This window comes from Podarcis erhardii (genome assembly GCF_964252035.2).
Source record: "Podarcis erhardii genome assembly, chromosome: 9".
In the NCBI taxonomy this organism is placed as follows: Eukaryota; Metazoa; Chordata; class Lepidosauria; order Squamata; family Lacertidae; genus Podarcis; species Podarcis erhardii.
In genome coordinates this window covers 20731830-20864158 of record NC_138512.1, presented here as the reverse complement: position 1 = coordinate 20864158, position 132329 = coordinate 20731830, and the positions used below count along the sequence as shown (strand labels likewise).

General features: G+C 42.1%; 1 protein-coding gene and 2 long non-coding RNA genes across 5 annotated transcripts; 1 reads left to right on the top strand and 2 right to left on the bottom strand.

Moving 5' to 3' along the window:
• Window positions 1-11733: 11733 nt before the first annotated feature.
• On the bottom strand, window positions 11734-83163 carry GABRA2 (gamma-aminobutyric acid type A receptor subunit alpha2). 3 transcript variants are annotated; one of them, XM_081875871.1, is made up of 10 exons: window positions 83101-83163; window positions 82128-82215; window positions 78487-78602; window positions 53951-54018; window positions 36922-37142; window positions 35746-35828; window positions 25695-25838; window positions 23717-23869; window positions 17618-17820; window positions 11734-15028 (listed from the first exon to the last, which is right to left on the bottom strand). In XM_081875871.1, the coding sequence occupies exons 2-10, from the start codon at window positions 82193-82195 to the stop codon at window positions 14732-14734; spliced, it is 1353 nt and encodes a 450-aa protein (XP_081731997.1). In that variant the 5' UTR covers window positions 82196-82215; window positions 83101-83163; the 3' UTR covers window positions 11734-14731. The 3 variants fall into 3 exon arrangements, with proteins under 3 accessions (XP_081731997.1, XP_081731996.1, XP_081731998.1); XM_081875870.1 differs by lacking the exon at window positions 83101-83163 and having other exon boundaries at window positions 82128-82555; XM_081875872.1 differs by lacking the exons at window positions 23717-23869; window positions 83101-83163 and having other exon boundaries at window positions 82128-82564.
• LOC309349723 lies at window positions 37773-47163 on the bottom strand. The gene is made up of 3 exons (XR_014160135.1): window positions 46964-47163; window positions 41085-41155; window positions 37773-38105 (listed from the first exon to the last, which is right to left on the bottom strand). It is a non-coding gene; the product is annotated as an uncharacterized lncRNA (long non-coding RNA).
• LOC309349350 lies at window positions 47233-49449 on the top strand. The gene is made up of 3 exons (XR_014159865.1): window positions 47233-47287; window positions 48564-48749; window positions 48907-49449. It is a non-coding gene; the product is annotated as an uncharacterized lncRNA (long non-coding RNA).
• Window positions 83164-132329: the final 49166 nt, after the last annotated feature.

Below are 132329 nucleotides of genomic sequence, written 5' to 3'. Positions count from 1 at the left end.
CCAAAACTTTGGTGGAAATGGCATTGGGTGGGAGAAACAATATGGGGTGCCTTGTGGGGGGAGGGTATTGAGAAGGAGTACCAGCTCCTGGCCCAAGTTTGGATGGGATTGGCCTGGCACCACTCATCTCAGATTACCAGCTGCATTCCAGTCATGTGGCAGAGGGAACACACTGGCCCTTCTGTGTTGGTGAATTGCCACTGCATTCTCCAGAAGGCAAGCTGGGATGGTGTATTGGGCTTTAGATCAGAAGTCTTAAAAGGTAAAGGTAAAGGACCCCTGACAGTTAAGTCCAGTCGCAGACGACTCTGGGGTTGCAGCGCTCATCTCGCTTTACAGGCCAAAGGAGCCAGCGTTTGTCTGCAGACAGTTTTTCCGGGTCATGTGGCCAGCATGACTAAGCCACTTCTGGTGCAACGGAACCCCAAAACCAGAGCAGCGCACGGAAACACTGTTTACCTTCCTGCTGGAGCAGTACCTATTTATCTACTTGCACTGGCATGCTTTCGAACTGCTAGGTTGGCAGGAGCTAGGACCGAGCAACGGGAGTTCACCCCATTGTGGGGATTTGAACCGCCGACCTTCTGATCAACAAGCCCTAGGCTCAGTGGTTTAGACCACAGTGCCACCTGTGGTGTATTGGGCTTTAGATCAGAAGTCTTAGGGGCTGACAAAACCTGACCCAATGCCATGGCAACCCTGCTTTCCAAAGTGCAAAAGTGCTGGCCTGTTTTCACCGACCCCCATGTCCTGGGTATTATTTATCCCCCTCCCACTCAACCCAGGAGGCGGCATCCATAATACCCCTGCCACACAAAATGGTACAACAGAACACAGAGATTTTTTTTTCCTTTTATGTGAACACCTTTCATTATAGTGCTTCCATTCTTTCCGTTTTACAGAACACAGAGAGATGTGGAGAGGTATGCCGTCAGAGCCAAAACAAAACAAATACAGTCTATTTAAATTATTTTAATAAGTACGAAAAAGATAATATTTAGCAATATTCTGTGTGGGGGTTAATAAATATTCTTTTAACAGCAAGCAGAGTGACACATTCAAACATTGGTCAAGTTATTTCTTTTACATTTTCATGAAAGCAATAACTTTCCCCCCAGCTAAACAAGGTCACAAATTACAGAATATTATAATCCCACTTTGTTTTTGTTTTTTGTTTTCTCCTTATCTATAGAACACTTAAAAGTGAACTGCCATCCAGAGATTTTTTAAAATGACACTGATGTTCAAAATTACATAGACTACATTTATCATGCAGATTTTTTTTTAAATGTGCAAGTGTTTAATTTTTGTGTGTTTGTGTTTGTGTGTGTTTCTTTAGAAAAGCAAACAATTCACCACTGATGCTCCTTTTTCACTCAACAAAAAAATCAAAAAAGTCTCATCAGGGTCACGTTTTAGGAGTGTCCCTGGACCCAACACTGCCCTTGGTCATAGTGGCTATGAATGTGAGTACTTTTCCCTATATTAGGGTGGTGCCTTAGTGGCAACATTTTCTGGAAAAGTCAGGCCTTGTCACTATCACACACAGGACAGTTATCCACTGGATCACAGCAATGCACTCTACATGGCTCTGCCTTTTAAGTGTGCTCAGCTCACGGGAGCTACTAGATCACTAACTAGGGTGCATTATATTGAGCCTGTAACTCCTAGATTGCACCATCTTCTCTGATTTCCAATTTATTCTCTAGCCAAATTCAAAGTGCTGGCTTTGACCCCAAACAGCTTGGGTCCTATGTAACTCAGATGGCATTTGAAAACAAGCTGGCTATAAATGAGGCTTGCTCAACTTTCGATCTCACCAAGGCAAACAGTCCACCAGCTAGGCATGATTTACAGAGTCCTACCAGTGGTTCAGTGAATCTGTTTTTTGCTGTCACCAAGGGACACAGAAAAAGTGGGCTTGTCACACACATCTGGCAGGCCAAAAATCATGGCTAGTGGATTGCACATGGCTTGGTGGGTCAAAAGTTGCAAACTTTTAAAGGTATGTTTGATCATTTCTTTGGCCTAGAGAAGCCACTTTATCCATATCACAAACCTTGGTTTTGATGAAGCCAAATGAATTACTATTCAGTACTGAATAGAAGTCCCATCAAATCTTCCCTTGTTTTCCTTAGCAGTTGGCTATCCCCCCCCCCAGAGCGTGTATCTATACATGTATCTTTTGATGAATAAATAAATTCCATGTTGCATTCTGTGCTGAAAGCTAAATACTGTAAACCCATGACTGCTAGATACAACTAACATGATAATCTGAGATAGAATTGCCAAAAACAAACAATTTCTTCTCTAATTCTGTGTTAATTTAAATGGTTATGAGAAAGAAGTCTAACACACTAGATCAGGCATAGGCAAACTCAGCCCTCCAGATGTTTTGAGATTACAATTCGCATCATCCCTGACCACTGGTCCTATTAGCTAGGGATCATGGGAGTTGTAGTCCCAAAACATCTGGAGGGCCGAGCTTGCCTATGCCTGCGCTAGGGCTCCTCTAGGCCAAATATGTTTAAAATCTAATAATTACAAAAACCTTAATTTAGTGCAATCCTGAGCACCTTGAACACAAGTTGCATGAGTTGCAGGCCAACAGAATGGTGTGACATTATGCAACAATTAACATTTAAGGTGTATGATAAAAAAAACCAAGTTACAGAGGTTATTATAAGTGCACCAGGAACTGCCCTGTGATCTTCGGATGAAGAGCACTACACAAATTTAATAAATAATAACAAGCCATCTTGCATATTTTCAAAAACACATTTCGTAACACTTTTCGGAAGTACTAAATCAAGCTACGGTGCACATCAATCTCTAGATATCCCTAAATGTTTATTTTTTTAAAAAAGTCAGTTAGTTGAATTAAACTGAGGAAGGAGGAGTGACACAGATATAAGATGTTTCAAAGTAAATTAGTTTCTTTAACGTCAGAAATTCAAACTGCCAAACGAAAAGGCCTCATCCACATTTCCTTTTGTATTTCTAGGCACAGGTCTGAGATTTCTAGGTTTGTGTTGGAGTGGGTTGCTGTTGGTGTTTCTTTTCCCCAGGAAAACCTGTGTTTTACTGCTGAATCAAAGCAAATGGGAATTGGGTTTCCTGCGGATTTGCATTTGCTCCGATTCAGCGGTAAAACAGGGAATTCCCAGGGAAAGTGCTGGGGCGGGGGGTGGGGAGGGGGGGAGACAATGCTCAGAGCTGGAAAGCCCAGACCTGCGCATAGAGAGCACAGGGCAAAGTTAAGTGTGCATGAGCTCAAAATCTATGCTGACTGAATTCAAACTGGCATGCCCTTTGACTCCCCAACTCCCATCTTAAAGGCTACCATACTATGTTTTGCAGCACAGAAGTAGTGCAATAAATCATAAATGATTAACCACATGAAGAAAGTTAATACACTTTCCTGTATCTGAGAAAGAGAATGACAGAAGTGTGCAAAAGAACCAGAAATGAAACCTATATTGACAGCTTGAGTGGGAATGCAACTGGAGCATATTCCAGACGGGCAAGTGCAAACACCCAACTGAGTCTGGAAATATCAGTTTGCAGAGGCTTCAGATTGGGGTAGCTGTTATGGCAAAAGCCTATAAACATCCAAACGCCAAAACTTCAGCACAAATAAGCTCTATGAGCACTTAGTAGCCCACATTATTGAAAAAACAAAATGCATCCCAGACTAAAGAAAGGTGTAATTCTGGGTTGGTTGTTCATCTAGAATACATGAATGAGGTGAGGTCACAGGAAACACAGTGCTTTTCAAGTGCTCTTTAAAAGTTACAAGGAGCACTGATTTTCTGGCAAGAGTTCTAATTCCATAAGAAAGACGAACATATCTGGCCATTGCCATAACCTTGTAGGCCTTTAAACATTACAGCAGCACTGTATGAGGGATCCGCGGAAAAGCACTTCCCACAGTCTGAATGGACTGTTTAAATGACACCTCAGATGCAGAATGATGTGCATGTGTAAATCAGCCCTAAGTTTCACTGAAACCAGAAAGACTTTCACACCAAGTCTGTACGTATTTATTCATAAGTATTCCATTTAGTTAAATGGACCCTTCTTTCTATAAAAAAATACGATTTTAGCATGGATTCACCTACACGTGGGTAGCTAACCCCATCAGCAACCATTTATAGCACAGTTCGGTTTGTCTACCCACACAGATGTGGCAAATCATTTGAAGAAGTAGTTTTCCTTGTGGATTTTACTCTAGCCAACAGCAACTTTAATTTTCATGTTTCCTAAATCCTGGTTAGCTCCAATAACTCAAAACTGCCTAGACTCGGGTTCTTAAAAATCCGGTTGTAAAATAATTTTCTGCTGATCAGATATCTGGGTTTAGAGTCAACAACGTATGGAAAAATAAGATAAATGAACCAAAAGGATATTTTAAGAAACTGGAACATTATTAATTTCAAATTAATAGTGTTCCAATGGAAGACACATTGGCCAGATCCACAAGCCACTTACAGTGGCAAAATCCCATTTTTTAAAACAGGTTTACTCTAAAGTAAATGTGGTCTGGTTTGCAGCTATTATAAGGCTTCTGAGAGAAAATGCTCTACATGTTTCAATAAGTAGGTGCCCTTTTCTGAGGACTCCAATTAACAGTTTCTCTCAAGTACATTCTTCTTTTCTCAAGTAAACATACAACAATCGACGGCCAGCAACTACTCATTTTACTTTTCTGCAAAAGAAAACAAGACCTTATTTATTCATTCCTCCCATTAAAGCATTTCACAATTTCCCACTCAAATTCAGATTAAAAACTGACCCTGCTTCACTCTCTTATAAAAGCTATATCCATTAAATATCTCAGTCCAGAATCATGTCAACTACCTATTTCCATCACAAAGAGCACAGTTTTAGACTGCCTTAGTATAGCAGTGTTGTGTTCTGCAGGGAGTGCTCTGTGTAGCCAGAGGGCCATTTCATACATAACACAGTAATAAACCTGGGTCTCTCACCCAAGGACAGCTGCAGCCAGTCTCTGCTCTAACAAGCATACCTATATAGAACACACATTTTCAGATATTTATTTTCCACAATAACACCTTACATTTTGAGGTGTACATTTAGGTGTACTCATTTAACAATGTGAAGACAGTGTGTGTCTGTGTCTGTGTGTATGTGTGTGTAGTGCAATTAGGCAATGTTAGATTCTGGACTTGATGGGGGTCACTTCAAAATGTTGTTCACCAGTCCTGCTGCTCTTTGAGGCCCTTCTAATCATTCTGCTGAGTTGGTCACTGGATGTCGGCCCCAAAGTCCTGAATTGATGACATCACTGCAGAACTATGATTCAGAATAGTGGATTCTGCAATCATCACAGCAGCAGCTGTTCCAGACAAGATTTTAATTGCCATACAGATGTTGAAGACACAGAAACTACTTTGCATCAAGAACTGCTAACTCTAGCCTTTGACCAGCTATTAAAATTTAAATTAAGTTTCATTTGCTATTGATCAATATAGTTGAACCTAATGAAATCCATGTAAAGTTCTCACCAAATGTACCACCACATCCAGCAATTTCTCCCTGCAATCTTTTCAACACAGATGCAAAATTCAACAAGTAGAACTGCCACTACAGTATTCTCTTGTTGCAGGGGGTTGCATTTTTTTAACTAGCAGAGGAGCACCACAAACCCACCAAGCCAATTTTATTTAAGTGTTGAACAGGACATTTGCCCCCCAAATAATAACTAAAATTCTCTCTGCACAAGACAAAATTTCATGCTACCTGAGAGAAGTTAGGAGCCTGCTGAATTCTAAAATTGCAGCAGGTGCATTAGGATTTTTTATTTAATTTTAGTATAGCTTGTCTTATGAGTTTGACTTCTTTTCCCAGATTTGGACTTAATATTTGTTCTGGTAAAAATGAAATAGAAGTTTCAGGGGAGAAAGCTTAACTGCAAGCAAGCTAAAGTTGTAGCAGCTGCGGCATTTTCACTTTCTCTTTCTGTTATCAGAAAAAGATTGCACCCAATAAAAATTATAATATGTACCATACATTGCATTAAGGAATTAAATTATGTGCCTAGCTAAAGCATAATGAGACAGGACACAAAATAGGTTCACTTTCTATCCACTCTAAATAAACCCAAGGAGCACATTGTACTTCTTTCTATGTGCTCAGAAAAACACATAAATCAGTCTCTTCCTTGATGGTCAATGTACTGAACACTATCCTAGCTCTCTGTAACTCCTAGATCACCTACATTTTCAGATTCTGCCATTAAAGCTTCCCTATATTATCTCTCACGGTTTCCCTTCTCCCCTCCCCCCACTTACACTCTGATCCAACTCACAATTGTGTACCAATACAGCAAAGATGGCCTGCACATACAAACAAGGCTTTATATCTAGACTAGCGTTTTGGATGCAATCCTAAAAGTGTGCAGTTTGCACAAGAAGAATTGACACTGAGCACCTGTTCAAGGAATCCTCTGAAAACAGAAAATAAAACAGGAGATCAGTGTTAGAGCACCTCTAAGGTTCCAGGCTCAATCCCAGACGACTCCAGGTAAGGTGAAACCCTGGAGAGCTTCTGCCAAGTTTGTGTAGATAATAATGGTTTTGATTACTCAACATAAGGCAGTTCCTTACCTTTATAAGTGGCTAATAATATTTTCAACTGCCTGCTAACACTTACCATAGTCTTTGTGACTTAGTGCTATGCAGTGTAATGCGCCCACTGAAGTCTTAATTCCTTCATTGGAGCCTCTGATCCAATTGCCAATACAGAATAATTTTGTATCCAGTTGTAAATGTCAGCATCCAGCTGTGCTGATATGATTCCTCAGCAGTGCAGGAAGCTCAGCCTAGCAAACCAGACACAGGTTTGGAAACACGGGGCCTAGCAGGCGTTGCAACAACTATCAATGCTACTGTGGCAAAGACAAACCACCATAAGCTCATTGTGTTTGCCTCATAATCAGAGCAATACAAGCACCCATACTGCATTAGTTCTTTGGATTACTAGGCACAAATGCAAGGAGATTAACTAATGATGGACAACAACACAGAGGGACTGGTCATTGCTACTACAACATATTGCCCATCTAAAGTCCCTAACTTTTGGATCTAGGAGTAGGCAGAGGCAAACTCAGTCCTCCAGATGTTTTTGAGACTACAATTCCCATCATCCCTGACCACTGGTCTTGTTAGCTAGGGTTGATGGGAGTTGTAGTCCCAAAACATCTGGAGGGCCGAGTTTGCCCATGCCTGATCTAGGAGACTTACTTTTTTCTGTACTGTATAGGGTTGAAACTTTAGGCTAAATACTGAGGGAAGATAAAAGGCTGCCAAGGAAAATAAACACTACGTCTATTTAACAGTGTGTTTATTGAAAACTTGAATTTCACACTCAATTAAACAGAGGCCACTTAAAATTGTTACCGCTAATCATTTTAAAATAATAACCAGAAAATAATGACAATGGGTAGAAAATAATTAAAATCATTTTCATTTGAAAAACTAGGAGGCAGACTAGATCCTATGCATTGCTACACATGCAAACAAGCTAACCTAGCAGCAGTCAGAAAAAGCCATTATGATCCCTGTGCCAGAACAACATTTTTTGGGGGGGAGGGGGCCCTGACCCAGCATGGTCATGGTCAGTTGAAACTGATCCGTGTGGCACTGCCAGATATAGAAGAGAGTTTTATCACAGAAAGCTACTAAGGCTGGAAGCAGATGATAGGAGATTCACCACCTCACACCTGAAGGTGAGCTAATATTACTTTCATTGCATACTAAATGTACATATTCGCCTGCTACCATCTCTGATCACAAGTTTCTTTCGGTGTTTTGAAAATATGGAAAAACTTGTTGGATCGAGACGATAGTGATCAAAATGAAACGAAGTATACAACAGGCAACAATGGTTCTATCATGCAATCTCCAACTCTCTCTCTCTCAAAAAAAAAAAAAAAAAAAAAAACCACACACAACCCCCCCCCCCCAAAAAAGCATTATAATCTTTCTCCTGCTTTTGAGAATGGCTGCAAAGGGAGGGGAGAGAACTAATTAGCTAGGAGCTAGTGATATAACCACCAAAATTACTACTTAACATACATTTAGAAAGTGCTGGACACAGTGCCATCCATATGAGTACAACTGTCCTCATCTATATCCTATTAGAATGCAGTCACAGTTCACAAGCATCAGCACCGGATGGACTGACATCATTTGCTCTGTGCAGGACATAGCTGTAGCTCTGTAGTTGTAGCCAGCACTGGGCCACCACTACAGCTACCCACAACTTGAGAATCAGGGTATTATTGTTGAATTTGGAGGCATTAATTTTTCCGTGAGGTATGCTTTTGCTAAAAACAACGTAACAATTACCGCCTTATCTATTTTAGTAGGAATGGGATGGGTAGGCAAACTAAGGCCCGGGGGCCCAATCACCTTCTAAATCCAGCCCGTGGATGTTCTGGGACTCAGCGTGTTTTTACATGAGTAGAATGTGTCCTTTTATTTAAAATGCATCTCTGGGTTATTTGTGGGACTTAGGAATTCGTTCATCCCCGCCCCCAGTCCGGCCCCCCACAAGGTCTGAGGGACAGTGGACCGGCCCCTTGCTGAAAAAGTTTGCTGACCCCTGGGTATAAGCTAAGCTATGGTTTGTGCCTTTGCAGTGATTCTACTAATATTCTACGGTGTTTATTATTATTATTAGTGTGGATGTAAACTACTTCCACTGATGGGGACATACTACTGCACTGGCTGCCCATGTGTTACCAGGCCAGGTTCCAGGCTCGAATTTACAAGGCCCTTAACAACTTGGGTCCAGGATATCTTAAGGACCAGATGATCCTTTATATCCCTGCCCAATCACAGGGATCTTGGGGGAGAGTCTCTGTTGGTGGTCCCTCATGGCTCAGAATCACAGCTTGTAACTACTAGAAGCTGTGCATTCATTGTTGTGGGCCCAACTCCCTCCCAACTTAGATTAAAGGGCCCTCTCCTTGCTGAACTTTAGGTGCATGACAAAGACTTCCTTATTCTAGGAAGCTTTTAAATGTGATATTTGAATTTATGTTCTGTTTAATGGTGGATGTTCATGGTTTTATTCTCTGTCTGGTTTGTTTTTAAATACTGTGTCCTGTTTAGAAATGGTAATGAATAGGTGGTGTGTGAATGCCTTAAGTAAATAATAAATGTTTGCAATAAACATTCACATTTAGCTCAATTTTTTTAATGCATGTTGTCAGAGTCACCCGTGGTCCCAGCTCACAAGAGACCAAAGTCCAGTCCGGCTTATGTACAAAAGCTTTTATTGAAGAACATTCTTAGCTTCGCATCCGAGCTCCGTGACTCTACGTCTGTTACGCTTAGACCGCTGAAGTCCCCTCTGAGTCAGTCCCGCCTCTACACCAGTTTAAGAGGCTTGTACTGGTCCACCTCTTCCTCTCTTTCCTTTTCCGCAGGGTCTTTCTGCCCCCCTGTGTTCTCTCCCTTCGGGACTCCCCAGAGGCTGAATCCTCTGGCGCCTCCTCCCCCCTCCTTCGGGCTTTGGGACCAGGCTCCTCCCCAGGACTCTCTTCACTTCCGCGCGCCTCCCATTTTGAACTTGGCGCGCGTACGTTGCTCCTGACCTTCCCTTCGACAGTTACACTGCTCTCGATACTACTTTCCTCCCCTTCCGGCAGGACGTCTTGCCCTGATCTCCTTCCCCTCTCTGCTTCCTGTTCTGCTCCTTCTGACACACTGGTCACTCCACCCCCTTCACTCCGTTCCGGCGGAGCAGCCGGTCCCGATCTCCAACTCCCACTGGGGGTTCCCCCTTCGTTTCCCTGCTCCTGACTGCTTCCCCCTCTAGTTCCCCTTGGCTTGACCAGAGGGGCTCCCTTTTGGGAGTCCTCCGATTCACTGGACGGACTCATGGACAATCTTGGGTCATTGTCGTCCTCTTCCTCGTCACCCTGGAATCCTTCCCCCTCGCTCTCTGTCTCCTCCCTCATCTGCGCCTCTCTCCCTGAACCCCTGACACATGTTTTCTTGGAAATAAGTTCCATGATGTTCAAATGGGCTTACAGTTCCAGCTAAGCGTGCATAGGATTGTATACTAAGTGTTCAGACATATGACAGACTGTATTAAATAGTTCTGTTTAAGTCAACATTCCTAGCTTTGGCTTCCAACAGTTCTGACAACTGCAGCAGGGCGAAGATCGGTCCCTTGGTGCAGACTGAATTTACAAAACGAACAGTTATCCATAAATAGGAATTGAATTTTTGCACATATATTAGCACTGATCCAAAGGAAGAACAGGAGGGACCTCCTTGATTCTGTAGGTTCTTTATGGGTCTACTGTCCCTTAAGAACATGTGCCTTACTGAGTAACCAATGCTAAACTAATCCCTCTGCCAATTTCTAGAAGACAAAGTTCTGATTTTATACTGTTTAAGAGAAAAACATCTCAGCTGTCCACCTAGATTACATGATGTAAAATATAGTCAATGGCCTTCTTATTTCAAGGCCCAGTCCTATGCGGTACTGAGAGCTGTCAGCTCCCATGGTAATTAATGAGATTGAAAGCACGTAGCATTTGGCAATAAAAGAGCTTGCACACCGCACACCAGCAACAAAGCTCCAATTATTACATTCCTGGGTGCTCTCACAACCCACTGACCACAAACTCTGGATCTCCTGTGCTCTTTGTAGTGGGAAGAAAGCAACAAACGAACTGGACTGTTATCATATTACTTGGGTAAATCGTGTCTCTAACCACCTGGTCCACCCTTGGAGTGAATCTGAGTTGGGTAGCCAAAAAGAGAGGTGTCACAGCCAACAAAATATGGTAGTTATTTTCTTCCCCCGACAAGCAGCAGTGGGCTTGTATATGCCCGATATTAATACAGATGGAGAATTCTCCCAAGAATGTAATGTTTAAACAGGACAAGAACTGATGAGATGGGCCTTGCTTTAAAGTCATGCTGTCAGAGCCCTTTGCCAAAATCAAAGATAAAATTGAATAAAATTGTCTATATTACTAGTATTTACAAGTGCTTTACATATGTACATATTTATATATTTATTTGTACCTGGAAAATGTAGCATCAAAGGGTATATTTATATTTTACAAATAAAACATTTTTTAAAAGATATGTATAACTGTACCATGAATAACTTTTTTTTTATTGCTTGCCTTCAAAACTTGCACAACTTTATCACACATTTCTGTACTACACAGATCTACGTTATATATAAATAGGTATGAAAATAAGGATTTTTTTTTCTATTTTAATGTTTCAAATAAAGTGCTCATTTTCCCCAACTACTGTTACTGAAGAGGATGAATTGATTAGAGGGGATCAAATGTATACATTATGGGGAAGGTAATGTTCTATCCTTTCAAGCTATTCTCATTGTGTTAAGTATCTTACCTGATTTTGGCTGCAACCCTACACATGGTCACCTTTGGAGTAAGTCCTGCTGAACTCAGTGGGGTTACTTCTGAGTTTACATGTAAAGGATTGAACTGTTAATCTCAGAAGATCTATTTTACCTCAATGATCTAACCAATAAAATGCATTTGTGACCTTGCCATCAATATTTCTCATGCAGAGTAAAGACCATAAACACATTAAAGGAAAATGAAACAATACAGAAAATAAAACAGCAAATGGAAATATCGTTTGATTTTGTGCATGTGTGTTTCCACTTCTTAAGGTAATTTAAAATTGTTTTAGAAATATTTAAACAGTGTTGTTAAACTTTGCAATATCTAGTTATGCACTATACTCAAGTACTGTACAAAACTGCAATAAATGACACTATACGACTACATATGCTTCTACTATAAAGACACCATCAGAAAGGTGGATCTTTTTTTTTAAGGTCAACTAATAACTGCTAATATGTACGTGAATCAAAATACCTTTGACTGGCCAAATGTATTATTAAAATCTAAATACAGTACACAATTATTTATGGTAGTATGATTTACAGGGCCTTTTTGGGGGTATAAGGAATATTTGCAAAGGTTTCATGAGAAATAGTTAATGGATCAATATTAAATATTATACAAAATTTGCAAACAGAGGCTCCAGTTTTGTTTCCATTTGCATTTAAGTACTGATGATGCACTGGATTTTCTTTTCTTAAAAAAAAAGACCTCCTCTTAGCAAAATTATTTCTAATATATAAAGTCATTGTAAATTTATGCCAGCAAAGTGTAAGCTTGCAATTTACAAAAGCAGCAATAATATTTAATCATGAGGACCCCCTCATGAAAACGAAATCCCAAAGAACGGTTTCCAGTGGCTGCTATGGATACACGAAGTTAACCTTTTAAGGCAGATTTCATGGAAACTGTACTTCAGAAAAGTTGTACACAGAAGTTTTATATTACCAATATGCTTAAACCCTGAAGAGTAACTGAAAGCTTTTTTTTTCCTGGACATTTGGCTTTTTTCTCTCTCTCTTTAATTTATAAAAGTTTCAATTCACAAGACAGGATTAATACTTAAAATTGTCTCGTGAATGGCTACTATGTGCAATATGTTACTAGGTAACCTTGTAAACCTACAGCTAAGAATCTGGAATGTTGCTCTTTGCGAGATTTCAAAGAGCAAATTGAACCATTTGCAAAAACATGTTCCCATCTGTATTGGGTCCCTGGAATTTTTTGTGGGAGCACATCTGGATGAATGACTTGCCTTTGTGAATGCATGGTCACTGCCGATATACAACACAGCTATAACATTTCTCACTATCGCCTCAAACAAACAGATCAAATCCAAAGACCCACAAGCAGAATTAAAACAGCCAGGGCTTATCCACACAACTTTTGCTCCACCCTTTCCAGGGACAGATCCAAGCTTTAAAGTTTCATGTCTGAGAGCTCTTTTCCACCACCCCGGAGCATAAATCCGCTCTTTAAAGCTGAGTGCAACAAACAGCAGTGGAAGAAAGGTAAATGCAGATAAGCTCTCACTTGTGTTGACCTGCAAATGTTTGCACAGTTATTTTCCTAGTGCTATCAACAGGTAGGTTTTATAGCAGCTTTCACGTTTCCGCTACTACAAGAGCTTGCACAAATGGAAGAACGTATTTGGGTTCAGTTTTGCTTTTCTCATACGACACTCTGGAGCATGGTGCCAAACAGCCCCTCCATGAACAGAAGACAGCTTCTGCATGTAGGTGGGCAAGCTTTGAATCAATGGATTCCATTTGTACATTCAGCTGCAAGTAGTCAACTGCACAGCAACCAAGTGTAGTAACATGTGAACCAGCCCTAGGACTGCTCATCCGAAAGATCCAGAGTTTACCATTTATTTAGGAGAATGGCTCTCCTTCTGCATATCAACGAATTACAAAACAACAACTCTAATACCTGATCTCACCTTACTGTGCACTATTTACACCCCTGACCCTGAATGTTTATTTGGGAGTAAGTTCTGCTTCTCTGTGCAACTGCAGCAAAAAAGAAATATCCTACTTTGATTGTTCTGTACCACTTGCCAGACAAGCATCCCTTTCTTGCTATATCTACCTGAATATATCAGAGCCAAAACAGCCCATGCAATGCTATGTAAGGAAGTGCCTATAAAGCTCACCACAGAAAACATCTGCGATTAGCCAAGAAAATAATGTATGAAGTCATTGTTATTAGTTAACACAGCCCCTAATCATGTTTTTCCCCATATGATTCTTTTTTTTCATATTGAAAAAGAGCCATATGACCCACCCACCCCTCCTGGGCCCAAATCAGGGAACTGTTAACAGCTAGAAGAACTATTAAGGACTGAATGAATATTGGCCAATGTTTTTCACTAGGAGCAAGCAGGTTTGTGTTGATTACTTTGGTGTATCATCACTTTTTTATTTTTTAAAAAGTATGTTGTCAACTTTTACCACAGTGTGGCACGGAGAGGTTGGCTCAGCATCAATTCCCTTGCCCCCGATATCCCTCCCCACCCCCCGACATTGCACAACTGCTTTTATAAAACACTTTAGCACTGGACAGAAAGAAAGAAAAAACACTTTTGCTACAATGATTGATAGGAATCCAGCTTTGGGGCTAGGCTGGAAACTTTTCTTTTCTTGTGAGTCCCGCCCAAGCACCTAATCCTTTTGCCTCTGGAGCAGAGTGCTGACCATACCACAGATCTAACTGTTAATCAGCAACTTCAGCGCTTGACTCAAAAGTAAAGACGTGCTTAACCCTGACATTCCAATAGCCTTTACATATATCTTGCATTCATAATGGTTGCGAATAAGAGAATACTTGAGCTCACCACACACCTGTAATATTTACATGGGCACTGCTACCGTAAGAAATTAAGGTTACTTCTTATAAAAAAACCCTTCTCTTTTAAATGATAGTTTCTTTGCATTAAAGTAGAATCAGTCATTTTATAGAAAAATATCTTAAACTTTAAATTAAAAAAATAGTGTTACTAAATAGTTATGTAGGACCATATGCGGTTGTATGGATATAATTCAGCATTATTTGAATACCAGTTTAGGAGAACTCACACGGATAGGAGAGCGGGCTATAATTGCCATGGGTACCATCTGTTTACAGATCCCATGAATAAACTCTGTGCACCTCCTTTGGAGATAAATGGACATGATACCTATATACATTCTGTACATCTCGGTTCACGGGTTAGCAGTTATTAGTCGTACTGTACATAGGAAAACAATCTGATTATAATGATGTTATACGCCCTCAGCATAAAGTTAAGGTTTGCTCCTAAAACCCATGTAAGACAGGTTCCCTGTTTAGATATGTTGCCCAGTACACTAGGTTGAAAGTACCAAATAAGACTGGAAAAACTATTCTCGACATCCTGTCGATTTTACTAACACTGTTGAAGGTTTTCTTTGCTTCCTGTGGCTTGGCTTCCGGCTTGGCTTTGTTGGGTTCTGTTGTGGTAGCGCTCTTGGAGATTGTCGGGAGAACAGAGTCCTTCGTGATATTTGGTGCATAATTGGCAACTGCCACTGCATAGGCGTTGTTTTTCTTAATAACCGATGCCTTTTCTTTTTTCTGTGGGGGAACAAAAAAGGCATTTGATTACCCAATCATGGTACTTGCATTATGTCACAATGCTGGCTAGTAGTTTTACGTACCCTTGCTTGAGTCCTCCCCCTGGCTGTATGAAATACTGTAAGCTCCTTTTCAGGGGCATGTATACACTGCAGCATTGCACAGGCACACTAATAATAATAATAATAATAATAATAATAATAATAATAATAATAATTTATTTACAGTGGTGCCCCGCAAGACGAATGCCTCGCAAGACGGAAAACTCGCTAGACGAAAGAGTTTTCCGTTTTGGAGGTGCTTCGCAAAACGAATTTCCTATAGGCTTGCTTCGCAAGACAAAAACGTCTTGCGAGTTCCTGTGGGTTTTCCCCCCTTTCCCCCCCTTTTTCTAAGCCGCTAAGCCGCTTATCTGCTTATCCGATAAGCCGCTAAAAGCCGCTAAAAGCCGCTAATAGCGCTAATAGCGCTAATCCACTAAGCCGTCAATGGGCTTGCTTCGCAAGACGAAAAAACCGCTAGACGAAGAGACTCGCGGAATGGATTCTTTTCGTCTTGCGAGGCACCACTGTATATCCCGCCCATCTGGCTGGGTTTCGCCAGCCACTCTGGGCGGCTTCCAACAGAATATTAAAATACAATAATCTATTAAACATTAAAAGCTTCCCTAAACAGGGCCGCCTTCAGATGTCTTCTAAAAGTCTGGTAGTTGTTTTCCTCTGAAAATCTTGCCCAATGCATACATGAAAGAAGGTTTTGTGGAAACTGGAATTATTTTGACGAGGCTCTCTCTTTCCTCTGTGCAAATGTATAGCTGAGTGGGGATACATCCAAATTTCACCTGCCTTCTTAGACTACCTTAGCATACCTTCAGGTCTTGTTGATACATAGCAACTCTAATCTCAGGTGTTTGCTCTAATAATGTGGAGCATGTGTAATTCCCACATCGGCTGCAATGTGTGCCTAGATTCAGCAAGCCTCTTGGTAATCTTCCCAATCCTTCTCTTCTCCCCAACACACAAATAATACACATCTACAGAATCAATTGAGAAAATCGGCGAGTTGCCACTGACAAATACAGGACAGAATAGAAAATGATGCCTTGTATAAGTGATGCAAAATCCCAATAGGCTTAGGAGGGAGACAGATGTTGCAAGGAATCTGACTGCACAGTCAATAACATATGTTCTCATAATGTTCCAGTGTTCCTTTGGAAACTTCAGAATCTCCCCCCCCAAAAAAAGATTTTAGTGAGCTAGTGCTTATGCTCAAACATAAGGCTATGTAGGGCTGGAGCGGGGAAACCATCCCCAATAAAAAATATCTATTGCCTCCAATAGTTGCTGCTTTAAATGCTAATATATCTTCCAAAATATCCAATGAAGATTTCCAATTTCCATCTTTTGTCATCCATGGGTATTATGGAACATACCCAGAAGACCTCTGTGATGTTCCTAATCTTAGAACTTCTCTGATGTTCAGTACAATCAGATTCCTTAAGCCTGCAAATTTAATCTACATGTAAATTCTACTTTCACATGAGACATGTATGTAGCAAACTAGCAGGTTGAGCAACAAGTTGGCAAAACAACAACAACAAACACACACCCTTTACCTTGTTGGTGTGATGATTAGAACATCTTGGGCAAAGTCCTGCCTCAGCTCTGAGAGTTGAAGAAAAGGATGACCATAGGCCCCTATCTCTGCCCCACAGAATATCCACATTACATTGCCCTAGCTTCTTGGGAGGAAGTGTGGTAAACAACTATAATAAATACGTAATTTATTTGCGTCGCACAGGGAAAAATAGCCCCTGTGAAGAAGATCCCTATTTTCTGTGGTGAAGTGAAAGGTTCCAAATGGGGAACTGGAACAGGGCTCTTAAGTAGGGTTTAATGCAGCTTTGCAGATTAAAATGGAGTAAAATAAGAGTAAAATTGCTGACTTTCTACCACTAACTGGTTTGAAACTAGCTCCAATGTGAACTAATTATTTTGATATTTTTATGCAGGTTTTCAGGGCAAAAAACCTCTCTCGGTGCAGTTTTCAGAAATAACATTTATTTTTATTTATTTTTATAAAAAAGAACCAAACACACCAGAGAAGTGTTTAAGCTAAAACAGCAAGTACCAGGTTTCTCACATAACAGCATAAATGTGGGGCTGAAATATGAAGTGTGGGGTTTCATTAATCCTGATTAAGGTTCGTCATAGGAAAGTAGCTTTGGCCTCATTCATTTTTGCGCAGCAAACTGACGAAGATAATGAAATGCTGCCTAAGATTATTTTGGATATTTAACAGGCATAAATGGGCTATTGTTTAATTTGTAGGCAGCCTTGGGACAATATTTGTTTCTCCAAGATGAAGCAGATGGAGGAGACTCCATATGTACAATTTAATTTCTGCTGAAGTGTGTGCTCAAACTGTCAGCTTCTTTTCCTTTCCTCTCCTGTGTCAATCTGCTCTGCCTTTATATTGGTTTTAAGACTTCAATTATTTTTCAGTAATAGAAAGCTATCAGCTGTAGATGCTACTAAATTGATTTCTTAGAATTGGAAGGAACTTTAAGCACATTTCTTTATCACTCACCTTATCGTTGACTACGCTTTTCCCATCCCACGCCCATCCTCTTTTTGTGAAGTAATTTACAGTGGCAAATTCTATCAAGGCAGAGAATACAAATGCATAACAAACAGCAATAAACCAGTCCATAGCTGTGGCATAGGCTACTTTGGGCAGTGAATTTCGAGCACTGATGCTTAAAGTTGTCATCGTTAGCACAGTTGTGACTCCTGGAGAAAATGGAAGAAAATAAAGTGTTGGTCAGGGTAATTCAGAATTTTATTTTTATTTTTTTAAAAAAAAAGAATATTTATCATCAGGAGCAAAAACTAGTGATTACAAATGATTAGTGTAAAGCTGCTGATTGCAGCTGATAACAACACTATGGGGGCTTGATCCAGAATTCAGTGGAGAGAGATAAAGCTCTACAGAAGTCACAGTTAAGATGCACATTGTGACTAAGAAAGTATGCAAGATTATATGCACAAAACTTGATACTACAGTGGTACCTCGGGTTAAGTACTTAATTCGTTCCGGAGGTCCGTTCTTAACCTGAAACTGCTCTTAACCTGAAGCACCACTTTAGCTAATGGGGCCTCCTGCTGCCGCCGCGCTGCCGGAGCACGATTTCTGTTCTCATTCTGAAGCAAAGTTCTTAACCCGAGGTACTATTTCTGGGTTAGCAGAGTCTGTAACCTGAAGCGTATGTAACCTGAAGCATGTGTAAACCAAGGTACCACTGTATCTTTGTGCAGATACATTGGGTGGTAGCCAACTAAACAGTTCCACTTATACAAGGACTTTCCTCTTTCTACACACTGAGTAAATCTGCCCCAGAGGATTGGGGAATCCTCCAGAAGAGATTTACAGGTTCCGCAGTGCAGTGTGGGTATAAGAGAGGATAAGGAAATTCCACTGCACTGCTAAGCACCCTTGTTTAGTTGGATACCACCCATTGCTTTTTAGGGTAGCAATAATGTGAGAAAATAGCACCAACAGATAATATGCAATTCATGCTGTCTTCCCTTTGTATAACACGAAAAGTGGAAACTTCTGCTTCTCTCCTGCAGGAAAATGAATGAGCTTCACATATATCTGGCAAAATGAAAAGCCAGATGAGTAGGTTTCTGCTTGACATGTTTCACAAGAACTACAAACAAGGTTTAGAGTGCATTCCCAATTATACCTTTGAAACTGCAGCTTTACCAATCCCATGTTTGACATCATATGACAGGCATCCCCAAACTCGGCCCTCCAGATTTTTTGGAACTACAATTCCCATCATCCCTGACCAATGGTCCTGTTAGCTAGGGATGATGGGAGTTGTAGTCCCAAAACAGCTGGAGGGTCGAGTTTGGGGATGCCTGCCATATGACATCAGGTATGGGCAGGTGGGTGTGGCTAGCCCCAAAGGCCTTGCAGACCAAATGGAGTGGCCTGCCATGCCTTACTAGGGCCAGAGCTTCCCCACTAGTGTAATGAAAGCTCAAGAGAAGAGCACACATATTTATTTGTTAGGTTGCAAGTATCTGCTATTTGTAAATTGAGGTGGCATTTCCCCCCCCCCCCATCATATATGTATATATATAAACAATTCTAATTCATATTTGTTCTTGGGATCTTTCTGTTGTAAGCCAACCCCATACCTTTTGTCTAAAATTTGTAATTGCTTTATATGTATTTGGGGAGGAAGACTCAAGCTTCAACAAATGAGTCTGCATCAGTTATGCGTAGTTTGTCCATAAAGTGAAACTCGTGAGGTAGTTTTCTGGCAGGGTTTAGGAGAGTCATTAAATAAATTACTTGATGCCAAGAGTCTAGTCTCCTCCAAGTGACAAAGATAGTAATCTGAAAACAGCAGAAGTCCAATATTTAATACTCTTTCCATTTTTAGCTGTGATTTTTTCATTCAAATATAACATACTTTGATTAAGTTTAATTAGAATAAGAAACTCTCCACATTATCTGTCCTCCCCCAGGACAGAGAACTATGCAAAGATGATTTGCCTGTGGCTTACTTTCTGACCTGCCTTTGTACGAAAATTAGCAATGCTGAGGAAGCAGGCATAATTAGTACAAAAACAAAAAAAACCCTCTATTGTATCACAGAGATGGCAATCTTTTAGAAAAAGTTCTTACCACAAAATATATGTATACCACTACATGTGTACACACACACACAGAGAGAGAGAGATTAATTCAGTGAATTTTATAACATGTCTCCATATCTATCTGAGTATTATTTCTAAGCAACTTGGGGATCCTGTTAACATTTCTAACAACTCTAGTTTTCAACTGAAGGGCAAAGAAAAAAGAAGCAGCAGTAGTAGTAGTCACTATTTGGTCCTCATATTTTTTAATAGATTTCTCAATGCTAACAAAATTGTGCAATCAGATTATAAATTCCTGTTCATGCACTTGACCTCTAAAATTGAAATATTTGTGATCTAAGTCAAAGCCTAGGGACGCGGGTGGCACTGTGGGTTAAACCACAGAGCCTAGGACTTGCCGATCAGAAGGTTGGCGGGTGAGCTCCCGTTGCTCAATCCCTGCTCCTGCCAACCTAGCAGTTCGAAAGCATGCCAGTGCAAGTAGATAAATAGGTACCGCTCCGGCAGGAAGGTAAACAGCGTTTCCGTGCGCTGCTCTGGTTCGCCAGAAGCGGCTTAGTCATGCTGGCCACATGACCTGGAAGCTGTACGCCGGCTCCCTTGGCCAATAAAGCGAGATGAGGGCCGCAACCCAAGTCGGCCATGACTGGACCTAATAGTCAGGGGTCCCTTTACCTTTAAGTCAAAGCCTGCTCTTTGAAAGAACATTTTGGTCAGGATTGACCAATGGCATGCAAACTATTCTATGCACAAAAGGTAAATTTGGACTTGTGCTTCCCAAATACCAATTTGGAAAGGAAACTATTGTTGAACCCAAAACAGATTATGATAAGCTGCCTCTGGCATGTCATGGGGTAAATTGTACCTGCACTTTATACAAGTCAATATTCAGCACATGTAGCCCAGGACTTTAGATCCTATACCTGAAAAACTACTTTGTGTACTAACAAAGGTGGTGAAGGTTTTGACTTAGATATCCTTTGTATGCTTTTTTAATATCCAGTGTATTTAATGTGTCTGTATTTTGCAAGTTTTCTTTTTTAAAAAATAGTTGGCATTTAATTAGCAGCACAGAGTCATTGACTTGCATTGCTGAAAAAAAAAAACAAATGGCACAGATACCTTAAGAAATAAAAACAGATTGGAATCTTGAACCAAACAATTTTGTGCCAGCTTTATGCCAAGTCCCTGAAGGCACAATCAAATGCTTTTCAAATGCATCTTCTATGAAGAACATAGTCAAGATTTATCCAATTAGCAGCACTGCAACTTTTTACACAGGCTAATTTGAAGCAAGGCAAAGACAACAAATCATTTGGTCGTAATTCACCATGGACACTTTAGGTCAACCACATTAAACAGATGTCATAAATGAAAGGAACTGCAGAGCGTGATTATTAAAACTGCCTCATTATCCCAAGTCCTTAAATGCAACCTACTACTTATAAGTACATTATGTGAGCAAAGTGAAATAGAGAGCAGTTCTCAGACAAGAAATACTCAACATCTCAGTTTTTAAAAATAGTTTCTTTTTAGGCTGCTTCAGGGTGTGTTCCGATATAGAAAGCAAGCTCACTCATGTGCATAATGCAGAAGAAGAAGAAACTTTTCATGGAAAAGCACAGTTGTAATAGTCCACATTTGGCTCATACCCCACTGTGGTGCTTGCCTCCTAGGTGGGTCATAAGGAAAGGGTTAAATGAGTGTGATGTGATTGGCCAGTGGAAACTGATAGGAGGAGTTAGAGTGAGAGTTGGAGTTGTGTGAAAGTCAGTGGAGAGTTGGGAGTTGGAGAAGGAAGAGGGAGGAATAGTCTGTGGGTTGGTTGAGTTGTGTTGTGAGAGAGTGAGAGGAATTGTTAGGCGGAGTCAGATAGTTAGTTGGGATAATCAGTTTGAAGTTGTTAGGAACGTTGGGTCAGTAAAGAAACTAAGATTAAGAAACTGCCAAGAAAAATTAACTGAAACCATAAGATTTTTCATGCTTATAAAAATAAACTAGATTATTTGTTAATGTTAACAACTGTCTGGACTCCATGTGTACCCATGAGAAACGGGTTGGTGGCAGCGAAGAAAGCAATTACAGTGGTGGCACAGGGTCAATAGACCGTCAAATGTCCGGGGACCCTGTGTGATCACCACACCCACTATTCTGCAAACACATCTGCTCTTGGGTTTGAGAATGGTCCCCATGCAACTGCTCTTTTGATAATTGTGCTCGGATGTATTCCTAACCCAGTGCTAGCACAGGGAAGCTACCAGGGTTTTCCCCTGCCTGCCCCAGGGAAACACACAAATGAGGCACAACTTATGTTTCTCCACTCTGTGCTGACAGAGTGGCATTCAAGGAAGATATTGAGGTTACGTTTCAAGTCAGAACAGCTGAGGAATGTTTAGGCAAGCAAAAAGAATGCAGATTGGACATACAGTGGTACCTCGGGTTAAGTACTTAATTCGTTCCAGAGGTCCGTTCTTAACCTGAAACTGTTCTTAACCTGAAGCACCTCTTTAGCTAATGGGGCCTCCTGCTGCTGCCGCACTGCCGGAGCACGATTTCTGTTCTTATCCTGAAGCAAAGTTCTTAACCTAAAGCACTATTTCTGGGTTAGCGGAGTCTGTAACCTGAAGCGTATGTAACCTGAAGTGTATGTAACCCGAGGTACCATTGTACAGCCTCCACTTGTCTCTGCATGGGGTTTTCACTGCGCTGAAACTGTACTCCTCTCCATCCATCCCATGGGAAGGTTGGATTGCTGGTACTGAAAATCCCTATAAGCCTTGAAATCTCTCTCTCTCTCTCTCTCTCTCTCTCTCTCTCTCTGTGTGTGTGTGTGTGTGTGTGATGTTTGCCAAAATGGGAGTGGTGTAGGCTGGGATACATAGAAAATATTATGTTGAAAGGGAAAAAAAATGTAATGAAGGGATATGACTGGAATGAAAGGCGCAAAAAACGAGTTCTTAAAACTGGGCTGAGTGGGAAAAAGTGATACGGGTTCAGTTTAGAAGAGGTTGCCATTGGCAGCAGCTTCCTCAACTTTTCCTCTTCATTAGTAGTGATGAAACTCCTTTCGGTGGCAGCTGGCTGGCAGCTGTCATTGTACCCTACTAGTGCCCCTGGAGGAAAAGCAAGTCATGATGTAGTATCGTTCTAATGGGACTTTGACTGGATGCAGGGGCACACGGGATGTTAGGTCATCACTTTGTACACATAATAATTGCAACCCAAACATCCACCAGACTTTTCTCCTCTTTTACAACAGGAACATGCCCCCTGCTGGTACCCAGACTCTGACATGGAGTCATCCCAATCTCAAAGCTGTATGACAAGTTCCATGTTGCATTGAAGCACTGAGCTTCCTTTGGGCACGGGAGCACTCCTGATATGGACTGTGGTCTCTACTTGCATGGTATAAAAATGGCAGACCAGAATTCAAGAGAGAAAGCTGGACTTGAAAACATTTACCATCAGAACTTTCCTAAAACCAGGCACATTTTTTCCTCCTGTATTTTAATGCCAGTAGAATATTAGAATCATAGAGTTGGAAGAGACCACAAGGGCCATCGAGTCCAACCCCCTGCCAAGCAGGAAACACCATCAGAGCACTCCTGACATATGGTTGTCAAGCCTCTGCTTAAAGACCTCCAAAGAAGGAGACTCCACCACACTCCTTGGCAGCAAATTCCACTGTCGAACAGCTCTTACTGTCAGGAAGTTCTTCCTAATGTTTAGGTGGAATCTTGACTCTACATATGGACTCTACATGCTTCGCTTTCATATGTTAATCCCCTTCCAACTCCCTGGAGCTCTGTGGCCTGTACCTGAAAGTAGTATTAGTGACAAATAGCCACAGTTTGTCACACTGCATAATGAACTTCAATCACAAGAAGAGAATGCATTCTTAAGAGAAAAGAATGAAAAGATAGATGAACTAAATGTGCTGTAGCTGGCACCTGAAATGCTGAGCTGCCTTCAATGCTAACTAACACAACATCCAGGTGTCTATCACAATACGCACCAAAGACCGTCCTTGCCGGGACAGATTCTCTGTTCAGCCAGAATGACACCTGGGACAGGATGACTGTCATGATGCAGGGGAGATAGGTCTGAATCACAAAATAACCGATCTTCCTCTTCAAATGAAAATGAGCTGTCATTACTTTGTATTCACCTAGAAATGAATGGATCAAATTAGGAGGAGTGCTAGAAATAATTATGAATTGCCTCCACAATAAACCATTTTTCATGACAAGCCGAAGACATCTGCTTTAACAAGGCAAGCATACTGCAGCTTTCCACACACGCCCCTCTCAAAAAAGCTATATGTTGGTAAATCCAAACAAAGATTGAGCCCCACAAAAGCACACCTAAGAACTAATTTCAGCAAATTTATACTTTTGCTTTCTATGCCTGGTGTTTTATAGTATGATACAGTTACTAGTGATGTTATTGTTATAGTTAGTTACTTTGTTTCGATACTATTTTATATATTTGGACAAAGCTTCATTTTGAATATTGGTCATTGACCATAGTAGTAGTAGTAGTAGTAGTAGTAGTTATTTATACCCTGCCCATCTGGCTGGATTGATTGAGAGTTTAATTTTGAGCAGCACACCCTCAGAGCCTTAAAAGCTGCACCTAAAGCTCACTTTGGTCTAAAACGTGATTTGCGTGATGGGGAAGAGTACAGAACTAAATGCACAGTTCTTTGGATCTCAACATTTTCCTTTACTTTGCAGTCTCTACAGAAGTGAATGCAATACTCTACAATTGTTGAACCATCCAGAACTATGACTCCAGATGCTTCCTAGACGGGGGTTTATTGTACAGCTCATGCATGGAAGTTTCTTGCAGTGTCCACCTGACACTGTCATCATCAAAATGGCAGCCCATTTTTAAAAAAATTATATTTAATCCAGATTTCTGCTTACAATGGAAACTCTGTTCAATAAAAATAACCCATGTTGTTGCTCCTTAGCACACTGTTTTGGCCGTATGGTTTGTCATGTGTGTTAACTTTTTGGAACACATTCCAGCCATTCTGATTCTGGTAGTCCAAGTGGTGCAAGCAAACATTTTTGTACCACTTCCCACATGCAGAAGGTACATCTGAATTTCAGCAATCCAGTTCAAAGGACCTATTAATTTAAAAAAAAAAAAAAAAAAAAACCCAATACAGTGGTACCTCAGGTTTAGTACTTAATTTGTTCCGGAGGTCCGTACTTAACCTGAAACTGTTCTTAACCTTAAGCACCACTTTAGCTAATGGGGCCTCCTGTTGCTGCACTGCTGGAGCACGATTTCTGTTCTCATCCTGAAGCAAAGTTCTTAACCTGAAGCACTATTTCTGGGTTAGCGGAGTCTGTAACCTGAAGCGTATGTAACCCGAGGTAACACTGTAGAAATAGATACCTCCCCCCCCCAAAAAAAAACCCCACACACCCTTGAAACATGGTAAGTAACCATGAAACATGATAAGTAAAGATTGGCAATGTTTGCTCTTGTGAATGTCTGGCAATTTATTTATTTTATGTGCACAGGCACACAAATATCTGTGTACACGCCACAAATAGGAAAAGGTAGTGGAGGGTAGGGAGTAATGATTAGGGCAAGGAACCACAAAGCACAGCACAGAAAAATTCAAACAATGATGATAGGTCACTCAGAAAGAAAGGCATCTAAAACTAAAAAATGGAGTATGTGGATGTTCACATTCCAATTAACACAGAGAGAATTATATCTAAACGAGCCATTTTGCAACCTAGAGCTCCCATATGGAAGCCCTCTATGATATAGCATATTATAGTAACATCACTTAGAGACTTTGGTAATTCAGTGGTATATAAATACTTTAAATTAAGTTCTCACATCTATAATTTCCTGTGTCCTCAAGTCAACCTGGCAAGGCCACAGAGTATAGTCTGCATGTATGGCCAAAAGTACACCAGTGGCCGAAGGAAAAAGGACTCAAACGGTTTCTTCTTTGTCTTACTAACCTGTACTTGATTTAGCTGTTTCTTCTCCAATTGTTTGCCCTATGAGATCATACTGATTCAACCTCGAACCGTCTGGGGCCACTTCTACTGAATTAGATGCATTGAAGGTCCACTTGTAGGTCACTTCTGAAGATGTATATGCATCTACAGGGGTGAAATAAGAAGACACGTTATCAGCTCAAAAGAGAGCAATTATTTGGGAATAGCTGCTCAGAGAATTCAGCATAGCCTCTGATATTCACTGACTCTCTTGATCTCTTAAGCAGTATGAACTTGGAAGTGCTTTGTCTGTATAAGACACGGGGGGGGGGAGAACCTTTGTAGGCCTTGGCCCAGTTTCATGAGGGTAGGGGAAATAGGATGGGAAAGGCAAAACCTGGAGTGGATTGAAAGATGGGGGGAGAAGGGGAGAAGCTGTCAACAAGCAAATCCATTGAGAGCCCTGGCCCTCTGCCATCAAGTTAGCTAGGAGACAGGGAGGGAGACAGAGAGGGAGGGGGGAAAGGGGTGTCCGTAAAAGGGAGAAGGGGCTGGCCCCACCCACTTTGAGCTCTGGACCCACCTATTACTGGCACGTGGCTCTGACAGATTGCCACTAAGGGGATGTGACCCTCAACAAAACAAAACTCCCCAATCCCTGATGTAAGAGTACACATAAAGGATGCAAAGCGGTTCTCCATGTGCAGAGGACAGGAGGCGGAGGTGGTTACAGATCAGTGTTGGCACCAGTGCAGCAACCCACAACCTCCCACTCCATCCATTGGGCCTGCAGAGTTCCCCAGGGGCCTGCGCTGCTTGTCTCAGCAGAGATGAGAAGCCAGACTGGGGAAAGAGAGAGGGTGTAGGCTGGCTCCCTCCCCTTAACTGTCACCCAAGTGATGGCAGGCCCTATGTACATACGTCCAGCTGATACCTGCTCAGAAGCAGGTGAGAGAACAACATGGGAAGAAAGGGGCATATGGAGCACATAGCTGCATCCAAAATTCCTTGCTTTGTGATTGTGAAACTACTGGATATCTGCTGTCAAAATAGATTAAGGATGTGACATATTTATCTCAAAATTGATTAAAAAAGACTGTTCAGCGTAAACATCTCCCATGAACATCTTAGGGCAGGTGTCAGGAACCACTGGCCCTCCAGATGTTGTTGAATTACAACTCAAGTCAGTCCCAGTAAGCATGGCAGATGGCCAGGTATGATGGGGGTTGTAAGATCAACAACATCGGGGGGGGCAAAGTTCCCCCACATCTATTCATGTTTTCGCTCCCTAGAAGTCTGATATCTGATGGGCCTTCAGGAGATGCCATGGAGCAAAGATATTTAAAGAATCCTTTGACATTGTGAGATGCCAGCTATAGACTCTCACTAACCACAGCAGAATGGCATATGTCTGATCACTAATAATAAAGGGCTTCATGGACACATCATCCAGAGAAGAAATTCCTGCTTCAATATGAATATGAATATCAATGTAAAAATCAGCACACCTTAATGTTGCCCAGAGATACCAACATAGACAACTGCAAACTATAAACCTTTAGCATCAGAGTACTTGGATAACTATACTATCATAATTCTTGTGTATGCAAAAATCATCACAATTTCTTTGTGCCTTGATTTCTTTGTGTCCTTATGTTCTACTCATGAGAAGTCCAAATCAAGGAATTCAACCATAACCTTCTCCTTAACCCCTAACATGATCACATCATCTAGAAAATAGCTACTGAAGACTCAAACCACTTCACAGAATACCACATAAGCAGTATAGAAAAACGCTGCAAGCAGGTTGCAGAAGTTCTTATAGCCATAGCTTGTGCAATTCTCTTCTCCACGGGTATAGCAAACCTCTTCTTTGCACCTGCAATATTAGAGTCAGATATTTCCAGGCCAAACTGCTCCCAAAGAACTAGAAATTTGTCCTAAAACGTATATTTCCTCTGGGTAAATTTCAGAAAGCCATAATGTGGTTTTGACAATGATCATACTCTAGGACATCCAACCTTCTACACCATGAGATCTGTGTAATATGCTTAAACTAAATTGCCCTGATTAGCTAAATGGTTGCCAAATTCTGCACTAGTTGAAGTTTCCAAACCATCTTCAGAGGTAGCCCTACATATAATGCACAGGGGATAAATTTGAACCCTGAGGAACCCCACATTGAAAGCTACACAGAGCCAAAGAACACTGCCCAAGGATTACCCCCTGGAAAGGACCATCCACTGCAAAGCATCACTGCAAAGCAATGGAACCCACCCCCAACTTGGACAGTTGCTCCACAGCCAATTATATGAAATGTTGCTGAGAGGTAAAGGAAAATTAACAGCGACAGATTTCCCTTCTTTCCTGACAGATGTCATGATACAGGGCAACCAAAACTGGCCCTAAAGCCTGAATCAAGACCCAGTCTTGAATTAGAAGTTGGAGGCTCAGAGAAGCCAACCTCAAATGAGAGCTGAGCTTTCAAAGCCCCTAAATTCATCTCCAGCTGTGATCAAAATGTGAATTCCCAGCGTGCCCATTCTATACCCTTTACTTACTTGTCAAGCAGCGATGGCTGCACATGGGAGAGGAGAAGAGGGAGGTTTTCCACCCCATCATGGAGGGAGAGAAAGAAGGAAAACACGAAGCAAAAAACACCCCCACTGCTTCTCCTGTCTCTGTTGTTGGGTTGCCCTCTGCTGTGGGTCTCTTACTGACCCCACTTATTGTTTATAGACATTTAAACAATAAGCTTAAACAATAAGCATTTATCTTAAGCCAATCGAATTAAAGTTGCTCTGCACTTTCTATTCAGTTTCATCCACGAATTGTTGTTTCTACAGCGACTCTTCTCTTGTAAATCGAAACATTTTTGTTTCCATTGAACAACATTGGCCAAACTATGTTTTCAGTTGCTTGGAAATAGAGACAATGGATGTTTCATGACCCACAAATGTGGCAAAAGACAGACAAACAAACAAATCACCGGAGGTGTTCAGTGAAACAGCCCTTTATTTATTTATTGTTCATTTAAATTTACATAAACAATAACATAAAAAACAATATATATATATATATATCGCACAAGAGTAATTTTGAAATACCTGACCCTTCCATTTTCAGAAATAAAAATGCTTGGTCATCTTATCTCCAAAATATGGCATCACATAAATATTCATGAGCTCTTTATTGTCTTAACTATACTTTTAAACACAAAGGATCACAGTTAAGATCAATTTAAAGCAGCATTATAATTTATTAAATATTAAAGTAAATAATAGCATGCTGCAATCAATGTTTGGGGCTTTCAGGGAAAATAAAATGACATTATGCAGGACATGCTGATAAAATCAGCTTTGTTGTCCCTACCTTCCAAATGAGTGGCACAAATGTGATAATGAAAATGGTACCCGTTAAGTATTAAGATGTTAGTCATGGTGTGTTTTTTAATTTGATTAGATAAACAAACCATATCTCTGTGTCTTGTTTGTATCTGCTCATGTAAGAAGCTGAAGCTTTCACCTGCCCTTTGCCATTTCATGACCAGGTCCTCCACAGACATCATTATCTACTTGCCTCCTGTTTCTCAGGTTGACTGCTTAATATGAGTATTTAGTTGGCCACTCTATCTAGCACCAGGAGAAGGTGGGGCTAGTTTGGTTTCTGCATCTTGGGGTGTTTTCTTCTCCAACAAACTCCGCTTCCACAGATCGAGGTGCCGCGAATACTTTTCTATCTGGGACATTCCATTCTGTTTCTTCCACGTTTGGGTTTACTTCGTCTACACCTGTGCATAAAATAAAGGACAGGTCAGTAGGCTAACCCTCTCTATTTTCAGTGGATAAACAGTGTTCAAGGTATCTTTGGTTTCGGTTGCAAATATGGTAAGCACAGCAGGTTCTCTATTGTTAATGATGACTCAGGCATGCACCTCAGGGCTGCTTGTTTGAGGGAATGCAGGGGTATTTCCGTGAGTATTTCCGTGAGTATAACGGAACCCCTATATTCTGTGAGAGATGTATATGCTGCAACGTATATGTAGGAGTTGTCAGCATCTTTTGAGAAACACTACATTCATGGCGCACCTAGGCGTCATGAAGTTGCTGCAGTTTGAACCAGGTTCTTAAATTTCACATCTAGCATTGGCAATAAAGCAAGGAGGAGGAGGACATTTAATAGAGGTGCAAAAAAACCAAAAACCACTCACCTTGTAACTCTGTGAAACTTGAAAGCAGAAGAGGCTGACCAGGACTAAACTGTGGTGTGTGCTTGGACTGCTCTCATCAGAAACCATGTAGAATTAACTCTGGAAAGTTAAGAATAAATCTTCAAATGAGAACTGGAGGTTTAGAGAGAGATGACCCACACATCTGGTTCACCGACATTAGGCAGCAGCAACGTTGGATCCATCTTGTCATTCCAAATCATGGGTTGCATCTCTCAGGCATCATGGCACAAGGTGCTTTCCACTGTTGCATTCCAGGATCAGCAGGACCTCAAGTGATCCTGCCTAGAGTGATGGAGGCTTTTCCCACACTTTCACCAGCGAGAGTTACTGGTGAGCAGGAGTCTGAACAACATGTTAGACCAACATATAGCTGACACTGTTGAACCATGCCCTTTTACTTCCGTCGGGAAATCAGCGTACCTAGTCCCTAATATCAGGTGCCTGTCATGATCCCCGAGTCATTCAGTGACTAAGGCACTGAGTTGGAGGCTACAGTGTCATGGGCCAAGGAGCTGGTCTAGGTTCCTGACTATGAGTCTCATGCTAAAGATCAGGGATCATGAAATCCAAGGCTGGGAGGCAGAAGAGATCCCGTAGTACCAGGCCCTGTAGAATCAGAGACAGGGTTCTCAAGGGTGTTTTGAGTGCATCAGGCACAGGAAATACATTAGGTTGGAGACTGTGGAGCTCAGGGAACATACCTCCCTTCAGATGAACGCTGGCCTTTTAAGAGACTCTAGTTCTTCAAAAGGGAATGGGGCAAAGGGGAGGTAGATGCAGACAGAGGGTCAAAAAGTTCACCAATAGTTATTGTTAGAGCAAGCTGCTCACTAGGAGCTCCCCTTGCACTGACCTACTGTGTCCTATAGGCTCCTCCAGAATAGTTTCTGGTGCACAACAACCTTCTGCAATGTGTGCTGCTGTGGCTTTATTGCAGGATGTGTTAGTTGTTGTAAACGAATGGTTGCCTCTGTTGGATCTGTGCTGGGAGACATCTCAATGTCATCTGGGTCAAGGGTAATGGGCTGAAGACTCATATTGCTAGTCCTTGGACGTTTCTTCAATCATTGTCTCCTGCTGCACACAGATCATTTTTCTCCCATCCAACAGGAATGGCGCTAGCTTCTTATAGAGCTTCTTACTCATTTTCCCCGCAGTCTCTGCGTGCATGGTTAGCTCCTTTTTTGTTGTGTTGAAGACTTTCACTTTTTTCCATCATGGGACTGAGGTTATGGAACATCCCCTCTTGCAAACTTTTTAGGACAGTCAATTGAAAACTACCTCATCCCTGAACTGAGAATGAAAGGTCTCCAAGGGCTGGGTTGCTCAGCTACAGAAGCCCATACGCTATACTTTGGATATATACCGTATTTTTCGCTCTATAACACGCACCCGACCATAACACGCACATAGTTTTTAGAGGAGGAAAATCCGTAGGCATGCCACCCGTAGGCATTCCCTCCAATACACGCACAGACATTTCCCCTTACTTTCTAGGAGGAAAAAAGTGAGTGTTATGGTGCAAAAAATACAGTATGTGCCTCTCCCAGCTCCACCCCCAGACTGAGGTGTGAAGCATTTGACAAACAAGTATTTGTTCATCTGCCTTATTCTAATCAAATTCAGAAATTTTATTGTTGTATTTTAATGACGGCTGATGTATTTAATGATTGTAAACCACTTTGTGAGACAATTGTTCTGAAAAAATGGTATCTGATACTTTAAGATGAATAAATAAACAGCATCTCATCTTATTGCTCAAGCTCAGCTTCAATAATTAGGTGTGAAATGCAATAACAATTACATTCCTATTCTATAAAGCATGTTCCAGGTATCTGTCAGTAGACCACAATGTAGCATGATTGAATTTTACCCCCAATATAACCTGTTCCATAATTTGATCATCTAAAACCCACCTATGCTGGGAAATGCTGTTTTCAAAAGCGAAAACCTTTGCTTTTCCATAATTGAACTTTAAACAATTGTGCTTACAGTAGATTAAAAACCAAGATAACAGGCATTTTAGCCCAAGTATAGAGCAGGAGGAAAAAACTGCATGAAGTAAGATACAAATTTTCCTATTACCTAGTTTTGGTAGGAGTCCATCTGGGTCATTCAAGACAGTTCTGGGATCATTTAGGAACAAATTAAGCAAAGTAGCAGCAAGTATACATCCTTGCTTAACTCCCTTGGTTGTGGGTTTATCTTTGGTAAACTGTCCCTTATTACCACATCTGATTTGTGAAAGACTATTGCAATACAAAAAGGCAAAAGAGGAAGAAGTGAGAAGTCTTTTATCAACAAGAATTTCATCCACTTTCTGCCATAACTTGACCCTGGAAATATAACCAAAAGCTACCTTTAAATCCATGAAGGCAGCAGTTTCCCTCACAAGGTTCTTGTATATTTTTCAGGAAGGTGACAAAGGATCAGACAGTGATCAAGGGTTGAACAATCTTCTCTAAATGCTGCTTGAGAATCAGTAAGTACCGTATTTTTTGCTCTATAAGACTCACTTTTTCCCTCCTAAAAAGTAAGGGGAAATGTGTGTGCGTCTTATGGAGCGAATGCAGGCTGCGCAGCTATCACAGAAGCCAGAACAGCAAGAGGGATTGCTGCTTTCACTGCGCAGTGATCCGTCTGGCTGTTCTGGCTTCTGAGATTCAGAATATTTTTTTTTCCCTTGTTTTCCTCCTCCAAAAACTAGGTGCGTCTTGTGGTCTGGTGCGTCTTATAGAGCGAAAAATACGGTATATTCTCAGATTCTAAGAAAGAAATCATTCCATTGCTTAAGAACCTGCCATACAACTCCCCCTTGACTGATGGCAGGCTAATAGGTCTACAGTTTCCCAGATCACAAGCTTGACCCTTTTTTTTAAAAAAGGTACCACTATTGCTTCTTCCAGCTAGAAAGGGTCATGCCAGAACAATTCACTGTAGTAAAAAGGACATCCAACAATGGTGCCCACCAAGGTTGCCTTATTTTTATAAGTTACAGAGGGATATTAATCAATCCTTGGATCCTTCCCACTCTTGATCTTGGGAATCACAGGTAAGACTTCTTTTACAAAAACTGGGTTCCATTTTGGTGTGACTCATAGCACAGCATCAAGCAGAGAGCCTAGATAAGATGTAATAATATCATCTGTCTCTGTAAAGTTGGCTCTGAAGTGGTCCTCAGACATGCGCTGAAATACAACGGTTTAGAGCTTGTGATCAAGAATGCAAAACTCCTGAGACCACTTGCCAGAAGGTTTTACGATCTTTATTAAGGGAAGCATTTAGAATCAGCATCCATGGATCACAAAAACCTGGTGCTCTTTGTGTGGTAATAAGGCCTTTAATTCCCCCCCCCCAATTGAAAATAACAAAAGGAAAGATTGCTTAGCCCTGACTTCCTGTAAGAAAAGGAGCCTTTTAGAGCCTTTCCCCATCAAATTGCACTCCTCATCAAACCATTGGACACTCTCAGCATTACACATTAGCATTTTCTTCTTTTAAAAAGGGAGCTTTTTCACTCAAAGAGATGCTTTGGAAAAAGATTTCTGCTTTACAAACTCTCAGCAAAAATTCAAATTAAAGATTCAAACACATCAGTGTTATCTACTTTTATTTGCTCCGTATATCTTAACCAGAGCACATATTGTTTTTCCTTTAGGTCGTGTCCAGAAATTAAAATCTGAGGCATCCAGAGTCCTTCCTTAACTGACTAGACCAGGGTTTCCCAAACTTGGGTCTCCAGCTGTTTTTGGACTACAATTGCCATCATCCCTGGCCACTGGTCCTGCTAGCTAGGGATGATGGGAGTTGTAGTCTAAAAACAGCTGGAGACCCAAGTTTGGGAAACCCTGGACAAAACAATGATCCTATTCAGTCATGAATGCCTCCCTTCCCTAAGGCCCTTTGAGGCTCTCCTGTTTGTCTGTGTCCACGAGTGGACTAAGAGTGTCAACAAAGGATTCTTTCATTATGTAATTCTTAGGTGACTCAACCTATTTTACCTTGAAAACTTGCAAGAGCATTCACATGAAAAGAGACATCCTTTCTCCTGGGTGAGATGCGGTGGCTTAAATCTAACTGAGAGGCTGATGCCTAAGTTCAAAGCATAATGTATAAAACGTAATTCACAACCACAATAAAAATGTATATTATTACTTGTTTGGTGAAGAACATTTTACCACAAAGGATTACACAAAGTGTGATCTGCAAACTAGCTTCAAAGCAAAGATGATTCACAAAATATCTGCTCAGATGTCACAACAACCCATGTGATTTTACAAGCCATGGTTTTTTGTGTAGCGTCTGAGCCAAGTCTATACTTCTCAAAGGAAGAACAAAATATTAGTGAGATATATTGTCACCTTTCCACCACACAAACAGAATTAAGCATGGACTCATACCAGTTAGCCTATCCTCATATTAGCCTGCTTCACACATCACTTTAAACCATAGTTAAGCTTAAGCACAGTGTGCTGGTGCACGGGGTGGAATGGTTTGGCTTGTTGCTTTCTACAAAAAATGTGAGCTGTAACCAAGGATTGTTCTTTGCTTGGGTTGAACATAACACTGAACCAAACTATAGCAAAGCTCCAAACAGCCCAACAGAAGCAGGAGCTGGGTATAAGCAAAGGGCCACAATTTTAATCCCATGCACAATCTCTCTACATATTCACCTTTAAATCATAGTTAAACTAAACTTTGATTTAAAGTGATGTGTGAACCAGCTCACTATTTAGTGAAAATGCATTTTCAGTTACACTTATTTTCATAGCTGTCAAGGGTCCCTTATTTGAAGGGACAGTCCCTTATTCCAGCGCCATGTCCCGCTGCTGTCCCTAATTGATAAATGTCCCTTAAATGATGTCCCTTAAATTTCAAAGGAGGCTCCAACTGTGTTGCTTGGCTGTGTTGCTCACCCAATAAGAAGTCTAAGAATGACTGGGGGGGTGGAGCTTGCATGCCTTGTGTGTGGCTAGTTAATGCAAGCTGAGGGGTTTTTTGAATGCTGGATGCCATTTTGTTGCCCGTGCTGCTGCAGACTTTGCAGTGCAAAGCCAGGCCGGGGAGCCATCTTAAGTTGAGGCTGCATAGGCCTTGTGGTGCATGTGATTCAGATTCTATTCAGTTGAACCTCTGGTTACAAAGTTGGTTGGACAGTGTTCTCGAAGCTACCCAGCATGAGTTTGACCAGACTGCAGGAGGACAGGAAGACTGGAGTGCCTAGAACAGGTGAGGCTGCAGGTCCCTTATTTTCAAGGCTGCTGGTCCCTTATTTTCAGATCTGTAAGTTGACAGCTATGCTTATTTTGTAGAACTTAAAAAGCATATATGTTGCATTAGAAGAGTATTGTAGAAGATTTTACGTGCTACAGCCTTCATACAAGTACAAAAGAACAAAACATTAAGATAAACTTCAGCTTGTGTAGGGACTGCATTGGCGTAATTTCAAAGCACATGTTTTTCAGATATCTTATTTCATTTTCCACGCTGAATCAGGTATGTAATTATTCTTATCCAGGTGCTGTATTAACAATTGTGTCACTCTGCTACTATAACGATTTAAACCTATTGGTCAATAAATGACATTACTTATGATGAATGCTGCAATTAGGCCATAATATCTTCTGGAAAAACAAGAACCCAGGGAATTAGCTAACATGTTCAAAGACAAAAGCACTGGAAATGAATTATTTTAAATATAAAAAACCCCAGAACATATAATGCAGCACAATGTTGCTGAAGCATACATAAATTGTGAGCAAGTCCAAGAGCAGAAATGAGATGTTGAACTACGTAAGATATTTACTAGCTAGAGGCTGCACTTTTAGCCATGTTACTTACAGCTGCCAAATTTCAATGGGCACGAATGGGCATCCATAGGGAAGTCTTCTAAGTGCATTGGACATTCAGCCTGGACAGTAAGCCTAAAAGGGAAAAGACCACTCTATACTTAAGTCTGCTGTTAAAGAGTCATGAAAACCAATTCCATAAAAATAAACTGAATTTACAGATTGCAGAGATTAATTACACAAAATCAATTAAAACTTAACCCTCTATTTGTCCTTTATTTGATCCTTCAGAGTACACTGCCTCATCACAACAAAACGGATCCCAAAACTATAAGGCCAGCTGAATGAAATGGCAAATTACGGAACTACAGGTTACCCAGTAATATTCAGTTCAAAAATATGTGCCACATGAACACAGAAGTCCAATTAAAGGCACGTACCTAAAAAATAAATAAATAAATATTGGTTGTTTCAATAAAAGCAGCCCCCAAAATAAATGCATCAAAGCATAGACTCATCTAGCAAAACTAGAAACATGCAGCAAACTGGTTTGCATGAAACACTAAGTCAAACCATGGCTTAGCATGAACGTACAAACATATGGGTTCCTATGGGCAACACACTACTGTAATTCCTTGGACCTCTTGCTTTGGCTTATTGATTCATCTGAACTCAGGCTCATAGGTGTTCTCATTCTAGACAAGCCATGTGCTGCAAACAAGGTTTGTGCTTGGTTTACAGCTTGTGGTTGGGCTGAAAGAGATGAGCCTAGGTTCAAATGCTAAGCCCTGGATAGCGCAACAGCAGAAATATCAGTGGAGGAGTGTAGTGGCTGCAGTCTCCTTTTTTAGAATCCACATGTTCATGCAAAATGAACCAATATTTGCAAACTGATAAGTTTATGTATTTTTTTGCAAATGTAACAAATCTCTGATCCACCTGTATTGGGGCATCTCAAAACTATTCACCTGCTAGTTTCATAGCATGCAATGGGTGGTATGTATGTGTGAATAGGCTACTAGGGAGGTCTTTAGATTAACAGGGCACTGGGAAGGATGCAGTTCTTTTCAGGATGGCATATTTTGCCATGTTAGGAGTCTGCTCACCCGAGTGTTTGCTGCAGGATGCCGTGAAATGAGAGTGTTAATAATAGGGAACATGCTGGCTTGATGCTAAAGTGAGAACAGCTTACCAGGACAGTGATCAAAAGACAAAATAAAATGTGCACCTCATGGTATATAAGAGAGTCCCGTCATCTTGAATTCGTAGGAGCTTATTTGGCATTGTCATGTTGTGAGCTACTGACTTCTTTCCATTATGAAAGAATGTATCTGGAGTCCAGATTTTGCTGGCCATTAAATTGTTCAGTCGAAGAATGTTCATTGGACCCTTAAACTTTAATCTCTCATCTTTCCATCTTTGGCGGAAGAAAACATCTATTGTGTATTCCTGAAGTGGGGGGATATTAAAAGTGTTTTAAAGTTAGTTACTATCAGTCCATATCAATAAAGTGAAAGTAGCACATTACCAACTTGGAGAAAAAGCAAGGAGAGGCAGAACAATCAATACATATTTAGAAATTGTGTGTGTGTGTGTGTGTGTGTGTGCGCGCGCGCGCGCGTGCATGCATACTTTCAAAGTTTTGCTGCACGTCTGCATGGCTCATGAAGTTTGCTGTGTACAATGTTTCCAAACTGTGTTTAAGTTTGGACTTTGGTGAGTCTGTAGTGGATAATATAGCATAAAGGGGAGAAAATAACCAAAAAATGATTCTCTTCATGCCATGACTTCATGAAGTTGCTGGTATCATTAAGAAGATATCCTAAACAGATCAGCAAGATCATAATGGGACTCAATATATGTTTAATATATTTATTCACTTCGCTGCATTCATAAAAAACAGGTGCAGAAAAACTGTCCTATACATTAGATGCCATATTTTCAGACAGCAATAAATTTATTCCATCCTTCAATTTTATTACCTCCTTCAAAACATTTTTCTCGATTTTAAGCATTTTTGAATGTTTTGTTTTAAAGGGTTGTTTTAAGTCCTTTAATAGGATATCCCCCAAAATACAAAAATATTAAATCCTGCAAAACTATGCTAAAGAATTTTGTTGCCTTAGCTATTCCCCTCATTAATATAATGATAAACATACAGCTTCATTTTACTACCTAATGTGTTCCAACTTAATTTTACTAGCTAATGTGATTCTATGATGGTTGCTTTGCATATCGACAGTCCCAGTTCCTTGCAATTCAGTAGATTAATTGCAAAAAAAGCGAGGTCTTCTTGTTAATTTGTGCCACAGTAAATATTTTTAATAGGAGTACATGCATTACAGTGCAGCATTTGATACACTTCCATTCTGCTAATTTTCTTCTGATAATGCAAGCTTCAGTTTCAGCAGCCTGGAAAACAGGGAAATATCTTCAGAACAGGTAAACCTGGAATACAATCCTCCACACACACACCTGGGAGTAAGCCCCATTGAGCTCAACAAGGCTTACTCTTTGGTAAGAGTAATGGATAGGATTGCACTGTTGGCATGGATATTTTTTGCCCCTCCTGACCCTTTTCTTTCATTTCTCACGTTGTGTTCACTTCTCTCTGTACCAATAACAGTAGGCTTGTGCTAATCTTGCCCTGCAGTAAGACACAAGCTCCTGTGTAGAACCAAATGGTGCAAATGACCCGGAAAGCCTGTACACTCCATCTTGGTAGTCAAGGGACTAGGTTTCTTGTGCTACTCTCTTATCAGAGAGGTGGATGAAAATTGGGAAGGTGCCTGTTAGCAAGGGGTGAGTTAATTGGGCTATTGTTGCCAATTTACGTAGCTTGCTTTTTAAAAATTATCAGTATTGCTTAACATGTTAGCCCCTCAAGGACAAGTCATGACAAATGATTGCTGTTTCAGTATCTATCCTGAGCCTGCAATGGCAGCAAGGCTCTGCAGGCTTTTCGTAGAATTGTAGAGTTGGAAGGGATCACAAGGGTCGTCTTGTCCAACCCCCTGCAATGCAGGAATATTTTGCCCAAGGTGGGGCTTGAACTCATGATCCAGAGGTTAAGCCTGTCTTGTAAGTTTTCGCCTTCTTCTAATAAAGCACTAGCTTTGATCACTCAGGCATTTTTTACATCCTTCTTGGGAGCCCCTGCACTAAGCCACTTGCACAGGTCCTCCTTTTGGCCTGTGGATAATGATGATAATGATAGTGACAACAACAATGTTATTGTTTATACCCCACCCATCTGGTTGGGTTGTCTCAGGCACTCTGGGCAGCTTCCAACGCATACAAAAACATAATAAAACATCAGGACAATAGGCACAGTTAGCAGGATTCCAGAGTAAGGATGCGTTGGGGGAGCCATAGCAGCCAGATGGCAAATTCCTGGCTGGAGTTAGGAAGAGTGGGTGGGTGCCTGTGGCAGAGGTGCTGGATGGGTTTGGGGCTTCCCAGGATTGGTAACCTGTCTAAGTAGATCCAGCAGCTATAACCGCTGCCTATGAGTGGATGAATTTAACCACTGAAGCCCTTGGGAAAAGATAAGCAGCCTTGGCAGTGGGCTGGCTGTTTCTGCCTGTGATGAAAATGCAGGGAGATGACTTGAAGGCTTTGCAGGAGTGGATGAAGGCCATGGAGGAGGATGTGGTTCGGGAAAGAGATATGCAAGCTACCGTCTGTGAAGTTGTAAGGGATTCAGGCGGAAAGTTAGAGAAGCAGGAAAAGGAGCTGCTCACACTGGCTTCTCAATGTGCACAGAAAAGGGGACACTGTTTGCATAGCCCGAGGGTGCAACTATTCTTGGTCAACCTGCTTGGTCACCATCAGGATGGGATGATAAAGCTGAGGAGAGCACCTTGAATGAGGAAGGGGAAGTAGTGATGAGGGAATGAGGCTGGCTGCACGTCCTTTGATGCAGGCTAAAGTGAAATAGTGTAGGGTTGGTGCTGCCCCAGTCCTGCCAATCTAGGTGAATACTGTTCACGATGATAAATCTGGTGAGCTCATGGAGCTGGCTAAGTAATTTCATCAGTAGCCACGTGAAACACTGTTGGCCTGGCTGTTACATTTGTGGGTTGAAGGAGAGGGCAGTTTGAGTCTCTTGCTGGGAGAAGCAGTGAGCAATGTGGCTGCACACCCAGCCCCAAGGCAGCAGCTGCATGGGTCTCAGAAGATGCAAGGCAATCACTGTTTGCTTGATGGGATTATAGCCATATATCAAGATGCTTGGGGAGCAATAGCAGAGGTGAAGGTAGAACACCCCCATGGCATACACAGGCAATGGCAAGTCCGCTCCACTTACAACTGGGACTTCAAACTCCTACTGGTGCTTATGCAAGAACAGCCCCAAGATCTGGGTGGGCCTTGAAAGCAGTACAAGTTCTAGCAGGTGTGATAGACCCCTGACTACCAAGAAGAAGTGAAACCGATCCTCCAAGCTCCACAGAAGTTACCCTATCAGGCTGAGGAAAGGTTGCTTCAACTCATATTGGAACAGGTTGTAGTGGCTGCAGTCTCAGAGGAAGCAAAGGGTTTGGCTCAACTAGTCCGCTGGTGGAAGCCCTCTGGCCAATTGCAAGTTGCTGAAATGCTGAGCCCAGCTGGGACAGCTACTTGTGTAGTACTGCTACAAGGAGACAATGTGCCTAGAATTGTGCCTAAATGATATCTGTCTGCTTGTTCAAAGGTTGCACCTGGAGTGGACAGCGGCAGTCACAGCCATCATAATCTGGAGGGTCCCAGGGTTCCTCTACTGACTGTATCCACACTTGTGCCAAGATGTTTCTGTACCTCCTGTAGACCAGGAGCTTGGCTGTCATCAACTCCCACAGCGGCAGTGGAAATCTCTACCTCAATTGGACCCATCGATCAGCAGAAAATACTGGCTATTATAACTGCTGGATCTGCACACAGATGCCAGTGCAAGGACACAGTGGCTTCCCCAACATATTTCAAGCCATTGGATAAAAATGATTATTGTGTGGTGCAATGTTATTTGAATGCTATGCTAAGCAAGTGCACCCTGTCCTATCCATCAGTACCTTTCTGATCTTACCTTCTCAGTCAATGCAATGAGACAAGAAGGGATAATGTATCCTTAAGGGATTAGGGTCATACTAAGCAGATGTGGGATGGGGTCATATGGTTAACTCCTTTATATGCCATCAGTCAAGCTGGAGGGATTTGTTGGGACCAACAAAATGCAACTTACAGTAGACCTGGTAAAAGGGAACCTATATGGAGCATGGGATCAGACATGTTATGGCCTGGGACTAACTGGACCAGACCCCTGGGATTTACTGGGTGAGAACAAATGGTACCTATTGGGTATGTGGGAACTATGCCTGGCTGGGGTTGCCCCCAGGGTGGCATGGATGATGTTACCTGGGTCTGCCTTGGGTACCGTATCAGATGATGCCAGCCCTGTCTAGTGACAGGGCATTAAATTGGCGAACCTGGAAAGGAAGATGGACTTTGATCAGTTTTTAACCATGGTGATTATTTGATAGTATTGATTCCACCTGCTGGAATTATATTCACCATGATGAAGGTCAGTGAGTTTGCCGAGATAATGCAGGCAGCTTTAAACACACTGCACTGGGGCTGGCTGCCCTCAATGAGGAAGCCTCTGCCGTGAAAGCAGCTGTCATGCAAAACAGGCTAGCTTTATATATGATTGCAGCTGCTCAAGGAGGGTGTTGTGCTTTTATAAAGCAGGGGTGCTGCATATATATCCAGATAAACTAGCTTCCTAAGTAAAAGGAGGCATGCTTTGTATCAAGATAGCACTAAGACAGCCAACTTGGAACGAGAAACATGGAGGATTGTGATATAGGTTCCAAAGGCTTGGAGGATGGTGGCACTGCTTATTAATTATTATTGTAACAATTACAGTGATAGGATTGATTTTTGTTGTTGTTGTTGTTGTGGATTTTGCTTGCAACCGAGTAACAAATGCACCACACAACTCCCCTCCTTTGAGACCCCAAGGGAACTATGGAAGAAGACATGGGGCAGATTGTGTAGATCCAAATGGTGCAAATGTCCTGGGAGGCCTGTAAATGTCACCTTGGTAGTCAAGATAACCCCGGCTTTGAAACTTTGAAGCCTTAGTTTTGGTTTAGTTAGTTTGGAGAGGGGAGGCTTCTCATGCTGACTGCCTTATCTGAGAGATGGGTTGGGAAGGTGCCTCTAAGCAAGGGGTGTGTTAATTGGGCTATTAGTTCCTTTAAATAATCAGAACCAGCGAAGGCGGTGAAGGTCCTGTGTGAGTGCCTGAAGGCGATTGGAGGATGGATGGTGGCTAACAAATTGAGGTTGAATCCTGACAAGACAGAAGTACTGTTTTTGGGGGACAGGGGGCGGGCAGGTGTGGGGGATTCCCTGGTCCTGAATGGGGTAACTATGCCCTTGAAGGACCAGGAGCGCAGCCTGGGAGTCAGCTGTCCATGGAGGAGCAGGTTAATTCTGTGTCCAGGGCGGCTGTCTACCAGCTCCACCTGGCACGCAGGCTAAGACCCTACCTGCCCGCCGACTGTCTCACCAGAGTGGTGCATGCTCTAGTTATCTCCCGCTTGGACTACTGCAATGCGCTCTATGTGGGGCTACCTTTGAAGGTGACCCGGAAACTGCAATTAATCCAGAATGCGGCAGCTAGACTGGTGACTGGAATTGGCCGCCGGGACCACATAACACCTGTCCTGAGAGATCTGCATTGGCTCCCAGTACATTTCCGAGCACAATTCAAAGTGTTGGTGCTGAGCTTTAAAGCCCTAAATGGCCTTGGTCCTGTATACCTGAAGGAGCGTCTCCACCCCCATCATTCATCCCGGAAACTGAGATCCAGCGCCGAGGGCCTTCTGGCGGTTCCCTCATTGCGAGAAGTGAGGTTACAGGGAACCAGACAGAGGGCCTTCTCGGTAGTGGCGCCCACCCTGTGGAACACCCTCCCTTCAGATGTGAAGGAAATAAGCAGCTATCCTATCTTTAAAAGACATCTGAAGGCAGCACTGTTCAGGGAAGTTTTTAATATTTAATGCTGTACTGTTTTTAACATTTGATTGGGAGCAGCCCAGAGTGGCTGGGGAAACTCAGCCAGATGGGCGGGGTATAAATAAATTATTATTATTATTATTATTATTATTATTATTATTATTATTATTGCCATCTTACTTAGCTTGTTTAACATATTAGCCCCTCACAGACAAGTCATAATGAATGTTTGCTGTTTCGGAGTGCAGTAGGGCTCTGGAGGCTGTCTTGTCAGTTTCACCTTCTTCTAATAAAGCACTAGCATGGATCACTCTGATGTTTTTGACATCTGTTTTTGGAACCCGTGCACCAAACCACTCACACTGGCCCTCCTTTTGGGCTTGTGGATCAGGACGGTTCTTGTTGAACTGCCACCCTCTTCAGTTATAGAACAGAGTCAAACTTGTTCAAAGTCAGAAGTGCTCTATAAGGTGAAATTTATGAAATATGGCTGGGCGCACACACCACTGAATTCAAAAGTAGACAACTAACCTAAAAGCCTCAAGATGAAATCTGGCTGAGCTTTCTCTACTCCTATATGCAACATTCAATATAAGAGATATTCAGTTTGGGATGTGAGTGTGGGATGTGATGTTCCAAATTTGATTCAGTGTAGGCCATGGCAACATTCCCACCTTGAAAACTTCACCTTTTGTTGCAGATGTTCTGCTATGCATTTGTATTCACTAAACAGTATCTCATAAATCTACTTGGTACAAGTAGATGTGAAATATTGGCATGTGTAAATTTCTGTAAGTGATAAAAGTATATGCCCACCTCCCTTGTGGCTGATAAATCAGAGAGTGAGATCCAGCTGCTTCAGTTATCATTGCTAATGGATGAGTGGATGAATCTGGAGACATGCGAATGACTAGTCCAAAATCACTGTAGCCTCGCCATTTCATGTTAGGGGTGTTTGGATCATACTTTTGGTAAACACAGACATTTTCATACATATTTTGCTTACAAATTATTGCTTCTCAACTTATATATATATATAAACAACACACACACACAATTCCTTGGCATACCATCTTCATAATCATAAGTCAATTTAGTGATAAGCATTCCTAATTTAATTTTGCCTTGTTTTAGTTTCAGAACTGTTAATAGCATTACTGTACTGTATCAGAAACACATCTAGGAAGCTAATGAAGCCGTTTTGCGCAAACAGCATTTTCAAAAACAAAGCACACACTTCTGCCAGGTATCTGAGCATAGGTGTTTTATGATATATACCTGAGTGAGTCGCACTCAGAAAAAGTGGTGTGGCTCCCTCAATTCATTTTGTTGCTGAGTAATTCCTTACTGCTCCCTTTTAATGAATTCTAACCTTTGTGCCAAACATCAATAAGGATTCTGAAGAAAGTTCCTTAACAACAGTAATTAATCAAACTGGATTTAAGCTTGTTGGTGTCTTTGGTATCTAATCTCTCTTACATCGTAGATGTTGATTCATATTATGGATGCTTGTTCGGTATTATTTTATTAACACTATTGCTACATGTTTGTCATGGTCTTTTGGTCAGAACAATAAACTTATAAACTTGAACAAAAGTAATTAGAGATAGACAAATCTGTCAATTTCAGTTTCTCACACACCCCTCTTAAATGCAGTTTGCCACGTTTCTGCATCAGTTTGATTAAAAAAAGAAAAGTTCTCACAAAAATTCATCAGCATTCTGATGCATATTTCTTCTAATACACACATTTTGCAAGCAGTTTTCCATATTATGAGCATTTCTGTTATCTGCACTAATATGTGCACTTTTTTTGATACACTTGACCCTAATTTAACATTGAGGGAGGGGCAGGTTTCCAGAACCAAAATCACAAAATTAAAAGAAAAGCAAATTTTGACGGCTACTTGCATTTTGGTTGATGCATTGCTTCGAGAAGCATGGATTAGGTAGGTCCGTGTTGAAAAGTGACCCAAACTGAATTTCTCTCCCATCCTTAATAGTAACTGGGTATTCCTCAACCAATTCCCAAATGGTGAGAAGTTTCAGGGATGCAACACATACTGAACTATTGAAAATTCCATACATCTCTCTCATATATTCAGCACAGGGGTCTTTCCAATGTCCCAGAGCACTCTTCAGAATTGTCATCAGGACCTCATAAGTGCCAAGTAGCAAAAGTATGACTGGGTTTTCACCAGAATAGAAGTTCTAAAAGCCTATTCTAGTACAGTCATACCTTGGGCTACAGGCGCTTTGTGTTGCGCGATTTCGGGTTGCGCACCGCGCCGAACCCAGAAGTACCGGAACGGGTTACTTCCTGGTTTCGGCACTTGCACATGCACAGAAGCACTAAATTGTGCTTTGCACATGCACAGAAGTGCCAAATCGTGACCTGCTCATGCACAGATGTGGCGCTGCGGGTTGTGGACGCTGCGGGTTGCGAACATGCTTCCTGCGCGGATCATGTTCACAACCCAAGCATCCACTGTATTACATGAGCAGCCTGGGAACCACTAAGGCACAGTTCACACCCCCCCCCCAAAAAATACCATAAGGGTAGAACAAGAAGTTTATATGGGAAGAATCTTTAATATGCCTCACTATAATACCATCTGCATTGCCAAAACTCTCCAGTGAATTGCCAGACTGGGTCTAAACTTCAGTCTTGGCAACTGCAAATATGACCTACATGGCCAAGACTCCTCTAATACACCGAGGGGTCAGTAAAAGCCCTCCCTTCTTGTTGCAGTGATACTGGGGCTTCAGAAAGAGTCTAATGCATGATGGATTTAACAGTTAAAATACTTTGGGCAACACTGAATTCCTACAACATGGCAACGAAGACAATGGGGGCAGGGGATACCACACATTTTCTAAATCCAACCTTCTTTTTCCTGATTGTAAGGAAATGTGCTGTACATTTTTCTAAACGAAGTGAATATGCAATTAGCTATTTAAATCAGGACTTAATGTTATAGGTTTCCTTTGTCAATTATGGTGATTAACTGTTCAGAGTTACTGATTTGTTTTTCTGTTTTGTGTTTTAGGGGAGTAACTTTCTTTTTAATTTTTTAAAGTGAACACAGCTTTTCCTCTCAGGCTAATGTCAGAATAAATTTACATCACTGGCTTCTTTGCAATTCTTTAGGGCTTTTTCATCACAACACTAAGCTTACACATTTCATAAAAACAGCTACAAGACAGCTGAATCTCCAAAGGTGCAATCTGCTTTATCCTTGCACTTTGCCTTCCTTTTGATGGTCTCTATTATTCTACATAATAAAGCCGAAAACCATCTCTGCATCCTTCACTCAAAGCATTGTTACTAATGCACTGAGCCTAAACTTGTAAAGCAGTGATTGAAAGTAAGGTTAGATTGGGAACAAATAGAGACATCCAGCTTACTTCGAAGGAGTCTGGGGGGCAGAATACCATGCAGTCGCATGTACCTAGTACACCGTGAAGTGAAAAGCAAATGGGGAGAAAAAGACTGCTTAGCTTTTGCCCTTTAGTCTATTTCCCACCGAAACTGCACCACACCACCAAGTAGCTTTTATCTCTGCAAAGTTCTAGATCTAGTGAGATAAAATGGGTCTAGATCTAGAGTACTGGTGGGAATACACAGCTGAGAAATACAGAGTTTCACTGCATGCAATTGCAGGATAACATGTAAAGGTAAAGGGACCCCTGACCATTAGGTCCAGTCGTGACCGACTCTGGGGTTGCGGCGCTCATCTCGCTTTATTGGCCAAGGGAGCCTGCGTACAGCTTCTGGGTCATGTGGCCAGCATGACTAAGCCGCTTCTGGCGAACCACAGCAGCGCACGGAAACGCCGTTTACCTTCACGCTGAAGAGGTACCTATTTATCTACTTGCACTTTGGCATGCTTTCGAGCTGCTAGATGGCCAGGAACAGGGACCGAGCAACAGGAGCTCACCCCGTCAAGGGGATTCCAACCGCCAACCTTCTGATCGGCAAGTCCTAGGCTCTGTAGTTTAACCCACAGCGCCACCCGCGTCCCTTTTAGGATATCATGTAGTTTGCACCTAATGAAGTGAATCTCTTTAATGCTCCAGGCTGACACAGATGCATATTCCTGCATTACAGGTGGTTGGACTAGATGATCAGCAGGGTCCCTTCCAAAGCTACAATTCTATGATTACATTACTCTAGGCATGAAGCAAGAGGTGTCTACTAATATGCAGGGCAACCTATATCATTTGACACGGATTTAAGATCATCTTAAGTAAGACCATTTGGGTTCTTACCTGTAAAGGGGATACCCCTACATGTAAAAAGATGGCCTCAGTGGGACTTGAGCTCCACCTGGTGGTTGAAGGCAAATCTGTAGCTCCAGATAGAGTCTTCAAAAATCCCTATCTCATCTGAAATTCTCAGTTTTCCATTATGACAAGCCAGAGAAGGAGAAGCAGAACAGATAAGAGGAACAGCCAATGAAAAACAAACAAAGAAACAAAAAAGACTCTCTGCTGGATAAACAACCAACAAAAAGTGGGGGGGGGGGGACTCAGACAGACTGGACCATGCGTAGTTCAAAAAACTCAGGCAGGAAGAAAAAACTATATAACAAGGTGAGGCCCGGAGGTCATATTGCACAGAAATCCCCTTTGTGAGGGGGGGGGGGGTTAGGAATGTCAATTCCAGATGAAAACCCTGTTTGATGGTCTCCAGGACCCAAAGGTCTGACATGATGGCCTGACATCTTTAAATATGAAGGGAGAGAAGAGTATAGGCTGGTTTCAGAATTGATGCTTGTATCTTCTGAACTAGTTGAATGAACAAAATCTAAGGAATGTTTCTTGTTGCTGGCTTCTGGTTCCCCTGCGAGCTTTATTCCAGGAGCAATAGGAGGACCAAACTTCTCTCCCTCTTCTGTTGGGTCTGAGAAATCAAAGGGCCTGGAAGGATTGGTGGAGGATCTGGTAGGACTGGTAGGATCTGAAAGGAGCACTTGTCATCCTTCTTATGGGCTTGAGGGCATGGCCTTATTTTCATCCTTTGATTCCACAAGCACATCCTGGAGTGCAGCAGCTCTTAAGAGCATTACCCCCCCCCCCCGCCGCCATAGATTTCCATAGCTGAACTGGAGCAGAAGAGAGCAACCACCTCCCAGTGGCACAACCAGAGAACTCTCCTTACCAAGTCTCTTGCCACCAATAAACAGCTTGAAAACTGAATCACATCTGAAATAAATGATGCCAACTTTTAAAGCTTAAGAGAGCATTGAGCTTCAGGTTAGCCTCATGCAGCAGTTCCTCCAGTCTCAAGAGAGGAGCTTTGGCAAAGATGGGGGCAGAAGAAGTTGCCCACACCACCGACTCCCACATGCGCTCCCTTGAGACCCAAATCCAGTTCCTGCTTTGTAGGGTCCTCAAGTTGTGCATCCAAGTCCTTAGGATGAAGTATGTTATGGGCTGATCCTGTCACCGGTGCATCAACAAGCAGCAATTTATCCTTGCAACTGATCCACGACTTGTTGCCCCAACCTTTAATGATCACTGCATTAGCCACAGTTGTGTTGAAGAGGTGTCTCTAGTTCAGACTCAATAACCTTAGGGACTAAGGCAGGCAACTTCACCATCTTGGACTTGGGTTTAGGATCCAGACATACAGAACTCTGCTCTCACCCCGCTGCTGCCTCCACCTCCCAGCTTGTATAAATTCAGCCTGGGCAGTGAAGGAACCACTGAGGAGCCTTGCCTGGCACTCAGAGATGGAGGAAGGAAAGCTATTTAAAGGCACTCCAAGCACCAGGGCCTTGTGGGGTTTCCATTGCCACAGTTGCTTTTTGATGCAAGGGAGGTGGGAATTAGTGGAAATTACTATGCCTCTTTTTTTCCTGCACAGGGGCTGAAGTTGAAGCTAGTTAGCACCAAGATAGCTGAGAGGCCCACAAATGCTGTTTGCAGGGAATGGAAGACTTCTTGAGAGCTTTCGCCACGTTGTGTGGCAGTAACTGAGAACAAATGGGGTTGGAGAAAATGGAATATGGAAATGAAGTGCCCAGACACAGATGAGGATCTTCAGGCTGAGGTAAAAACAGCTGGTCCTGCCATGGAGACAGAGAAAGAGCGAACAATATTGGGTGACAGAGACAAAATGAGAATGGAATTCAGGGCTAAGGAAAATGGCTGGCAGAAGGGAAGGGAAGGAGAAAAACACTACTCTTCTTTTCTATTCTATTTTTCAGAAACAGAAGGAGGCAGCACAAAAACAAACACACAAAAACAGAGAGAGGAAACAAAGAAAATAAAACTACAAGCCTGAACCAACAAATGAAATCTCAGAGAGGTAACAAGGAACCGCTTTATTGAAGGCAAAATTGAAAACTGAGGATTCCACAGGAGAGAGTAACTTTTGAAGATTCTATTTCTTTTGCCTTCAAGAGCTTGGTAGAGTTCAAATCCCACTTGCGGTCATCTTTACAAGCACAGAAAAATATCTGACTTACGTTACCTCATTTCTGTCTCTGAAAAACATGTAGCACCCATACTCCCCCTGTTCATGTGGTAGATGTCAGGAAACACAAGCTGCCCATGTCCTATGCAATCTGCACAGGAGGAAGGAAGAGAAGCAACATGGTGAAGCCAAAGCCTTTGCTCCAATTCCTTGTCTCCATTTTCCTTTCCCATCCCATATATTGTTTTAGAATTAGCTTAAACATGTAAGTAAGCATGTGTCTACATGCCAGATTCTGGATTTCTTTCATCACTTTGCCCCATTTTACTGTATTCAAGAAATGAGAATCCAGAGGAGGTTAAGGAGGAGATGAAGCAGCAAGACTAGAGAGAGTGATGGGCTGGTTTCTCTATGGTTCTCATTGAGTTCAATAGACAAAGGTTGCAAGTTGCAATCCAAGTCAAAAATTGCCACATCTAGGTTGGAGGGGTAGGGAGAGAGCTTCCCCTGAACTTCTTCGTTCCCACCACCCATCATAATGATAGGCATTTTCTTCAGGACTCTAAACAGTTGTAGATGTGGGAATGTTCAGGGTGGGAGGAGAGGATATATTGTTTATTAATACCCCTCCGTTCCTTTACTTAGCAGAGTGCATTCCCCTTCACACAGCAGAAAACGAGTTGCAAACTCGTGTGAGTTTCTTGAGACAATACACAATTCAATCTGGCTTGTCCAGATTGAAATGCGTTCTAATATTTTCCTGGTAAAACCCCTTGAATCCCTCCTAAAAGAATAAAGACACCACAGTCTTATTCATAAGCAATAAAAAGAAAGTTTGCTCACGATCAGGCAGGCTTAAGGCTTAAAGTTACAAACGTATAAAAACAGGTTTACCCCATAAGGGAGATGGCCTGAGGGACCGCTTGGATGGAAGTTCGCAGGATGAAAAGAAGATGGAAAAGGGGAGAGAGTGGTAGCATGCCTTGGCCTTTTACCAGGTCTGGAAAGGTCAAGCCCTCCCACTAGTCACATGCAAGGAAGGATGCTCCAGGCCAAGAGGAACAGTTTCAACTGGCTGGACCATGGGTAGGCAACCTAAGGCCCATGGGCCACAAGCGGCCACGGGGATTGTTTAACCGGCCCACAAGCCGCCCCCAAACTGAGCTGCCTGCTCGGCGAGTCCCCTCACACTGTACTAAACCAGCGCAGCGTGGCGGGGGACTCACTTCTGCGGTGCTGGAAAAAATCATGTCTGCGCAGACGCTGGAAATCGTGGGCACGTACACAATCCGGCCCACAAGGGGATCTCCGCTGGAGTGAACCGGCCCAGGTGAGGTAAACCTTGCCAACCCCTGGTAAACCTTGCCAAACATTCCTTTGCATGTCCACTCTAGGAAAACAAGGAATGTTGTACTTGACTGCTCTCAGTGGATTACATCCCACAATAGAAGTAATTCAAATAGGGGAAAACATGGCCTTGTTTATCATAGCTTCATCGGTAGCTTACCTGTGTTTCCGCTTCTATTTATGTATTAGGCTTACACTTCATTAAAGTGGTGTACAGCAACAACCTCTGAGGTAAATAGCTCAACTGGTAGAGAATGAGACTCCTTAATCTCAGCGTCATGGGTTCCAGCACCATATTGGGTGAAAGATTCCTGCCTTGCAGGGGGTTGGATAAGATGACCCTAGTGACCCCTTCCCAACTCTACAATCCTTTGATTCCATGTCTGGCTGACAGATAGTGACTTGACTGAAGCCAACATGGAAGCTTTGTGAGTAGGGGTTTCAATCTTGTGTTTCCACCACTAAATGCATATGAGGTGGCTCTGAACAATGGATAGTCAGAAAACCAAGGAAAGACAATGCCAAAATAATAATCTTATGCTATAAAACGAAGAGGTTTTGTTTTTGTTTTTTTAAAAAACTTCCTTTAAAAAAATAAAAAGAAGCAAAAATTAAAACTGCCTAGGAAACCTAATTGCATCTCCTTTCCAAATAAATATTTATTTTCCCAACTATACTGAGAAGCTGAACACAGTATTTCTGTGTCATTGCACACCAAAAGCAATCCTACTCAGAAGATCTCTCATTAATTTCCCTTTTAAAGTATGGGGTATATTATTTCAGGCTTGTCCCTGCACAGAATTATCTGGAAGCTGGCTATTCAACATTGCCCAACACTTTTATTTTTAAAAAGTGGAAAGTAACTTTCACGTTTTCGAGTTAATGTCGGCCCTTGGCATTACTAAACACTTTAACCACTTTTATATAGCTGACTACTGAGACCTACAGCTAATGACTGTGGCTGTCATTTTGAGGCACAGATTTTCATTTCCATAAGTGCTCTCTGGAGAACAATCATTTCTGTAAATGCTAACTAGGATTCTGTTATCCATTGCTGTGTGTCTTCTGTTCTCATTTACACCCAAGCAAAGCAAGTGCAAAATGCTGCCAAGTGAATTCTCCACCCACCTCACTAGATTTTTTTTAAAAAAATGTGTTTCACACTTAACATGTGCCGCAATGGCAAATCAGGCCCACAGTGACCAATATCAATAAAATAATGTGTCTGCTAAAGTAAGATGTAACGCTTTGTGTCATATGGATAAAATTTTTCTATTCACTTGACTAACTGCTATCCTTAATCATTATGCATAAACCACATATGCTCTATAGCCAGTTGTCTTCTTGAAGTGCCTTATTCAGTATATGTTATTTCAGCAGGGATTTGAGAAGTGTAACAAGAGCCCTTCCACTAATGAGAAATGCCCTGGACAAATTCAAATGGCATATCGTTTAACACTTGTCAGGCGAAACGAGGAGCGCTGGTGTAATGAAAAGGAGCTCAACATGATATTAATATCAATAATCTGTGTTCATGTTAGTGAAGAACCCGTTTTGACTGAAATCAAAACATGTGACAAATTCAGCGACAACTGGTGACAAGAGTTGCATTAGATGTAACATTGGCTAAGTTGAGTCGTTTGTAATTTTTGTTTAACAAAGGGAGCACTGTGATTACGGGAGCCAATGCCCTGATCTCACTACCTTCTATCAAACAGCTGCTTCAGTAAAACTATGAATCTCAACAGCCTATTTATTCTTATTTATTGCTGAGGTCTCTAATAATGAAATTCATAACAACATGTCATCAGCATAGTAGTTTTTATGGGCTCTTGCGGTTGCTTACTACTGTATTATATGTGTATTGCACACTTCTCTATAGCAATTATGCATGGATCTGTGGTGTTTCTAACTTTGGTCTACAGACTAGAATGATTAATTACTTTTCGGTAGATGGTAGAAGTATGCACTTCCTGGTTGAAAAGCAAATGTCATCATGTAATGAAGCTTCCTAGTCAACAAATTAATGAGGCCATTTCTTGTTTTTTATTCTGATCCTGGTAAGCTACTTTACATATCAATTACCCTTCCTTGGTAAAACTGTCACACTCTTCATCCCACTAAGAGAAGCATTCCGACTTCACATTAAAGCCCTTCAAAATAAGCTGTTAGTTACAACTCCAAATATTTTATTCTTTCCCATAATGGCCTCTTCTTGCGTTGATCAAATACACTGCCTGCTGCCCATGGTTTTCTCTAGCAGAACATTTGATTATTTCTTTGACACCGCAGGATATTAAGATCAGCTTCCATGTGATCCTTATGAGAAGAGCTCAAAGTCTCATGGACTCCAGGATGACAACCTTCTCAAACTGCCAGATTGTAGATTACTTAAAAGGCATGTCCTAAGCTGCCTGCAGGGTCTTCAGTCTTCAGCCATGCCTGACAGAAAATGCTGCTGTAATTGGATTCTGTGAGTCTGACACTGGGTCAGGCTTGAGTTTTGCTCTCCAAGGTTGAAAGAGTAATTACTACTGGAAACAAATGTATAAGTGCTAGTTTGATATCTTGGACCTTTACCTAGACTGATATCTCACCCCGACGTGGTAAAAATGGTTGCTTAGTTTTACCTGTACGGAAATGAATCAGTAACACACCATGTGTGTGTCACACATTTGTGTACCGTGTGCTTCCTGAAAAGTCAAAATGTCATTACTAATCTTCTTTTGAGTGACTCTTTCAGAAATGGTATTTTTTTCTTCTTCCCCTCCCACAATCAATGAATTCACCTCTTCAAGCACATAAGCCTCATATGCCTGGAAACACCCTTTATAGCTAAGCTATGTTATCTTTGTTATTAGAATCAGACCATTTGTGTTCTAGCCCCAATTTTAATATGTGCATTTAGAGAATGGTGCCTCCAAATGGTTCATTCTTGGAGGCTGAGAGATCTCACTAAATGTTCCTCAGCAGCTCACCAATATATATTGCCAGTACACAGTACACAGTACACAATATATATTGCCAGTGATGGAAGTTACAGCCAGTCTATTATTGGAACGGGAAGCTGCCATGCTCAGTGGCTGATTCTCATTTTCATAAAACTAGAAGCCTGAAGTCAACAACACTGGCTGATAAATTCCAGCACACCCGTTCTCTCCAACATCCCCACCAGATAGTCCATCTGCAGACTCATTCACTTTATACCACAGTGGCTACAACTGAAAATGAGGTTGGCCAATCAAAGTTCCTCATCTTCATGGAGCTTTGTTTGATATGGCATGGCAACTGGCCCTGAAGTCTGGAGTGCTTCTCTGATACTCATATTTCATAGCCATGCCTTGGAAGTTCCTGGCCATCATCAAGATAATACAGTAATACAATTTAGCATACTGGTTCCTTGTGAAATTTCTGTAAAATGGTTGGGGGGTATATATTTTTAACAAAATAATTTCATGCCAAAATTTATTTCGCTTTGGGGAACTCACCATGTCTGTATCTGAAACTGGTCCAAAGCTGGTCACATATATGTTTGTGAAGACTTCAGTTGTACTGTCTGGCATAAGAAAATAAGAAAAAGTGTGAGGATGTAGGTTCTCCCTTTTTACAAGTATGCTGAGATAGGTCCTATGGTGTATTTTCTTCAATAAATGCAACAATAAACAAACATTTTATTATTATTATTATTAAATACAGACATGCGTAACTTGGTGGTCACTGTAGAAACACACCCTAAAATTGGACCCAGTTAAAATTCTGGACTTCTTGTTGCAGGAAACTAACAGCCTTAAAATATCATATTTGCATGAATACATTGAAAAGCAAATCACCCCAAAGGCCAATAGATAGGTAGACTGCATTCATGTTGTTCTGTATCTCTTAACTCAGAATGTGAGATATCTAGGGATAGCCTTCTTAAAATGTTGTAGAAATCACAATATTTTATATAATTATTTTGGGTTCTAGCTTTTGAGATTTAGAATATGTATTTACTATAAGCATATGCCTGGAACAGTAGGAGATGGAGCCTTACTTTTGAAGTAAAATTTAGGAAAATCAACAAGAGACAAAATATGGCAGAAAGGTAAAGTGAGCATGTTTCCTCCCTTTCAGGGTACAGTAGAAAAATTCCAGACTTTTTCTCACTCTCAGATGCTCCAGTTTAGATTACAGTGGTGCCTCGCAAGACGAAAAGAATCCGTTCCGGAGTCTCTTCGTCTAGCGGTTTTTTTGTCTTGCGAAGCAAGCCCATTGACAGCTTAGCGGATTAGCGCTTTTAGCGGTTTAGCAGCTTTTAGCGGCTTAGCGGCTTAGAAAAAGGGGGGGGGGGAACCACAGGAACTCGCAAGACATTTTCGTCTTGCGAAGCAAGCCCATAGGAAATTCGTTTTGCGAAGCACCTCCAAAACGGAAAACTCTTTCGTCTAGTGAGTTTTCCGTCTTGCGAGGCATTCGTCTTGCGGGGCACCACTGTAACATATTTCCCATTTTAACCAACACCAAAATAATTTTAAAGTCTAGTTAGGGCACTGTAAATATTATTATTATTATTATTATTATTATTATTATTATTATTAACTATTAGTTTAATTCAAGCAAGAAAACTTACAAGCTAATTTTCCTCATTAATGGCTATTTAAGCATCACACACTTTTTTTGGATTTTGGACATAACATAAATGCATTAGGTCAAAGGCCTGTCCAGTCCGGTATCCTGTTCTCACAATGGCAAACAAGATGCCTGTGGTTGTCTGCATGCAGGACTGCGTGTAAAAGCAGTTGTGATTCCCAGATGCTGGCATTCAGAGACACATTGACTCCAACAGTGGAGATAGAAGAGATCCATCATGTACACTTTGCATCATACTGCAATACAATTACTCTATCTAAACCACAGCTTTTTACATGTTTACATACTGAGCTCCCCTCCCCCTTCCTCCAGATATTCATGTACTCCTTTGCACGCTTAGCTCCTTCAAAAATGAACTATTCTATTTCCTTCTATTGAGGGGGAAGCTCTGTTTATGCATCCATAGGCAGCTGGTGAGGTTCTGCCTAAGAAGCAGAATTCATGCCTACACAGATCCACTAATCAAGGTGTGAATGCTGGTTTTTAAAATACCTGTTTATGATTCCTCAAATATTTGAAACAAGGGTAGAAACAAAATGGGAACCCTACGTTATATTAAAATGTAATGTAAGATAAATATTTATGTAAGTGAGAAGGTAAGAATTTCAATTATAGAAAAAGAGATGTTGCTATGAGGTAGATACACAGAGAAAAGCAACTCATCATTTTACATGTAGCTTGGTGAGACTGAGACTGATGATAAGACTTTGCTAACACTGACAAGTTACATTGACCATTCTAGTTGGGATTTTTGGTTCCATTCATTTTTTGAGCTTTTACTTTTTCTTCCCTTTTTTTCTGCCTTTGTTGTTTATTTTCACTAAGCATACCCTCCAACATTTCTCCGATGAAAATAGGGATGTTCTATTCAATAATAGCAACAACAACAACACAGCAATAATAACAACAATAATTTTACTACTTATATCCCACCCACCTGACTGTGTGTTGCCCCAGCCTCTCTGGGCAGCTTCCAACATATATGAAAACATAATAAAACATTAAACATAAAAAAAATAAATCCCTTCCTTCAGATGGCTCAGGTGGAGGATACCTCCATCCTCACCCACATTTCTCTGATAAAAATAGGGTGGTCCTACCATACCCTCCAATATTTCTCCATTGAAAATAGGGATGTCTTAAGGAAAAGCAGGACATTCTGGGATCAATTGTCTTTTTCTAAATCTTTTTCAGTTTGGAGTCATTCTTTTGAGTCGAAGCAATCTAAACTGCGCACAAGAATGAAGTTTTCTGTAGTGAAAGGAGAATCCCAGTCCCTAAGTTTAGGAAGCAGCTAATCTAAATGGTAAGATAAAATGACGTTATACCTAGACAACAACTATAGAGCAATTCCCTTCTCCTCTACCTACCCATGGAAGGGGACAAAAATATCCTTGTTGGAAACAGGCATGCATAGATGTTTCTTTAAAGCATGCCACAGTTTTCTTATCTTTGTACACAAATAACTGATTAATTCCTTTCCCAAAGATGCCAATATTTTATTATGAGTATTTGCACTTATCATATGGGAGCCACAAATATATACTGGAAATGAAGAGTATTTGTATCATCTATGATAGTTCATTAGCACAGAGAAAACGTTCTACACTAGCAGCTGTACAAAGTGCTAGGAAATGTATGAAAATGGCAATAAAGGGCGGGAGGGAAGAATGGAGCACAAGAGACTGTGAAATTTGTCTTTTCCTGTAGGCATAGTTCACTATACTGCTTAACAACTGGATAGGGACGCGGGTGGTGCTGTGGTCTAAGCCACTGAGCCTCTTGGGCTTGCTGATCAGAAGGTCGGCGGTTCGAATTCCCCGCAACAGAGTGAGCTTCCGTTGCTCTGTCCCAGCTCCTGCCAACCTAGCAGTTTGAAAGCACGCCAGTGCAAGTAGATAAATAGGTACTGCTTTGGTGGGAAGGTAAACAGCATTTCTGTGTGCTCTGGTTTCCGTCACGTTTACGTTGTGCCAGAAGCAGTTTATGACCCACATGACCCAGAAAGCTTTCTGTGGACAAACGCCGGCTCCCTCAACCTGAAAGCGAGATGAGCGCCGCAACCCCATAGTCGCCTTTGACTGGATTTGACAGTCCAGGGATCTTTTACCTTTACCTAACAACTGGATGCAAGAGAAAGGAAGTAAAGCAAGCAGATTTAATTCTATCGCCTTCATACTAGAACAGTAATATTAAGCAAAACCATAAAAGAGAATGGAATAATTCAACATTAACTCCACTGTAAAATGAAATCTGAAAATGACCCAGTAAAGAAAATTCACAGTAGGAAGTTCTATCTTTCCATGTGTTTTATGAGCCAGTAAAAACAGATAAAATGTGTCCAACCACATCTCCCAAAATAAGACACTAATTATACATTACAAATAAGCCCTCTAGAACCATGATGAGGAGACAAATGAGGATCAATTAGTCTTTAGGTCTGATTTGACTTGGAGCAATAAGGTTCCCTGTTCTTCAATTGTAACTGAGCCTCTACCTTAGCCACAGGTTCTAGATACCTTAGATACATAAAAGCTCCACATAAAGAAATCAACAAATTCAAAAATAACACAGATATGATGTAAAAAAAATAAATACTGCCTATACTTTTAAAGTCCATGGTGGTGGGGGACAAGGCTAAATCATTGAGGGGCAGTCTATCTAGCCCAGGATTCCTCAACCTCGGACCTCCAGATGTTTTGGCCTACAACTCCCATGATCCCTAGCTAGCAGGACTAGTGGTCAGGGATTATGGGAATTGTAGTCTCAAAACATCTGGAGGGCTGAGGTTGAGGAAGCCTGGGCTAGATAGACTGTCCCTCAATGATTACTGAATAGAAATCGATTTATGGTTGTCTCTCTTTTTAAAGCAGAGATGGGGAACCTGTGGCCTTTCAGATGTTGTTGACCACAATTCTCATAATCTCTGGCCATTGGTCATGCTGGCTGGTGTGACTGATGGAAGCTGGAATTCAACAGGGTTCTCATCCCTGACTTTAAAGAATTGGGGGTAATTGGATTCAAAGGATACTCATCCCATGGGTTGTATATACCAAAAGACTAATTCTTTCAAATACAAGGAACATGCTTGTTTGTTTGTTTGTGAAGCTTTACATTTATATACCCAGCATACAATTAAAATGATGATGATGATGATGATGATGATGATGATGATGATGATTTAACCTCTGGTGCACTGAGCTGTCCAGGTTGCCACTGAAGCCTTCCCTTCCTTTGCAGAGGCAGTCACTCAAAACAGAACATCCTCAAACATTTTCCAGGCAATAATAAAACTGTTCTCAAGAAATCTACATTAACTCCCAATAGGTTCCTTTGTACACTTCTCTCCCTTTGTTCATGCGTTTTTTCCTATGTGGCTAACACTGTTCAGAGGGAGGGAGGGAGGGAGGGAGGGAGGGAAATTTTGCTGGTCCATAGAAAAATGCCAAAAATCTACAATAGGACAATACCTTTATTAGGACCTTACAAAAAGTCCCAACACAGTCAACTAGCTTTTGAGTTTTCCAAAACTGTTCATTTTCCTACATGTTAGTCTAACAAGAAGGATGAATAAAAAGATGGCATGATGTTAAAACCACAACTCTGCAAACTGAAACAGTCTTAAAATGGATTCCAGCAGTTGTTGTGCAGACCTAATTAGATTAGGCTCTGCTGGGTGATAAACAGATTTGCAGGTTGCACGAAGGGCTACTAGAACAAACAAACACAAAAGGCTGATTCTGCCATTTTAAAGATCTGCCTATAGCACTAATCGGAACACAGAGATCCCTTGAGAGGCAGAGAACAAAGGTAAGTAAAGATTAACATAGTATTCATTATGTTAGCAAAGCTAGAGATTAATTTCAGGTGTTCACTAGGTAAAAAGTCAATAGAAACTAAATTGGGTTGCCTAGGAAACAGCATCTCCTTCTTTCTTGCTACCTGATACGGATCGCAAAGCCAGTATAGAAACATCACAACATTGCCATACAGCCAGTCAGATCTGGTGACTGACAGATTTATTTTTTATATTTATTTGGGCTATTTATATATCATTTTCAAGCAAAATTATTTTTTAAGTGGGGAACAATTAAAAATAAAAACAAATGGGGGAAAATACAATACAAGAACATAATAAAACCATAACCTAGCATTAAAACTTATCATTCAAACTCTGACCATAAATGAAGATAATATGTGCCTGCTTAAAAAGGGCGCACTCCCACACGTGCCACACAGTATTGAGAAGATGGGGTTTCAAAGCTTAGAGGCCACCACCAAAAAGGCTGTGGTCACCAACTTATGGCAATTGTCCAGTTAATCTATAATGCTAAGCCAAACTCTGAATGTGTGAGCATGAGAGTACTCACAATAATAATTATGGCACTTTGCTTCTTCCCCAGTTGTTCTGTTACCATGCTACCCAGAGCTAAGCCATGGTGTGGTTTAGCATTACTTCTGAACTTGGGGTCGTAGTTTGTCTCACTCCACACAAAGCACGAAGATTATTTTGGCTAACCACTCATAGTAACCAAATAACCAATCAGATTTAGCTACATAATGAAGCCAATTCAGAGTAAGAGAGCCAATCACAAAACAGGAACGCAGCAAAAGGGGAGGGGAGGAAGGAGAGGGAAGGAAGTCCCAGGTGCTTGAAATGATATTTATACCAGGCCCACCCAAAGCATTTCAAAGCAAATCTGTCCTTAGGGAACATTTTTAGCAGCAATTCTTACCAAATGCACATTGGCTCTGGAATGAATCTTATTTCAAACATCTATTCTTCCTTGGTTTTGGTTTTTGTTACCAATTCAGAGTAAGGGCAGGAACCATTGCCCATGTTATGAATTGGCATTATATTAGAGGAAGCATTGTGGTTGCTGCATTGTGAAGACTTCCGCCTCTGCTCATAGCCTTTTTTCTTTCCTCATGAAAAATCATCAAAAAGTGACAAACGTTTCACACAGAGTGAAAATGTTTGTCAATTTCCTTTCAACCACTTCAGAGTTCAACCCAGAAGCAAAAATGGAACCCACCCCTCTTTTTATAATGTCCCTGGAGCTCTTGAAGAAGAACAAATGTACAATTTGCAGCTTGTAGTACAAAGGGAGGAACTGGTGCTAAATTCACAGCTTGGTTTTAATTAGGGTTGAATAGGTGGAGTGAAGGGGAGAACACAAAGGGGGAGAGTTGCCAGTTTTCTTTTTCATACCGCAGCTTCAAAATAATGCTTGGTGATCAAACTTTCTCCCTTTGCCTCTTGGCTCCCAGGCAAAGCCAAGCAGAGCATGAAGCAGCTTTTTCGGACTGCTGCGGATTACCCCTCCACTGCTCACCTCTTGGAATTGCAGGGAAGTAGTGTTATATTATAGAAACAAATGCACTGTTTCACTTCTTATCTAAGTAATATCAGTTGGGAAAGGAGAGGGGGGGTTTGGGGGGGTGTTCCAGGAAGCATATGTTAGGTTCTCCCCATCTTCATTTTACCCTCAAAAAACCTCTTTGTGGTAGGTTAGGCCAAGAGATAATTGTTAGGATATAGTTTCATTCCACCTTAAAAGGGAACAGGTATGACTGTTGTGTGTCACATGCCTGTTTATATTCCAGCAACGTCAGTCTGTATATTGAAGAAGAAGAGTTTGGATTTGATATCCCACTTTATCACTACCCGAAGGAATCTCAAAGCGGCTAACATTCTCCTTTCCCTTCCTCCCCCACAACAAACACTCTGTGAGGTGAGTGGGGCTGAGAGACTTCAGAGAAGTGTGACTAGCCCAAGGTCACCCAGCAGCTGCATGTGGAGGAGCACGGAACCGAACCCAGTTCACCAGATTATGAGACTACCGCTCTTAACCACTACACCACAGCTTTTAGCTGTTTAGCTGGACATGAAGGGAAGCAGACATGTTTTTTCCTTTGTTCCTGAACTATGCTGAATAAATGCTGTAAATATGCTTATACATGACTCTGTCCGCCACTTCCGTTGTGAGAAGATTTATTCACTCTGCTGATAGAGCGTGCACAGCTTCTAAACGTATCTGATCAGCTCGTGTCACTGATCGATGCTGTTCCAAGGGAGACCGGTGATCACCTGGCTGCCGGCCGGTAGCTGGAGCCAGCTGGGGGCCTGCCTGATGCCCCCGTCTCCCCAGCAGTATCCCAACAATAATGACTGGCGCAAGGGCACCTTGTGGGCTTCATGTGGGGAACTGAACCCAGGTCTTCCAGGTCCTGATCCAACACTCTAACTACTATGACACACTTGCCATGGCAAGCAGCACAGCTGGAAACATGAAGTGCTGGTGGGAGCAGTGCCAGATTTACGTATAAGCTAAACAAGCTATAGCTTAGGGCCCTACTCTCTTGGGTGCCCCCCAAAAAGTTTAAAGGAAAAAAACCTGGATGTACATTTCCAAAATATAAGATAAAAAACAAATAAAATAAAGCCTACATACAGCAACAGTGTTTTGTGTTCTGTAGGCTCCTATTATGTGCAAATGGCTTTAGATGCCTATTAGGTCCATAAATTACCATATAGCATATATTCAACACACAAAAAACAGTGGCAATTTGTTGTTGACAAAGGACAGCTGGACATATAAAGGGCCCCATTACCTTCAGTACCTTAGGGCCTCATCAAACCTAAATCCTACCCTGGGTGGGAGCAAGGAGAGTCTGCAGGGAAAGGCAACAGCAGCACATGTCCGAGGGAGTCAGGGTGGGCATGTGCCCTACTTTATAGAAGACACTCCTCTCTTTAAAGGTTTAAAGGTACAGAACCATCAGGAAGGAGATCAGGGGCTTTGAGATTGCCCATCTATAGTTAGTGCTTGGACAGCAGGCATACAAGTCTTCTCCCACTATGGTGAGTTCATATTTATTAACCACTTTGAGTTTTTTTCACAATCAAGTGGTATATAAATTTTATGAAATAAATTTGTTTTTTATTCAATTTAAACACTATCCTTCATCCGAAGTTCACAATACCTGTAGTCATTGTTTCTTTAAAAAAAAGCACATGTAATTTTTTATGCCAATCTGCACCTGCTTTGGGGGTGAAGAAGAAGAGGAGCTTGGATTTGATATCCCGCTTTATCACTACCCGAAGGAGTCTCAAAGTGGCTAACGTTCTCCTTTCCCTTCCTCCCCCACAACAAACACTCTGTGAGGTGAGTGAGGCTGAGAGACTTCGAAGAAGTGTGACTGGCCCAAGGTCACCCAGCAGCTGCATGTGGAGGAGCGGAGACGCAAACCCGGTTCACCAGATTACGAGTCCACCGCTCTTAACCACAACACCACACCGGGTGATGTGGCTCAAATGGCTACCCCAAAGGGAGTTCTTGAAGGAACATAGGAAGCTGCCTCAATAGCTCAGTCAGTAGAACATGAAACTCTTAATTTCAGGGTCTTGGGTTCAATGCCCACAATGGGTAAAATATTCCTGCCTTGCAGGGGGTTGGACTAGATGACCCTCGTGGTCCCTTTCCATTTTACAATTTTATGATTCTAAACGAAGTCAGACCAACTACCCATTTAGCTGTGTATGTCTTTCCAGCATGGTGCTGGCTCTGCAGGGTTTCAGGCAAGTTTCTCTTTCAGCCTTAACCACGGATGCCAGGAATTGGACCTGAGACCTTAAGCATGTGGTCTACCTCTGGGCAATGCCTCTTCCTGATGTGCTATCCCATTCTGTTTGTTCAGCACACAAGTCAAAGGAGTTTGGCAGCCTTTGTACTGATCTGCAGGTTCATCGGTCAGTGGTGCTGCGGGAGAAAGAGAGCGGCCCTATCGTATTAACACTCATGGTATTAACACTTATTGCCACCTTCTGCCTGCACAGCAGCCTCCAACAGGACAGGGAAGTGATGGCGAGCTAAGAGTGAGCCATCAGGCTTCATGGATTAGAAGCTTAGTATCCATGATTCTGCGACTCACCACCTGCCGTGTGTGCTGTTCGTGATTTAAAAAACAGAAATTTAAAATGGAACATCTGGAACACCATTCGAGAAGTGATGTAGTCGTAGCAGACTCAAGGAAGACATCACTGCTAGAAGACTATTTTAAAAACAATAAATAATTCAATATCTGCCTCCTGAAACAGCCTGCGTCAACCAGCTACCACAGTGTTACAGACGGCAAGTTCATGCATTCTTTACCTGGCTATCAAATGATGACATGCATGTACAGTGGTGCCCCGCAAGACGAATGCCTCGCAAGACGGAAAACCTGCTAGACGAAAGGGTTTTCCGTTTTGGAGGCGCTTCGCAAAACGAATTTCCCTATGGGCTTGCTTCGCAAGACGAAAATGTCTTGCGAGTTCCTGCGGGGTTTTTCTCTCCCCCCCCTTTTTCTAAGCCGCTAAGCCGCTTATCAGCTGATCTGCTAAACTGATAAGCGGCCAAAAGCCGCTAAGCCACTAATAGCGCTAATCCGCTAAGCCGTCAATGGGCTTGCTTCGCAAGACGAAAAAACCGCTATACGAAGAGACTCACGTAACGGATTAATTTCGTCTTGCGAGGCACCACTGTATCTGTAGAATGGCATTCCTGTCAAGATATGGCAGGTGCCTGTTATCTTCACTTTCTGTAAACAGCTGAAGACCTCTTCTTTTTTGTTCCATCAGCCTTTCCTAGCTGTCTAAATGGGACTTTCCCACAAGGGTGAACTTGCTAGGGACTTAATCTTGGTTTCAAGGTATTTGTTGCTTTTGTGTGTTGAACAGTTTTTAATTATTTTATGTTGTTTAGAAGGTGATTAGTAAATCAAGTCTAATAATAATAAAAAATGATGACGATGGTGATGATGGTGATGATGTGTGAAAACTTCCCTCGCTTGTGGAGCTTTCATAACACCACAAAACAGTACTTTCCAACGGAAAGAGTTCAAGGGCATGACGAGATATCAGGTGATGGGCATGCCTTTGCGAATCAGCTTACAGGCACCACTAATTCTAGCCCTGTCTGCTGGAACCCAACTATGTTCCTACCGAACACAAGCCCCTACCAACCATACTTAAAGGCCAATGACACAGTTGCACTTGCTTGATGAAATTTCACTCACGGTGAGTGCAAGTGGCAAGGAATTAGAGATGAGAGTAAACTAACATGACAAGAAATATGAGGGAACAAGGTTAAAAGATACAGAGAGGAAAGAGGCAAATCAAGAAATAAACAAAGAGAACAAAGGAGGAAAGTACAAAGGAAAGGAGGAGGCAGCATGCCAGGTATACATCTCTGCTCCTCAGTACTCCACAATTATTTAAATAAACAGCATTGTACTGTATGCATAAAAGCACCATTTAGCAGGGAAACAGGTATTTCAAATCACGTGTGATTATTTGTCAGGGAATTCTATATTGATCACGCTGGTGTTGCACATTGAATGGCTATTGTAAGAAACAATAAAGCAGACCTATGTATGCATACCCAAAACACAAATATATTTGCTTTAAAATGGAGTGACTCTTGTTGCATCTATTGCTAGATTCTTATCATTCATTTTTTAAAAATAAATAAATAAACGCAACACCTGAGCTTTAAATAATGGTAACATATGACCAGGAATGGTCTTTGATACTTCCTGTGAATCTTGTAGCCTCCTCCATAGAGATTTCTCCTCCCCACTCTCCAGAATTAGAACTGTTGTGCCTGGCACACTGTTTCCTTTACTATGTTAAATATATTCACTGTGAAGGAAAATGGTTGCTTTATGAATAGTGCCCAAATTGTTTTGCTACGCTACTAGAAAATTAAATGCAATGGATTTACAACTGTGCCCACCCTATGCCTGTGATTAAGCCCAGTAAGTTGTTTAGTACGAGCAAGAACTTAAGTAAATCTTAGGGAGAAGATTCAGTCCCTATTTTAGCAAAGATGGCAAACACTTTTCATGCTGCACTAGGAAATGGAGAGTTCTAATTTCAAAGGGTGATGTAGGAAATAGAGAAACAGACAAGCAAGATTCCACACCCCACGCTTTTTTAACGTACACTTAAACGAAAATAAAATAACACAGAGATTTCCAAGAGTTTTAATTATCACGCAGGCATTGACAACCACTGGAGTTAATGCAGAGCATCACTTTTCACAAGTTATGGTTTGTTTCATATTTCACAGCAACCCCTTCAGCAAGTGTGAGAAAATATGTTTCACTGCTTGCCTGCCTGGATATTAGCCCATGCCACCTTGCAACTAGTATTGGATTTAATCCCATAATGATTGACAACAGTCTGAAACTCCCACCAGCCTGTTCTACCGTTTCCTTCACTATCCCTTATTTAGGTCTGATAAGAAGGCTGATCGCCAAAGAATCGATGCTTTTGAATTATGGTGCTGGAGGAGACTCTTGAGAGTCCCATGGACTGCAAGAAGATCAAACCTATCCATTCTTAAGGAAATCAGTCCTGAGTGTTCACTGGAAGGACAGATCCTGAAGCTGAGACTCCAATACTTTGGCCACCTCATGAGAAGAGAAGACTCCCTGGAAAAGACCCTGATGTTGGGAAAGATGGAGGGCACAAGGATGAGGGATAGAGGATGAGATGGTTGGACAGTGTTCTCGAAGCTACCAGCATGAGTTTGTCCCAACTGTGGGAGGCAGTGGAAGACAGGAGTGCCTGGCGTGCTCTGATCCATAGGGTCACGAAGAGTCGGACACAACTGAACGACTAAACAACACCACCAACAAAAAATTTCATAGAAAACCATGTACATTTCACCCAATGCCCTCTCTCTGGTCTATCCTATAGCTCTAAGAGTTATGGAAAGCTATATTAATTTCACCGACCAGTGTTTTGTTGTGTTTTGTTTTGTTTTGTAAAAATTGAAAATACTACTAAGTGTAGTAACATGGTGTGCTTATACACTTTTGATACATAGGGACACATGCACTTCTATATAAATTATACTAACAAGCCTTTTCTCCAATCTTGTCAGTTCTACTGACAGTGGAAGACAGTGGAAATAAATGGTCATACCATAAATGCCAGTGAGCATGGAAAAGGCGGGAAAATTGGGTAAAATCGGGAGCTGTACATTGCAATAGTGGCCAAGAGAAACTTCTCTATAGAGACAAAAATTAACATGGGAAAAAGTTCTTCCTAAATGTGTGAAAGTCTTTTGGAAGGATGGTGGAGAGAAGAAGTGCTTTTAGGGATAATGCATCTGTTCACAGGGCAACCAAAATTAAAGATGTTTAAAATGTGATTATAAAGTGTCCTTCCTTCATGCACATCAATTTAAAAACCTGAAACATATACATTTTAAATTACATTTATAACAGAAGGAAGTCTCATAAGTGCTTTAAAGGGCACATGTGAAATCTGTCTGTTTCATAATCATCATGTTTTAAATATCATTTTAAAAGACTGTAAAATTTCAGAAAGAGGAGTCTTTCTGAATGGGAATTACTATATCAAAGCATAGTTTAAAGGTTTTTTACAATTAAGGGTTGGGGGAGTTCTCCCAAATTACACTCTAAATGCAGAACGCCTTACTGCAGTAGTGTTTCATTGCTTTAACAATCTGTTATGCAATCTGGACACAGTTGGATTTGATGTCTTTGAAAAGCCTCTTTCCACAGAAGTGCAGTTCTGCCCCACTTTTGCCTCTCAGCTTTTTGTCTCTCCTTAGAAAAAAAATCTGCCTTTCAAGAGTAACATATATTCTGCTGTATCTGATAAAAATCAGTGGGATATTACTGATGTCTTGAAACATGTGAAACATCTATGTCTTGAGAAACAAAAAATATTTACGATTACTAAAATGTTATGAATGACCTGATTGGAAATACTTCCCTCTGAATAAGATTCGAAGTCTTCCATACTTTAACATAGATACTTTAACATAGTATAATGCCATATTATACTTATTTTTTGGTTCCCTTCCTAACATTTGGTACACTGGAAAACTGTTATTGAAATCACACATATATTCCACAGAATTCACTGAACAAAGAAAGTGGGTGTTAAAATACATAACCAAAAAAAGCTCTTTTTAAAAAATGAAGAAAAGCAATCAATGACCCTTCTGGAAAGAACATTTTGAGAAATGGATACCCAAATATATTTCAAAGTGATGATGATGATGATGATGATGATGATGATGATGATGATGATAATAATTCATTTATTTATATCCCACCCATCTGGCTGGGTTTCCCCAACCACTCTGGGCAGCTTCCAACAAAATATTAAAATACAATGGTCTGTTAAACATTAAAAGCTTCCCTAAACTATGAAAATGAAATATCTATATTAATGAATTATCCTGTTTTTGTTGCAAAATGATGCTAGAAAAGTCTAGTTGCTGATGTGCAGATTTGAAAAATTATATTAAAAAATCGAAGTAGTGACTTGTGGTTCAAGTTGTCCTACCCAGAAAATCACTATTTACCCAAAATTTGGATTAAAATCAGAAACATCATCTGTAATAATGACATTTGAACCTGCTTATCCTTGCATGGTCTTGTTGTTTAACTTCTCAACAAATCATAAAATTTCTACTGATCTCCTGTCATTGGAAGCATGGAAACACTGTACCTTCAAACAATATCAAGCTAGCCTTTTAGAAAAAAAGATTTCAGGCTTAGATGAGATATTTGTGCCTCTGCTTGAGTACACAGAGTATTCTGTGCATCTCAAAAGCTTATTTCCAATTAGTTTACACACTGTTGCTAGCCCAGCAAATGCTAACATTTGGACTGACTCCTTCTTCTCTTTCAAGTGGAAGATAAATCAGTAATGAAGTAATAAGCCTTTGTTGCCAGATTGTATCCATTTATTTTCTTGATGCTCATCCTCACAAATAAAGGCCTGACATTTGTATCTGCGTCTCTTGGTTAAAAGGTGGGGCGTATACTTCACAGATTTGAAGGCAAGAACAAATACCATCTTTGTATGGCTGAAGAGTGGGACGCAGGTGGCACTGTGGGTTAAACCACAGAGCCTAGGGCTTGCCGATCAGAAGGTCAGCGGTTCGAATCCCCGTGTCAGGGTGAGCTCCCGTTACTCAGTCCCTGCTCCTGCCAACCTACCAGTTTGAAAGCACGTCAAAGTGCAAGTAGATAAATAGGTACTGCTCCAGCAGGAAGGTAAACGGCATTTCTGTGCGCTGCTCTGGTTCACCAGAAGCGGCTTAGTCATGCTGGCCACATGACCCAGAAGCTGTACGCCGGCTCCCTCGGCCAATAAAGCGAGATGAGCGCCGCAACTCAGAGTTGGCCACGACTGGACGTAATGGTCAAAGGTCCCTTTACCTTTATGGCTGAAGAGTACCGTGTTTTCTTCTAATAATAATAAGGTATGGATGATGGCAAACTAACATCTGGATGAACATCACGCAACTACAGCTTCGTGGAAGTCTTACAAAGAATTTTGTCCGACCAAAAATTGCAACGGCTGGTAAAACCCTAACAAAGGATTCTCCAGGCTTTTGCAGACGCTTCCACGTCTCATACCATTTTAATTATTTTTCTTTTCAAATCCCCAAGTACTATTTAAGTTCCTTTGACATTGTTCTGACATTGTCATATGATCTCCATGAGCATACTTCACTAATTCTGCCTACAAGTAGTGAAAAATGTCGCTCAAAATATGTTCTCAAAACTGTACAGGTGCAACAGTCCAATCCTTAAAACAGATTCCCCCTCCCAAACTTACTTCTGAATCAGTTCACTATGTGCAATGCCCATCTGGCAAATTTGTAAGTGTGGCTGTGCATGTAGCAATTTGCAAGCACCACCGTAAATAGATCCGATGATTTGATATGGTGAGGAAAACAAGGATAATGAAAAGCTTCATATGCAAAATATTGTTAAATCAGGGGTTGCCAACCTTTCCATGTCCATTTGCAAACTGGAGAGACTGGTGTTGGCACCACAAGGCAAGGCGCAAGCTATTCTATTGGCTGCAAGATAATAATTCTTTTAAGCCAAATTTCAGTGTGGCATGGGGCTCTGTGGGAGTCAGGGAAGGGTGCTACACTGCTGGTGACTTCCATGTTCACTTCACATAGAACTAATGTTCAAAAGTTAACAAGGAGAATCATGCCGTTGGCAGAACCTTGTGGAAAGGTTTGACAGTCTTTTTCTAAGACATTTTCCTACAAGGTTTTGAGGACAGCATATTGCTGTGATGTACATGTACCACAGATGTACAAAGAAGTATGCTTAAACATACCAGGAAGCAAGACACTGGAACTACGATAAATATGTTTGGGATCAGGGTTTAGATCAAAAATAAATATCCTCTTTGGAATGTCAGTGTGCCTATATCATCCACAAGATGGAGAGTGTTATAATCCTTCAAAACTGCAATTTTATATCTCCCCCAAAAAAAGATGAGAAATACAAATGTGTTTCTTCTTGGTGTGTTTGTGGCTAACTAACTTCCATTTTATGCTGATTTACGGTGGCATTCCAAGATTTACGGTGGCTACTTGGCCCCTGTTCAATTTGGCCGTGAAATAAAAATATTAGCTCCTTAAATATGAAGTGGGATGGCTGAAAGCATATTTGCCTAATGCTCAGTATGCAATACTGCCATACTGAAGTTTGAGAAATAGCATAGGCACATTAACAGAGTTTAACCAGGATGGAGTAACGTGAATCAAGGAACATCCATTAGGTACTACTTATGATGGCAACAGACCTATTCGTTTGAACTAGAGGGCTTCTCCAATTATGTATAAGGTAGAACATGTGTATTTTAACATGAAAGACCCCAAATTCAAGGAGGTCACATAGCAGCTGATGGGAAAGACCTCTGCTTTAGACATTGTAAAGCCATTGCCTGTAAGAGTAGATAACCAAGTGGTATTATATATGGCATTTTGCTCCAAGAGGATGACCCCTCCTTTGTTGGGATTTTGGCTTGTATGACAGAATGTTGTTGTTGTTTTACTTCCTGCTGAGCTTTCATTACAGCTTTCTGTGCCTGTCATTGATGTTTTGATCTCTTTTTCACATACTTATTCTAGACCCTCCAAGTGTCCCTATTTTCAAGGGACAGCCACAGATTTACAGACGTTATCCTGGTTTCTGAATTGATCCTGGAATGTGCCACTTTTCCTTAGGACATCCCTATTTTCATCAGAGAAATGTTGGAGGATATGTTATTGTCTTATGGTACATTAGCAATGCAATCCTATACATGTTTTCTCAGAAGTAAATCCCATTATGTTCAATAGGCCATACACTCAGTTAAATGTACAAAGAATCACAGCTCTATTGCTTTTATTGAGACTGATTCCATCTTGAAAGTGAACGATAGTGACAAGAATAGAATTTAATATATTTTTTTCCTACTGAAGAAATAGTATTCACAGGTTAGTAAATATTGCCTGACTGTGATCCTAGTTGTTGTAGAGATGTGTCACGCCTAGCTAACTGTGGTTGTAATAAAAAAAGCCCACACTTGTCTTATCATAGCCATTCACATGAAGGATTTCCTGTCACTAGAGGTCAGCATGAGCACAACAGTAGATCAGTGTATACAGTACTAATCCCATCTTTAGAAAGCTTGCAGGTCCTATTCTGGAAAACCTCACTTAAGGAAAACAACTTCAGTGATCATATGTCCTATGGACAGGGCAATTTTAATATGTCTATTTAGGAACTGGATATTGTATTGATCAGTACATCGCAACTCATAAATCAGTGCGTAATCTTATTTCAGTGCTTCAACTAGAGCAAAATATTTTGATCATATTTTAGGCAAATAAATAAATAAATAAATAAATGTGGAAGAGTGGAAGATACCATTGCTTCTAAAGCTGGCTTCATTTGTTAGTTCTAAAATTAGCAATATTGTAAAAGTAAAAAGTATGACATTTCAGGAAAATAACTTCTGAATTCACCCATCAGCTTCAGCGGCACGGATTTGACTAAAACAACATGTAGGCATGCAATGCTAAACTTTACACACATCTTTTTGTTAATTTTAATGTGACGACCTTTGTACAGCCAACTTCTTTCTCACTATGTCTTCCTTAACTTGGAATGTTGGCTTTGGATTCCCCAGGTGGATCTATACGAACACTGATATCAGCTTGGACACCAAATTCATTTCAAAATGTTTGGCATCGTCAAAGCTGACAGCACCAGCACTAACCATGTGTTGAACAGGGAAGGCCTTGTGTACAGCAGCGTGCTTGCAACAAATTACTTCATACCAGAATTTCTGGAACTAAAATGCCTTTTTCTGACCACACCAAGAGCCTAGAACTGTGACACAAATTGTCCCGAATGCCCATAGGAAGCTCACAGGAGAGCAAGACGGAAATTGCCATTCCATTTTGCATGCCCAAAGCATCAAGTACTCTGAAATACACTGTCTCTGAATGTAGAGTGTTCTTTTAACTGTTAGCAATGGACAGATATGTGCTACACTTGAACACATCTAACCCTTTCTTAGACAATGTTTTTCACTAGATAAATATTGGCGGAATTACGTATCATCAACCAGTTTCACAAAACTGGCTTTGGTGGATTTTGAGTAAGTATAAAAAACAAGAATAAGTCTTCCCTCTATTAGCTGATTAAAAAATAAAATAAGTCATGCATTAAAAAACATGAGCAAAACACAGAACAAGATGGCAATTCTCAGAATCCTATAATTAGAAATAATTAGACTATTTAGTAATTTAGTTCCAAAATGCCTTGCCTATTGTTCTAAACAGGTTATTGCATAGTCAGTGTGTTGTAGAGCAACCCAACAGTTCAGCCATTGTATCTTACACAGCTGCTTGGAGACTGAGGCGCCTTCGTAAAAAAATAGTCAATGGCAAAAATGAAAATGTATATTCAGAACTTATTATACAGATTCTCTGAACTTTCCAGTTTGACATTTTCATCTGTTTGCTTCAATATGTGATCACCTCTCATCTGCCAGAGACAAATTTGTCTATGAAGACAAACAGCAGCAAGGAATAAGAGGAATGTATACATATAGCAAGGAAAAGATAATGGTCTACTGTTTGGGAAAGTTATTGGACTTCTCTTCTGAAGAGTTATGATTAGGGAGAAAATAAATCAGCAAAACACAGCTAATGCCATTTTTAAAATGAATCCTATTGCCTACTCAAATATAGAATTTACGGTATAGGGCCATAGATAGGGGACAATCAATGAGGTCCCCTCCAGTTGTTGCTGGGCTCCAATCAGCCCCAGCCACCATGGCCAACAATCTGGAATGATTGGAAATGTAGTCCTGAAACATCCTGAGGTTCCCGTGTTGGCTACCCTGGCATACATTATCAAAAGATGCATTTTAACAGTTGGGAGACATTTCACGTTCAAGTTTCCATCTCATAGTGACACCTAGTAATCTGTGTATAATGCAACACAACACAGACAGTGGCAAAGCAAGCTTTCCTAAGCCATAGGCCATGTGAGCAAAGGTTTTTTAAAAAACTAAGTTGCTTCCAAAAGCACACTGGCTCTTCAACAGTGAATTCTAGTTTACTGGCTGTCATGAGCATTTTAGTTTACACCTGAACCAATTAATTGTGGTGGAATCTACGAGCATATATTTTTTTTAAAAAAAAACACCCGCTGTGAAAATGCTTTTTTAAAAAACGTTTAGAAAAATACATTGAAGTTGGCATGGCTCACTGCCACCATCTAGTGTGACGTTTGTATATTGCACTTTACAACACATTTAAAACGTTTTATTTGCAGCTGTATAGACGAGTCGTTTTTCTTCTTCATACTGCAGAAGCAAGATATCAACTTAAAGTGAGAGTTACTATAGGCAAGCAGAGTAATGGATCTGGTTGTGGGAAACTTACAAGAGAATTCCTTCCCAGTGATTAATTTAGACATGAGTGATTTCCTACTTTGCACCTGCACCTTTGCAATCCCGCTCCAGAAGGTGGCAGATTCTGTAGACTGTACCATCTATGAGCAGTGCTCTCTACCCTTCCTATATGCCCTTTATATTCCAGTGCCACCATTTGGAGTACAGCTGTGCAGAATTTTTAAAAACAAATAGTTTTGAACCACTTTACAATCAAAGCAGATTAACATACCACTCATTTTTTCCTCATATTAATATAAAGTACAGTACATACTTTCACATATTAGTATGTGCTGCCCTTGATTTCCAGAACTTCCTTCAAGAACACCTAATCCCTGCCTGCCTAACTTCTTCCTCAAAACCGTTTTCCCCATGCATTTTTTGGCCTAATCCCTCTACCACCAACCCTTGAAACTGAGTTTCCATATAACTGTGTTTTGCTCATATCAGACCCATGTTCCCCATGGCCCTCTTTCCTTTCCTTCCTTTGATGCTGGTGGCACTGTGGGTTAAACCACAGAGCCTAGGACTTGCCGATCAGAAGGTCGGCGGTTCGAATCCCTGTGACGGGGTGAGCTCCCGTTGCTCGGTCCCTGATCCTGCCAACCTAGCATTTCGAAAGCACGTCAAAGTGCAAGTAGATAAATAGGTACCGCTCCGGCGGGAAGGTAAACGGCGTTTCCATACGCTGCTCTAGTTTGCCAGAAGTGGCTTAGTCATGCTGGCCACATGACCTGGAAGCTGTACGCCGGCTCCCTCGGCCAATAAAGCGAGATGAGCATCGCAACCCCAGAGTCGGTCATGACTGGACCTAATGGTCAGGGGTCCCTTTACCCTTTACCTTGACCTAAGCAGAGGTTGGGTGGTCATCTGTCATGAGTGCTTTAGTTGTGATTCCTGAACTGCAGGAGGTTGGACTAGGCAACCCTTGGGGTCCCTTCCAACTGTATAATTCTATACTTCTATGGTTCACTTACCCAAGTTCACTGCCCTGCTCACAGTTGTGAAGACTATTCTTATGTTATGAATGGTTTGCATCGCCATTAAGAAAAAGAGGTCAGAATAGGCCAATATATATGTGGACTGCCCCTGGATCTTCTTCAAGTTCTCAAAGCTCTTAACCTAGATCAAGATTGTCATCTGAACTAGACATATGTTTAACTGATAATCAATCAGATAATCAATCAATCAGCCCATCATTTGAAAAATAAGACTTGCGCAAAAATGGCAACTAGACATTCTGTTTTGGTGACTGTAACTTTGGTTTGAGGAGCCATTTGGTGCCTAGATTATATATCTGAGTTTCTAACTAAAACCATCCTGTTTAGGTAGCCTTTCTGGCCACGAAGGGCTTATAGTTCCTGTACTGATATATTTTGGTATTTTAAGTTTGTTGTACTGAACTGTTTTTATTGCTCTGGTGATTTCTTAAGACTACCCCTGATTAACCATGCTGGTGATGTATCTGTGTGTGGTTGGATGGGGGAAGAAATAGCTCTGTCAACTTCTGCTGGCCTCCACCATGCCTCCAATGTAAAGCTCTCCCTTTCACGTTCCAAAAACATGGTGGGTAGATTTACTGCTGCTGAAATCCCCCCCCCTTACTGGTAGCCCATGGAAAGCTCCAAAGTTAGGCATTATGAGGGTAGACCCAGCTCAGGATCTACTGCAGGCTTCCTCAAATTCGGCCCTCCAGATGTTTTTGGCCTACAACTCCCATGATCCCTAGCTAGCAGGACCAGTGGCCAGAGATGCTGGGAACTGTAGTCTCAAAGCATATGGAGGGCCGAGGTTGAGGAAGCCTGATCTACTGGAACTTGAGCCATCCCTACTGCCACCACTTGACAGCAATGTGCTGAATGTGAGCCTGGCCAGTATGCAAGCTCCAGGCTGGCACAGCTCATAGCAGGGTTTTGCCTCCCAACCCAACCTCCATCCTGGTCAGTATGAGCAATGGGGCTACAGATGCAGTACTGCTACACTGCTCCACCCTGGAATTAAGATTACTCTGTAGTTGTTTTTAAAGCTGTCCTGTGTCTTTTTGTATTCAGCTGCTATGGGCACTTCTTGTTGCCACCCTCACATTTATTTTTATTTTTTTACAAGGTAGGGTCTAAATGTTTTAAATAAATAAATGCATTTTCGTGGAAATAAAGATGGTGGTTACAACTGGAGCTATCAAGAAGGCCAAACTGGGGCACTTATTCAGTGATGAGCACCATACAGTGGTACCTCGGGTTACATACGCTTCAGGTTACAGACTCCGCTAACCCAGAAATATTACCTCAGGTTAAGAACTTTGCTGCAGGATGAGAACAGAAATCGTGCTCCGGCGGCGCAGCGGCAGCAGGAGTCCCCATTAGCTAAAGTGGTGCTTCAGGTTAAGAACAGTTTCAGGTTAAGAACAGGCCTCTGGAATGAATTAAGTTCTTAACCTGAGGTACCACTGTACTGGTGTCAGACGTTTGTCTGGCACCTCCAGATGGTAGTGCTAGGCCTGGGTGTGCCCATATTCACACATCCATCTCAATCGCAATTTTCAATTTTTGCCATGAATAGATAGGATAGCACAAAACATCTAGCTTTAGAACTTAACAGTAAGGCAAGCTCCTTTTTTTGTTGTTGTTGTTGTTTAAAGAAACTGGGTGTCCCCCTCCCAACAGAAAGAGAATAAATCCAAAGAGACGGGGGGGGGGTGTAGGAAATTACTGAGCCCTTTGTAGCAACGCCGTTATCAGTATGAACAAAACGTTAAGACTGTGAGAACATATTAAACCATCTACTTTCTTAAACAAAGAACCAGGAAGTTGTGACAAAGCCGTACTGCAGCAATACATGGAAGAATACATCGGTTCTCCATGGCAACAGAACTACTTGGTAACTGGAGTGAGCAAAAGCAACCACAGAATACTACAAAAACAGGCATAGTCATCTATATTGCTGCACTGTAACATGCTTTGGCACACTTCTAAGAAAAGAATGAGGAGGCTTCCCCACAAGGAAAACTGGTTTTCTATATTCACCCAAGAAAACTGGTTTCTATATTCACCCAAGAAAGAAGAAATCAATCAGCTATTTCAAATTTGTGCACCAACAAAATATTCTGTTTATCTTATTTTCCCCACCGTGCTAAACACCATGTATTTCCAGCACATGCAGAATAGCTTTTGCCTCGCCTCCTTGCATAAAAATAGCACTTGTTGGTTTCAGTTCTATTCTCAGCAAAACTGTTCCAAAGACTGCATCCAAGTGAGATTGCTTACAATTTTTCTGTTTAGATTTCATTGCAGGATTTTCATCAATGGGGGGGGGGATCAAAACCAAGGAAGGTTCATATATAAGGAGTTGGCATTTCATTTCAGGTTTCCACCCCCACCCCACCCCCGTTTTTTTAGTACTCCTGGGTTAGAAAATTCACCTAGCCATAGCAATTTATCTAAATTTTATTTAAGCCAGCATAGCAAAAGTGATTATATGATCATTATCCCTTTTTGCCCACCTTGCACATTTATAGTATCATCATCTTGACATGCTTGTTCATTGCAACTTAAGTACTTCCAAAAAAAAACCAACCAGCTTTAGCTTTCACCCCTGCATTCTATTATAACAGCTGGTGAACCCAGCATCTGGTGGGGGACAGATAGTCCTCTTGTACATTTCTGATTGCGGACTGTGGTAAGCAAGCTTCTCAGAGCGGTTTGGTTTTGGATATATTCAAGATGAACTTGCAACAAACAAGCTACACTGCATTTTTTAAAGTGTATTTTATGCTTACTATTCTACACCTCACAACAACTGTAATGGTTTCATAAGCACCAGTAAGTCATTTATTTTAAAGTAAAGGGATCTGTTTCTTTGGTACACCGGGGAAGGGAACCTGTGGTGCTTCAGGTAATGTTTCATGGCAACTCCTGTGAACCCAAACTAACATGGTTAATGGTGAGGAATGAAAGCAGTAACATCTGGAAGGCCACATGAGTGTCCGTGCTCAGGTCAAGTGCAGTGCGGGCCATGTATCTTGAGTGTCACCATTGCTTCATGAGAATCAAGAGCGTTCAAGAGAACACACCCAGCATGACTCTGCAGCTGTGTGTTGAAAGGGAGGAATTGATAGTGGTGGTGGGCAACTGTCTTTGAGGGAAGCTTTATTCATCTTCACATTGAGGAACTCCTGATCAACTTTTGAGGAACACTAAGATTCCTTGGAACCATTTGAAAACTACTTAGCTGGGGTAGATTAGCTTGTTTCAGCTAACTGTGCCTGGGCTGCTTTGCTTTTGATCCTTGCACAAGGATGAAGAACAACAGCGGGAGCTCTTTTCTGCTCAAAGACTCTTCTGCTGGCTGTGACTGTATTCTGTGCTTCCCCTCCCTTGCTTTGCTTTTGGGGATGACTGCTGTTTCCAGGGCTGCCATCAACAGTCTGCCTTGCATTTATTTGAGAGCTGCTTGGGCCAGAGGGTGGTGTGGAAAGGGCAGGAGTGGAAATACTTTGAAGCTGGAAGCTGAGTTTATTTGTCTTGCTCCTGTCACCCTGCAGGTAGGTAGGTAGGTATGTATTCATGTATGTATCTGAGAGCTGCTTGAGGAAGAGGTGAGAGCCAAAGGGCTCTTGTTATGTAGATCTTTACCTGTGGTATGGGGCCTGTGACAAGAATCTGAGGAACCTCATGCTTTGACACCAAGCTCTGCAGTTCTAGCTCAAAATAGTTTTGATCTTGAATCTATGGCACAAGCAGCTCTGTGTCCTCAAGATGAAAGAGGTTTGGGTAACCTAAACATCCTGCTGTGGTCCCACAGGATTGGAGGGGGGGAGTGACCTAGTTGATCTTCTTGAACAGTCTGTGCCATTAGCTATTATGTTTATACACTATTAACCATTGTAATTGATGGAGGTGATTGAATAGCAAGAGATAGGTTGCCATTAAGAAAGTTTAGCTTTTCAAAAAGAAAAAAAAAAGTTGTTTGACATCTAGGAGAAAGATGGACATGTAAATAATTTGTAGGAGCCATTTCCAAATTTCACCCTCTTTCTTTCTGAGCTCAGGCAAAGGTAACCCATAACAGAGCTGCCATTTATTGACCTTAACAAATGCTTATAAAGGGGGGAAAAACTGTTATTTCACCATGATATTATTGGGAAACCTTCCAATGATTTCAGTGGTGGTTTAATGGTCAGAGGCTTGACCCCTGTATAATAAAAAGTACTCACATCAGATCCTTGGGGTGATTATACTATTTATATAGGATTACTCAGCTGTAATGATCTCCTGTGCAGTCAAAAGCAAATAGATGTAACTTTCCCTGTTTATTTGTTTTGTAACATAAAAACCCCTAGTAAAAACTATTTTCTTAAAAAAACACCAATCAAAATAATGCAGGCTATGAACAAAATGGCAAACATGAAATGCTACAAAAACGTCACACTTTCAGAAATATAAACAGAATCAATTTTCCTAAACCTAGTATCAAAATAGTAGACACTATTTGGGTTGAAGAACAGGTCAATATTCTCAGGCAAAATTATCAACATGTTAAGCACCAGAATTCTAATTACCCAATGAGGTCTTTTGTTTTTCAAAATGAAGTGTTATTCATTACCTCCTAATCCAGGTCTCAGACGATTATCATAACCATCCAGAAGCCTATCTAGAATTCTTGTAAAGATGGTGATGTTATTTTTCGCTTCATCTTCATTGGGGTCAACCGATGCTGATCTAAACAGACATTAAAAAAAAAAAGTTAAATATGTTCTATGTACATTTACTACACTGTTAGTATTGATTAGCTTTGAATATTCTGTATATGCATTTAATACAAATTATTTGAAGATGCCACCTTTTTCTTAGCGAATAATCAGCTTTTCATTTTTAGGACCCAACTTTAGCCACCATGCTTTATCATGTGAGCAATGTTAATATTTACCATTTCCCTTTTCTTATTCATTCACCATGTCCTTCTCTGTTTTATGTATGCTAGCTTCCACAGCCAAGCCTATCCAAAACTTTCCTACTAGATATTTAAATCCCCACCCCAGCTGGTATGCTTTTTCTCTTTCTTCCAATTTCTTCTGTGGCAATCAAAGAAAATAAAGTGGCTGACCACTGTTGGATACAGAATACCGGACAACTTGGACCCTTGGTATGATCTAGCAAGGCAACATATGTGTGTGTGTGTGTGTGTGTGTTTAAAAAACTTAAAACAAATGAAAATAGTGGCAAAATCACTGGTGCAACCCATATCACTTTTGTCCACTTCCTTACAACTTCTCTGAGGATTGACTACAAGCCAACACTTGAAATAAGTGCTGCAAACAAGAGATGCATCCAGTTGTATTTACCTGCAATACCAGAAGCACAGAGTAAGGTGAAACCTGTAACAGCAAACTCAAGAGTAGATCTTTGTCCACTAAGCCCAATACACCATGGAGCATGGGAAGATGCCTTATATGGAGTCAGGTCATTGGTCCATCTAGCTCAATGGTGTCTGCCCTGACTGAGGATTCTGCCACCCCAATCTAGAGATACGTACAGGGATTGAACCTGAGACCTTCTGCATAAAGTAGATGCTCTACTACTAAGCCACAGCTCTTCTAATCAAAGTTCAGGTCCTTCCAAGAATTGGATCACTGTCAGTCAGGACCTCCTGCTACCCACTTCCTTTCCCAAGAAACCTTGTAGCAAAGCAGGGAACAAACACTGGAAAGAATTGGCTGATAGGACACATAGGCCTCAATGCATTCACTGAGTGACAAGGCCTCAGAAACAACAATCCATATGCATCCCAATGACACGGGTTGCAAACTGTAAGGTCTTGGCCACTGACACCTGCTACTGGTGCTCCTTCACAAGGAGATGGAGAAATATAAATATATTTGGGAAAGCGGGGCGGACCAGCAGGTAATATTTACATGCTTATTTTTCCTATAAAAAAAATAAAGCAGAACTGCAACAAAACTGGGGCATATACTACATTTGTTGATGAGAAAGACATAAAAGACTGGAATTTTGGAAAAGACTGGAAAATTCTGGTTTTCTTCATTATGGTTAAATACAATTGTACCGTTAAATACAAATAAACAAAATACTGCATCTATTTCTTTATAATGAACACTTGCATGGGAAGGAATATCAGAATGTGAAAGGCATGGTTTTCATCCTGGACCACCTTTGCCATCTTCTGAGAAGGCATTCTGACTATGCTTTCACTCAGTGACCATCTAGCACACAAGAGAGAAGCTGTCATGATAAAACTGGCTTCTGATGTTTGTAAATCATGGGTAGTTGCAATGAGACAGAAAAGCAGCAAACCACAAGAGAGTCTAAAATATCTATGGATCTTAAAACGAATCCTGTTAAATTATGGTAGCAGTAGTGGTAAAAATATTAACTCAACGGATTTCCAGGATAATAAACATTGGTGGCAAAGAAGAAGAAAAAGCTTAAAATTCAGTTTTGAAGATGCCATGGAGAAAAAAAGCAATGAAAAGTAATCTGATCCCCCTTCATCCCATTCTGAAAATCAGCAGCAAACACAGTGACTTTCTTCATTTGCTGTCCACTTAAGACTGGTGCTGAAAAGCGAATGTCTCTTAAACTGGGAAAATCCAAACCAAGGCCTTGTAGTATTTCTTTGAACGTCAGTTCTGCTCCCTGTACGGATCTTTCCCATGAACCTTACAGTAACAACCAAATTTTTCCTTGAAATTTATGATGCTTAGATGCCCCTTTCTTACAAGTTCCAAGTATTCAGCTAGCATAAAAAGAATATGATATATATTGTCTTTCCCCAACAATCTACAGTTATTTATGACATCTGGGTTTTTTGAATGCACGATTAATGCTATCCTCCTTCTGAGGCAATTTCTGTAATGTGAGCACAGTTTGAACTAAAACAAAGTAAATAATCAAGAAAGACAATATTACTTTTATATGGATAAACCATTATTGAGAAATTAAGAAAATAGGAATATTCAACAACATGGACAAAGCATTTAAATGTCTATGGGTTGTTGTTTTTTTGCAGTTTGTGGTATTTCAGGACCCTTTGCTTACAAGTAATTATTTTACTTTAGTATTTCACATGTGAGCTGTCAATAAGATTTAAGATACTATTGTTAGTACTTGCATGTTGTATACAAGTAGATATTTTACCAGTATTAAAGAAATACTAGTTTTCTAGGCAAATTATTAGACAAAAACTAACACTGATAATCCCATTAGTCTCTGTCAGGACTGGTCTCTAATCTTGAAAATTGTAGAAGAATGTAGTAGTCTTTAGGTACACATGTTGACTCCTTGGCAACAATGAGACTTACTCACTTGAGTAAAAGGACCAGGCCCACTGTGGCTTAACTAATACTGCAGCATCCTTGCTGACTAGATAAACCGAAAACATCAAAACCTCAAAGCAGCATTTAATTCTAGCCACTGAAATATATTGCCAGTTACTTGGCTAAAATTGGATGCATTGCTTTTCACTATCAAATGAGTTTCTTGCGATTTTGAGGAAAATAAAATACAGAAATATGTTATAGGCAGAATGCTACTGCAACCCAAGCTGTGATCTATGAGCAAAATGAAGTTAGAAATCATCATTAATTGGGTGCATAGAGGTGCCAGGTAAAACCAAACCTAAGCATGCATTTTAAGTTGCCTTTTATAATGCCATCATTTTAGATATATAGTTTATTAAGCAACATCAAAAGTTGATTAATGAATCAGGTTATTGTTTTATTTTATGGGATTGTGGAATTGTATACTATCTCCACCTAGAGGTTTCAAGATTAAATGTCTCTGTGTTCTGTTATGTTGACCAAAAATACCCCCATTCCAACCCACGTCCACATGCAAAATATCCCATTATCTTCAGTGTTTTGGTTTCTTTCCTGTTCCTTATTCTCCATGAGGACTGGCGTGATATAACTAGAGTGACACAATGACTCCAGAAAATATTGCATAGCTTCAAAGGCTGCACAGAAAGATCGTACAGAGCTCTTCTTTCCAGAGGCAATCACGAAACTGATTGCCTCTGGCTTTTAGAAAGACTTGTTTGACACAAGTTATTAACATTTCAACAACCTCAGGACTTCCTCCTTTACTTCACCTGTGCTGCGTACCAACTGATCTTATATTTAAAGAACAGCTTTCTTGCCCATACCCCAGTGTATATGAGCGGCACTAACTAGCAGCAAACAAGGCAACCTCTGTTGCTGTTGATCAAGAAGCAGAACCTCCTCTCACCTTGCAGAGAAGCACGCCAACAAAACGAGAACCAACTGCATCATGTAGAACATCAATTTCCTCTTCATAGCTGCTTCCTTTCCTTTTCCTAGTGATGTAAGAGGAGGAAGAGAGAAGGAAAAAAACATTTGGCTTTGAATCAGTTTCCAACCAAGCAATGCCTTCAATTCAAACCAACAAAAAGATGCCACTTCAATGAAGACTTTGGACCCATGGGTCGCTGAAGCACTCCCCCACTTAAAAAACAACAACCACCCCACACTAACAAGTTATTAGATCTCCGTCCTCCTCCCAGATCATGTGTTGTTCTACATGCAGTGCATAATCAAAACTGACATATGAGCAGATGCAGCAAATGTTGCTTTTCCTCCTCACTCCCATGCAATAGAAAGAACTCCAAGACTTCCCCCTATCTTTTTCTTATATATTTTAAAAAAAGTCCATCAGTAATTCCTCGGCTGGTTTCGCTACATCTTCAAGCAAAAAAATTTTTTAGATGTGTCAGGTGGGGGGTTGGAGAGAGGCATTTGCAAAGGGGTTCACTGACACTGCCGTGAACCGAGGCAGCCCGGCTCTTTCCGAATGCTGAACATGTTTGACAGCTGCTTAAAGATAATAACTGCCACAGCCACGGAGATAGATGTCCAGAGAGAGAATTCATAGAGAGGCGGAATTGGCAAACAACAACAACGAAAACAGTCGCGGCGCAGCGCAAAGTTGCAGAAGCCTCCTCCTCCCCCCCCCCAAGCTTCCAAATGTCTCACTCAAATAGGCTGAAGGGGGAAGGAAAGGTTCAAAGCCAAAGCATCCTCTATCACCCCCCCCTCTCCCCAATGCAAACCACCCATCAACACACATCTCCTTTTCATTCTGGTACATACCCCCTGGAAACCACTCATTCTCCACTCATTCCAAGGGAGGGGAGGGAGAGGGACAGAGGGAAGAAGGGAGGGAGACCAAGTAGGGAGCCTACCTTGGGAGCACCAGGAGGCGCTCAAAGGAGCAGCCAAAACATAAAGGATAATAATAATAATAATAATAATAATAATAATAATAATAAGGACTTGGCGAGCTTGAGGAGGGAGTCCTCCCTAGCGAGGCTCCGGAGAGTGGGGGGGGGGGGGGAGCTCAAGAAGAAGGAAACTTGGCAGAGGGAGGGGGGAGGCTTCCAGACGACTGCAGCAGCCCCTGCGAAGAGAAGCGGACCCAGAGCGGCGGTGTGTTTGCGTGTGTGTGTGTGTGTGTGCATGCGCGCGCGCGCAAAGCAGGCGAGCAGTAGCGCGAGGCGGGCGTAGAGCAGCAGCAGCAGTAGTCAGTCAGTCAGTCAGTCCGTCCGGGGTATATGGGTATGTCTCCCTCTCTGCGTGTGTGCGACCGCGTGCGTGTGTGTGTGAGGGAGTGAGGGCGAGCGCGCCCAACGCGTGCTCGCGCAGGCAGCGGATGCAGCTGGCACGCGCCCCCGGGGGCTCCAGCGAGGAAAGGCGGGAGGAGGAGAAGGAGGAGGGTGCGTGGCGTGGCGGGGGGGGGGACGGGGAACAGTGAGGGGGCGGAGCCGCAGAGAGAGGGAGAGATACCGTGAGGGGAAAGAGCCGTTTGTGGGCCACCGGCTGCTGCAGCTGGAGCACCGCGAGGCAGGAGGAGCCCCGAGGCACCCGGGAGCGGGGCGTGGGCTCGGCCGGGCCCTAACGCAAGGCGTCGTATTTCGCGCCCCCCCCCCCACCGCCTTCCTCCTTGCCTAGCAACCGGGCGGCGGTGGAGTCGCCGTCTGGCGGGGCTTTTATTTGGGGGGGGGGTTCTTTTTGGTTGTGAGGGTGAGGTAGACGCCTCCGCGTCGTGCGTGGTTCTAGCTCGCGTGGCAACGGCCCGGCCTGAGGCGAGCGTCGTCTCCCCGTGAGGGAAGGAGGAAGCAGCCGGCGCCGTTCCCACCCACTCATTTAGCCCCTGGCAAAGCGGGCAGAGACAGCCGGGTTAACCTCCCAGGGGTGGGGGGGGGAGGGGAGAGATGGGGAGGCCTGTGGGGAGAGTTGCGCTCCCTCCGCCCCCCCCCCCGCTGCCCAATTGCAGCTGCTCGCCCCGCACCCCCAGCCCCCTTGGCGCTTGCTGGGCTGCTTCCTCGCGCATCCCTTTTCTGGCTGATCTATCCAGACAGGTGACTGCAATCCCGGCCGGCCGCTCACACACCCAAGAAAACGTGCTCTTCCCAGAAGTTTGCATCGGCACGAGATTTGGGGCGGGCGGCGGGAAGCGGGGGGGGGGGGGAGATGGGGGGGGGGACGTCCCTCTCCGTGCCTGCTTTGCACTAGCAGCAGTTGCTGGAGATGTTGGAGAATAGATGGGCTGGAGGAGGAGGAGGAGGAGGCGGCGGCTGGGGCTGTTGCTTAATTTAGCCTTTCACTTGTCAGATCCATGTGCACCACGGAAGCTGTTTCAGGCTCTCTGGGTCTCCGCCACCCTCTTCTCCTCTGCTTTGCCTCTCTTTGATCTAGCTCCTCTGGAGTCTCGGTGTTTTTTTTGTTTTTCCCCCCAGGTGATGAAATGCAAACGAGAAAAAGTGGGTCTTGCTTGCAGCAATGTAGACTGGCATTCATAAGGTGCACTCAGAAGGCGGGTGAGCAAAGTATAGAAAGCTGCTTCCATAGCCTTGCTCATTCATTCCCCCCCCCCCAATAGCATAACAGGAGGCTGTAAAACATGCTGGTGATGAGAGAACAGAAGCCTTTAAAAAATAAGTATTTCCCCATAAAAAACAGGGCATTATGACCTCCATAAGTGCTGCTGATTCTTCATCAATCTAGTAAACCATGAATATTGTATAAAATGGAATAATATTGTTGCACCCCCACCACAATCTCTGAGTGGTGCAGGATTCCAGGGGTTCCAGGTGCACTTTACCCAGGGTTTGTGCTTCCTTTTGGAAACGAGGCACAGTGGAGACTGTGGTGTCTTTATGAAACATGGTTTATTTATGCATACAGTGGAACCTCAGGTTGCGGACATAATCTGTGATGGAGGAATGTCCGCAACCCATAGCATTCGCAAGCAGAAGCGCCGTGTCTGCACAGGCACCAGAACGTTTTAGCACTTCTGCACATGTGCGAAGCATGATCTAGCGCTTCTGCGCATGCACAAGCGGCGAAACTCAGAAGTAACCCGTTCTGGTACTTCCGGGTTTCCCTCGGTCCGCAACCCGAAAACACGTAACCTGAAGCGGGCGTAACATGAGGTATGACCGAATATACAACTTATGATAGAGGGGTTCACAGCATTAACACCCAAAAAGGGTCTTGCTTATCCAATAGTTGCAGTCTTGATTCCAAACAGAAATCAGCCATTGTACCCTTGTCCTTCTATTCCAGCTTACTCCCTTTTATGGCCTGCAGCTTTTTGCTTTCAGCTTCTACCTGCCACACCAGCAAAAACTCCAAGGACTCTCAGCTTTTGTCTTTCAAACTAACTAAACAGGTGAAGGGAGGTGCCCCTCCTATTTCTCCAGTCACAGAGCCCCTTCTCAGGTAGCTTTCTTAATGGGCCATTACCTTCCTTTTGTCTTCTTAGTGGATCATCTCCCATGCCATTACCTCTTCAAGAAACTGGCCTGGCTTATATTTTAACCTTTGCTAAATCCAGGGGTTCAGTGTTTAGTACCCAGAAACTCATAACAGGGGGAAGTTTAAAACTCATAACACAGGGAAGTCTAGCACACACAAACTCATAATAAAATATCCCCTTAACTTTTAAACTTGGATGCAATCCCCTTTAAGTCAAGAGCAACAAGTTTGGATGCAGCAGAAATTAATTCTTATTAATGCTCCTTAGCTTTTGTGTTAGGTGTTCCTATACCAGAAGCCTCAAAGCCAAGGATAGGGAATTGGGAGCTCTTGGTAGTTAAAGAGAATGCAGAAATATTATATAGTGTGTATATCAGAAACTGAGTATCAGTGAGATACAGCTGTGCCTTGATATGAAATCTATTGAAAGAAGTGTGAAGTGCATATTAAAGGAAGTATACAGTTGTGTGTCAAAGGGTATGTGGAATCCCATAAAAGGGAACAAATACCATCGTGATCGTGGGTGGAAATACTAAGCCTAAAAAATAATATAGTACTGGAAACATATTATTGCCCCCTAACCCAATCTCTCAAGATGGTGTCACTGTGGAGAAACATATTACGGAGGTAACTAAATAAGAAATAATGGGTGGCTTCAACTACCCACATGTTGGGTAAATGTTCATTCATGTTATGGCAAGCAGACAACATTTCTAGATTGCACAACATACAGTATGAGTTCTCCATAGAACAGTGACTTATGGACCTAATGAGAGGAAGAGATATTCCTTGACATAATCTTAACTACAACCTGGGTCTGGTAGTGAAATGTACATGTAACCAGTTACTTAGGAATGATGATCATAGTACTGTCAAGTTCAACACATATGTAAATGGAAAATAATCCAGGAACTCTAGCATTATACCTTCGTAAAAAAATTAAAAGTGGGAACACCAGCTTCTTTTTTGGCTCAGATGTTAGTGTTTATTAAAGCAAACATTTGATAGGGTAGGCTAACAAGCTTTCAAACTTCACAGAACTGTTCACGGAGAGGCGGGTTGGGGGGAAAGGCTCTGTGCTGCTCAAAGATTTACTACCCGCCACTGATTCCAATAAAACATCATTTGAATTACATTGGATTCCTTTTGTCTTTTGCATTGGCTCCTATCTTATTATTGTATCTGTATGCTGCTGTGATTATGATTATAGTTTAGAATTCTAATTCTCCCCCCCCCTTCTGTTTAAGAACAGTTCAAGGCTTTCCATATCAAAGAAAAGGTCTTTAATATGAAGGAACAGTTGAAAGGAAGGAGACTGAAAGTGTTAGGATACTTAAATATCTTCAGACTGGTTGAAGGCTATTTAAACAGTATTAGAAAAGGTTAAACAAAATCAGTAAAGATTAAACATAGGATGTTAGCAAGTCTTGCCCAGATGAAAAAAATCAAAAGGGGCACAATCTCTGGCAAAAACGGTGTAAATAAATGTTAAAGGAAGCAAAGTAGAATTTGTGGAGCACTTTACAAAAAAAAATTAACATAAGCAATAAAATGTTGTTTTATGTATGAAGCAGAAAATGGGTGGGGTAGGTGCAAAATAGTTGTACCATTATTTGAAATGTGATGAGATGAAAAGGGTTAGGGAGATTGCAGAGAAGCTGGATCATTATTATTTTTCGCCATGGGTCTTCACTGAAAAAAGCTTGAAAGATACACTTGGAACAGAGATGTCACCAAGTTTCATAATTTTTTGACTGAGAATATGAAACTCAGTGATTTGTAATGTTTACCTTAAAAACAAGATGGATTATTATGCCCCTAGAGCTCTTTACAATGAGCTGGAGAAGAACTCCCACACATACACTCACCATCTTAACCTGGCTGGTATTCTCCAGCTCATTCTTCCCCAGTTTAGATCTCTGATCCCTGGAATACTGTTACAACCATGACTCAGTTGCATTGCACTGAGCAGTATTGGATTTTCATCAGTGCCAATATTATGAACCAGAAGAGAATCCTCAGGAGTCAATGAGCTGCTTTCCTGAATACTCACTGGAACAGCTTGTAAATACTGAGCCAGTTCTGAGCAGGGCTGAGGAAAGCTCCTGTCCATAGAGGGAAGCAAACACTGAAGTTGATTAAGGCACTGTGTTGGGACAGAGGCTATTCAATCCATTGATAATGGTCTGGAGTCAGGAGTAACTTAGCAAAATTTGAAGATGATAGCAAATTACCGGTACTCAAAACAGAAACCCCAAGCAGAACTGGATTGTTTGGGCAACAAAATGGCAAATGAGATTGGATTGTAACTAGATGCAAAGAGATTCATAGTGAAATTTTAAAAACACCAGCTTCACATATAAGTGGAAGGGGTCTGAACTAAGGCAAGATGGTTTGAACATATAGCACCAATCCTGGCCCAACTGCAATGGCAGCCAAATAGTTTCTGGGCCCAGTTCAAAGGGCTGGTTTTGACCTATAGAGCCTTAAACTGCAATACACCAAGAATGGCCTCTCCCCATATGAACCTACATGGACCTTGCAATCATCATTTGAGGCCCTTCTTCACATGCCTCCTTTGCAAGAGGTCCAGAGGGTGACTCCCTGCTTGTGGAAAGCACTCCCCAGTGAGGCTCACCTGATGCCTTCATTGCATATCTTTAGGCACCAGATGAAACTGTTTCTCTATAACCAGGCCTTTTAGAAGTGGGAGGGATATTTTTAATGTATTTCTCTTTACTCTTGGTTTTAATGTACCTAAGTGGAGTTTAATGTACCTAGGTGGGTTGCCCTGGGCAGGATAAAGCAACTAACAAACTTAATAGTAACAACGGCAACTGAATTTTCTTTTCTTTTCTTTTCTTTGCATTTTTTTTAGGAATTCTATATCAACAAAACATAAACTAAAACAGTGCTAACAGAAAAATATCTCTAAAGTAAATAAGAAGTGGCATTGTTAGAATATGAAAGAATCTGCATACATTAAAAAAAAAATCCTTAACTGATTTCCCATCCCCTCTTTTCATGGTTCCTCTTATCACCTCTTTTTCTCGCGTTGTCTTGGTTCACCCCCTCTATCGCAACTACTTTTGTAAACTTACATTATTTCTTGCACTGCTGAAAACCTTAGAAAACCTGCTAAGTCGATTGCTTATAATACTTTCCCGTATATTCAGTAAACAATATCCAGTCCTCCTTATATCTTTTGTCATTTTGATTTCTTATTCTAGTTGTCATCCCTGCTAGCTCCGCATACTCTAACAGTTTAATGTGCCATTCCTCTTTTGTTGGTACCCTATCTGTTTTCCATTTTTGTGCTAATAACGTACAGCTGTTGCTGTGTATTGGAACAGATTTCTCTCTTTTTTGGTAACTTCTGTTGTTATCAGCCCCAACAACAATGCTTAGGGGTTTTTAGGAAAGGATTCCCAAAATGTTTTGTAGTTTCCCACCAGGAGCCCATCTGGTCCCTGGGCTTTCCCAGATTTCCCCTGGCTTATCACCTGATGTACTTCCATCATGGAGATGGGCATATTGGACGCGGGTGGTGCTGTGGGTAAAACCTCAGCGCCTAGGACTTGTCGATCGTCAGGTCGGCGGTTCGAATCCCCGCGGCAGGGTGCGCTCCCGTTGCTCGGTCCCAGCGCCTACCAACCTAGCAGTTCGAAAGCACCCCTGGGTGCAAGTAGGTAAATAGGGACCGCTTACTAGTGGGAAGGTAAACGGTGTTTCAGTGCACTGCGCTGGCTCACCAGATGCAGCTTGTCACGCTGGCCACGTGACCCAGAAGTGCCTTCGGACAGCGCTGGCCCCCGGCCTCTTAAGTGAGATGGGTGCACAACCCTAGAGTTGGACACGACTGGCCCGTACGGGCAGGGGTACCTTTACCTTTACTTTCACTCTAAATTTTTCCCAACTTACTTCCCTCTATATTCTCTATAAGTTTAAAGTCTTATTTCTCTTTTTTTATACAGATCTGCGTAAAACCTCACAGATTCCTGTCTGATTTGTTTTGGATTGTTTATGTGTACTCCGTACTTTATCAGTTCATTAATTACTCTTTGTCTACTCTCTTTTTAAAGCTGCCAGGCCAGTAACTTTCCTGGTTTATTTGCAAATTCAGAATTCCTTTGTTTTGCAAACTTAATTTTCCTTTCTATTTCATGGTTTACAAGCCTTGAATATTGTATCTGTAATAATTTAATCTATTGGAGTTTCTCTCTATTTCCTGGGCCTTTAACCAATTCTTTCTATTTCTTTATTATTTTGTCAGATATTTCCAGTTTCTTACATTCCCTTACTTTCCTCTGGTATGCACTTTGCTGGATGAAATAATCTCTTAAAACTGCATCCCAAACGGTTTTTAAGTCAACATCTTGATTACAATTTAATTCAAAATATTCTTTAATAATTTTCTTCCCTTTCTCTATCATATCTTTATTAATCAGTATATCTTCCTGTAGCCGCCATCTTTTATATTCTAGTTCTTCTCCATGGAACTTAACTAGTATTGGATTATGGTCTGAGACTGTTCTTGGTTGTATTTCCACTTTCCTTGCTCTAAGGGCCAGATCTTTTCTAACAACAACTGAATTATCACAGATGAAACCTTGTGATCTTGGGGTATGTCTTGGTCATGAAAAAAGCAAATTCCATATTAGGGATTCTTTTTAAAATTCCGTGTTTGGGGTTATAAAACAGCCAGAAAAATAGTGGCTAAAATATAAATCTGCTACATTTGAAATAAAGAACTGAACTTCTCACCACAAGGAAGATTATAGATCTGAAAAAAGGGGTACAAAATCAATGAGCCTTGTTCATGTGTTTATCGTGTTGCGATGAGTGTGGGTGTGTGCAGTAGAGAAACATGCGTGCATAGCCCTGTACTAGGGATATGCACTGGATATAGACAAATTCTGAGATGAAGCAGAATCTGGGATCTGGTACATTGCAGGTAGCAAAAAGGGGCCGAAAGGTGTGGGGGCGGGGAGATACATATACAGTGTTACCTCGGGTTAAGTACTTAATTGGTTCCGGAGGTCCGTACTTAACCTGAAACTGTACTTAACCTGAAGCACCACTTTAGCTAATGGGGCCTCCTGCTGCCGCCACACCGCCGGAACACGATTTCTGTTCTCATCCTGAAGCAAAGTTCTTAACCTGAAGCACTATTTCTGGGTTAGTGGAGTCTGTAACCTGAAGCGTGTGTAACCCGAGGTACTACTGTAAGTGATTGCTGGAAGTGAAAGTCATATCACTTATTAAAAGCTTACTATAATGTCAGGATGGAAAGCTGGGGAAAGGGACTGCAGCAAGAGTATTGTTAGCCCAGAAATGGAAACAAGAAGAAATTACGACGAAAGAAGAATGGCAGACAAAATTAATGGACTATGCAGAACTGGACAAAATGACAGGGAGGATTCGAAACCTGCGGGACCAGAGATTTACAGAAGACTGGAAGAAGTATATGAATTATTTGAAGAGCAACTGTAATCAACAAATTATGCTAGTAGGAGTACAAGAAGTTTTGTAAGGAGAAATATACGAAGTGTTACAAAGTAGAAAAAGATAGAGATATTGGTTTGAAATGTAATAGGGAAGATAAGAAATGCATTAGATTGGAAAATTTTCAGACAGGATTGATGGAAGTCAAAAATTTGAATAAGATGTAAAAGTATGTTGAATTGCTGTTGAAAATGATATGTTTAAAAAAACTAATAAAAATTATATATATATGTGTGTGTGTGTGTGTGTGTGTGTGTGTGAAAGCTGGGGAAAGGAAGAACAAATGTCATTGTACGGGGGGGGGGCAGAGGAAGAGCTGCATTATAACAGACAAGTCAACCTTGTAACCTGAGATAATGACTTTACCCAGAAAACAATCTCTTTCTGTTCTTCCCAGTCCAAAATCAACTTTAAAGGTGGCTAGCACTAAAACTGACGGACCTATTTGTTTCCTACTGGCCGGTTTCTTGCCCCAGGATACCTGTCTGGTGGTTGCAATTTTCAGACCAATTGCCCACAAAGCAGTCAGAGACACTGTGATTTACCAACCATAAAAACTGTAGTGGCTGTCCATGTGAGAAAACCATGGGATCTATCCTTCTGAAATTTGGATGTGATTCATGCCTGCAGAATGGGCAACCTTGCTTGCAAATTTCATCCAGTTCTGCCAAAAACAAACAAACAAACCACAGTTATATACATTTCCTTTTAAATAACAAATGTTAAAGGTGTTCAGCACAAAAACTCCTGGATCTATTTGTCTGTGATTTGACAAACTTCTTTCCACACCGAGGTGGATTATAGTACTCAGAGTGGTCCCTGATAATAATACTATCCTGGGTTCCCTTTAACCTTAAACTGGTCTTTTGTATTCCTGTGCAACATGGTCTAGTAAAAAAAAAGACGAATGCTCTATAATTAGCTCAACTAAAATGGTTCCGAAAGGTTTTGTTCTCATCTTTTATGAAACTTACTGTGCCAATTAGCAAAGATGCATTAAACATAATGGACTTCAATAGAATCAATAACATTAAAAGTATGAGGCCTAGAGAAATAACTGCATTTGTATAAAACCCTTATACAAAATTCCAAGAGACTGTTGCAATCTCCCTCCCTCCCTCTACACACACACACACACACACACACACACACACAGCCCCCACCCCTGCTCATGTTGCTTGCCACCCCCCAACCCCACGCCACCCCGACACCCCTCATTCCTTTACACCTGGCCAGGTCTCCTTCCCATCCCTTTTCATCCCACCCACTCACCCAGCCACCACCCCCACCCCCTCACCGCTCACCCCTCTCCCATGACCTCACTGCTCACCATACCCCACTGGCTGGAGAAAGGGAAAGAGGTTCTTCTCCCCTTCCTCTCCCCAACAATAAATAAGGTGATAAAATAGAATAAACCAGGGCTCAGAATCTCTTCCAGACATCTCTGTCTCAAGGCAAGGGACAGATTTCAGCAGCTATTAGCAGTCAAGGACTCATATGATGTGCCAATGTACCAGTTTTCCAAGCACTGACAATTTAAGTCAAATGATGAACGTTTTGTGCAGTAGAGGGCAGTGCAACACACACACACACACACACACACACACACACACACACACACCCCACAACCATCATGAAGGGTGGTGAAAAAGACAACTGGGTAAACCTCCTTGATTCAAATTGATTTCCCCAGATGTCTTTCCTGCAAAGCATGGGAGAGAGTAGGTGGACCTGTAAATTCTCATCTAAATATTTCTCTGTTTACTTTTTACACTTGCATACCAAATAAAGTTCAGGGAATTGTAATTAGGCAGCCCACACACCAAGGCACATTTTGATGTAAAATTACAGCATTAAGATGGCTTTTCATGGTGGAAATGAAGCCCAAATTGGTTTTTTTAAAGCCCATTTTCTAGCATTTTATCTGTCATCTATCTGTCTATCCATCTATCTATGGAGAAACAGTAAAAAAAACTTTGTAAAAACAACAACATTGTTTTCATTGTTTCCACTAGCTCCACTTGGACTCAGTCGTATGTTGCTCCTAAAATAATTACCAATCGTCAATTTCAGGTATGTGTCTGAAACTCTTCCCTCTGAAGAACAGTTTTGTGGATGGAAGGACCTTTTTGCTTAGATGAGCATTTACTTCCATGATCCCTTACCTATAGTCTGAAATGGTAGAGTTCAGCTATAGATTTGGCACTTAAGCATAGCTGTCAATTTACAGATTTGAAAATAAGGGACCAGCAGCCTTGAAAATAAGGGACCAGCAGCCAAAATAAGGGACCTGCAGCCTCACCTGTTCCAGGCACTCCAGTCTTCCTGTCCTCCTGCAGTCTGGTCAAACTCACGCTGGTAGCTTCGAGAACACTGTCCAACCAACTTTGTAACCAGAGGTTCAACTGAATAGAATCTGAATCACATGCACCACAAGGCCTATGCAGCCTCAACCTAAGATGGCTCCCTGGCCTGACTTTGCACTGCAAAGTTTGCAGCAGCACGTGCAGCAATATGGCGTCCAGCATTCAAAAAACCCCTCAGCTTGCATTAACTAGCCGCACACAAGGCATGCAAGCTCCACCCCTCAGTCGTTCTTAGACTTCTTATTGGGTGAGCAACACAGCCAAGCAACACAGTTGGAGCCTCCCTCCTCCCTGGCCGGCAGGGAGGGAGGGAGAGGAGCTGCTTCCTTTGAAATTTAAGGGACATCATTTAAGGGACATTTAAGGGACATCCATCAATAAGGGACAGCAGCGGGACATGGCGCTGGAATAAGGGACTGTCCCTTCTAATAAGGGACACTTGACAGCTATGCACTTAAGTGCAACAAAAGTAAGTAAAAACAAAAATATAAAACTAAGTTCAGTGATGTTCATCTTGCAAAACCTGAAGAACTTACTATATGTTCTGATTCAATATGGTGCATATATACATGGCGGACAAAAGGATTTGTGACAATCTCTATTTCAAAGATGCAAAAAGGATAATCCTTTACTTAAGCTTCTTATCTGAGATGCACACGACAGATCAGGAAGAATCAGCCTTCATGATTTGCTTCATTTTGCTGGGTAATCCATTTTTTCAAATTGAACACAAAGGATAAGAATATATTTATATATCTACTTCTTTTGTAGAGTCATTGAAGAATTGCTGTTGGCTTAACTTTGTGAATGTTCTTTTTAGGGTGGAGACAATTCGTTTTTTGGACAACACAAAATATATCCCGTTGATTCAAAATCCTATGTCCTTGCAATGTAACTACAGTCCCCCAACTACTACCCACATACAAGCTGAAAGAAAGGAGATAACAGCTGATTATCAATCATTATTTTTAGATTTTAGATTATTTTGTGTCCTTCAAAATTTCCTCCTAAACTAAATGGATAGGTGTTAAGGCCAGCCTGACACGTCATAAAACAAAACTACATTCCATTATCAACTATGTTGTTACAGAAGCCTATACAGTGGTACCTTGGTTTTCAAACGCCTTGGTTCTCAAACACCAAAAACCGGGAAGTAAGTGTTCCAGTTTTCAAATGTTTTTTAGAAGCCAAACGTCCGATACAGCTATCGGCTATTGTTTCTGGGGCGCCTGCACCAATCAGACGTCACGCCCTGGTTTTCGAACATTTTGGAAGTCAAATGGACTTCCAGAATAGATTAAGTTTGAGAACCAAGGTACCACTGTATTTGGCACTTTTGGTTTTGCTATTTATTTTGCGTTTTTGTTTTTGAGGCTTTTTCGGTTAATTTGTTTTTGTGACTGTGTGGAACCCAGTTCACCTGATTGATTGATTGATTGATTGATTGATTGTGTGACTGCGGAAATGGATAAAAGTCCCCCCTCCAAACAATGACTATCATCAGAGCAAGTAAGAAAAATAATAATTTTAATTTTCATCATCTACAATACTGTCTTATTTATTTTATAGTACAGTACATTGATTATTGCTTTCATTTTATGGATCAATGGTTTCATTAGAGAGTAAAATTCATGCTGTTTTAGGGGTTGTTTTTAAAAGTCTGGAATTGATTAATTTGTTTTGCATTACTTTCTATGGGAAAACACTCCTTGGTTTTGGAACACTTTGGTTTTGGAACAGACTAATGGATTAAGTTTGAGAACCAAGGTACCACTGTATTCAGATTTTACCATGGCCTATTGGTGAATTAGTGAAACTGTTTTATGACCAATCATTTGGGTATGCATAATTTCATCTTTGTCTTCTTTGTATGGTGGTACTTTGGTTTAAGAACAGTCCAGTTAAGAACGATTTGATTTACAAACTCCGCAAACCAAAAATAGTGTCTTGGTTTGAGAACTTTACTTTGGTCTAAGAACGGAATCTGAACGGTGGAAGGGCACCGGCGGCAGGAGGCCTCATTAGGGAAAGCACGCCTCGGTTTAAGAACGGTTTTGATTTAAGAATGGACTTCCGGAACGGATTAAGTTCATAACCCAAGGTACCACTGTACCAACATGTGGGCAGTCAGTGCTTTGAACCATTCTGATCTATTCTGACTTGTCTTACATTTTATCTCTCAAAACCTGACACTTCTTCAGCCTCTCTTCCAGAATCTGTTCTTGATTCCAAATTCCCCAATTCTTACTGAAATGCAGTAGAGTCTGAAATCTCTAGAGGCTTCTCCTTTACTGGGAGCCATGACTCACCAACATGGTGCATGCAAGTGAATCAATAATAATAATAATAATAATAATAATAATAATAATAATAGGACCCTCGTACCTATGGGACTGCCTCTCCTGGTGTGCCCCACAGAGGACCTTAAGGTCCATAAATAGCAACACCCTAAGGAAGTTAGATTAGCCTCAACCAGAGCCAGGGCCTTTTCAACACTGGCTCCAGCCTGGTGGAATGCTCTGTCTCTTGAGACCAGGGCCCTGCAGGATCTGATCTCTTTCCGCAGGGCTTGTAAGACAGAGTTGTTCCACCTGGCCTTTGGCTCAGAATCAGTTTGATTTCTTCCCCCTCTTTCTTTTCCCTTTCTCCTCCTGCGAAGAGGCTGCATCCTAATGTTTTAATGTTGTATTTTAATATTGTTTTTTAAATTGTATTTTAATCAACTTGTTTTTATTATTGGTTGTTAGCCACTCTGAGCCCGGTCTTGGCTGGGGAGGGCGGGGTATAAATAAAAATTATTATTATTATTATTATTATTATTATTATTATTATTATTATTATTGCCCATAGAGTCCCCCCCTGGAGTCTGCAGGGGCTCCCCTGATGCTGAAGTTGGAGGTGAAAGAAGAATTCTAGAGTAAGCAATAGAATAAGTTGCAGCCTATGCTTGGTTGTGGGGTGTATATGGTGCCTATTTGGGACGCAGGTGGTGTTGTGGGTTAAATCACAGAGCCTAGGACTTGCTGAACAGAAGGTTGGCAGTTCGAATCCCTGAGACGGGGTGAGCTCCCGTTGCTCGGTCCCTGCTCCTGCCAACCTAGCAGTTCCAAAGCACGTCAAAGTGCAAGTAGATAAATAGGTACCACTCTGGCGGGAAGGTAAATGGCATTTCCGTGCGCTGCTCTGGTTTGCCAGAAGTGGCTTAGTCATGCTGGCCACATAACCCGGAAGCTGTACGCCGGCTCCCTCGGCCAATAAAGCGAGATGAGCGCCGCAACCCCAGAGACGGCCACGACTGGACCTAATGGTCGGGGGTCCCTTTACCTTTTTATGGTGCCTATATCAGTTCCGCCCATTTGCAAATGTGGCCATGGGCTTAAAAATATTGCTTACCATGCTGGGTGTGTGCAGAAACCTGTCAATCCACTTCCTCCAATTCTGTTTTCAGCAGAATAGAACTAAGCCAAAACTGTGAACCTAAACTCATTAGTGCTACGTACATCCAAGATGATATTTAAAGTCATAAAAGTTCAAAGGAGCTAGTTCGTTTCCTCTGTTGGACCTCAGCATAGTGCTATATTCCTTTAATGCACAATGAAAAAGCTCTGCATGAAAGTGTGCCCCAGATATAACTGCAGAGTAAGCCTTCATTCTCAAATCTAGTTCATCAGAGTACTTAAAAGAGATCGTAACCTGAACTTTAATTCCCAGTTAGGATTTTCTACAAGCCATTTTAGGATATAAAGCCATTGTCTCCTCGGTCATTTCCAACATCACTGCAAAATCCCCTGTTGATTAACTAGATTAATTTTTTTTGCAGCATATAGGATTTTTATGTCAGGTGTTAATGTTATGTAACTACGACACTAATGGCTTGCAACTGATCAGTCTTTAAAATCAATCACAGAAGTGACACAGATTAAGAAACTGTTGTGTTCATAATGTTGTGATGTTCTCTCTGAAGCATTTATTAAGCTGTTAATCTGCTGATATCTCTGGCAATCTCTGTATTGGGTGGGGAAGGACTGTAAAATAAAAACATTAACAGATCAATCACAGCTGGGAAATTCCTTTATGGCACTAAAGCATTAAAATACTGCTGCTATATCAGGGGCAGATTTGGGATGGGGGGAGGTTGTATTTGTTTTTTTCTATTAAAAAACAACCATTAATGTGGATTTTAAAAATATAGTTCTCAAGTCACTGCATATCTCTGGAGTTAAGATGGGGAGGCTGTTGGTTTCCAGTTGTCATTGGACTCCAAGTCCCATCACCCCCAGCCGGCATGGCCAATGTTTCCCATCACTGCTCAAGATGAACAGGCCAGTGGGAGATAAGGACAGTAACAGCGACACTGAATAAGAAGCCAGTTCAGCATAGAGACTCCATCCAAGCAACATGATCAGACATTCCTATGCACTTGTTCTTTTGATAGCCTCTTTGCTCAATACCAGCTTTAAACTCAAGGCGACTACAACGTGGTCAATGCAAGATTATAGCAGACCTTCCAAGTGTCCCTATTTTCCAGGCACAGGTCAATTCTGTGTCCAGGGCAGCTGTTTATCAGCTCCATCTGGTACACAGGCTGAGACCCTACCTGCCCACGGACTGTCTCACCAGAGTGGTGCATGCTCTAGTTATCTCCCGCTTGGACTACTGCAATGCGCTCTATGTGGGGCTACCTTTGAAGGTGACCAGGAAACTACAACTAACCCAGAATGCGGCAGCTAGACTGGTGACTGGGAGCGGCTGCCGAGACCACATAACACCGGTCTTGAAAGACCTACACTGGCTCACAGTACATTTCCGAGCACAATTCAAAGTGTTGGTGCTGACCTTTAAAGCCCTAAATGGCCTTGGTCCAGTATACCTGAAGGAGCATCTCTACCCCCCACTCCCCATCATTCTGCCCAGACACTGAGGTCCAGTACCGAGGGCCTTCTGGCGGTTCCCTCACTGCAAGAATCCAAGTTACAGGGAACCAGGCAGAGGGCCTTCTTGGTAGTGGCACCCTCGCACCAGATGTCAAAGAGAAAAACAACTACCAGACTTTTAGAAGACATCTAAAGGCTGTCTTCAGGGAAGCTTTTAATGTTTAATTGGTTTTTGTATTTTAATACTCAGTTGGAAGCCGCCCAGAGTGGCTGGGAAAATCCAGCCAGATGGGCGGGGTATTATTATTAATAATAATAATAATAATAATAATAATAATTCCTCCAGGGATGCCCTTGATTTAGAGAAGCCATCCCAGTTTCTGATCTGATCCTGGAATGTCCCACTTTTCCTTAGGATGTCCTTGTTTTCATTGGAGTAATGTTGGAGGGTATGGAGTTATCCGACTCCTGAACTGTCTGAATGCAATCCTGTATAGGGAAGGTTGTTTTTTTTAATGTTTAATGCTTTGTTATGTTCTTATATATGTTGGAAGCTGCCCAGAGTGACTGGGTCAGCCCAGTAAGATGTATGGGATATAAATAGTAAAATTGTCATTATGGAAAATTTTCATTGGAGATATGTTGGAGCATACGGAATATATATGGCATTATGATTTTAATGTATTTCTAATCTTTTGTTAGGGATGCATGGTCTAAACCACAGAGCCTAGGGCTTGCTGATCGGAAGGTCGGCAGTTCGAATCCCTGCAATGGGGGTGAGCTCCCGTTGTTCAGTCCCAGCTCCTGCCCACCTAGCAGTTCAAAAGCACATCAAGTGCAAGTAGATAAATAGGTACCGCTCCAGTGGAAAGGTAAACGGTGTTTCCGTGCGCTGCTCTGGTTCACCAGAAGCGGCTTAGTCATGCTGGCCACATGACCTGGAGGCTGTCTGCGGCCAAACAGTGGCTCCCTCGGCCTATAGAGTGAGATGAGCACTGCAACCCCAGAGTTGTCCACGAAGAGTTGGACACAACTAAACGACTAAACAACAACAACAACAACAACAACAACAACAACAACAACAACAACAACAACAACAACTGGATCAGTCTGCATCTGAACCTGTAAGATGATTCCAGTATAAATGTTTTACATTGTTTGTCTAATGTGCGAGGGGAAATACACAAAACATTTTAGACTGAGGGCTCAAGCCACATTTTCACCTGCATTTTGAACCCAGCCCACTTTGTTATGGTGTGTCACACAGCACTGGAATCACATGCTCGCTTGAGAGTATGAAGCATCCTCTGAATTATCAGTGATTATTCACCACGGTTATCTTAAGTTCAAGCTGAATCACTAGAATATCACGACTGATCTAGTGTCCTTAAATACGTGATAAAGCTTCCTTTGAGAAATAATTATAAAACAAATCATAATGTAGGGTATGAATTATGTACATTTTGTTCCATCTCTCCACTTAAGACTTGCACAGAAAGTAATTTACTCAGTTCAACCATTGTGGCTCTGAGGGGATCTGCTATCTTTCCAGTTTGAAGAAAAATTGCCACAATTCCATTTTGTGGGCACCTCTGCTATTAGGATCGAGTAATAAGAACTGTAAAATGTTTCTCAGTTGAGCTATTTAGAAATAACATTGACCTCTAGCTCAACAGGAATCATTTAAAATGAGCCGAGCTTCTGTAATGTAAAAATTACTTAATTTTGTATGAGGAGGGCAACATTCAGGTCACAAGTAAATAGTTTTAACACTAGGACACTTGAATCTCAAAACCGCTGGAGGCAGTAGTTATAAAATATATCTCTTTGGAGCACCCTTAGAACATAATTCAGAAAGGTGACTTGTTATGCATTTCTGGCCCCAGCCTTTGTAAATCAAAGTGTAATCTTATAGGCACTTTCACTTGCATATGCTAGTTTGATTCCAGCTTACCTTCTGAATTTCCTCACTATTGGGGTCTCAATCCTTATCCCCATGAGGCTGCTCATGTTGCCATCTCATGAAGAAAGTGATGGTCCTGGAGAGGGCTTTCTCCACGGAACCCAGAGGTGTTTAACAATTATCACTCACTGGTGAATATCCTCACTTTGGTCAAGGGTGGCTTCAGGAATTCTTGGCGCAAAAACTATTATCTGGACCTATTTCAATTCAGTTTCAGGCCAGATTGGGGCACCAAAATTGCTACGGTCACCCTGATTGAAAACATTTGTTCAGACAGAGATGTGGATGTCAGGACAGGAGGGCATGTCCTCTTTGATCTTGCAGTGGCTTTTGAGACAATTGCTTGTGGTATGTATACAGTAGAGAGAGAGAGAGAGAGAGAGAGAGAGAGAGAGAGACTGCTAATATGTATATAAAATATCAAAGCAACTGTACATAAAACTGGTAAAATTAAAAGCATATCAAAAAGTTATAATCAGAAATCAAGTAACTATTGTCATCCTTTTAGAGCAGCTCTGGGAGATGGGGTATTGAATTACAGTGTCTCCACTATTACCTTAGATGCTGCTTCCAAAAAGTAGTTAGGGGGCACTATTGCTTTGCCAGGGACGCGGGTGGCGCTGTGGTCTAAACCACTGAGCCTCTTGGGCTTGCTGATCACAAGGTCAGCGGTTCAAATCCCTGCGACAGGGTGAGCACCCGTTGCTCAGTTCCAGCTCCTGTCAACGTAGCAGTTCGAAAGCATGCCCAAAGTGCAAGTAGATAAATAGGTACCACTCCGGTGGGAAGGTAAACAGCGTTTCCGTGCACTGCTCTGGTTTCGGTGTTCCGTTGTGTCAGAAGCGGCTTAGTCATGCTGGCCACATGACCCGGAAAAACTGAGGACAAACGCTGGCTCCCTCGGCCTGTAAAGTGAGATGAGCCCCGCACCCCATAGTCATCTGCGACTGGACTTAACTGTCAGATCCTTTTACTGCTTGGCCCCATGGGAGTTGTCTTTCATCATCCAAAGGATTCCATCTTGTCCCCAAGCTACCATATTTTTTCATGTATAAGACACCCCCATGTATAAGACAACCCCTATTTTTTTTAACCCAAAATTAAGAAAATGCACTATGCAATATCAATGTATAAGACGACCCCTTATTTTAAACTTCAAAAATTTAGGAAAAAATATAGTCTTATACACGGAAAAATGTGGTATTTAACATGTATCTGAAGCCACTGGGATCTGTCATTCGGAGATGATCCTGGATTCAGCCCTGTCACTGGAGGTTCAGGTGACCTTGGTGACTAGGAGTCCCTTTGTCCAGATGGCTGTGCTGGTTTACCTTAAAACAGGACCACTCCATGTATGAACCTCCAGCCAGAATGTAGCCCATTATTCATGCATTGTGGCATCTCAGGTGTTTGAAGGTGCCCCCTACAACATAATTTTGCTGTTTTAGGTAGGCAAGGTGAAATATTCCATGTAGACCCTGGAGAGGCACCATACATGGTTGTTGGCCTACATCTAACAGAGAGGGTCACAAGTTGTGCAGATGTGCTTCAAATACTATTACAGCAACGAAACAACAGGTTGCAGCAGCACTTGGATCTTGCAGAATAACCTGTGCTTTGAAGACCAATTGAAAAGTGATTGGGAAAGAGGGCGCATCAAAAAATGTCCACCCACATAACTGTAAGTTCTCAAAATAATGGTCTTTACTGGATGATTTGTGTTAATCTAGTGACTCAGAGGCATTTACTTTTGCAAGAGCTCAGGATGAATTATTGTCACCATTGACTAGGGTGAATACATTTTATTACCCCTGTTCTTGCACTTAGTCTGATTATTATGCTGCTTCAGACTTCTGCTACCTCTCTCTTGTCTTATGCTTTGGCTCTAACTCCAGCAGCCTCATAAAAGGTTTGCCTTCTACTTTGTCTCAATTGAACAGAAGTCAGCTCTTTTTCTTCTTCTCTTTCTGGTTTCTCCTCACCCCCCCCCCTTACATCCATGCCCATGTGGATTATAAAGCAGAAGTCTGGGAGCCGTACATTGGTTCCTTTCTTATTTCAGCGTGTCCTCAATTACAAGGGCATTCAACAGTCATGAAGAACAAACAGAAATTTTAAGAGGCAGAGAATCAGCTTTCACTATTTCTGAATCTCTTTCTCTGCATTTACAAATGCAGTATGACTTTCAAAGGTACAGGAGAGAATTGCTGCTGCTGCCGCTTGCGTGGTGGACGACAACAAGTTACCTGGACAGAAAGATGGCATTCTCACCAGCTCCACCCAGGAGGTAGTGTGGCATTTAGAGTATTGGACAAGGACCAGGGAAACCATGGATCAAATCCCTACTGAACCATAGAGCTCACTGGGACAGTCACTACATCTCTGAATCGCAGCCTCACCTATCTTGCAGGATAAAACAGTGTGGGGGGAAAACCACATATGCCACCTTGAGCTCCTTAGAAGAAAGTTGGGATATATGTGTAACAATAACTGCATTAACCATATAACACCAGTCCTGAAAGACCTACGTTGGCTCCCAGTACATTTCCGAGCACAATTCAAAGTGTTGGTGCTGATTTTTTAAGCCCTAAATGGCCTTGGCCCTGTATACCTGAAGGAGCATCTCCACCCCCATCATTTAGCCCAGGGACTAAGATCTAGCTCCAGGGGCCTTCTGGTGGTTCCCTCACTGCGAGAAGTGAGGCTACAAGGAACTGGGCAGAGGGCCTTCTCAGTAGTGGCACCCACCCTGTGGAACACCCTCCCATCAGATGTCAAGGAAATAAACAACTACCTGACTTTTAGAAAATATCGGAAGGCAGCCCTGTATAGGGAAGTTTTTAATATTTGATGTTTTATTATGTTTCTGTATATGCTGGAAGCCTCCCAGAGTGGATGGGGTAAAATTGTTATTCTTATTATTAACTAAACCTTTAGTGGTACTGAACTAGGAACCTAGGCACTCATAAGGTGGATAGGCTCACCCCATCCACCTTGTCCAACCCCCAAAAATCCTTGATTTCAGTGCCTTGGCTATATGCTTCCTGATTATTTTCTTCCAAAGCAACTACTCTATTGCCAGCTTAAGAATGGAAAGCGAAATAATGGTGGACAACAAAAGAGATTTAAAGATGCTCTCAAGGCAAATCTAAATTTTTTTAAAAAAAAATATAAGTATAAGCACCAATAATTGGGAAACACTAGACTGCAAGCTGGGATGTGGGTGGCGCTGTGGTCTAAACCACAGAGCCTAGGGCTTGCCGATCAGAAGGTTGGCTGTTCGAATCCCCGCAATGGGGTGAGCTTCCATTGCTCGGTCCCAGCTCCTGCCAACATAGCAGTTCAAAAGCATATCAAGTGCAAGTAGATAAATAGGTACCGCTGCGGCGGGAAGGTAAACAGCATTTCCGTGCGCCGCCCTGGTTCACAAAAAGCAGCTTAGTCATGCTGGCCACATAACCTGGAAGCTGCGGACAAACGCTGGCTCCCTCGGCCTATAGAGCAAGATGAGTACCACAACCCCAGAGTTGTCCGTGACTGGACCTAATGGTCAGGAATACCTTTACCTTTAGAATGCAAGCACTCCAACTGGAGAATAGTCTCGACTAAAGGCGTCATGGATTTTGAAGACACACGAATTCAGGATGTATGGGAGAAATGAATTAAGAGGAAGGCATGTTTGGCAAATCCTCATCGTGATTGCCCAGAAACCTATGTCCCCACTGTGGAAGGATGTGCGGATCCAGAATTGTCCTCCACAGTCATTTACGGACACACTGCAAAGACAGCGTTCATGGAAGATAATCTTACTCTGCCACGAGTGATCACCAGGAGAGAGACAACACACACACACACACACACACACACACACACACACACACACACAAGATGCCCACCAAGCAGAGGGAATGTGTATTCAAATGTAGCCATAAAGCTGCTGAGTAGTATTTGGGGCACTAACTATCCCTTCTTTCCCTTCACAGTTGGCTTTGCCCTACATCGCCCCCTATTTCCATCTCTTTGGGCTGTTGCCTCTGGCCATTGCTTTATCATAATCTTTATTGAAGGCCCCGTGCTTCTTCTGCTTGACACTTCCAGGCACTTAAATAGCTCCCTCCTGGCCACTGTGGAAGAAAGTGTAATGCTTTGGAGTGACAGACACTTCTGGACATTTAAACGTGGCAATTCCCTCTCTCTCCCCTTCCATAGGCCTGCACTCTCCTAGCCTTAAGCAACTTCTGCATTCTAGAGCCTATTGCCCACATGTGCATTACAGATTCTGATGTATATTTTGTGACCATCCAGCCTAACTACTGATAATCAAGCTCTATGCCAAGGGGATTCATAGTTAAGGAATATATTTTATTTGGTTCTTTTAAAAAAATAATTTCCTGCCCTTTTTTAAGTTTGAAGAAATTTGTCCTGTGGTTTCCAAAACACAAATTTAGGCTCAGTTTGTATAGCGTGAGACCTTTTAATCTCAGGGGTGCGGCTTCGAGCCCCACATTGGGCAAAATATATTCCTGCAATGCAGGGGGTTGGACTAGATGACCCTCGTGTTCCCTTCCAACTCTGCTGGTCTATGATTTGAGGATTCAGTACAGTGGTACCTCGGGTTACATACGCTTCAGGTTACAGACTCCGCTAACCCAGAAATATTACCTCGGGTTAAGAACTTTGCTTCAGGATGAGAACAGAAATCATGCTCCGGCAGCGCAGCAGCAGCAGCAGGAGGCTCCATTAGTGGTGCTTCAGGTTAAGAACTGTTTCAGGTTAAGAACGGACCTCCAGAACGAACTAAGTACTTAACCCGAGGTACTACTGTATATTTTTTAATTCTGGTGCTGGAGGAGACGCTTGAGAGTCCCATGGACTGTAAGAAGATCAAACCTATCCATTCTGAAGGAAATCAGCCCTGAGTGCTCACTGGAAGGACAGATCCTGAAGCTGAGGCTCCAATACTTTGGAGGCCCATCTAGTGTATTATCCCATTCTCACAGTGGCCAACCAGATCATAGCTGTCAACGTTTCCCTTTTCTTAAGGGAAATTCCCTTATTCCGAATAGGTTTCCTCGCAAGAAAAAGGAAAACTTGACAGCTATGAACCAGATGCCTCTCTGAAGCCTACAACTAGAACTCAAGTGCAATGGCCCTCACCCCACTTGTGATTCCCAGCAATTGGTATTCATGGGCAATCCACATAAAGTGATCTTTATGGAGCAAGGACAAAACCCCTAGGAACTAAAGCATGCTAAGACTGCAACTTCATTGATCAAGTGCCTAAAGTGAAAATAAAGAAACCGAAGCTGTAACGTACAAGATATATAATCAGACTTGTGTGCAATGGACCCAATCCACCATAGACTTAGGCCTGTGTATGTTCAAACCCAGTTTGACATGCTGTCTGCAAATATTAGTCAGCATCAGCTGCCAGCTACCAAAGGAGGCTGCCCCCATTTTCTTAATTTGCACTAACTTGCAGGGTGATCCTAGCCATGTCTACTTAGAAATAGGTAAAGGTAAAGGGAACCCTGACCATTAGGTCCAGTCGCAGGCGACTTTGGGGTTGTGGTACTCATCTCACTTTACTGGCCTAGGGAGCCGGCATTTGTCCACAGACAGTTTTTCCGGGTCATGTGGCCAGCATGACTAAGCCGCTTCTGGCGAAACCAGAGCAGCGCACAGAAATGCCATTTACCTTCCCGCCGGAGCGGTACCTATTTATCTACTTGCACTTGACATGCTTTGGAACTGCTAGGTTGGCAGGAGCAGGGACCGAGCAACGAGGGCTCACCCCGTCGTGGGGATTTGAACTGCCGACCTTCTGATCAGCAAGCCCTAGGCTCTGTGGTTTAGACCACAGCGCCACCTGTGTCCTCTACTTAGAAATAAGTCTCATTAAATTAAATAGGACCTACTCCCAGGGGTTAAGATTGCTGCCTTGGTAATTATTTTATACAGTTTGATTTTGTTAGCCACCTTGAACAGTTGAACAGAAACAGGGAAACATCTTTTTAATAAAGGAAGAAAATGTGGTGCTCTCTCTATTTGGGCGGGCGTCCCAAGCCTCGCTCATACACCTTGAGCCTGTTAGGAGCAGCTGCTAGGGGATGTGTGCTAGGCTTGTTTGTGGAAGAGAAGAGTAGCAGTTCTGAAACTGATTTCCCAGTAAGCTAGGTTGGGAAGGAGAGAGGGGGTATACTGGGCTGGCCTTCTTCTCCATCCTTCTCCTCCCCTCCTTCCCCCTGCCACTTAGCAACCATTGATTTCTGTAGTCATCCAGTGATGAATATGCATACGTGAATCAGCTCTAACACAGCTTTAAAAGAAAGAAAGAAAAGTAGAAATAAATTCAATAACAGAAGCTGTAAATACATAATAGCAGAACTGCATGTTCTGAAACTTGGGCGTTTACACGCTTGTGTGAAGTTAATGCTAATCACCCTGGGGGCTTGCTTTCATCATCTTTGCCTTCAGCAAGAATAAGAAGCGAATTGTTTCGCCTTGCAGCATGTTGTTTTCTGAATCCATCTAGCGTACAAGTCTATTGGTCTTTATTAATCATTGATTCAGTCTGGCTGGCTACAGGGGGCAAAAAAAGCTTTCCCTTTGTCAATATTTGTTTCAAAGAGCTGTCTCTCATGTACTGATGTATTATTTGCCGTTTCCAGTAATTGGTTGCTTTGCATTCCATTTGTCAACCCACCAATTTTCAGGGAAAAGGTGTGGTATCAAAGTTACATTGGGCCACCAAAGCTCGGTTATTCATTTCCTGCAAGATTCTCCAAGTCTTTAAATCAAACCTTGTCAAGTGTTAATCCCTTCTTCCTTCATGGTGAGGAACTGCAGAGAACTCCACTTCAGCAGCAGAGATTGGCATGCCCAACTATATGCCATACATATTTGTCTTTCTACACCTAGGACCCAGGTGGCGCTGTGGGTTAAACCACAGAGCCTAGGACTTGCTGATCAGAAGGTCGGTGGTTCAAATCCCCACAATGGGGTGAGCTCCCGTTGCTCAGTCCCTGCTCCTGCCAACCTAGCAGTTCAAAAGCATGTCAAAGTGCAAGTAGATAAATAGGTACCACTCGGGTGGGAAGGTAAACGGCGTTTCCGTGCGCTGCTCTGGTTCGCGGCTTAGTCATGCTGGCCACATGACCCAGAAGCTGTACGCCAGCTCCCTCGGCCAATAAAGCGAGATGAGCGCCGCAACCCCAGAGTCGGTCATGACTGGACCTAATGGTCAGGGGTCCCTTTACCTTTACCTTTACACCTAGCTGAAACAATTTGCTACTTTACCAAGTCAAATGAAGGCCACCAGTCATGTGCTCTGGCCTGCCAGGTGATATCCCCCTTTCAGGGGGTATAGAATTGAAGCCTTGCAGCAAGAATGCCTGGCTTGCGTACCTTTCCACACTTGTTGTTATCTCTGAGAAACGTAGAAAATAACAGGATATATTTATATGAATTCTTTAAACTTACACGACCCTTTAAAAATTAGGTAAGGAACCAAATGTTATATAATACTGTTTTACAATTTATGACTGTTTTACAGTCTATGATACTTTAGAATTTAAATGTATTTGCATGTAATATTTGATACTTCCAGCTGATGAAGGTGAAAACATCGAAACAGGGCCCTGTCCTGGTTTCTGATCCATAACTGACTTCTAACTTCTGCTCAATGATTGAAACTAAGACCTTCACATCGAATCTGACTATAGACTAACATGAACTTACTTGTTTCTGATCCATAATTGGATATACATATCCTTATGAGTTTGATTTTGTAATCTCTGTTTGAGTTTGTAATCTCTATTTGAGTTTGTAATCCTTGTCAGAATACATACTTTTGAATGGATTAGTTTTTGTTGCAATTGACTATTGATTTGCGAGTAGGGACCACTCCCACTATTGAAACTTATATTGGCCTGAGTTCTTGGTGTGTTCTTTTCTCTTGGTATAATGGAACAGGTGGGCAGGGTGGTTGAGAGAGTGGTGGCAGGTCAACCACAGCCACACCAGGAGGATATACAATATCTAGACCCATTTTAGCCTGGCTTCAGACTTTGGTTTGGTTCGCCTTACTCTCCTTGATAGATGACTTTTTTTCAGGAGGCAGAAATGAGGAGCACCCTCCTGTTGATTGTTGTGGATTCCTCAGTGATGTGCTACACTGTGATATCTTCATGGGCCAGGAGTTGGTGGCATTGTATCAAAGTGGCTTTGCTCCTACCTGCAATGTCACAACCAGACAGTGAGGATGGATGAACCCATCAATTTCAATTTCTCTTAGTTTTTCAGTTTTTCAAATCTTAAATTCAGTTCTTCACATTTCTGCATAAGTTTGGGATTTTTTTAAAAAAAGACCTAATGGAAATCCAGCAGCATATTGGTGCAAATTGGTTCTTATATACACATTTTGGATGCAATAGACACACCTTTGCAAGCTCTTTCCCCTAATGTAATGAATTTTAGGCTACTTTCACTAATATGTGAATTCTGATGCATACTTTCTCCTAATATACACATTTTATTTGGCTGTAAACCTGCATCACAAAATTGGGAGGAATGCAGTTTGAAGGATAGGTATGCCTTGGTTTGCATATTGTTGGGGCAATTGCCAGTTAGGTGGGTTCTCATTAAAATGCAAATTGAATACATGTTCTCCACCTCCTCAACCAGAACCATAGCACTGGGGGGCTTCTGTCAGGCTCTTGTGCTGTCGCCCCACAGGGATCATCTTGACCTCTGTGCTGGTTAACCTCTATATGAGACCGATGTAAGATGTCACCCAGGAATCTGGGGTGTAGTGTCATCAATAGGCAATATGCTATTTTTCTAGAAAAAGAAGTGCCAGATCTCACCATGAACATGTCACTTGTTCTCTTATCATGGTGATGGCATCCACCTGAGAGGGGCCAGAACTGAGTTCCAGTAGGTTCTGGATGAAAAAAAGCCCCGTCAATATGTACTGTATATGATGCTCTTCTCAATTTCTCCTTTCCCTTTGAATCAATATAGACTGGACCAATGCCTGGAACCAGTAAATGGCTGGATAAACTGAAGCTGAATCCCAACAAGATGGAAGCGTCATGGGTAGGAAGTTCTCAAGACTCTGAATTAGGAAGACCTGGATGGGGTTGCACTTCCCCTGAAGGATGAGGTACATAGATTGGAGGCTCTCTTTGAGGCTGGCACTCAGTGGCAAGGAGTTCCTATGCCCAACATTCCCAAGTCTGCCAGTAACAGCTGTTCTTGATTGAAGTAACCTGTCCTCATTAAGCCGCACTCTAAATGACCTCATTGTTATTTATTGGCTGGAGGTGTGGAAAATAAATGGGGAGACTCATCTCACATGTGCAGCCTTTGAGCAGGGTTGGCCCATCTACGAGGCAGACTGAGGCCGCTGCCTCAGGTGGCAGAATCCAAGGGGCACCTCTTGTCAGGAGCTCAGCCTACACTTGAGTAGGACCCTGGCAGAGACACATGCCCGTCAGGCATGTTCTCTCCCTCCTGGCCGATCGTTTGGGAGCTTCAAAAGCTTTCTTCTGCCCGAGCATCACAGCGACCGATGCCGACCGACACCGGCACACTTAGGGATCCACAGGGTTTGCACACCTTGCGTGACAGACCTCAGCAACTCAGCATTTTGGCTAATCTACTTTATTTACATATAAATGCACACAGAGTGCTGCAACATGGCTCCCTCTCTCTCTAGCATCAGACAGCAAAGAGAAAAAGAACAAAGGACAATAGTCCCACTTCACGGAACACAGTAACAAAAACATCCTGTCTCCCGTCACTTCTGTGGAGTCAAAACATATGCCGTCATGTGATAGACAAAAATCCCATGACTGCAATCATAGATCAGGAATTCTAACATCTCTAGGGGTGTGTCCTCCCCCATCACTGGAGAAATGAGAAGCAGCCGCAGTGGCTTCCAGGTTCTGGCATGATCTCACAAGAGCTCCATGAAACTGCATGTGAGATCTCACTGGAACCCAAAAGCTGCAGCTGTGTGATCCCTGTTAAGTGGACGAGGCTCTCGCAGGGGCAAGAAGGAGCACATGGTGCACGGCACACATGTAGGATAGCATCTTCCTGTTTTGCCTCAGGCGGTGAAAAGGGATGGGCTGCCCCTGTCTTTGGGAGACTGTGAAAAAAATTAATCAGGCAGTTTAAGAAGATACTTTGAAGAGGTAAACCTGGAAAAAGTCTGGAACTGGAAGCAGTTAAAAGTCCAGAGAGGGACCAGGAGCTGAGGAATCCTTGTAGCAGCAGGCAGCTGATAAAGGGGAAGGAGCCAAGTCTTCAAGCTGAAATCACTGAAAACAAAAGCTAATGTTTGCAAGAGGAGAAAAAAAGACTCCAGCAGCAGTCCTTTGGGAAGAACTAAAGCCAGTGTCTCACCAGCTGACAGTTAATCTGAAGAAACAATAAGTCCCGGACCAGAGGGAAGACTTCTGGTAAATATTGCAGTGACTTCTGAGCATTTGCTCTATTCCGACGCAATACTATAAAAACAACCATCATGCCATGTAGACATAGCTTCCTGTTTCATCCTGCCCTTAATCTGTCTTGTTTGCCCACAGTGACATTCTTCCATAGCCATGAATGACTTTGCAGGGTTGTGACGTCATCATGATAACTGCATGGTCCCCTCATTGGCTGGGATCATGTGACCCCAAAAACAAAAGTTTGCTATTCCAAAATAGCAGACAAGGGAAACAGCCATGAACAGTAGTGAAAAAAGGCATAGGATTAAGGGTTATTTTTGAGGAAACCGTTGAAGATATTTTGAAGATCTGGATTTCCCTGTTGGGAACTGTTGCAAAGTGTGATGAATCAATGAACTGCAGCCTTCTTAGTGAAGAATTCTTCCAGTTCTGAACTGACTCCGCTCACCCAGATTAGCCATTGGATCCTCCTGGGCAATAATTCAATGAGGTTTACATACTTCTGAGATGCATAGGCTTGTGATATACCATAACTAATACATAAGAGTCAAAGCAAGATCTCTTAACACAAACTGTAGTCTGAAAGTAGCTTAACATGTATTTGCTCAAGTCTTCCTCATTTGCACATTGTTTTTTTCTCTCTCCCTTTGGCACCCAAGCAAGATGAGGTTAGACAATAATACAATCCCATGCTTGTCTCATAATGTTAACATGGCTGTTGGATCAACAGACATCTTCTGGTCTCAACAATGGTAGTCATAATTTATAATAGGAGTCACATTTAATGTCCTCCTGAGGGAATACTCTTTCTACTCAGAAACCTCATCTGTGAACTGAATGTGGCATTCATTAATCGTTTCTACTTAATCACACTTTCATATAATTGAACCTTGAACTAAATGGGTGCCAATAGCTTAATTTTTTCCCCCAACTGGCTAATAACAACAAAATTATTTACCAGTTGCATTTTTAAAGAGGTGTTATCATTTCCAGTGCTTAACACCCCCCCTATGCTAGAACTTTTACTACTGCTTACTATTATTGCTGCTAATGTATGGCCACTGCGGGGGGCAGGGAAGATTCTATGTTAGAGATCATTAGGAAGGATATTGAAAATAAAATGGCTAATATCACCATGCCGTTATGGTGAGATCTCACTTGGAACTCTCTGTCCAGTTCTCGGCTCAAAAACTATATTGCAGAGGTAGAAAAGGTTCAACGGGCAACAAAAATTATCAGGGAGTTGAAGCAACTCCCCCTACGAGGTAAAGTTCAATATATGGGGCTTTTTAGTTCAGCAAAAATGTGAGTAAAGGGGGACATGATAGAGGTGTATAAAATTATGTGTGGTGTGGGAAATGGGATAGGGAGCCATTTTCAGCACTCCTTCATAATGCTAGATAGAATTCAGGGCCATCCAATTGTTAGGATTCTTTCTCCGTGTTTGCAGTCATGAGATTGTTGTCTATCACATGATGGTGTATGTTTTCATTCCACAGTGTGGGAAGTGACGGAGACAGGATGTTTTGTGTTACTGTGTTCTCCTTTGTTCTTCCTCTTTTTGCTGCCTGGTGAGAGAGAGGAAGGAGCTAAGTGAGAATGCTCCGAGTGTATTATATATAAATAAAGTAGATTAGCCAAAATGCTGAGCTATTGAGTCTGTTACGCAAACTGCCAATACTCTGCAGGATCGTAAAGCGTGCTAATGCCTCTTGGCATCGGTCACTGTGATGTTCGGGCTGAAGAAAGCTTTTGAAGCTCCCAAACGATCAACCAGGAGGGAGAGAACATGCCAGTCGGGCATGTGTCTCTACCAGGGTCCTACACGCGAGTAGGACAATCCTAACACCAGTGAGGCTGAATGTTGGAAGATTCAAGACAGACAAAAGAAAGCACTTATTCACACAGCACATTGTTAAATTATGGTCTTCACTCTCACCAGAGGTAATGATGGCCACCAACTTGGATGGCTTTAAAAGAGGATTAGCAGAGACATCACCTTACCAACAAAGGTCCGTATAGTTAAAGCTATGGTTTCCCAGTAGTGATGTATGGAAGTGAGAGCTGGAACATAAAGAAGGTTGATTGCCGAAGAATTGATGCTTTTGGATTATGGTGTTGGAGGAGACTCTTGAGAGTCCCATGGACTGCAAGAAGATCAAACCTATCCATTCTTAAGGAAATCAGCCCTGAGTGCTCACTGGAAGGACAGATCCTGAAACTGAGGCTCCACTACTTTGGCCACCTCATGAAAAGAGAAGACTCCCTGGAAAAGATCCTGATGTTGGGAAAGATTGAGGGCACAAGGAGAAGGGGACGACAGAGGACGAGAGTTGGATAGTGTTCTCGAAGCTACCAGCATGGGTCTGACCAAACTGCGGGAGGCAATGGAAGTGCTTGGCGTGCTCTGGTCCATGGGGTCATGGGGAGTCGGACACAACTAAACGACTAAACAACAACAACATGGAGGAGAAGGGTATCAGTGGCTGCTAGCCATGATGACTATGTTCTACCTTCACTGTCAGAGACAGTACAGTATGTTTCCAAACGCCAGGTCCTAGGTGAACATGGATTCAGACTGGCCAAAATATTGTGAAATTATAGAATATGATGGTGAAAAGTTGAAACTACAGAGCTTTGAGAAATTGAAACCTAAAGTCCGAGACTGGTTACATTATTACCAGATTAATGAGACCTTTAAGCAGGACAGGAAACTAGGATTCCAGAAGGAGAGGTCAAAGTTAGAAACAGAATTGCTAGAACCCAATACTAAGAATTTGTCTAGAATGTATAATTTGCTGCTAAAATGGAACACACAGGATGAAACGGTTAAATCAGCCATGATTAAGTGGGCACAAGATATTGGTCATGATATTATGTTTGCTGACTGGGAGCAGTTATGGACCACAGGTATTAAATTTACGGCATGTAGTGCCTTAAAAGAGAATATAATGAAAATGATCTATAGGTGGTACATGACCCCAGTCAAGCTTGCAAAGATATATCATTTGCCCAATAACAACTGTTGGAAGTGTAATGAATGCGAAGGAACTTTTTATCATCTTTGGTGGACCTGCCCGAAGATTAAGGCCTACTGGGAAATGATCTATAATGAAATTAAGAAAATCCTTAAGTGGACATTTGTAAAGAAACCGGAGGCTTTTCTCTTGGGCATGGTAGGCCAAATGGTTCCAAAGAAAGATAGAACATTTTTTATGTACGCAACAACAGCAGCAAGAATTCTTTTGGCAAAGTATTGGAAGACTAAAGAACTACCTACTCTGGAAGAATGGCAGACCAAGGTGACTGAATTTATGGGACTGGCAGAGATGACCGGCAGAATTCGTGACCAGAGGAGAGAGACAGTGGAAGAAGACTGGAAAAAATTCAAAATCTATCTTAAAAATTGTTGTAAAATTTCGGAATGTTAAGATGTCAAGGGATTGGATATAAAGAACTACAGCTGTAAAAACTTAAGCTTAAAAATTTTTAAAGAGAATTAAATATAAAAAGGGATGAAGGATTGCTAAAAAATTATAAAACAAGAATGCAGTGAAGGGGAGGTTTGGGGAAGTCGTGTTATGTTTGTTTGTTTTTTGTTTATGTTGTAAAATTAATAAAAATTATTTCTATAAAAAAATCAAACGCCAGGTCCTAGGAATCACAAGTTGTCCTTCCTGCTTGTGGCCTTTCTATTGACATCTATTTGGACACTGAGAGAACGGGGTGCTGGACTAGATGTGCATTTGAGCAGGACTCTTCCAATGTTATTATGTTCTACTACTGTACTCTTAACATCTAACATTTATTTACCAGGCTGAGGCTGCAGTCCTATACACGTTTACCTTGTACAGTAATAAGTCTCATTTGACTCAACTTGGCATACTTCTGAGTAAATATGGATAAGATTGCACTGTGATATAGTTATTGTCCAAAAAATATAGGTGTGATATAGTTCCCTGGAGGACTTGCTGGCTATCAACATGCCACCAGTTTAAATAGTCAGTGTTTTCAGCTCTGATAGCAGTAACCATTAATTGGAGAAGGATTAAGTCAACCCTGCTGAATTAATCAAGAGAATGACATTGGAATGAAATTTTCAGGCATGCCCACACCTTCTGAGGACACCTTCTGAATCTGGCCTTCAGAAGGATAGCTGCAGTGGTTTCCTAGCAAGGGCAACCATTACATTTGTAGATGAAAAAGGGAATCAATTTCCCCTAGGGTTTCCTGGGCAATTGGTCTGAAATGTTAATTATTTAACTTGACATGGGATGACTAGAGAGTCAGTATGGTGTACTTGAGAGTGATGGACTTAGATGTCAGATATGTGGGTTGAAATTGCAGATGACTCTTGAGCCTAACCCAGGATTCCTTGAAGTTCCTTGAAAGAAAGTTTGGAGACGTGAGAAATAAAATACTCAGAGTTAATAAAAGTAACAAAGAATTTTGAATAACAGGGATATTGAAAACGGACTTTCTGCTGTGAATCAAATGTGAGAAATATGGATGAGTATTCAAGTTTGCACAGCATGTACATGTAAATGCTCAAATCCTGAGAAGATTAATTTCAGCTATATGTCAAATATTTTCCACACTATATTTCTCCTGGCTTTCTAATATCTCCTTATTAGACCTTCCTTGACTTCTAACTATAAACTACAGAGAAAATGTGATCTTGGTGACAGTTATGCGCTGGCATATTGGCCTGTGGGCTAAGCTCATCCCTTGTGTAAGAGCAATTGCAATGAATCTATACTGAAAACTTGAGTTAAATTCACAGCTGGTGCAAGTCATGAAGTACTACTATACAGTGCACACTGATTTATTTGTCAGTGAGCATGCAAAATGAATAAATTACATCCAAGATCGCTGAAGCAACACTTCACAAAACTTATTTCACTTTAGAAAGTGCAACTCAGGCTGAGGTTTCAACCGTGCTGTCTCTATAGTTTTTTGCCCGTGGGGTCAAATACTCAAATTTTGCAGCCCCCCTACCTCATGGGGTAGTCTTTATCTGCGAAAATTGTTTCTTTTAAGTGGAGGAACCACCACTTAATGGTAGAGTATGTGCTCTGCAGGGCAGATTTTCCAAGTTCAGTCCTGGTGTTTCAGATTAAAGGATGATCTGGTGGCTCCCTCATTGTGAGAAGTGAAGTTACAGGGAACCAGGCAGAGGGCCTTCATGGCAATGTCACCCTCCCTGTGGAACACCCTCCCATCAGATGTCAGGGAGATAAAGAGCTGCACAACTTTCAGAAGACATCTGAAGGCAGCCATGTATCAGAAGGTTTTTAATGTTTCATGTTTTATTATGTTTTTATATGTGCTGGAAGCTGCCCAGAATGTCTGGGAAAACCCAACCAGATGGGTGGGGTATAAGTGTTGTTGTTGTTGTTGTTGTTGTTGTTAATGGATCACCTGCTAGGTGTGTGTGGAAGGCTACTGCACCAGCGGCCACACCTGAAGCAGCACTATCAATAGCAAGGCTGAAGGAAAGAGTTTCATCCTTTAGCTTCACATGCCGTTTCACAGATTGGGGTTACACTAAATATGCTGAGTATTCTGAACATATATCCAAAATTAGAATACTGCATGAAAGTGCTTTTTCCTTGCAGGGGAGGAAACAAGTTAAGGTTGGCTTTCCTTTAAAATATGTGTCATTACCAAGGACAAATCAGAGACTGGATAAGGCACTTTATTATAAATTTATTGCACTTGGTAGAGCATGCTAAGTCAATTTCACCTTGAAAATTATAAATCCCGGTAAGCATGATATTAATTTATGTCTCGGCAGCAGTGTAAAACACTTTTTCTACTGCTGAAATATTGATGTGAAAGGACTTTCACTGGAACAAAGTTTCATTGATAGTTTCTTCTAGCCTATCTAGAAGGCTCAAAACAGTGTGTGCAACAGGTGACCCACCAAGCTGAATGCAGTCCACTGGGCATTTATTGTGGCCTGCCACAGGCTCAATGTTTGTTTAGTGGGTTTTTTTTAGAAGTCTTATATCCCACTTTAGGGGACGCGGGTGGCACTGTGGGTGGCACAGAGCCTAGGACGTGCTGATCAGAAGGTCGGAGGTTCGAATCCCCGCGACGGGGTGAGCTCCCGTTGCTCGGTCCCAGCTCCTGCCAACCTAGCAGTTCGAAAGCACATCAAGTGCAAGTAGATAAATAGGTACCGCTCCAGTGGGAAGGTAAACAGCGTTTCCGTGCACTGCTCTGGTTTGCCAGAAGCAGCTTAGTCATGCTGGCCACATGACCTGGAAGCTGTCTGCGGACAAACGCCGGTTCCCTCGTCCTATAGAGCGAGATGAGCGCGCAACCCCAGAGTCACCCACAACTGGACCTAACGGTCAGGGATACCTTTACCTTTACCTTTTATATCCCACTTTATGTCATGCCCACCTCAAAGCGGTTTCCTTATACAAAATACTTCAACTACAACCAAGGCAAGAACATAACATACAAAACAAACATAATAATTCATAGCAATTTCATTACATTTAACAACAGTACAGAAAAGGGGAGAAGAAGAGAGACAGAGAAGCTGGAGAAAAACAAAGTTGGCCTGCAAATGTAGAGAATCCCTACTAGCAAAAGAGAACAGAACCTCTTGGCAGAGAGCTTTCCATTCTTGGCAGCCTTCTCGGTTGTCAGGCTGGACAGTAAACCATGGACTGTAGATCAGAAGAAAGTGACTAGATTCTACAAGGTGCAGAGGGGCTGATGTAATCACTCTGTGATGGCCTGGGACTAGGGCTCGGACTCTGAACCGGAGGAGTCTCAGTCTGCACAGGTTCCCCTGCAACAAGCACCAGCAGAGCCGAGTCATGGGCCTGAGCCTGCCCTGGCTCCAGATGCGGGGATTACCTTGTTGCCCTCTGCTGGGCAATCACGTGCAGCTGCTCCACTACCAGTTGGGTCAGGAGAGGCTGAGGCGGCCTCTGGGTCTAGTAACCCACCGACATCTCCCGAGCTGCAAAGACTCAGGTCTGAGAGAAGGAGAGACCTGAGTACTCGCAGGAGGAGTGCTCGCCTTCAGGTGAGACAGGGAGATGAGTCACCGGGGGATCACGACCGGCCGCTACCCCAACAAAGATAAAAGGCTGCCGGACCCCACCCCAGGTTTCGGGAGCAACATTGCTGCTTGCTGGAACCTGCCTGTTACCCTGTGCCTGACCTAGCCTGGTTTCCTGCCTTGGCCCTGTTGGACTGACTCTTCGTGGAATCCTTGGATTCGGGACTGGACCTGGACTGCGTTGCTCGGGTTAACCCCCGGGCCCAGCACATACTGTATATTCTTCACCCCATGCGGGTTGCAAGAATAGCACCGCAAGCATGACCAGCTTGCTAGATCTCCATTGCTTGCTGGTTTGAGATAATTTCGTACCCCATTGTTTTTCTGGGATGGCACAAGCAGTTAAGGACTCAAGTAAGCCAAATCACTTTTCTCCACTAATCCCCCATTTTCCACTTTTCCTTTCCCATTGACACTCAAACTTCTGTGGCTTTTGGGGGCTAATGAGAAAGCTCATGTGTGTCTTGCATATTGATTTCTGTTTTTGGAGCATTCCTATTTATTTATTTGGAGTGGGCAGTTTTGCATAACTTGAGATTCACCTGGATAGACTGTTGCTTCCCATTTCTTTGTTGGTGGCCCCAATTTGGCATGGGGGCGGGCACTGAGTCCAGTATTATAGGGAGTGATAGCACTATCAATGTACATAGAGCTTCCAAGCACACAAGAGGACAGTAACCAGATCTCACTTTCTGGTCTAATGCCAGATCCAATGGGGAAAGTGGCAAGGGAAAGCCTGGCCAGATGTTTCTGAACCATGGACAGCTCCAAGTCAGCCACTCACTCTAACCAATGAGACCTGATTTTTGCAGCTGAAGGCAGGCAGCAGAAACCTGGGCTGAGCCCCTGACAGGCTATCATAAATAGTTAGGGAGGCTGTGCTCAGCCCCTTGGAATATGTATTGTGTGGGACTGACATAGTGAATAATAAAATGTGAGTGATTTTGAGGACATTTTCTGCAAGTGCTTCCCCTTGTAAAATGTGGGCTTTGTGTTTGTTTTCTGACTCCACCAGCAATTTAATGAATATTACACATTATCCTGGATATCTGATTACTTTTCTTACTCTGTCCCCGATGCCTGTGTGGTGATCACACAGGGTCCCTGGACATTTAACGGTCTATTGATCCCTGTGCCACCGCTGTGCTCGCTTCCCCGCTGCCACCAACCCGTTACTCTCTAGTAAAACACTGAGTCTAGACAGTTGTTAAAAGTGGACAAAAAAAACCCCAAGTTTATTTTACAGACATTAACAAGTTTATGGTTTCTGCGAGCTTCAGGGTTATCCAGTGTGGGGGGGGGATGGGCCGGCTCTGGAGAACATATGATCAAGCAGAGATAGCCGCCCCCGTTATGCCGCCGCCGCAGGGGAGAGCAATGACGACCTTTCGGCGTACGGTCAAAGCCTCCCTTTAGAAACCCCTTTAACGGGGAACCCTGGTATCGCCGCCGCAAAGAGGAAGATGGACTAAAGGATTCCGCCCAAGGCCTGATACCGCCAAAGTTGTGACATTTTTGCTACGGGAAAGGCGAAACCTGCCAATGCAGGGAAATTCCTTGCCGGCCCTTTAACAGCGACCTTAACATAGCAGCACCCGCATACCTGTGAAGAAAAGTTAACCTGCAAAACCTATGAAGAAAAGTTAACCTGCGAAGGAAGACATTAACTGAGGGTGGGTAGGGTGGGAGAAGCTCTGGAGCCAAGTGAGAATTCCCAGGTAAGATCCTCCCTCTATTGTGTGGGCAGGTAATCCCTCCCCTACCTGGCCTGGTCTCCTTGGCAACGCTTCCCCCAGGTGGGATTGGACAACTGACTGAGGTAGGTGGATACCTCCAGGTATCCCACCTGAGGGAAGGCAAAGCCAAGCCTATGCTGATGGGGCCGCTCCAGATCTAGGGCTGTGCGCGTCCACGCAAAGGGCGCCCCCCCGTTTTAAGCGGGGAGCGGTCATTCTTGTTCTCCTAGGCATTTGGAATCAAGGAGTAAAACCACTCACTGGATGGTTGCATAATTACATAGGTGGATGGATGGTTGGGTTGGTAGCTAGGTAGGTAGAAGACTTCTGTAATTAGAACTATCACTGTGAGCTCCCTTATGACAATACTTGACCCGAGTTTTGAACTTGATAAAGGAGTGTTAATAGCCTGTGATATTCAGGTGATGTGTCTCCATCAGAGCGAACTCTTAGAAAATTGTTTCTTCATGCAGGACCACTCTGGAATGCTCAGAATGGGAAAAATGATAAAAAGGGAGGTGGAAGGGCATACTTTTCCTCCCACATCAAAGGTTGATGTAAACCATGGGTAGGCAAACTAAGGCCTGGGGGCCAGTTCCGGCCCAATCGCCTTCTAAATCCGGGCCACGGATGGTCCAGGAATCAGCATGTTTTTACACGGGTAGAATGTGTCCTTTTATTTAAAATGCATCTCTGGGTTATTTGTGGGGCATAGGAATTCATTCATTACTATTTTTTCAAAATATAGTCTGGCCCTCCATGAGGTCTGAGGGACAGTGGACCAGCCCCCTACTGAAAAAGTTTGCTGACCCCTAATGTAAACTAAGGGTGTATATCTTTCATGTGAGAAACAGAGCTCAGCTTTGGAATCTACAAACACAGAGGATGAGCCTTCTTGGGAATCTCTCTCTCTCTCTCTCTCTCTCTCTCTCTGGAGATCACCACTTGGAAGATCTCACTATTTGGAAAAGTGAGGTAAGCATAATTCCATGTGTATGAACATATTTTGTTATGCCCACCCCACTTCTCAGAACACACACACGCACCTACAGTACACCTCAAAATCTACTGCTATACACTATCAACATTTTTAAAAGATAATTGGAATAATCCGCATTAAAATCAGAATCACTGCAGTGGAACTGATTGAGGTGTTACAAGGAAAATATCTATTAATTCTTCTCTAAGTGACAACAGTTAATTTGATGTTCATGGTAATATTATCAATCACTATTAAAAATAGCAACTTTGCAATGTGCTCCTTCTACCAGTTAATGTCCCATAGTTTCAATCTTTTAACAAACTGAATGGAATAAGATGTTAAAAATGGAGCTAATGGTGGGATTTTCTGTAATAATAATTTTGTGATAATAATGACTTCATTTCCAATTACAGTAGGTGAAATACTTGTTCCTGAGATATCTTTTTAAATAAATCTTACCTCTTAGGATCAGAGTTGAATTGCCTTCCTCCATTTCTATCGAACACATACACACACAAATTTATATATTCACACTTTATTTACAGCCTAACAAAATTAACTTTTTTATTGTGGGAACAACATTGGAAACTGAAAGGAATTGGAAAGTTTGAAGTTCTGGTCTAGCCTGTAATAATACAATAATAGTACAATCCTATACACGTCAAGTTAATATGAATTCAAAGAAAGTGGGTATATTACAGACTTGACCCCATAATAATGGTTAGTTTACTACTGTACCCTTCACCTGATTTCTTAACTCCAGCAACCAAAACTCAGTCTAGTCTACAAAGACCGTTTTCACCATCTATTAGATAGCCCTTGACAAACTCAAAACCAGTCTTTGTAAGACTGTTGAAGGTCAGCAATCAGGAAATGTAGGCACAAGTCACCTGTTCATTTCCATCCCTCAACCCCATAACCCCAGCTCCCTGTAACCCAACATACCCTCTTCTTATCCAGACATTGACAGACAGATCTTGCATTCCAACTCCAGGTCAGTGGCAACAAGTTTGATCTTGGAACAAAGTGGATAGCTAAATGAAAACATTAACTTTGTGTGCTGCAGCTGTAAAAAAGAAAAAGGCAAAATTCATTTTAGGAGCTTTTGGGAAAAGAACTGACAATAAAACTGTCAATTTTGCAATGCCTTTATCGAAATTTACGGTGCAACCACCTTTGAAATACTGTGTGCAGTTCTGGTTGCCACCTCTCAAAAGGGATATTTTAGAGAGGTATAAAGTGTAGGTGAAGGGCAATCAAAGTGATTAGTGACACAGGGTAAGTCCCCTAAGAGGAAAGGTGACAACATTGGCAGCTATTTAATTTAGAAACAAAGGCCAGCAAAGGGGACATGTCAGAAGAATAGAAAAAATATGCATGGGCAGAGATGTGGGTCTCCCTCCTCTTGTAATCTTAGAATCTGGGGTTATCCAGAGAAGCTGAATGGTGGAAGATTCAGGACAGACAAAATGAAATAATATTCCAATTGCACATAATAAGGAATTTGGTACCATATGCCATGGTGATGACCATGAACTTGGATGGCTTTGAAAGAGAATTATACAAATTCATGGAAGATAATGCTATCAATGGCTTCTTTACTGTCAGAAGGAGCATAACTCTGAATACCAGTTGATAGGAAAAGCAGGAAAAGGCTATTGTGTTCATGTCCCTCCTATTTTGTGGAATGCTTGTATATGGGCTTCTCAAGACCTGACAACCAGATGATAACTGGGTCATACTAAGCTCCTTTTAGAGAGCTAACGTGTACAGTGCTGTGCAAAGCACTCTGCAAGTCCCATGCAACAACAACAACAACAACAACAACAACAACAACAACAACAACAACAACAGAATGCTCACCTGACATTATTGTGTCAGCAGGTGATTAACAGGTGGGCAGCTCTGTCAAACTTGGCCAGACCCCTGCTTTACAGAGACCAAGAAGCTTACCATCTAAAATTAAACACAGAGGGAACAAAAGTGGAGAGATGGGAAAATAGAGAAGTAATATCCCATTGTTTCAGCTGCATGGACTTAGGCTTAATTACAGTGGGAACTAGGGGGTCCATGAAAAGGGGTTTTTAGAAGGATGATTTGAATGAAGTAGAGGGGGGCATCAGACAGTTCTGAGAAACGGCTCCAAGAATACAAGGCAGCAAGGGAGTAAGAACAAGAGTCCATTGAGGGAACACTGCTTGCCAAATATCCTCCAGGTGCTTTCTCGTTCATAATGTGTAGATTTTGCTGGTAAATGTGCTTTCAGCATAGTATTAATGATGCTGGGAGACAAAAGCGCTGGCAAGTTTCAGTACACCATGGTCTTCCAAAAACACATTAAATCCAATGGAGAAGCATAATGGAATTTGGATCAATCATCGGTAATGGACTTATGTATAATTCAGTTTCTCTGAATTACCTGAGCCTTGCTATGCCATTTAGCAGGGGTGATATTCTACTGACATTTATCAGCAATCATATTGAAAAAGCAGGACATTCTGAATGGGACTTTTTTTTTTCTTGGGAGAGTGGGTAGTAGATTTTATGCCAGTACAAAGTCTAGATTTGGGGGCTTGATTCTAAAATATTTCACCGAAAAGAATAAAACTGGCAAATTTGGGGTTAACACCTGGCAAGTCATGCGATCTTTGAGAAGATATTTACAGCAAAGGTGTGCTGCAAGGAATGAAATTTATGTTGCATAAAACCCCCCGAAAAACACACACCATTGCAGCAATACTGGAAGGCAATGCTTATGATGGAGCAATAATTTGAAACATAAAGGAAAAGGGCAGAATACAGAAACAAGTGAGTTAACAATAAGTAGGTAGTGTTGCCTTGTGGTCGCTGATGGTAAAGCTTAAGTGGATTTGAATCATGCAGAGTCTATGGCAGGGGTCAGCAAACTTTTTCAGCAGGGGCCAGTCCACTCTTCCTCAGACCCTGTGGGGGGGCCGGACTATATTTTGGGGAAAAAGAAAAGAATGAATTCCTATGCCCCGCAAATAACCCAGAGATGCATTTTAAATAAAAGCACACATTCTACTAATGTAAAAACACAATTTTGCTGGGTTTAGAAGGCAATTGGGCCAGATCCGGCCCCCAGGCCTTAGTTTTCCTACCCATGATCTATGGCATTAGCAGAGTACTTTAATTTTTTATTACATTTTTATCCCACCTTTCCTCCACGGAACTCAAGATGGCTTACAGGGTTCTGTTTCTCCCCACTTTATATTTTATATTCACAATAACCCTGTGTGGTAGGTTAGGCTGAGGGACTGTAAATGGTATTAAAGGCATTAAAAATGTGTCATTTAGGATAAAATACTTTGAAAAGTATGTACACTGGGATAAGAATACTATGTGAAATTGTCAAATTGACACAGACCAGAATTAGTCTGTTCCATCCATTCCTACAGGCTATCTGCTAGTCTGTTTTGGGAGATGAAAGAAAGGAAAGCATCATGTTCTTATTTCTTCCACTGTAATATACATTCATCTTAAACCCTGAGTCAAAATGAAGTGAAGTGGAAGGCATGATGAGGCGGCAGTGGTGGCAAGAGAAGCAATAATGGCAGTAGTGGTAGCAGCAGGGGCAGTTAGTGCAGCCGTTACAATGGAACGGCAGTGGTGTCATGGACTGGTTGGATGCAGAGAAATGGTGGAAGGAACCAGCTGGGGAACCGCCAAAGGAAGAAGAAGGCTCAGAGCCTGGGGAGTAATGGTGCAACAATGATGAGTGGTCAGAGGGAGAAGAGGGAGATGACTGTTACGATATGGATGCAATGCGACAGCGAGCAGCAGGTGGCTTGGAAGCAAAACATAATGGGAATGTTGGAACTGTTCCGTGGGAACAGAGGGAGGGTCTATTTTCAGTGCAAAGCACCGGAATTAGCTCAGAGTGTAATATGACCTAATACAGGAAGTACAGGAGGTGGAGTTTTCTCTCTCTTCTGATGGACTCTGATGAGAGCAGACGTGTTTCTCTGTAATGCTGCAAAGACAGAAATAAAGGCATGTAGATACATTTCTGTCTCTCTCTCTTTCCCCCTACCGGGGGGGGGGGAGAGAAGAGCGGTGTGTTCTTCTCACGTTGAGGAGGATCGCCGATCGCGACCTAGCCTGCATCTGCCGGGGAATGCAGACAGGGAGGTCACCAGGAGATCGTGCCGGGTGCCTGGAGAGTGGCCAGTTACTCCTGATATGGCAGATTTCCTAACAATGACTGGGGGGAGGAAGTGTTGGAAGCTGAGGAGGTATCAGAGCTTAGTGAACAGGGGGAGTCAGATAGTCCAGAATCAGAGGCAGAAGCTGAAGCAGGAGGGTGGGAGGAGAGAGGCCAAGAAGCAGAATTGTGTCAAGATGGTGAAGAAGAAGAAGAAGAGGAGGAGGAGTTTGGATTTGATATCCCGCTTTATCACTACCCAAAGGAGTCTCAAAGTGGCTAACATTCTCCTTTCCCTTCCTTCCCCACAACATACACTATGTGAGGTGAGTGGGGCTGAGAGACTTCAAAGAAGTGTGACTAGCCCAAGGTCATCCAGCAGCTGCATGTGGAGGAGCTGGGAATCGAACCCAGTTTACCAGATTACAAGTCTACCTCTCTTAACCACTACACCACACTGTGTCGCCCCCTCCTGCTGTGACAAGCTCCCCTCCCCGCTCCTTGTCTCCCAGCACCAGAAGAGGGTGGAGGAGAGATTGGTGATGCACAGACCCAGTCTCTGATTGCTTGGGGAAAAGACTTAGGTAGCTGTGGAAGGATGAGGACCTTCATGCGACTGTGGCTGCTTGGATGTTACTGGCCCAGAGATGGAAAAAAGATAAAAGTTCCTACTAGAGAAGAATGGCAGATGAAGTCAATTGACTTTGCTGAAACAGCTAAAATGACCGGAAGAGTCAGAAATCAGGAAGACCAAAATTTTAACAAGGAATGGGGGAAATTTATAACTTATCTTAAAGACCATTGTAAACAGTTAACATCGTTAGTAGGATTGGGATATCACTTGTAGTTTAAGGTTGAATTCTGGATATAATGGAAGAGATAAAGGGTTTGGATTAATTGATTAATAATTGAGGAATTGATTAATAATAGGACCCACAAACAGGAGGATGGAAGTCCAGGAGATTCCTTGGAATCTTGTTGTTATGACTTGCGTTTGAAATATTTCTGTAAAATTTTAAGTTGAAAAACCAAATAAATAATTTTTAAAGAAAGAAAGATGAGGACCTTCAGTCTCAGCAACTGTTTCATTGGGGCAAGAGCTACCAGAGATGTGTTGCTGTGCTCATTAGGCCTGACACGCCTGTGCAGAACGTGTTTTTCCTGATAAAGCGTCAACTCCAGCTTGCACAGTGTGGTTTACTGCTGGCTTGCTCTGGACAAGTGGCTACCTACAGCAGTGGTACTCTCCAAGGTGCTGAACTGAAATAAGCATCAAAGGCAGGTCCCTACTATGAGAAGTTTGCGATCTTAATTTCAGCCAGGGAACGGAGGATATGGGAAGGGAGAGGCAAGGATAACAAACAACAGGCAGTGGAGAACAATGAGAGAGAGTTAAGATAACATAGTTCAAATGGAACAAGTTGCCGTCTTTAAGTTTTGTTTCAGTTGAGGAAGAAGAGTAAGGGCCAAGATGGGGAACTTCTTGTGATGGCCTGGGATTCGGACACGGATCCTGAACCTGAGGGTTCCCAGCCTGCACAGGCTTCTCCGCCTCCAGAACCAGCTGAACTGGGGCTGGGGCATGAGCCTGAAGGGTCCTCACCTGTGCTGGATCCTCAGGTGCAGGCATCAGCTGAGCCTGCTCTGGCTCCTGAGGTGATGGAGGACCCATTGCCTGCAGTTGCTCTACTCTCAGCCCCATCAGAGGAAGCTGAGGTTGCCTCTGGGTCTGGTAACCCTCTCCTGAGCTGCAGAGGCTCAGGGCAGAGAGGCGGAGGGAACTAAGTTCCTGCAGAAGGAGTGCTTGCCTCCAGGCCAGGAGAGGCAAGTCACCTGAGGATCGGGGCCGCCCTATGCCTCGGGGCAGATAAAAGCCGGCCAGCCCCAGTGCCAAGTTGCAGGAGCAACATTGTTGGTTGCTAGTTCCTGCCTGAACCCTGTTCTGCTTTTCTGCCCTGCACCCAGCTTCAGCTACTATGGACTGCCTCCATGTTGCACCTTTGACCACGGACCGGACTTGGACCTCGCCTCTCAGGTAACCCACGGGACCAGCACACTTTTTCAGTCTGAGGGCCACATGCCAGTGGTGGGCAGAGCCAGAGGAAAAAGTGGGTGGAGCAATGAATGCAAATTTTACATGTGTACAGTAGGCTAATTTCTACACACACTCACACATCCCTCTCTATCCTCCTTCCAGGCAAGCAGGAGCCTTACGAGAGTTCAAGGACACATTCCAGCCAGCCCAAAGCAATCAAGGAGGGTGCAAAGCTGGGCTGTTGAGGGATATGGCTTAGGGTGTAAAGTTGGGGAGGGGGTGCAGCCTGGGGAGAGTCCTGAGGGGAAGATAAAAAGGCCAGGAGGTTCTCCATCACTGTGTTAAGGATTATGCCCAAAAAACTGAACATCAAAAGGAGGGAAGGAAGAGAAAGAGGTGATGCTGCTGGGCATTCTGGGAGGAAGTCTCATTAGGAGAAGCAAGAGAACTGTGGCAGTGCCTAATAGAGCAGACATGCTTTGGGCATGTCTGTGGTCCAAATAGGCAACTCATCCACATGAGAGAGGGAGAGAGAGAAAGAGAGAGGAAAACCCCACTGATCTGCTTTGTGAGTGTGGTAGAAGAGACATGAGAGAAAATCGGCTCTCTGATTCCCTTTATTAACACAAGCCAAGCAGGTACTTTTCATAATCTCATCCCCTATATTCTTGCTTTTAGAGGAAAGAAAAATGAAATGTGCTCTTCCCTTCTCCTCCTTTCATTTTTTAAAAGTAGCCTGTGCTCTTCCCATTGCATTGCTGTTAAAAGCTCCCTTGCTTTTAAGTTCTCATGTGACCAGAGGTCCCTCTTTCTCTTTCTTCTTCATCTGTTCACTGGCTTTTATTTTATTTTTATTTTTGCTCCAGCAAATGAAGATGCAGTTTGTGGACCCACACTTAAATAAAAATTACCAGAGCTCAGTAAATTGGATATCAGCTTTCTGTTTTATGTTTTTCACCTGCTGTTAGAATGACCAGGGAAATATCAGCAGTTGCCCATCCCTACCACCCCACAATAGAGACACAGCGATGTAAAAACATGGGAACCCACCATAATCTGATTCATGCACAAGGTCACCTACTTTTCACCACTTAGCCTAACCAAACCTGTCGGGTCTGCATTAAAGAACAACACATTCAGTAGCATGGACATGGTCCTATCAAAGTCCAGCACTTACTGCACATTGATTTCAAGTAGGAAATGTTTAAGATTGGTTAGCTGTCCCAATACCACAGCCACTTGGAGCATAATAGATGGTCTTTATTTCTATATTTCACATTGCTTTCTGACATACAGGTTCCTCCTATTTCAGACAATTGAAAGAAAAAGTATGAACACTTTAAATGGCCAATCTAATACTTTATGCTTTGAAAATGACCCAGACTTCTATTTCTCACTGTAATCCTTGCTGTTGAAGCTTGGGGTGTGAATGGATTGGATATGGGCGTGGGAGAGGGGGCTCCATTGTTCATTCTGACAACAGAAATCCCAGATGTAGTTCTTGGGTCAATAAGCAGAAAAGGATGTGAATAATTTCACAGTATGAAAAAGTGTTCTAGTTGATATCTTGTCAGATGAGTTATTTTCCTCTTTGCAACTTTACCTATCTGAACTGGTTTCAAAAAAAGCACCCCACATATGCTGGAAGTGTGAGAAATCTCATTCCTTTTTCACAGCAGGAGCACAATTCTGCCAAGGTTATCAACACTTTGAAGATCCATGGATTTCAATGGAAGGGCTAGAACATATTATTGGCAGTGAGAAGATGTTTCATTGGTGGTGTTTACAGGTTTGGTTCCTCTAAGGGAAGAGGAATCACTGGGAACATGAATATTTGAAATATATATATATATATATATTCTATCATCTATCCTATGATAAACTATGCTGAAATGGCAAAGATGAGTGGGAAGATCCGCGACCAAGATGAAGAAAATTTCTACAAGACTGGGAAAAATTTATAGAATGCCTTAAAGTTCATTGTAAAGAGTTAAAAACTTTAGCAGGATTGATATAGCATCTATGAAGTACCATGTATTAAGGTTATTAATGGATTTGAGATTGAAAGAAAAAGATAAGATGTGTAAGGGAACAAAGGGGAGATATTAGAAACCGGGGAGGGGGGGAGTCCAGAAGGGAGAAATAATTGATTAGTTTTAATTTGTGTTATGTTGAAAATGTCAAATTAAAACTATTTTAAAAAGAAAGAAAATATATACGTATATTAAAATACAAAATCAAAAACATCATAGAACAAAAATATCACAGAAAATATGTATGAAATATTGAAGCAGAAACAAAGAGGGGACCAGAGAAAACAGTAGTACATTCCAGATTTTTTCTACAATAGAAAATAATAGAAATTATACCAAGACTATAAAAATCCATTTACAGCAATATCCCTTGTTTTCCAGGGGGATGAATTGCATGGATTGCCAGCAAAGCTTTGTTTCTGAAGATCTGCATATATTCCTACTTTATTGTATTATCCAGAGTCATCTATAAGTTGAGGTTGAGTGAGGAGATTGGCTATGTTTTGCATTATTAACATAAACAATAAAATCATACCAAAAAGAAAGGAATTTGTACTTACAGTACTTATTTGATCTCTAGAGGGTCTCAAGTTATGTGAATTTTTCTAGCAGGGTTCCTTCCCATACCCACGTCACATGTACCAGTAATAAATATCTACTCCAACTAGGTCTCTCCAAAATCAGGCCATTATGGAGTTAACACACAGATAATCAACTTATTACACTGTAATCATTTATCACTCACTTCAAAGATGTTTAGAAGAGCCAGTAGTGGGGTGAATGTTATGTTACAATTTGTAATTGCATTAAATAATTATTCTTTTGGAACCAAATCTGTGGTCAGCTTTTGAACTTGGGTCATTTCAACTTATTCCTTTATTTCCATCCCCAGGAAGGCACAGTGAAAAATTATACAGCATATAAGTTGTTGTGACAACTCAGAGAAACTGCAACATCTATTCTGAAGGCAGCGTTTTGCCTTTTGGAGTCACCTTCCCCACCCCCACCCCAAAATAAAATATGTCCCAGGGTGCTTTTCAACTATCCAGCATCCTTTGCAGTTTGCTTTTTTCTTGATACTGGTGTTGAAAGGTCTTAGGACAGGGAAGAGGCTATTCTCGCTGCCTGCCCACCTTGTTCCTAAGTGATATTACTGATTCCAGAGGAGGAGAGTGTGCTTTAAAAGTGACACTACCTTACTCAAGATGCCCCTAGGTTTCCCTTGACCTGGATGAAAAAGTTCCCAGGTTAGGTTTGTCTTTTCTCTGGGAAAAGACTGCTCCCATCAAGCCTGACCATTGGCCACGTAGGCTGGGCTGATGGGAATTGTAGTCCAAAACATGTAGAACGCCATATTGGGGGAGTCTGTTGACGCTGCTTTTCTGATATGGATATGAATGTGCCCAAGTCGAATGTATTAAAAATGATTTTTTTTCTCTATCCTGCTCCTAGACCATCTTCTATTGCCACTTGCTGGATTTTCTTTCTTTCTTTTTTTAAATAAAATTTTATTGGTTTTAACATACTTTCCAGACTAAACAACCATCCCTTCTTATCTTATACATTTGTGGCTATAGTTAGCCTATGACTTCCATCAATCCCGTCTAATGGTTTTCAGAATTCACCTCCTATTCCTGCATTTTCTCTCATAACTGTTGCTTTGTCATCAAAATCCTGTAATCCATTCTCTTACACACTTGCTGGGTTTTCATTCAGGCCCCGTGACTTATGTCTGCTACTCTGGACTTGCCGATCAGAAGGTGGATGGTTCGAATCCCCACGATGGGGTGAGCTCCCGTTGCTCAGTCCTTGCTCCTGCCAACCTAGCAGTTCAAAAGCACGTCAAAGTGCAAGTAGATAAATAGGTACCGCTCTGGCGGGAAGGTAAACGGCGTTTCCGTGTGCTGCTCTGGTTCGCCAGAAGCGGCTTAGTCATGCTGGCCACATGACCCAGAAGCTGTCTGCAGACAAACGCCGGCTCCCTCGGCCAGTAAAGCGAGATGAGCGCGCAACCCCAGAGTCGTCCGTGACTGGACCTAATGGTCAGGGGTACCTTTACCTTTACCTTTAACAACAAAGTAAATTTGAGGGTTTCCACTGGAAGAAGCACTGTGCCTAAGACATAATCCCTGCTAAGTCTACTAAGCAGAGGACTATGCCTTCATAATGAGATTCCTATCAAGACGATTGATGTTACACATGGAGCAGCTGCTTCAACTAATATATCTTTGCTCTGTATTTCCAACATAATTTTTAGGGCAAACTATTCCTAATGCACTTTCCCCCTGACTGAAGTTCTGAAACTGGAATAGCATATGGATGCAATATTAATGAATCACCGAAGCTAAGATTCCTTTTTCTTTTTGTTAATGTCACTGTGTCTCACGATACAGCATATCACACGTTTCTGTTTCCCCTGCGCTCACTCGCTACCCCCACCCGAAAAAGAAATCTAGTTAGCTTCAGAACAGCAGAGTTCAAAGCCTGCGAAAACAAGAAGCTCCAGCTTAATAAACAACTCTTTGAACCTTCTAGCTGAGATGGAACACACTTCCAAAACAGCTGTAAAGCACCGTCCCATTTCCTACATAGGACTTGAGCAAAATGTTCCATTTTGAAAATCAGTAATGAGCTTGAGCAAACTGGAACAGTTGAGTGCATTCCAAAAGGATTGTCTTAGAAAACTCTGCGAGTGCTAAGAATTTCATAATGGGCTTCTTGGACTATGTGGCCTGTATCACATTACAGCCCCACTAAATTGGTTGTCAGCTCCTCGCCCCTCACCCCCACGCCCGCTTTTAATTATATATGAAAAAGTAGTGCAAAAGTGCAGAACAAGATGCTCCAGAGATATCAAAGTATCTAAAACAACAACATCCACAATTCAAATCAGTTTAAGAAAATGCAAATCTGATTTTAGGTCAAATAATCCAGCTCTTAAAATTATACTACAAAAACTAGCAATACCAAATGCATACATTAGGAAAATAGTATTAAAAGCATTAGATTCCTAGCAGATCTTGGTCATGTTGCCAGCTGAGGTTTTCTTATGTGGACTCCTAGCAAAGCAAAATGGCTCCATTATTATTATCATTATGCCTTTTTCATTCTATCTGCTTGGCCTATTTGCCTGTCATGACCTCCTCTTCTCTGCTGTGATGCTGCCATGGGGTTCTGCAAGCAGAAGTCATAGTGTTGTTGTTGTTGGCACCACAAGTGGCCTTTGACCCAGCTATTCGGATGCCACAGAAGGGTAAGCAGCATGGTACGAGGCAGATGAGTGTTCAGTAAGAATTTGGTGATCTTAGAATGTGAACAGTTCAGTATCATACAGTCAGGGAAGTTTTTAATGTGTGACATTTTAATGTATTTTTAATCTTTGTTGGAAGCCACCCAGAGTGGCTGGGGAAACCCAGCCAGATGGGCGGGGTACAAATAAATTGTTGTTGTT

Excerpts from the sequence above, each read along its gene's own strand:
- GABRA2 (XM_081875870.1), bottom strand. The coding sequence starts at position 82,255 with ATGTTTTTTTCCTTCTCTCTTCCTCCTCTTACATCACTAGGAAAAGGA. Across the intron at positions 37,143-53,950 it reads CAGTTTCAGATACAGACATG|GAATACACAATAGATGTTTT; the intron begins GTGAGTTCCCCA and ends CCCCCACTTCAG. Across the intron at positions 25,839-35,745 it reads CCCATTGAAATTTGGCAGCT|ATGCATATACATCTTCAGAA; the intron begins GTAAGTAACATG and ends TCACCCCTGTAG.